Source organism: Miscanthus floridulus, chromosome 13 (assembly GCF_019320115.1).
Source record: "Miscanthus floridulus cultivar M001 chromosome 13, ASM1932011v1, whole genome shotgun sequence".
NCBI lineage: Eukaryota > Viridiplantae > Streptophyta > Magnoliopsida > Poales > Poaceae > Miscanthus > Miscanthus floridulus.
Genome location: NC_089592.1, coordinates 10055918 through 10200096, shown reverse-complemented (window position 1 = coordinate 10200096; position 144179 = coordinate 10055918). Strand labels below are relative to the sequence as shown.

Here is a 144179-nt window from a genome sequence, read left to right as displayed (position 1 = left end):
CCCCGAGTGCTCGGCCAACAGAGGACGGGCCAGCTACCGCTGCCAGCGGTCCTGGCGACGGTGAATCATTGGCGCACACGACAGGCGCATCGGCGACCACGACCGAGGCTACGACTGAAAAGGTCGGTACTTTGGAAGCAGAACTGCAGCTGTTGCTGATGCACCGAAGGCTAAGGATGCAACTCTGTCGACTGCCGAGGAGCAACCTTCACCACCCGCAGCAATGCCAGGAGTGGTCAGAGCAGCTGTCTGACCACGGAGTCCCCCAGTGGTGCCTCAATCGATGGCGGAGGAGGACGAGGTTGTGGAGATCGAGCGTGCCGTGCCCAAGCCCCAGTCCGTCCGGATTCTCCGAAAACACGGGGAAGAGGTGGTGGTTGTCGAGGAAGAAGACATCACCAGGGAAATAAAGAGGTTAAAATCCGCCGTTACTGGTGTTATGACTCAGATCGAGGTGAGTACCGCACCTGAAACACTAATATATGTTGTTGGAAACCATGGCTTATCTTTAGCATTGTTCATCCACAAGGGATAGCTCGAACAGCCGAGCAGCGGCATCAACTGATGAAGAGGATGGAGCCCCTCGCCGAGGAAAACAAGAAACTCCAGGAGGCGTTAAATCTTTCGGAGAAGAATATTAGAAGGGCCCAGCGCGAGCGGGACCTTGCAGAGTCTAACTCACTGGACCTTGAACATCAGAAGGGGGTTCTGTTCGAACAATTAACGGTTGCATCCAAGCAGCTGCAGAAGAAGTCCGAGCAACTGGCGATTGTATCCGAGGAGCTAAAAAATATGTCCGAGCAATTGGGCAAGAAAACCAGAGAACTCAAAAATAAATCCGAGCAACTCGATCGGAAGTGCCAGCAGTTCGAGGATGTATCCAAGCAGAAATCCGGTATGCCTTACTACATAATGTACTTTGCAGTAATTTGCCAATCCACTATTATGATAACTGTTGTGCTTGCAGAGCAAGACGCATAACTCAGCCAGCTTCGCCAGACTGTCGAGCAAATTCGACAAGAGAAAGCGAAAGAGTCGGAGCGAGCAGCCAAACTGGCCGAAGAACTGAAAGGTAGATACCCCCTGATCGGAAGTAATGTTGTAGTACTTTTCTGGTCTGACGAACCATTCTAATTTTTGTAGATTACCGCCATAAAACCAAGGCACAGTTCGATGTGCTGGTACAGGAAGCCAAAGTCCAGAAAGACAACTTCAACACTATATCCTCCGCAATAGCACCAGTACTCGACTACGTCGACATTGAACCGGCACCCCGTCCTGACAGCAGGCAGCAAGGGCCAGACACCATCATTCAGAGATGCAAGACAGCGTGGGAGAATTTCAAAAATTTCAACTGTGACACCGTTTTGACCACCGCTACTCATGCCCTTGTAGTGGTTCGGTCCCACTATCCATCTATCGACATCCAGTCGATAGGTGGTGGGTTCGCAAATGGGCTGAGCAACGCGCAAACCCAGCAACTGGAGGATGATGTTGAAGATGCAGCAAAAATGCTTGTCGGCGATATATACCTGTTTGGCGAAACAGAAGCTGGTGGCGAATCTTAACGAACTGCTCGGATACTGTCGCCTGTACTACTTACTTTATTTAGCGATGAAGAGTCATTTGTATTAATAACCCGACGCCATTACGCATAATATAAGCAGTGTTCGATCAGTTAGTTTTCACTAAACCTGATGCTTTAGCTAGCCCATAATTCGCAGAGCACGTAGCCCGTGTGCATGTTGGGAAAACAAGCGTTACCATAGGACCGTAGCCTACCGCCTGATACGCAGAGCACGGAGCCCATAGCACGTGTGGTGGGATGGTAGAGCCTTGGTTTCCTGCATAATTGTCAAAGCAAAACTCATGCCGCCCAGCGGCCGATTTGAGTAACTTGCCGAGAAAAATAGTTAAAGTGGCATCCGAGTAGTTAGTCTATGCCTGAAATCTAGGCCTTGATTAGCCCATAGTCTATAACGTCGAGCGTAGAGACCTTGACACGTGTAGGATTAACAAGCATAACCAAGGAACCACAGCCGACCAACCAAAACGCAGAGCGCGGAGCACCTTAGCACGTGTAGGAAGTAATCAGAGACTGGGTCTTCCCCATAGAAAACAGAAAAGAAAAACGTGTGTTGCTCGGCAAGCTATGTTACGAAATTTGGAGTGCAAAAATCGTCGTCGTTTTTAGGAGGAAAAACTTTTGTGATTCGGAGAAAACATAATAGGCGATTTTTGGAGAAATCGTGTTCGTCGATTTTTGGAGTTATCGTGTTCGGCGATTTTTGAAGTTATCGTGTTCAGCGATTTGGAGTTAACGTGTTCGGCAATTTGGAGAAATCGTGTTTGGCATTTTGGAGTTAACGTGTTCGGTGATTTGGAGAAATCGTGTTTGGCGTTTTGGAGTTAACGTGTTCGGCGATTTGGAGAAATCGTGTTTGGCGTTTTGGAGTTAACGTGTTCGGCGATTTGGAGAAATCGTGTTTGGCGTTTTGGAGTTAACATGTTCGGCGATTTGGAGAAATCGTGCTCGACGATTTGGGCGTACTTGGCGAGCGTATTGGAGGTCGTCACGGAGTGGCGTATAGCCCGATAACGGTAAGTGAAGCTTATAATGGAGGAAAAAATGGAGGAAAATTATGGAGACCAGAACTTTATTAATATTAAAGTAAAGAATACATATTTGTGTTATTTCAGGGGTAGAAACGTATAAGGTGCTCTATGTGCCAGGAGTTGGGAACATCGAGTCCATCTAAGTCGCATAAGCGATAAGACCCTGGTCGAGTAACACCTTTTACGACGTAAGGGCCCTCCCAGGGTGAAGACAGCTTGTGAAGCCCTTCTGTTTTTTTGTTTCCGACGTAAGACGAGGTCGCCGATCACGAACGAACGACCTTTGATGTTACGATTGTAATACCTCCACAGACCTTCGAGGTACTTGGCTGTGCGAACGCAAGTAATCAGACGTTCTTCCTTAGCCCGATCAATGTCTTCTGTCCGAACAGCTAAGGCTTGCTCTTCATCGTAATTTTCTACTCTAGGTGCTCGGAATGCAATATCCGCTAGGAGTATGGCCTCTGAGCCGTAGACCATAAAATATGGAGATACGCCGGTACTGCGACTAGCTTGAGTGCACAGTCCCCAGACCACAGCTGGTAGTTCTTTGAGCCATCTGCCCGGATGCTTTTCTTCTTTCTGATAGAGCCTTTTTTTGAGGGCGCCGAGGATCATACCATTAGCCCATTCGACCTGGTCGTTAGCTCTAGGATGAGCAACGGAAACGTATTTAACAGAGATGCACCGGTCTTCGCAGAAGTCCCAAAAATGATGGCCAGTAAAAGTTGTCCCGAGGTCGGTGATGATGCTATTTGGGAGACCAAATCTATGTACAATGTCTTCAAAGAGCTCGACTGCTTTCTTAGCAGTAGCTACGACGAGTGGTTTGTACTCAATCCACTTGGAGAACTTATCAATGGCGACGTACACATACCGAAAACCTCCTGGCGCTGGTTTGAAAGGCCCGATCATATCTAGTCCCCAGCATGAGAATGGCCAGGAAGCTGGAATGGTCTGTAGTTCCTGTGCCGGTACATGTATTTGCTTGGCAAAAAACTGACAACCTTCACATCGTCGAACGAGATCTTCCGCATCGGAGATGGCCGTGGGCCAGTAAAAACCTGCTCAGAAAGCTTTGTCGACCAGTGTTCTCAAAGCTGCATGATTGCCACAGGAACCAGAGTGAATTTTGGAAAGTAGCTTCACGCCGTCGTCTTGGATGATGCACTTCTGTAGTGTCCCTTCCTTGGCACTTTTCCTCATCAGGCTACCATCTACCAACACGTAATGCTTACTTCGGCGAATTAGTCCTTCGGTTTCGATTTTGTCGGTGGGTACTTCGTCGTTGGAGAGCTATTTGATGAACTGTTCCCTCCAATCGGCGACCGACGAAGGTACCACGAGTACCAACTGCTCGGCAGGGGGTACTTCTACAACTTCCTTATCTTCTTTAATGGACGGTGTCAAGAGGTCTTGAACGAAAACCCTCGGTGGAACCGCGATGCGAGAAGATCCTATCTTTGATAGCTGGTCGGCTGGTTGGTTTTGATCCCATACCACGTGGTGGTACTCGATGCCGTAGAATTTCCCTTCAAGCTTCCTGATTTCGGCGCAGTATGCGTCCATTTTCTCACTGGAACAAGACCAATCTTTATTGAGCTGATTGATAACCAGCGTGGAATCCCCGTATACCATGAGGCGTTTGACGCCGAGCTCGATAGCTATACGGAGGCCATGGAGACATGCTTCATATTCCGCGGCGTTGTTGGAGGCCGAAAAATGTATGCGAAGAACATATCGTAGTTTATCCTTTGTCGGTGTGATGAACAGAATGCCCGCACCAGCACCATTGATATTGAGGGCGCCATCGAAGTACATCACCCAGTGCTCGGGGCAAGAGGCGGCAATGGGTTCTTGGATTTTGGTCCACTCAGCGATGAAATCAGCAAGCGCCTGTGACTTGACGGTCGGTCTGCTTCTGAAGTCAATGGAGTAAGTGCCGAGCTCAACAGCCCACTTGATGATACGGCCATTGGCCTCTTTATTGCGGAGAATATCTCCCAGAGGGAACTTAGTGACCACGGCGATCTTGTAGTTTTCGAAGTAATGTCGAAGCTTGCGTGAGGTGATCAAAATTGCATATAACAGCTTTTGCACCTAAGGATAATGAGTTTTGGGCTCATTAAGTACCACGCTGATGAAATAGACCGGACGTTGTACCTTGTAGGTGTGTCCAGTTTCCTCGCATTTGACGACAATAGCTGTACTGACAACTCGAGAAGTGGCGGCGATGTAAACTAGCAGAGTTTCATCTAGTCGTGGCGCTGTCATGATTGGAGGTTTTGTTAAAAACAACTTGAGCTGCTCGAAAGCTGTGTCTGCCTCCTCTGACCAAGAAAAAAGCTCGGAGGCCTTGAGGAGCTTGAAGAAAGGTAGCCCTTTTTCATTGAGGCGCGAGATAAATTGGCTTAATGCAGCCATGCAGCCTGTAAGCTTCTGTATATCCTTGACACACGTTGGCCGTTTCATGTTGGTGATGGCGGAGACCTTATCAGGGTTCTGTTCAATGCCCCGAGCACTGACGATGTAGCCTAGCAGGATACCGGATGGAACTCCAAAGATGCACTTTGAAGGGTTCAGCTTCCATCGGTATTTGCTCAAGTTTGTGAAAGTTTCTTCAAGGTCGGCGATAAGATTGTCGGTGGTTTTAGTCTTGACGACCATGTCGTCGATGTAGGCCTCGACGTTACGGCCAATCTGTTGGTTGAGGCACGTCTGGATAGCCCTTTGGTAGGTCGCTCCAACGTTATTTAGTCCAAAGGACATAGTGGTGTAGCAGTATGCACCGAAAGGCGTAATGAAAGACGTTTTGACCTGGTCTTCCTTCTTGAGGGAGATCTGATGGTAGCCGGAGTAATAGTCAAGAAAGGAGAGCAATTCGTAGCCAGCGGTGGAGTCTACAACCTCGTCTATCCAAGGCAGGCCGAAGGGGTCTTTAGGGCAGTGTTTGTTAAGATCAGTATAATCAACACATATTCTCCATTCTTTATTCTTTTTCTTAACAAGAACAGGATTAGCTAACCAATCTGGATGATACACTTCTTTTATAAATCTGGCAGCTAAGAGCCATTTTATTTCTACCCTAATAGCCTCCTTTTTGTTCGGCGCGAATTGGCGAAGTTTTTGCTTGATCGATTTAGCGGTTGGCAAGACATTCAAGGAGTGCTCGATCTTCTCCCGTGGTACCCCCGGCATGTCTGCAGGTTTCCAAGCAAACACATTGGCGTTGGCACGTAGGAAGGAGACGAGCGCACTTTCCTATTTGGGGTTCAGGTGAGCCCCAATTTTCACTGTCTTGGAAGGGTCATCGAGGCCGAGGCCGATCTCCTTGACTTCCTTGGACTTGGCGGAGGCACGAGGAGGTTCTAGGATCTCCATGTCGTCAGCAAACGGCATCTTGGCTTCGGCGACCACGCTAGCCATCTGGATGGAGAGGTCGGTGGCTTCGGCGAGGGCGAGACTTTCTGTCTCGCAGGCGTAGGCGACGGAGAGGTTGGCCCACAAAGATAGGACCCCTGCGGGCAAAGGCATCTTTAACACCAAATACGCGTAGTGCGGAGCGGCCATGAACTTGGCCAGAGCCGGTCGCCCTAGTATGGCATGATAGGCGGTGTCGAAGTCAGGTGACGTAGAAGTTGATATGCTCTACTCAGTAGTTGGTTGCCGTGCCGAACTGTACTGGTAGGGTAATCTCCCCAAGCAGTCTGGATGCCCTGCTAGGTACCACACCCCAGAAGGATGAGTCTAAAGGCATGAGATCTATTGGCCCGAGGTCGAGCTCCCTTAGGGCCCCGGCGAAGAGTAGATTCAAAGCGCTCCCACCGTCGACGAGGACTTTTCTAAAGAGCACCTTCTAGACAGTCACGTCAAGGACAAGGGGAAAATGCCCTATGTAGGGTATGTTTGCCCACTGGTCAGCCCTGCTAAAGGTGATGGAGACTTCAGACCACAGGCGATAGCTGGGGTTGGTGGTAGTTTCTTCTGAAACGATGGCGAGCACTCGTCGGGCGGCGAGCTTCCGTTCCCTTCTGCTCTCATTGGAGGCGAAACCCCCGAAGATGGTGGCGACCACCTTGTCGTGGTCCTAGAAGGCATTATTATTATCCCCAGGAGGTCGGCGTCCTCCGTTCCCACCATTGTCGTCATTGTACTTTTTCTCCTGGAACTCCTTAGCCAAACCAAGGCAGTCCTTCATCTTGTGTTTGGCATTCTTGTGCAGGGGGCATGGTCCATCAAGGATCTTCTTGTACTGCTCATCGTAGTTATGCTTTGCGCATGGCTCATTGACGTTGGCAACAAAGTGATCTGGTCGTCAGCGGCGATTCTGACCAGGTTTGTATCCATCTGGCCGATCTTGTCCGCTGTCCCGATGGAAACTGCGGTCGTCGTAGCGGCGACTGTTGTGCTGTCGGTCGTCGTTGCGGTCGTCGTGGCGATGATCGTTGTGCTGTCGATCGTCGTTGCGGTCGTCGTGGCGGCGAGGCGGGCGATTAGTGCCCGTATCTTCATTAAAATGCACCTCCGCTTCCTCGGCGTCGGCGTACTAGTTGGCAGTTGTGATCATCTCGCCGATGTCGGTAGGTGGCTTCCTATTGAACTTAGAACGGAGTTCTCGGTGATGAAGTCCTCGGATGAAGGTGGTGATGACTTCGGCTTCCGTGATGTTGGGAATAGAATTTCTCATCTTGGAGAAGCGTCTGATGTAGCTGCGGAGTAGTTCGGACAGCTTTTGGGTGATGCGGTTGAGATCGTGCTTGGTGCCCGGCCGCCTGCATGTGGCCATGTAGTTGTCGATGAAGACTCTCTTAAGATCTTCCCAAGATCTGATGGAGTCCGGGGCAAGGCTTGTGAACCAGCTCATGGCGGCTGGCGTGAGCATGACGGGGAGATAATTTGCCATGATGTTGGTGTCTCCTCCGGCGGCGTGGACGGCGGTGGCGTAAGCCTGTAGCCACTGAGTTGGGTTCATCCTCCCTTCATAGGGTTCGACTTCGGTGATTTTGAAACCACGGGGCCACTAGAGCGTTTGGAGCGCCCTGGTGAACGCTGGGGGCCCTTCCGGGCTGTCGGGGCCGATATCGGCAGTATTGCTGGCGACGATCGGCTCCAGAGCTGAGTCCGAGTTACCATACTCTTGCTCGTACTCCTAGCGATGTCGTACTTCATCTTCATGGCACCCAAAATGTCATTGATCGATACGCCGTCATGCATCCCGAAGGTTACTGAGGTGCACTCGGGCGTCCTGTTTGACCTCTTGGTCGTGCTGGCGATGATGCTCAGCGTGGTGGCCTCCAACTCCCCCCTGGGGAGGTAGTGACTGGTCGGCGAAACGGCTTTGACTGGGGCGGCAATTAGATCTAGGATCGGCTGATTGGCGAATCACGCTTGTGGAGCATGAAGGTCTCTGAACTTCTCGGATCTCATTAACTTGACAGTGTGCCACTTTAAGCATAGAGGCGACCTTGGTGGGCTCGAGCGTCTGTGGGAGGTGTGCAAGTTCGTTGGCGGCCACGACCAGATTGGTGCTCAGAGTTTTGAAAATGTCGTGGCCGTCAACGCGGAGGAATTCTTCATTGAGGTTGCGATGGAGGCGCCTTCCTTGTGAATCGAACTGGTTATCACGAGTGGCCTCGACCATTGCAATGGCATGTTCATTATCATGGCATTGCGCGCGGTTGGCGTTCCTATTTTCACGGGCGGCACGTTCCTCATCTGTTTCACCGTTCCGAGGGGGGCAGTCAATACAGACGTTGAAGATTGCGCCACCCCAAAAAGGCAGGAGAGGAGGTTGCTTGGTGAAGGTCTCGGCGAGGGGCTCCATGGAGCCTTGAGACTCGAAGTCCGGATTTTCCTCAAGGATAGTTTGGAGGGATGTTCTGGGACCCCGGCTGGCGTGCAGCATGTTGACGGTTGGTGGAAGCTGGTTGGTGAGCCAGTCGGCGAATTTGCCCCTCAAGGCATCCTGATACGTAGCGGCGGTGTTGGCGAGCCCGAAGGGTAGGGCGGTGAGCCCTGAGGTTTGCCGAGCACTAAGCACCGATAGATCGGGATCGGAAGGTGGTCGGTGCTGAACAAGGGTGTCCAGAGCCGACTCAGCAATGGAGAGGCAATCGGCGAGTTTCAGGCCGACCCAATCGATAGACTCGATCAGATCGTCATTGTTGACGTGCCTCCTCCGATAGCAAGGAAGCGAGCGGCAAGTGACTGATGAAGTCAACCCCAGAAGTGGTTCCAAGATTGGATCTGCGGTCGCAGGTGCGAGGGTGGTCGGCGCAGAATGGATCTGCACCGGCTCGAGAAGCTCTCCAACTCCGTCGGCGTTGATGACCCATGTGATGGATCCGACCGTGAAGATCTGGCTGGGCTATGGGAGGAATGAAGAGCCTACAGAAAAAGCCATCTTGTTCGGCAAGGAAACAGCACGCACACCCCTACCTGGCGCACCAACTATTGATAGAATATCATCGGCAGTCCACCGAGGGGTATCCCACGATGGTAGATTGATCGGCAGAGGAGCGTGTAATCAAGAACAAGAAGGCAACAGAGACACACGAGTTATACAGGTTTAGGCCGTCAGTATGACGTAATACCTTACTCCTGTGGTCTGTTGGTTTGTATTAGCTATCGTAAGATTTGCCGTGATTTTGTAGGGGGTCCCTGCCCGCCTTATATAGTCCAGGGGGTAAGGTTACAAGTCGGTTAGATCTGAGAGATAACTAGAAAGTAATAATAGATTACAAGAAACACGGGATCGTACATATCCTATTAGATCATGTAACATCTTCCGGATATCCTCCCCATGCCTTGCGGGAGGCGCCGAGCAGAATCGTGCCCCGCAAGGCTCCTTCTCGTGGGCTAGACCGCCCCTGGAGGCGTAGCCCATGTGGCCTGCCGTGGGTATCCGGGGTCATACCCCCCATAGGATCTCCCAGGTAACTAAGGAGGTGAGGCAAGGGACTCGCACTTCTAATAGAGAGAAAGACATGCTCACCCAAGCACCCGGAACCAAGGAGCACCCTGGTCGCACTAGAGGAACCAGTGTTGTTCCTTGGAAACTAGCATTCCCCTAAGAATCTAACACTTACTGAAGCCACTCAAGGGGTAGAGTGGAACAGGAGGTAGAGTATTTGAGGAGACTAAAAGAGATGGAAGACAGAATGGAAGCACAAATTGAGGCCACCGTTGAAGCGCGAGTCGAGCAAATTTTGCTGTCCAAGGGGTTAATAGTACCACAAAACCCTACTCCTACTGCCTTTAGCCCATAATTTAGGGGTCGTAGCAGCTGTGGATCGACCCCGCCCGACAAAGAAGAGGCGAATGTGCCTCATCCGGTGGACGATATCACTGAACCTGTTAATGTCAGGATGTACATCCGTCAGGAATGGACAAAGGACAAGGTGGCGCTCAGCCAGGCTTGGCCTGTGAGAGACGAGACAATTAATGGCTGCCCAATTCCACTGGGGTACGCTCACGTCACCATTGATAGAATACTTGATAAGAAGTTTAACAAGATACCCATTGAGTACCCCGTAGCGGAGGACATGCCAAAACTTGGTCAAAACAAGGGCTCTCAAGTGGCCTGGCGCAAGCGCTTCATTAAGCTTGACCATCAATTGTCCTCTAATGATGAGGATGACTGTGAGTCTTCGCCCACCCGCGATGATCACTCACCATCTCCCAACAGAGATCACTCCCCTCCTCATCCAGAGCCATCACCCCCGAGAAGACAGATGTCTCCTTCTATTCCTCCTCGTCCGACTCCATCTTCATCAGCCCTGAGAAAAGAGACTCCTCCTCCTCCATCTTCATCAGCGTCGGAAAAACAGAATTCTCGTCGTCATCCTCCACCTCAGCCCAAAACAAGATCAAGGACATCCTCACAGTCATAGAAAAGGTTCTTGGATTCGGTCGCTAATGCTCCTAAAGTGGACCAACAGAAAAGAAAAAGGTCATTCAGTGGCAGCGTTACCACCTTGATGAAAGAAAAATTTACAGCACACATCTCGAAGGAAGATTGTGTTAGTTTCTTCAATCTCTGTGCCTCACTGCCTTCGTATTTGTTGAACTCCAAATTCAAAAGGCAAACACAGAATAAATATGCTACAACAAGAGACGAAGAAATACACAATAAAGATTTAAGGAACATACAGAAGTACATCGAAGATAACCCAGGATTAACCATGGAAGAGGCCGCGGACCATCTATTATGATGTACAAGGGACAACAACACCGGCAATGGAGTATGAAAGGGGTAATCTTTTGGTTCCTGATGAGGAGTATAAAAATCTGACAACATATATGCGCCAGTTGCATGAATATTACATGGCTCAAGCAACAGAGACGGACGACTTTGGTTTTGAGGTTATTATCCGTTCGCCACATGTTTTCCATTATTATGAAGAAGAGAAGTTCGATGTCGAGTGAGAGTGCTTGTTTCAGCTATACCAGAAACGCTCTCTCGATGTTCAAATATTGACGCTGTGGACTATGTAAGTACCCTACACACACGATATTACAATTAACTACTCTCAGAACAAATTGTTAACTTTTGAGCACTTCTCATGATTTTATGTAGGTGTATAGCAAAATTTTGCGTTCTAAAAAGCAAATGGGATTACATAGGCTTCTTGGACCCCCTGCGAGTCAATGAGAGGACATGTCTAGGCCTCTATGGATGTGACATGGAAGACCTAAAATAGAGATTGATTACTGTTTTCGACGAATTCACGACGAAGAAGAAAACCCACATACTTCTAGCCTACAGCTGTGAGTATGTGTTCTCGGCTTTTAATTTTATGCTTCTTTTTTTGTTAAGATTATTCGATAATTAGGATTCTATGATTGTAGTAACCATTTCGTCTTCATTTGTGTCAATCTTGTCAAAAAATCTGATCGAGGTGTGGGACTCGAAGAAAAAACCATTTCATCATCTGAATGCACTGGTGGCAGTGCTGAATTAGTAAGCGATCCTAATAACATATTATTTTCTAATCGCACATACTGCTTTCTAATGTTTCTCCCTTTAATGTTGCTCAGTGTCCGAAGAAGACATATCGGTGGGACGCCGGTCCCATTCAAGGTTGTCGAAATAGAGGGGAAGTACCTGTCATAGCCGACGGGAAATAATGAATGCGGGCTTTATATAATGTGGGCAATGCTTCGCTACATCAGGGGGAAATCGGAAGAAGCCGATAAGTTGGTGTGTATAATCCTTATTTTATTTATGTCTATTAATAATTCAACAAAATGATTTAATGTTCCTCTTTGGATATCATCTTTTTTGAACGACAGCGCAGGAAATATAACCACCAAAGGCTATTAGATATGGAGATCGTCGCACTGCAATCGGAGCTCGCAAAATTCATCTTAGCCGAGGTATTGGAAAAAGATGGAGTATTTCCCATTGCACAATCCGTGAGGTACAAGGACCAGTATGGCCCAGAGCGGCTCGCCTAGATTATTGTAAGAAGTCCGAGAAGCATTGCACTAATCTGTGAAGTCCGAGAACAATTTTTTTGAGGGATCGAGATCTGGATAAGAACATTTGAACTGTAACCGTAACATTTGTAATGTTTAATATTGATGGACCTATCGTCTACGTAGCGTATATAAAGCGAAACCTGATTCCACGAAAAAATATAAATTAAAATCAATTATAAAATAATAAAATATGAATGGGCCATCACTGTCGGTTAGCCACGAACCGACAGTGTTGTCTTGTAAAATACTACCGGTTATCAACAAACCAATAGTGTTGTCTTATAAAACACTGCCGGCTTGAGCCATGAACCGATAATGTTGTCTTGTTCAACATTGCAGGCTTGAGCCATCAACCGACAGTGTTGTCTAGATGAACACTGCCGGCTTGAGCCATGAACCGACAGTGTAGGCTTGCTCAATACTGTTGACTTGAGCCAAGAACCGACACTCTTGAAGCAACCATCACCGTCGGTTGGGACTATAAACCAGCAGTGTTGTTCAACTAGACACTGTCGGGTGGAGCCAGAAACCGACACTGTTTCCTGCAGATCAGTGTCGATTTTTAAGAACCGACAGTGATGTCAACCCTCATCACTGCCGGTATGCCACTGTCGGTTCAAAATCCGGCAGTGAAGGGGGTTTTTTGAACCGATAGTGATGTCCAAATCTGGGGTAGTGATGTGCGCTGTCATATTCTAGGTGTAGTCGTGCGGTGGCTGTGGTAGTGGGAGGGGGTTGGAGGCAGGGAACTCTAGCGGTGGCTCTCGTTCGTGCAAAGGCACGCAGAGAGGGATGAAAAATATAGCAACAAAAAAGTAGGGTTCTTTCGAGGTCTTGGAGAATGATGGTTGAGGGGTTATTTAAGCTATCGAAGCTGCTAGCGTCCGGACGTTCACATCCGGACACTCGCGCCTGCTGCGCCCCCGCGTACTACACCTGCTTCACATGGGGGCCCACGCCACTCCGTTTCCCATGCATGCGAGCGCCCGCTCCGTTTCCCATGCCTGCTGCACGCGTGCTCTCTGCTCCCACACGCATGCACAGGGGCCCAATAGTTGCAAGCAGGTGGTTGTGGCAAGTGGGTCCTACTACAACATGTGCAACACCATATCTACTTTTGCAACATCCAGATGAAACATTTACAATATACATCTAAAAACAGATGAAACATTTGTGACATACACTTAAAACACCATTGCAACATGTCCGACATACCGATCTACTTTTGAAACATCCAGATGCAACACTTACAACATAAAAAAAAGAAAGAAGAAACATTTGAAACATGCGTCTGAAATATTTATAAAAAAACACTTGAAAAGCCATTGCAAACTTACGTAACATCCAGATAAAACATTTACAATAAATATGTGCAACATATGCAGCATCCAAGTAAACACACTTGCAATATGCGTCTGAAAAAATAGAAGAAACATTAGGGATAGATGCTTGCAATATACATGTACAACCATTGCAACATCCCGATCCTCTTTTGCAACATCCGTACGATGTACTTGCAACATACCTCTAAAGCATTTTAAATATTTGAATTGTACATTTACAACATGCATCGTAACCCATTGCGGCCTCCTCTACCATCTGTATCGGGGCGCCAGTGCGCCGCAGCCGTAGCAGGAGGCAAGGCCGGAGGGCGTCCGCGCCAGGGCTCGATGCTTCTCCTTGCATTGGCAGTGCTTATTGGCGTCGTCGGGTGGGACGGGCAGCAGAGCAGGAGCAGTGGGACGGGCACATGGAACAGGAGCAGGAGTAGCAATGCGGGCGTGCGGAGTAGGAGCAGCGCTAGGAGCAGTGTCAGGAGCGGTGGGGCGGGCGCGAGAAGAGGAGCAGGAGTAGAGGGGCACGCGCGACGAAGCAGGAGAGGAGCCGGGGCGGCCGTGGTGCAGGGGTAGGAAACGCCATGGTGGATGCGGCCGATGCGAATGGGAAAAATATCGCTCTTCCTTTTTTTTATAAACCGTGTATGCTGTGGTGAGGGTAGCAGGCCTAGCTAGAGCGTCCGGATGGACAGAAGTAGGACGGACACCCGCGGTGAAGCATTACCGTTAAGCTATTCTCCCTAGTTCGGTGGTTTGGGCAAAGATTCCGTTAGAGCTATGTTTTTTGTTTGAAGTTTGAACTTTTAAGTTTAAGTTTGTGGTCTGAGTAGGAGTTCGGCTGGAGGTACGCTAACAAAGTCAAACTGGATGGTCACATAGCACTGTTGGCTGTGGTTGTGTATATATGAGTGGGATTAGAATATTGGATTAGCCCAAATAGTTTTTTCTTCCATGAATTTAGGCGTTCATTTCTCTACAAAATATTCACCACGGTGTCATCATATAGAAGCAGCCGGTTTTTCCGCTCGGTGAGCTGGCCACACTAACTCCTTCCCAATCAAGGTTGACTCGTCGCACTGGGGGCCATCTACACCGTCCAATCCTGCTCGGACGGACGTCACGGCAGAGCAGAGTCCCCAATCCCCGCACCCGCCTCTTGCTACATGCGCTGGAGTCAACGGTCAACGTGCCGGGCACTCGAGCGAGCGAGCGCCTGCGCTGCGCCTCTATAAAGCACACGAGGAGCCGGCCGGCCGCTTCGTCTCCCTGTCCCCTGCCTGCCTGCACCTCCGGCCTCCTCTGGTTTCCCACCAGCCCAGCCTCTCTGTCATCCTCCATTCTGGACGCCGCCGAGGAAGCACCCCTGACGGCCATGGGGACGCAAGCGCCGGAGAACTACCCCCCTGAAAAGGTACCGTCTCCCTCCCTCTCTCAACCCCGCAAACATGCCCCCTGTTCTGAGTGCTCTCCCATCCATGATCCATCTTGTGTCTTGTGTCTTGCTTCGCCGGCCATGGCGGGCATCTGCTCAGCCATCTACCTACCTGTGCTGCCAGGCCACAACCAAGATCGCACGGCACGGCCGGCTGGGTTTAATTAGCAACACCTGTCGTTCTTGGAAGCCTCTGCAGTTGGATGCATACGCCTTTCAGACATTCTGAAGCAGAGCACAACAAAAAAAAGATTCAAACTTTAGAGTCGTTGTTTGTCTTAGTTTCGAAAAGCCAAGAAAAAAAGAATCATCCTGTGGCGGAGCTGAGGGTCCACTGAGATTAGATTCAGATTCAGATACCTTTGCGGCACTCCCCCAATATCACGGGAGGAGAGGGGAAAAAGCGTATTTTTTGGACGCCTTTCGCCGTTTCGCGTGGCGGATTTCCACCGCTCGCCGGCATCAGCAAAAGTGAAGGCCCCCCACTCATCCCCCTAGCCATAGCTAGTGCGTAGCATCTGCCTATGCCCATGCCCATGCCGCCTGTTCGGCTGTTCATCTGATACATGTGAAATCGCCTCCCCTGTTCATCCTCTTTTTCTTTGCTTTTTATTTTAATATTTTCTAGAAAGAGGTTACTAGGATGGAGTATATACTCCGTATTAAATACCTGATTCTCAGGATCGGCGTGAATTCTGATGCCTTTGCCTTAATTGCAGAATTTCACCCTCATCCTATTAAAAGGTTAACTGTTACCTAATCTTGATGACCTGTATTATCATTAATTAATTATTTTATTTATTCATTCCCTTGGTAATCCTTTTGCTATAACCTGTCTTTTTCTTCTGAGCTATTTATTTATTTTTCTAGTTTGTTGCACTTTCTTAATTTTTCGCAAAAATCATTTTTAGCTTTAAGTCTATCTCAGTCCTTAGGGCTGTCCTTACCAGTACCACACGCTGGCCTCCATCCATCGCTTGACAATGAATGCCTCTGCAACTTCCATACAAAGACTTTGAACATGTCAACATCGCTGTCACTTTGAAATTCACAGCCGAACCTCTTGTCCTCTCTACAGGGATGAAAACGGATCGGATACGAACGGATATCATCGATATTACATTTGTTTTCATATTTCTGTCCGGATTCAGATTCGAATACGGATAGTGTCAACTATGTCGGATAGGATACGATTGGATATCGACATCATAAATATGCGATTTGAGTATTCGGATATGGATACGGTATCGGATGTTGGATATCCGGACTCGGATACGGACATATCTCAACCACTTTAAATGGATTCGGTTTCGAATACGGTCAGAAAATATCTATACCGTTTTCATCTCTACCTCTCTGCTTGTCCCTAGGGTTCGATGCTCCTTACCTTGCCACTCATGGAGTCCCTTTCTCTTGACGTATGTTTGGGACGTAGGAATTTCTTAGGGAAACCACGTCCGGTATAGGAAAAGTGGACGATGCATTCGTTCGTACCGTACGTCCAAAGCCCTAACGGACATATGGGGGGTAACGATTAATTACCAGTATTAATTCAGAGGAATCGCCGCGGGTTTCGCCAGCTGCCACCATCAAAGACAGATTGCGATCAGCGAGGGGTCAAGCACGATTAATTATTCATCTGATGACCGTGACCCTGACAAAGTGACAAGTACGTAGTCCCAATTAGATTACATGATCATCACAGGCCCCAAGAACAAGAGGTCGAATATTGGGTTAGGAGTAGGAGTAGGATTAAGTCACAACTTGTTAATCTTGTCAGCCTGGCTATCTGTCCTCTTTAGCAGAGATATTGCGCCAGATTTTTTTTAATGCATAAAACTACTACCTAACATGCTTGGCGTGAAAAAAACAAAGAATAGAAATTCTTGCCTTGAGGTGGCCTTGATAAGGATCATGGACTTGACTTTGGCAACTGGGCCATGTGACTAGTCAACTGCTGAGCAGAAAAGAAATCGGCAGTACAGTAGGTGATCTCACCGAACATTGAAATTTCAAAAGATACACTTTAATTGAGTTGAAAACTTCCACTGTTGATCTGTCGCTTATTAGTCGGCCGTTGTGGACTTATGGGGCACACTCGACATGTCATTCGCCTACAGCTTTAGTATTTTTTAAAAAGTAGTGGTACTTATCACTGTACTGCAAAATGTCGTAAATCTAAATACGTCCAGCTCATGCTCATTCATATATCATATCAAGAAAAAATAAATAAACTGCACTATCGTTGTATGGATACTCAAATATCTCGATCTGCAATACCATCTACTTCTTTATCACCTGCTTGTCTAGTGTTTCTTTCTTTTGCTTTGTGTGTGAGCAACCAAGATCTGCAGATTGTGTGACCTTCAATGGCCGTGCCAGCTAACAGCGACAATTGCAAAAAACTTGCAGGATGCAAGGAGTGCACGGGAGAAGGCCATTGATGATTGGCTCCCAATTACCTCTTCGAGAAACGCCAAGTGGTGGTACTCTGCTTTCCACAATGTCACCGCCATGGTCGGTGCTGGCGTGCTCAGCCTTCCCTACGCCATGTCTGAGCTCGGCTGGTACGAAATGTCCCATCTTGCAGCCACATGGCGATCACAGTCAATTACATGCCGATCAGTTTACTTGCTCATCTTGTGTACTACTGCTGCATTTAAAAAAAAATGACTTGTTTGAATACTCAATTTGCAGGGGTCCTGGCATTGCGGTACTGATTGTGTCATGGATCATCACGCTCTACACGCTGTGGCAGATGGTTGAGATGCACGAGATGGTTCCAGGCAAGCGCTTCGACAGGTACCACGAGCTTGGTCAGCACGCGTTCGGCGAGAAGCTGGGGCTGTGGATCGTCGTGCCGCAGCAGCTTGTTGTTGAGGTCGGCGTCAACATCGTCTACATGGTCACCGGCGGCAAGTCTCTGAAGAAGTTCCACGACGTCCTGGTCTGCGATGACAAGGGGTGCGACAGCAAGCACAACATCAAGACCACCTACTTCATCATGATTTTTGCCTCTGTCCACTTCGTGCTCTCTCAGCTTCCAAACTTAAACTCCATCTCTGGTGTTTCCCTAGCCGCCGCCGTCATGTCGCTTAGGTACTACTTCACTCCATATCCTTGCCTCAGCTACATTGCACTGTAGTTCAGGGGAAAAGATTGATCACTAACATGGATAAACATGGCAGTTACTCCACAATCGCTTGGGGCGCATCAGTGGAGAAGGGTAAGATTCCGGATGTGGACTACCACCTGCGTGCGACAACAACGTCGGGGAAGGTTTTTGGTTTCTTTGGTGCATTGGGCGATGTGGCCTTCGCGTATGCAGGGCACAATGTGGTTCTTGAGATCCAGGCCACTATCCCATCGACTCCAGAGAAGCCATCCAAGAAGCCCATGTGGAAGGGTGTCATTGTTGCCTACATTGTGGTTGCGCTATGCTACTTCCCTGTTGCGCTCATCGGCTACTGGGCTTTCGGCAAACGTAGTCGATGACAACATCCTCATCACCCTCAGCAAACCTAAGTGGCTTATCGCCCTCGCTAACATGATGGTCGTAGTCCATGTCATTGGCAGCTACCAGGTACATATACCACCCTCCCACTTTGTACTTTGTTTCTATTTGAAGATTTAGTATTTGTGCAATGAAATGTTTGTAAACCTTGAACAGCTGAACATCACACAAGTTTTCATTAAAATGGCCGTGTACTATTACAATTTCTGTAAGTTGTCATGATGTAATCAGAAAAATGAATGTTTTGATGCAGATCTATGCCATGCCAGTGTTTGACATGATAGAGACTGTGCTGGTGAAGAAGCTGCACTTCCCTCCTGGTCTGACACTGCGTTTGATTGCTCGGACCGTCTATGTTGGTAATGCTCCATGCCGTCAATCTGAACTGTACTTTTGTCACCTAATTGGTGACTGACTCTGAAAAAACGGGGACTAATGTGATACAACCTGTGCAGCGTTCACAATGTTCATAGCCATCACCTTCCCCTTCTTCGGTGGATTGCTCGGTTTCTTTGGTGGATTTGCCTTTGCGCCGACGACTTATTTCGTAAGCTCTCATTAATCCATCTTTGTTTTGAGTTCTTGCAATGCCATAACCTGCAGTTACATCTGTGTTTCTAACGCTTCTATGCAATCGAAGTACTTGGTAATATAAGTGAGCTAAAATGTTTTGGTTGATTTCTGCCAGCTTCCCTGCATCATGTGGCTCGCAATCTACAAGCCCAAAAGGTTCAGCCTCTCTTGGTTGACCAACTGGGTAAGAATTACTATCCATCAAGAATATCTTCATTCATTTTGGCATAGAATGCCTCTCTGCTTATTAACCTTTCCTCCTATAATAAACCAACCTCTGTGTTCTGTGTTCATCAGATCTGCATTATTCTTGGGGTGCTTCTGATGATTCTATCGCCAATCGGAGGACTTCGGCAAATAATACTGGATGCGAAAACCTACAAATTCTACCAGTAAACTACGTACTACCAGCCATGACTAGTAGGCATGATTGGAAATTTGAAATCTGTCAAAGCCTCAACCACGAGTTTTTTGTCGTGCCAAACACAGGAAGTTCCTAGTACTATATTGTTCCAGATGTTGGGTTAGTTATTATATATATATACATACATACGTATTGTTTCTTAATATTCCAAGGTGACCGTGGCTTGTGTGTATGTGCATAAGTGAGAATTAATGATGGTGGTTGTCCCAGATGTTGGTGGTTTATTCACTTGCTTTGTAGTTGGCACTTTGAAAGTCGGGCCAATTGTTCGCATGCATTCTGGGCTAATATAATGTCCCCACGGTTGGACTCCTATTTGACGCGGGATTTAATACTCAGAAAAAATCCACGTTACCTCTTCAACTTTCGCAAAAGTCCGTTTTTTCTCCACAAACTCCAAAACCGAGCAAAACATCTTCCTCAATTTTTAAAACCGTTCATCTTACCTCCCTGTCCCTGTTATAAGCGGTTTTGAAGTCGATTTTGTCTTTTTCTTTTTTATTTATTTCGGCTGAATCTTTAAAAAATTATAGTAAATCACAGAAAAATCATAAAATAGAAAATCAAATTTTGTTGTACTCCACATGAGAAGATCTACATAGTGACCATGGAAACTGCAGCTATAAATTATTCCAATTAATTACATAAAAGCATAAATCTAAATCCACAGCAAAAAATTTGTATTAAAGCATACCATATTATATGTTCACTGTGTAGATCTACTCATCTGGAGTCCAACAAAATTATATTTTTTATTTTATGATTTTTCTGTGATTTACTATGATTTTTCAAAGATTCAGCCAGAATAAATAAAAAAGAAAGAGAAATACTCAAGCACAGTTGCCTGACAATCAACTTATCCGTCAGTCGATGGGCTCACAAGAAGATGAACGATTGACTAATTAACTCCGACGCTATGCTCAGCCAGGAACTGGCCGGCCGACGATCTCTCCCAGCCAGCCAGGCACCGGGTGCCGGTCCACTGACGCCGCTAGATAGCTCAGGGGCGCTTGCACATCGGGGGTTCCTGTGCGGTGCAGTCCAGCCTCCAGGGCGCACAGGCTGGTAGGTATAGCCAGGTCAAGCAAGCAAGGAAGGGCCGGTGGCCTGGCGCGCGGGTCAGCAAGCAATGCTTTTGCGGCTGCAGTTGCATACTTACACGACGAGGCAGGACGACACCAAGGGCTGGCTAGCTCGGGGCACTCGGCGGAGCAAGTGGTTGAAGATGGACTTAAGCTTACGCAAAATCTCAGGCAACTGCTGTGGAGACACAACCAAAAAGAAAAAAAGACAAAACCGTCTTCAAAACTGCTTATAACAGGCCAGTGAGGTAAGATGAACGGTTTTAAAAATTAAGGGAGATGTTTTGTCTGGTTTTAGAGTTTAGGGAGGAAAAGCGGACTTTCGTGAAATTTGAGGAGGTAATATGGACTTTTGCCTTAATACTTTTTCTTTTTCTGTTGTTATTTATGTAAGGAATACAGCCTGGCCCATAAAGACAGCGGTACCCATTAGGCTTAGAGTACATGATATTTGGGATTTGAGCAGTAGGCCTTTTCATTCCTACTCCCACAGCCCAGGCTTCTTTCCTTTATGCTCTTTTTTTCGCCGTTACAAGGATGGCGGCATACATACGCTGATAGGCGCCACCATGCACGCGCACTAAAGCCACACCCAACCAAGTTTGCCTCCAAATCTCCAATAGTACGCTTGCAATTGCAAAATGCAAATTGATCACTGCAAGGAATCTCGGGTGTGTTAATCATGGGTACAAATAATTATGCGTGTGATTGGTAGCGATCCAGATTTTTTTAAGAAATGTTTTGGATCTAGATTTTCTAAAAAATCATCTGAGATGATGAATCAGAATTATTTCATGGAACCATTTGACAAGCTCACTAGATTTTTAAGACTAGAACAAGAATATGGAGAAACCATGTTTTAAGTGTTCTTTTTTACTAGTACAAAATGAGAATCGGTTCTAAGTGGCTCTCCTTGAAACATTTCTCTCTTTGTAGTGTTTGGCAATGATTCTAGTGATTTTATTGAGAATCTAAAACGTTTCTCTCTGCCAAATGCATCCTATATACTCATCGCGTTCAAGGATATCCAAAATTAAAAGTGCAAATGAGGAGGAGGACTGTAGTAATCCCTCTGTTCTTTTTTTATATGTCGTATTAGTGTTTTCCTAAGTCAAACATTTTTAACTTTGACCATCAATTTCAAAAAAATATATTCATATTAACAACATAAGATTTATGTTTTAGATTCGCTATAACAAATACTCTCATAATATATATTTTCCATGGTGAAAGATGAAAAAATGTTTAATTTAGGACAAACCTAATACAACATGTAAAACTGGAGCCCCGTTCGCGTACCCTTAAACCCGGCTTGATCCGTTTTTTTTTCATCTGGAACAGCGTTTTCCTCTCACAAATTTCTTCAAACCATCCAAATTCCTCCAGAACCGTACCATCCGAACGGGGCCATATTAGTCGGCCATTGTGGACTTATGAGGCACATTCGACATGTCATTCGCCTACAACTTTAGTATTTTTTAAAAAGTAGTGGTACTTATCACTGTACTGCAAAATGTCGTAAATCTAAATACGTCCAGCTCATGCTCATTCATATATCATATCAAGAAAAATTAAATAAACTGCCCTATCTTTGTATGGATACTCAAATATCTCGATCTGCAATACCATCTACTTCTTTATCACCTGCTTGTCTAGTGTTTCTTTCTTTTGCTTTGTGTGTGAGCAACCAAGATCTGCAGATTGTGTGACCTTCAATGGCCGTGCCAGCTAACAGCGACAATTGCAAAAAACTTGCAGGATGCAAGGAGTGCACGGGAGAAGGCCATTGATGATTGGCTCCCAATTACCTCTTCGAGAAACGCCAAGTGGTGGTACTCGGCTTTCCACAATGTCACCGCCATGGTCGGTGCTGGCGTGCTCAGCCTTCCCTACGCCATGTCTGAGCTCGGCTGGTACGAAATGTCCCATCTTGCAGCCACATGGCGATCACAGTCAATTACATGCCGATCAGTTTACTTGCTCATCTTGTGTACTACTGCTGCATTTATAAAAAAAAATGACTTGTTTGAATACTCAATTTGTCAATTTACAGGGGTCCTGGCATTGCGGTGCTGATTGTGTCATGGATCATCACGCTCTACACGCTGTGGCAGATGGTTGAGATGCACGAGATGGTTCCAGGCAAGCGCTTCGACAGGTACCACGAGCTTGGTCAGCACGCGTTCGGCGAGAAGCTGGGGCTGTGGATCGTCGTGCCGCAGCAGCTTGTTGTTGAGGTCGGCGTCAACATCGTCTACATGGTCACCGGCGGCAAGTCCCTGAAGAAGTTCCACGACGTCCTGGTCTGCGATGACAAGGGGTGCGACAGCAAGCACAACATCAAGACCACCTACTTCATCATGATTTTTGCCTCTGTCCACTTCGTGCTCTCTCAGCTTCCAAACTTAAACTCCATCTCTGGTGTTTCCCTAGCCGCCGCCGTCATGTCGCTTAGGTACTACTTCACTCCATATCCTTGCCTCAGCTACATTGCACTGTAGTTCAGGGGAAAAGATTGATCACTAACATGGATAAACATGGCAGTTACTCCACAATCGCTTGGGGCGCATCAGTGGAGAAAGGGTAAGATTCCGGATGTGGACTACCACCTGCGTGCGACAACAACGTCGGGGAAGGTTTTTGGTTTCTTTGGTGCATTGGGCGATGTGGCCTTCGCGTATGCAGGGCACAATGTGGTTCTTGAGATCCAGGCCACTATCCCATCGACTCCAGAGAAGCCATCCAAGAAGCCCATGTGGAAGGGTGTCATTGTTGCCTACATTGTGGTTGCGCTATGCTACTTCCCTGTTGCGCTCATCGGCTACTGGGCTTTCGGCAAACGTAGTCGATGACAACATCCTCATCACCCTCAGCAAACCTAGGTGGCTTATCGCCCTCGCTAACATGATGGTTGTAGTCCATGTCATTGGCAGCTACCAGGTACATATACCACCCTCCCACTTTGTACTTTGTTTCTATTTGAAGATTTAGTATTTGTGCAATGAAATGTTTGTAAACCTTGAACAGCTGAACATCACACAAGTTTTCATTAAAATGGCCGTGTACTATTACAATTTCTGTAAGTTGTCATGATGTAATCAGAAAAATGAATGTTTTGATGCAGATCTATGCCATGCCAGTGTTTGACATGATAGAGACTGTGCTGGTGAAGAAGCTGCACTTCCCTCCTGGTCTGACACTGCGTTTGATTGCTCGGACCGTCTATGTTGGTAATGCTCCATGCCGTCAGTCTGAACTGTACTTTTGTCACCTAATTGGTGACTGACTCTGAAAAAACGGGGACTAATGTGATACAACCTGTGCAGCGTTCACAATGTTCATAGCCATCACCTTCCCCTTCTTCGGTGGATTGCTCGGTTTCTTTGGTGGATTTGCCTTTGCGCCGACGACTTATTTCGTAAGCTCTCATTAATCCATCTTTGTTTTGAGTTCTTGCAATGCCATAACCTGCAGTTACATCTGTGTTTCTAACGCTTCTATGCAATCGAAGTACTTGGTAATATAAGTGAGCTAAAATGTTTTGGTTGATTTCTGCCAGCTTCCCTGCATCATGTGGCTCGCAATCTACAAGCCCAAAAGGTTCAGCCTCTCTTGGTTGACCAACTGGGTAAGAATTACTATCCATCAAGAATATCTTCATTCATTTTGGCATAGAATGCCTCTCTGCTTATTAACCTTTCCTCCTATAATAAACCAACCTCTGTGTTCTGTGTTCATCAGATCTGCATTATTCTTGGGGTGCTTCTGATGATTCTATCGCCAATCGGAGGACTTCGGCAAATAATACTGGATGCGAAAACCTACAAATTCTACCAGTAAACTACGTACTACCAGCCATGACTAGTAGGCATGATTGGAAATTTGAAATCTGTCAAAGCCTCAACCACGAGTTTTTTGTCGTGCCAAACACAGGAAGTTCCTAGTACTATATTGTTCCAGATGTTGGGTTAGTTATTATATATATATACATACATACGTATTGTTTCTTAATATTCCAAGGTGACCGTGGCTTGTGTGTATGTGCATAAGTGAGAATTAATGATGGTGGTTGTCCCAGATGTTGGTGGTTTATTCACTTGCTTTGTAGTTGGCACTTTGAAAGTCGGGCCAATTGTTCGCATGCATTCTGGGCTAATATAATGTCCCCACGGTTGGACTCCTATTTGACGCGGGATTTAATACTCAGAAAAAATCCACGTTACCTCTCACTACAGGAACTGCTGGCTTCCCCGAGTGCCAGCTGCACTCGGGGAAGGCCCAGTTGCACTCGGGGAAGCCTTCCCCGAGTGCAACACTCGGGGAAGAGCCTCCGGCTAATCCTCTCACGGGAAAGGCGCCTTCCCCGAGTGTCGAAAATCGTGCACTCGGGGAAGGCTTTGCCGAGTGCCGTGCTGGCACTCGGGGAAGATTTCACGCCGTTGGCCGAGTGCCCGACGCCGTTTTCTTTTTCTTTTTTTTTATTTTCTTCCCCGAGTGCAACACTCAGGAAAGATTTTTGATTTTTTTTTAAATACTCTTTGCCGAGTGCCGCAGCTCAGACACTCGGCAAAGAAATTTTATTTTTTTTAAAAAAAAAACTCTTCCCCGAGTGCCTGGGCTGTTGCACTCGGCAAAGAAATTTGTTTTTTTTTAAAAAAAACCCTCTTCCCCGAGTGCCGCAGACCAGGCACTCGTGGAAGCCTGTTTTCTTATTTTTTTTAAAAAAAAAGATGTCTATTATGGCATATTATTGATTGTAGTAACAGTACATGCTCTGTAGGTCACACCAATGGGTATTATTGCACTGAAGTGCTATAATACCAAAATAAACACAATATACAATACAAAATCGTTTCTTAGTACAGCCACAATTTTTGGATCTAAGATAACTTGAAAAAGATTACAATAGCAGAAGAGCAAGGTACCCAAACTATAAAATTACTCAATGGGCCAATTATGATAAATTCACAATATGCATTGCATAACATGTTCACGTTGCCAGACTTAGGAAATTTAGTGCAATTTTGAAAGAAAATGGTCACAGGTACATATACAAATCATTGTAAATGGTCACTAGTACATACATCTATGTAGCCCTATGTGCAGCAGGTACCAAGAGATAGCATAAAGGATTTTCCTAATACATGAAAATTCAGAAATATAAAAGAAAAATACAATTGTCTCCAAGCAGGCCAAGTGCTTAATTTTCTAAAGCATTAGTTTGGCCTCAAATCTTCACGGAGTGAAGCCACGCCAATACTCAACCATGTCCAGTTCCCAACTAGCAAGCCAGAACTTGATGTTCTTTCCTTTTTTAAAAAAATACTACTTTATAAGTTAGAGCAGCCCACACTGTATGTGTGACAGCAGTTACATGTTCATATACAAAAACTTGTTCCAATGCATAGTAATTTATTGAGAGATCATACTACACTTCATGTTAGTATGTTAGTTAACTGACATTCCATGTTATCTGAATGATGCTATATGTGAAACAAGCATACACATATAATTTTGCAGGACAAGCTTTGCATAAAGTGGGAAAACTTCACAGGCAAAAGATAAAGGCAAGCTGTAAAAGAAGATAAATAGATTGCAGTACATACTCCAGAAAGTTAGAATTAAAATTAACCTGTCATTTTTATTGAAACCAAATCGATCAACACTGTTAGAAAAATACTTGTTTAAAAAACACTCAAATTATAGCATGGAAAAGTCACAGTTTTGCAGATAAATGAGCCAATTCATGTTCTTTGCATCACAGTAACATATCCAAGTCAAAGCTCGCAAAAACCTGTGTACTGAAGCAGTAAGTATATATTGCAATAAAGAGCGCTAACAAATTTACCTAACCAACCAATATCTTAAATCTCAAATAACAAGCATCCATCAGACACAATCATAGGAGGGTACAATTAAGGATTTAGCTGCTGCAAAGAGCAAAAACAAATTTTGAATGCATTTACCATACTATATATGCCATCACACTCGAAGAACAACAATTATTGATGCCTTTACCATACTATTTATGTCATACATATCACTTGAAGAACAACAGTTACTTTGGCAAAGAAGGAAACAATTGTTATCAGAAAAGTCAATAAGCTATGATGCCTTATTCATTATCATAATCAAGCATTGTATATTTGAAAAGGACAAATGAATGTTGTAACCCGATCAATCTAAATAATAATAGTAGAATTTAACCGGCACGTGAACACGCATATGAATAACCAGAAGCTATGGGTTACTCAATTTTCTGAGTGGTACTGATTATTGCAGGAATCCTCATCAATGCGAGGTACAATCAAATAAACAATTATCTCGAATAAAACCTCACTAGCATCTATCAAACAGCGATTGTAGTATTCAGAATATAAGTAAGATTGACATCTAAGCACACCTCCAGGCAATATAAGTAAACTAAAATTGACAAGGCAATGAAATTTTAGAAAATCTGAAGCGTTCTAGTACAGTTACATAGGAAAAAAAAAGCACTGCCAAATTGCTATGAGAGAATATGATGGTTATTCCACCCTATGGCACATTATCATACCTGCAGTTATTTCGCCGCCAGGCCCAGCAACCTGCAAATTTGGTCCCTCTTTTGTATCCTTATCTTGCTGATTGGATTTATCCTTCATTGATTTCAGGTTACCACCAGCTTCATCCGATCCAGTTTGGGGGCTTGAAGCCTAATGAATGAAAAAGAATGTTAACAGAAACGAAAAAAACTAATACCGAGTCTAGCGGTCGCTTTTTTAGTACAGCTCTTAAGTAAACAGGTTTGTGCATCCTGAGAAAAGAGGCAGAAGTCAAACCCGGTTCATCTTGGATTGTTCTGCATCTTGTCCTTTCTTAGATGATCTGTTATTTCTCAACTCATCCTCACGACACTGTCTCTCCATTCTGCAAAACCATGCCAAGACAAATGTATACTGAATGATGCATTCACATGATCATACAAATTCTGTAAAGGCCCCAGTTAGAAAATCATTTATTCATTTGAACTAAGTGAGCAGACGTTAATTAAATGAGGAACACAGAAATGGAACCTCACTTATACAACTTACTAGCGCATCATTTCATGGGGGGGGGGGGGGGGGGGGGGGGGGGAGTGAAATACTCAAGCCTTCTGGCTATTAAAATTTAGGCTGATAGTGCTATTTAGTTTTTTTTGTGTGTTTGCAAGATTTTTATGACAATAAATCAAGAATAGGAAAGAGAAGGATTGCTATATGAATTTTATACAATACATAATGACATAAATCAGGTAGAGCAGATTGTTTGCTTAAACTTGCCAACTACAGATTTAATACATAATGACATGTTCTGACCAAAAATTAATCCAGGACTCACTGATTTAGCACATAACAAGAATTGCAATAACAGGAAGAAACAACAACACAAATGTTCCTCACCTTGTTCTTCTTCTCTTCCTCCTTGAGCCTCCGCTCCTCTTCCAGCTTCTTCCTCTTCTCCTCTCTCTTCTTCGCGCTGCACACATCAAACACGGAACAACCAACCCCCGAATCAGGAACAGAAATACCAAGGAAAACCAACGGGCTCAAGGGAGAGGAAGGCTCCTCTCCGCCCTCACCCGCCGGCGGAGGATTCTGCCCGTCGCCGCCCGTTGAGAGCCCCGCGAGCTTCTCCTCCAGACCAGACGCCGAGCCCGCGGGGCTGCTGGAGGCGAACTGGGGGGCGGACGGCGTCGGGGCTCGCCGGAGTCGGAGTCGGGGCGGACGGCTCGGGGACGTGGCTCGCCGCGACAGATCGGGGCTGGACGGCTCGGGGACGTGGCTCGTCGCGTCGTCGTGCTGCTTGCGGGGAGGCGTGGCCGCGGAGGAGGGGAGGCACAGCCGCAGAGGAGGGGAGGCGCGGGGAGACGCGGAGGCCGCGGCGTGCGGGCCGGCGGCGCTCCGGCAGGGGGGGATGCGGCGGCGGCGGCGGGTCGGGGGATGCAGGGCCGAGGCCGCGCGGGGGCCGGGGCGGCGGCGCGCGGGGGCGGGAGGCAGGGGCGGGGGCGCGCGGGGCCGGGGGCATGCCGGCGGCGGGGGGGCCAGCGGCGGCGGGTCGGGTGGCGGCGAAGAGCCTCCTGGCGGTGCGGGTGCAGGCGCGGGGAGGCAGCAGGGGCGCGCGTGGTGTGGGGCGCGGGTGGGGGTGGTGGCCGGTTAGGTTTAGGATAAGGCCACGGCGGGCCGGCTAGTGGGCTTTTTTTTAAGTCTTCCCCGAGTGCCTTCTTTGGCCCTCGGGGAAGAAATTTTTATTTTTTGTTTTTTTTGCCTCATTTTTTTTTGTGAGGTCTTCCCACATTATTTAAAACTCCTTGTTCAAATTTGGGACAATTTTAACTTCTTTTTTGTTATATTTCGTTAATTTTTTTCGTTTCGTTGAATTTTTTTGCATACTTCAAATTTGAACTGCAGGTGCATGAAATAATAGAATTTCTTGATTGAAAAAATAATATTCATGATATTTAGTGTATGTTGAGGCCGTGTCCAGGAACTCACATGAAATTTCGAGCATCTTGTTGATGTAACATGACGAGGTACTTGCGGAAAAAGTGTTTTTAAATTATATAAAATCCGAACGAAGTTCGAAAATCACGAAACTTGTCTGGGCGTCGTGTTATCGCATGTAGAGGTTATGATAAAAAATTAAGAAGGTTTCGAGCAAGTTGCGACATCGGATGTCTAAAACCCAGACATCTCCGCATGTGATCACTTGTATAGGCATGCGGAGATGTCTGTGTTTTAGGCATCCGACGCCGCAACTTCATCGAAACCTTCTCAATTTTTTATCATAGCCTCTACATGCGATAACACGACGCCCAGACAAGTTTCGTGATTTTCGGACTTCGTTCGGATTTTATATAATTTAAATACACTTTTCCCGCAAGTTGTTCGTCATGTTACGTCAACAAGATGCTCGACATTTCATGCAAGTTCCTGGATAAGGCATCAACATACATCAAATATCATTAATATAATTTTTTGAATCACCAAATTCTATTATTTCATGCACCTGCAGTTCAAATTCGAAGTATGCAAAAAAAATTCAACGAAATGAAAAAAACTAACAAAATATAACAAAATAAGTCAAAATTGTCCCAAATATGAAGATGCAGTTTTAAACAATGTGGGAAGGGCTCACAAAAAAATGAGGTAAAAAAAACAAAAAAAACAAAAATTCTTCCCCGAGTGCCTTCCCTGGCACTCGGGGAAGAGGCCCTTTCCCGAGTGTCAGGACAGGGCACTCGGGGAAGGCAGCCTCTTCCCCGAGTGTCCTGTTCTGACACTCGGGAAAGTGCCTCTTCCCCGAGTGCCAGGGAAGGCACTCGGGGAAGAATTTTTGTTTTTTTAAGTTTTAACGGCGTGGGCGGGGTGAACCGTCAAGTAACATGTTTCTTTGCCGAGTGCCGATCTTCCCCGAGTGTTGCACTCGGGGAAGAGGGCCTTTGCCGAGTGCTGCTCTTTACCGAGTGCCAGGATCTCTGCGGCACTCGGGAAAGCCTCTCTTCCCCGAGTGCAATTCTTCCCCGAGTGCAACACTCGGGGAAGATCCTCTTTCCCGAGTGTCCGATTTTTGACACTCGGGGGAGCCAGCGACACTCGGGGAATTTTGTCTCTCCCGTAGTGTCTTCAACTTTCGCAAAAGTCCGTTTTTTCTCCACAAACTCCAAAACCGAGCAAAACATCTTCCTCAACTTTTAAAACCGTTCATCTTACCTCCCTGTCCCTGTTATAAGCGGTTTTGAAGTCGATTTTGTCTTTTTCTTTTTTATTTATTTCGGCTGAATCTTTAAAAAATTATAGTAAATCACAGAAAAATCATAAAATAGAAAATCAAATTTTGTTGTACTCCACATGAGAAGATCTACATAGTGACCATGGAAACTGCAGCTATAAATTATTCCAATTAATTACATAAAAGCATAAATCTAAATCCACAGCAAAAATTTGTATTAAAGCATACCATATTATATGTTCACTATGTAGATCTACTCATCTGGAGTCCAACAAAATTATATTTTTTATTTTATGATTTTTCTGTGATTTACTATGATTTTTCAAAGATTCAGCCAGAATAAATAAAAAAGAAAGAGAAATACTCAAGCACAGTTGCCTGACAATCAACTTATCCGTCAGTCGATGGGCTCACAAGAAGATGAACGATTGACTAATTAACTCCGACGCTATGCTCAGCCAGGAACTGGCCGGCCGACGATCTCTCCCAGCCAGCCAGGCACCGGGTGCCGGTCCACTGACGCCGCTAGATAGCTCAGGGGCGCTTGCACATCGGGGGTTCCTGTGCGGTGCAGTCCAGCCTCCAGGGCGCACAGGCTGGTAGGTATAGCCAGGTCAAGCAAGCAAGGAAGGGCCGGTGGCCTGGCGCGCGGGTCAGCAAGCAATGCTTTTGCGGCTGCAGTTGCATACTTACACGACGAGGCAGGACGACACCAAGGGCTGGCTAGCTCGGGGCACTCGGCGGAGCAAGTGGTTGAAGATGGACTTAAGCTTACGCAAAATCTCAGGCAACTGCTGTGGAGACACAACCAAAAAGAAAAAAAGACAAAACCGTCTTCAAAACTGCTTATAACAGGCCAGTGAGGTAAGATGAACGGTTTTAAAAATTAAGGGAGATGTTTTGTCTGGTTTTAGAGTTTAGGGAGGAAAAGCGGACTTTCGTGAAATTTGAGGAGGTAATATGGACTTTTGCCTTAATACTTTTTCTTTTTCTGTTGTTATTTATGTAAGGAATACAGCCTGGCCCATAAAGACAGCGGTACCCATTAGGCTTAGAGTACATGATATTTGGGATTTGAGCAGTAGGCCTTTTCATTCCTACTCCCACAGCCCAGGCTTCTTTCCTTTATGCTCTTTTTTTCGCCGTTACAAGGATGGCGGCATACATACGCTGATAGGCGCCACCATGCACGCGCACTAAAGCCACACCCAACCAAGTTTGCCTCCAAATCTCCAATAGTACGCTTGCAATTGCAAAATGCAAATTGATCACTGCAAGGAATCTCGGGTGTGTTAATCATGGGTACAAATAATTATGCGTGTGATTGGTAGCGATCCAGATTTTTTTAAGAAATGTTTTGGATCTAGATTTTCTAAAAAATCATCTGAGATGATGAATCAGAATTATTTCATGGAACCATTTGACAAGCTCACTAGATTTTTAAGACTAGAACAAGAATATGGAGAAACCATGTTTTAAGTGTTCTTTTTTACTAGTACAAAATGAGAATCGGTTCTAAGTGGCTCTCCTTGAAACATTTCTCTCTTTGTAGTGTTTGGCAATGATTCTAGTGATTTTATTGAGAATCTAAAACGTTTCTCTCTGCCAAATGCATCCTATATACTCATCGCGTTCAAGGATATCCAAAATTAAAAGTGCAAATGAGGAGGAGGACTGTAGTAATCCCTCTGTTCTTTTTTTATATGTCGTATTAGTGTTTTCCTAAGTCAAACATTTTTAACTTTGACCATCAATTTCAAAAAAATATATTCATATTAACAACATAAGATTTATGTTTTAGATTCGCTATAACAAATACTCTCATAATATATATTTTCCATGGTGAAAGATGAAAAAATGTTTAATTTAGGACAAACCTAATACAACATGTAAAACTGGAGGGAGTACAATGCAAGTTGGCGGAGAGAGGCGCAACACCTGGTAAAATTCACACCCAGTCCTTAAAATTGGTTGACTATACCATTCTGGTCTCCCAACTTCTAAATTCACATCCGGACTTAGTTTTTTAAGTTTTTGCCTGATTTATGATTTTTGGGTGATTTCTAGGAAATAATTTGTAGAGAAGGATGTGATTTACAACCACCTCTACAAATTGATTTCTAGGGGTGGTCGTTGTTGTCAGCCGCCTCTATAAATCCCATTTCTATAGCCGCCTCTACAAATCGCTTATTTCTAGCAACGTAAGCTTAGAGGCAGCCGGCCCAGCAGCTTCTACAGAGCAATTACAACCATCTCTACCAATGCTGGTTGTAGTAGTGTCAGCATCCCATGTAAACCACCGAGCATACAAGATAAGAGATCTATTCTCCACTAGATGTAGGGTACCCTGAACCATTATACATTTGTGCCTCTTGTGCTACCCATCTAGTTCGTTGCTCACAAAACGTTGATCTACATTGTTAAGAGAAAAAACTATGACAATTGCACGACACACTCATTTGTGATTATGCGTAGGACACTATCTTTTAATTTGTTTCAACATTTTGTATTTTTATATTGAATATTTGAGCCTCTAAATGATCAAATGAAAAATATTTCAACTACAAAGTTTTAGGTCATATTGAGCTCTACAATTCGATAGTTTGAAAATTCAAAGAATTTGAATATCAAAATCTGATAATTTTGAATCGATATTTGGGGCTTTAAAGTTGTCAACTGTAAAGTTATAGATTGCATTGACAACTAAAACTTTGGTATAGATCATGTCAATGTCCAATGTTGTTTGAAAATTCTGAATTTTAAATTTCAAAATATTAGAATAACAAATATTTAGGAATATAATTTAATAGATTTAAATAAAAAACTTTTAACTAGTATAAAGTTGTAAATCGCATTAAGAACTATAACTTTAATTTAGATCATGTCAATATACAAGTAAGTTTGAAAATTTTAATTTTAAATTTAAGAATTAAAGAGCTTGAAACATATTTTTTGGGACTATAAACAATTTCAAATGAAAAAATTATCAACTACAAAGTTATAGATCCTGTCGAGTTCTACAATTTTGGTATGACATTTTATCTTTATTTGAATTCATAAGAAAAATTGATGACTTTTATATACTTTTTTAGAGGCTAATCTTAGAATGACCGTCTCTATTAATCTATTTCTAAAGCCGAATACTTAGAATGTCTGCATTTGATTATAGCCATTTTCGAAAGTGATCATGTTAAGAAGCCTGCCTCTATTGATTGATTAACAGAGGTGACAACCTTAGGACAACTGCCTCTGTTAATTAATTAGTCATTTTCAGAGGTGGGCATCTTAATTTAAGAAGCCCGTCTATGTTAATAGTCGATTAACAAAGCTAAAGATGATTTACAGAGACAGTCATTTGCCTGGAGGCTGATTGACCATTTACAGCGGTGATCCCTAGATGGTGTCGCCTCTGTTAATCTGAGAGACTTTCTCATGAAATCCTTTTTTGTAGTGTAGAAACCGACGCACTTTTTAATACTCATCCATTCTAAATTGTAAAACGTTTTGGCTTTTCTAGTATAGCTTTTGCTATGCACTAAGATACACGCTGTATGTCCAGATACATAGTAAAAACAATATACTAGCATCCAGAAAAGCTAATTTTTTTTTCAATTTACTCCCTCCGTTCCAAATTATAAGTTGTTGTAATTTTTGAGATACATAGCTTCTGTTATGGACCTAGATGTACATTATGTCTATATACATAGTGAAAGCTATATATCTAGAAAAGCCGAAACAACTTAAAATTTAGAATGGAGGGACTAACACTCCTTAGACGTACTCCTTCCATTCCAAATTAGAAGACGTTTTGATTTTCTTCTAGATATACATTGCTTTTATTATATATCTGGACATAGTTTATATTTAAGTGCATATCTACATATTAAAAAAATCCGAAACATCTTATAATTTATAATGGAGGGAGTATTAGACACTGTTGTAGCATATAAAATATTGCCCGTCAAAGTTCTTTCTTTTTTTAAAAGAAAAACACTAGCAATAGTTTGACTTTTAGGTACTGTTATGTTGTGGTTGGTGTGCATGGACTTGGTATGTGTGCCACACGCCATCGTTAACGTCGAGGGTGAATCATAGTTCAGTGAGGCAGAGAGCTGAATGCCCATGCACCAAGCCACCAACGAGTGTCTATCTGTTGCACGGGTACGCTAGCTCATGCATTAACTGCTAGACAAACGAAACGAGCAGCCAAAAACCGATGGAGAGTCGAGTTCAGCGTTCATGCATGCAAACCTAAAACACGTCCACGTTCATGCACACCTAGAACAGGTACCTGTCCAAATGCCGAGAGTGACACCCTAGCTGGTTCACCCTCCACAACCGTTGCTGCGCTGGAGTCAACTACCCCCCGCGTTGACAGGTGCAGAGACGACGCTCCCTTCCATTTCAGCTCTGCAATAAGTAGGAGTATAAACTATAAAGGAAAGGAGACAAGCCGGTCCATCGCCGCTTCCTCTCCCCGCTGCAGCTGCAGTCGTCGTCGCATCTCCCGGCCTCGCCGCGCGCGTCTCCCATCGACTCAGCCCCTTTCTTCCTCCATTGCCGGCCGCAGCCCGCAGCCCGCCGGACGACCATTGCCATGGGGACTCAAGCACCCGAGAACCATTCTCCTACCAAGGTACGTCGATGGTCGATCTCTCTCTCTCTCTCTCTCTCTCTCTCTCCAGAGGTACGGATCTTGTTTTTTTGCCGGCCATGGCCATGCATGGCTGCATTTTCTTGTTCATCTCCGTCGAGCCTTTGTTTAAGGCATCCACGATAATGGAATGTGGAAGCCTTATTAGCAATGCATACATCCTTGTTACAAAGATTCTGAATAAAAACAACAGAAACTTTAGGGTTCTCTCTTTTGCACACATGTCGTTCTCTGATACATGCGAAATGACCTTTTCATCTTCCTTTTCCTCTCTCTCTCTCTCTCTCTCTCTCTCTCTCTCTCTCTCTCTCTCTCTCTCTCTCTCTGAAGAGGAAAAATGAGAGAGCGTACACTGGGTAACTGGTGGGTTCATAGTTTTGGACAGAAAAACATTGTGATATTTTGCCTTAATTGCGAGATTTTCCTTTTATTTTTGTGATGAAGTACTCCCCCCGTCCCTAAAAATGAGTCGTTATAGGAATCGTGCTGGTAAACTTTCTTAACTTTGATTAGGTTTATAGAAAATACGTGCAACATTTATATTTTTAAATAAGTTTATTATGAAAATATATTCAACGATCTACCTAATGATATTAATTATGTATTATAAATATTAATATTTCGTTAAATATATTTGGTCAAAGTTAAAATCTATTGACTTTTTGAGAAGCGAGAATGACTTTTTTTTAGGGACAGAGAGAGTGTAGCTGTTACCACCCTGTTCTTGCTTGACCCTTGAGGTGTAGTGATATTAACTCCCTTGATGTTACGTGTTATCTGCCGCATGTTTTTACAGCTGAATTAATTATCATTTCCACACTGCTTTTGATTGACAAAATAAATACCTTTAACTTCCGAGAACAAAAAATGAATATATTGACACTGGTTCATCTCACTTATTAACATTCAAAGTTCAAAGATGCACTTCAATCCTACTACTCACATATATATCTGACGCATGTTCTGCCCAAGAGTAATGTAGATGCATGTGCAGTTTTACTGAAATTGACTGCTACACATAACTGAAACAGCAAAATTCAGTACTCCGATCCCTTCGTGCTTTGCTTTTTTTTTTTTGAAAGAATCGTGCTTTGCTTGTTTTTTTTTTGTTTGTTTGAAAGAACAGGAGGGGAAAAGCCCCTACTGAAATTTATTTAAAAAAAACAACAGAAACAGACGAGATTAGTGATCAAAAAATCTTGTGTAGCATGCCATTGCCAGCTAACAGCAAACATAGTGCATTGTCAAAAACTTATTACAGGATGAGAGGAATGCTGGGGAGAAGGCGATCGACGACTGGCTCCCAATCACCTCTTCCAGGAATGCCAAGTGGTGGTACTCTGCGTTCCACAATGTCACCACCATGGTTGGCGCCGGCGTGCTCAGCCTTCCTTACGCCATGTCCAAGCTCGGCTGGTACGTGTCACTGTCATCTTCCTGCCCCGGCAACCACCATTGTCGTGCACTGCATATGTTTGCCATGCACATTCTTCACAAAGACTGATACACGTATTATTTTCTGTGATTTTTCTGTTTCCACAATCTGCAGGGGACCTGGCATCGTGGTGCTGATCCTGTCCTGGATCATCACGCTCTACACGATGTGGCAGATGGTGGAGATGCACGAGATGGTCCCCGGGAAGCGGTTCGACCGGTACCACGAGCTGGGGCAGCACGCATTTGGTCAGAAGCTGGGGCTGTGGATCGTCGTGCCGCAGCAGCTCATCGTCGAGGTGGGCGGAGACATCGTGTTCTTGGTCACCGGAGGCAAGTCACTGAAGAAGTTCCACGACGTGATCTGCGATGGCAAGTGCAAGGACATCAAGCTCACCTACTTCATCATGATATTCGCCTCTTGCCACTTCGTCCTCTCCCAGCTCCCCAACTTCAACTCCATCTCCGGCGTCTCCCTCGCCGCTGCTGTCATGTCACTCAGGTAACATTACAGCTACATTACGTATACCCACTTCAGTTCACTGTAGCAGATCCGGCAAATTTCATTTCCTGAAGACAGCATGCATATAGCTGCTGTAATCGATCGTCACTGACATGCATGAGTTCTCATGACAGTTACTCTACAATAGCTTGGGGAGTGTCGCTGCATAAGGGGAAGTTGCACAACGTGGATTACGACGTTCTGGCGGCGACGACATCAGAGAAGGCGTTCAACTACTTTGGGGCACTGGGGGACGTGGCGTTCGCATACGCGGGGCACAATGTGGTGCTTGAGATCCAGGCCACCATCCCATCGACGCCGGAGAATCCATCCAAGAAGCCCATGTGGAAGGGTGTCGTCGTCGCCTACATCATGGTTGCCGTCTGCTACTTCCCTGTCTCATTCTTTGGATACTGGGCCTTTGGCAACCAAGTTGATGATAACATCCTCATCACACTCAACAAGCCCAAGTGGCTCATCGCCCTTGCCAACATGATGGTCGTTATCCATGTCATTGGCAGCTACCAGGTAGGATCAGGGACATCCATATGGGCTTCAAAATCTCCTCTGCTGCATGTTGTTAGTGGACAGGCCTTCAGTTCCTCATGTCACTAATGCTCTTCCATGTAACAGTAGTATTGGAGCCAAACTTCGTACCATCTCTTATCCAAATGTTCTTTGGTTGCAGATCTTTGCCATGCCCGTGTTTGACATGATAGAGACGGTCCTGGTGAAGAAACTGCATTTCCCTCCCGGCCTTGCACTCCGTTTGATTGCCCGGAGCACCTATGTCGGTAATGTTGCTTTCTGAAATTTGAACTGAACTTCTCAGTCTAAATAACTACTGTAAAGCTCTGCTAAGCAAAGGGATGTGTCGTACTGATCAAACTGGGTGTGTCAACTTCTGCAGCGTTAACAACGTTTGTAGCTATCACTATCCCCTTCTTTGGTGGATTGCTCGGTTTCTTTGGTGGATTCGCCTTTGCACCGACAACTTATTTCGTAAGCTCCCATTGATCCATGGTTTCCTTGTCGTTTACAGAATGTCACAGAACGTGCAACTGCTTGTATATTCTAGACATAAAGACTGTACTATGTATAATCCTAGTACAACCCATCAAGTCATAGGAATATAGCAATTTGAGATCTGACAGAACCTCTCTTGTTTCTGCCAGCTCCCCTGCATCATGTGGCTTGCAATCTACAAGCCCAAAAGGTTCAGCCTCTCATGGTTCACCAACTGGGTAAGAAATTACTATGAACTAACCATATTTCTGCAACAGAATTTCCCTGGTTGGGCTCTACTACGTATTAATCATCCATTTCTCCATGTTTTCAGGTCTGCATTCTTCTTGGAGTGGTCCTGATGATCCTGGCACCGATCGGAGCACTCCGGCAGATCATCTTGTCTGCCAAGACATACCGATTCTACTCATAAACATCCATGTTCCAACTTGTGAACATGCAAGGGCTCAATCACAAAGCGTACTGCAAGTCTTTTGTTGTCCCAAAATAGAAGAGGAGAGCCTCCAATAACCAAAACTTGTTCCAAATGATGATACTTGTCAGAGGCATGTTGTGAGTCGTCAGTTACATATTAAGTCAGAGGGCCTGTGGCGGGTTTATCGTAACCCATGTATTTTTTATGGCAATGTTCTAGGGTGGTTATGTACTTATGTGTGCATAAGGAAGAATGAATGTTGGTGGATTCTATTGCTTATACAAGCTCTAATCTGCTTGGCCGTTGGGATGCGTTCTGTCACTACTAAAAAATAAAGGATGTGTCTATGCAACACTTGCGTGTTTTAGGTTCTTCCAACACCTGAATTTTTTTTCCCGTACCTTTTTCCTCCTCCTGACACGCTGTCGTCGACCACCATCCACCGCCCTGCCATGGTGAGACCCTACCGCCAATGGCGACCTCCTCCTTCCCCTCCCCTCCTGCCGCAGCCACTCCGCTCTGACCTGGCCCGGTCACCTCCTACGTCGCCGGAACCCTAACCACCGCCCTCCCACCGTCCCCACCGCCTGGCCAGCCTGCCTCCTCCGAGCCCCTTCTAAGCCCGCTGGAGTTGGAGAAGAAGAGAGGGAGAAGAAGAGAAGAGAAGGGAAAACTCGAGTGTTGGATTACTCTAAAACACTTGTTGGACAACATTTCTCAAAACAAATTGTTATGCGCAGAACCAAAGCTGCTGTTAGAGCATCTTCAGTAGCCCCCATTCTCAACAAAAACTATCTTTTGAGGGGTTTAGCTTGCTCCAACAGATCTTCATTCTGGTTCTAATTGAGAAAAAAAAGTTCTCAGCCTCCCAAAATCCTTCCCCCAACTCCACAAAGTTGAGGAGGAAATTTCGCCCCCAATACATGAAATTTTTTGGCGGGAGGTCCAACTGCCATCGTTGAGGAAGCCAGCCACCCACTGTCGTGAAAAGCGCCAATCACCAAGGAAGCTGGCCACCTTGCCTGCATGACGTGGGCTAGATCCTGCCCAAACTCGATGTTGATGTCGTGGCTTGCACCCCAATCTCACCGGCAAACTCCATCTTGGCCACACCACGCACACCCAAAGCTCGAGCTCGCCTTGGCGCCGAGGAGGAGAGGGGAAACAGCGTGGCGCTAGTGAAGTAGAAGAGGAGAGAGAGCAGCTGTGGTGGATGAGAAGAGGGAAAGTGGTGTGTACTGCTGGTAGGGTAGGAGAGCTGGGTGCTAGTGGAGACCTGGCGGTGACACGACTGAGAGAGCGATGGCAGGTAGGGGAGATCCGGGGGCGGCGCCGGTAGAGAGAAAAAAGAGTGATGGGACTGACATAGCTAGAAACGGGCATGTGGGGAGAAAAGGAAAAAAAAGAGACAAATCTTGACAGACTCCATATGTAAGAGAGAAGTTATTGGGGATGAATTTTCTTATGCTACTGGACCAGTAGTCCCTCTAACCCAAAAATTATTTTGTGGCTTCTCCAATAATCTGGTATTGAGAGCTACTAGAGATGTTCTTAACTCTATAAAATTCTCTGGCACATGTCCAACAGCTGCCGCCTAGGTGCTCTCCTCTCTTATTCTAAGCACCGACACCAGCTACCAAAGAAGTGTAGTGTTAACAACCAACTCTCTCCGGCGACTACAACTCAATTCACTCCGGCAACTATGCCGCCGCGGACCAACGAGGTCCCGGTTCCTTCTCAAATCTCAAATACGTTCTTACAAATTGGATGATGCCATGCGTCTCTCTTCTTCCTTCCCTTATCTACTCTACTCTCAACTACTCCCCCTTCAGGGCAACACAACAGTTACACGCCCATTCTGGGCCCTAGAACTTGGCACTCTTGCGACGAGCCCGGTTACTCCTCTTTGGTTGTTGGGCCTCTTGGGGACGGCCCAGGCGAGGGACGGTGACATCCCCCTCCCCTTGAGTTCCGGCGTGTCCCCACGCCGGCGCCACCGGGAACTGTTGGCATAGAGCTGCTTGGTCCTCCCACGTGGCCAGCTTGGTGTCAAAGTCGGACCACTTGATGAGCACTTGTGGAACCTCACCATCGTGCCTTGAGTGAAGACGACGCTGGAGCACAGCTTCTGGCACCTGGTGTTCGTCGTCGACGTCGGGGAGTGAAGGAAACACCGTGTACTTGCTTGAGGGTGCGGGCTTGAGCAGCGACACGTGGAATACCGGATGGATTGTCGACGAGGAAGGTAGCTTGAGCTTGTATGCGACAGTGCCGATCTTGTCAATCACCTGGTATGGGCCGAAATAGCGGAAGGACAGCTTCTGGTGTGCGCGCGGCGCAAGCGACGTCTGCACGTACAGCTGGAGCTTGAGGTAGACGTAGTCGCCGATCTGGAACGACCGCTCGGAACGTCGCTTGTCGGCCTGGTGCTTCATGCGTTGCTGGGCCCGGAGAAGGTGTTGACGCACCGAAGACAGCATCATGGCACGCTCGCCCAGCACGGCTTCCACTTCGGTAGAAGCTGATACAGAATCAACAGAGAGACCGAAATGGCGAGGAGGATGTCCATACAATACCTCGAACGGAGTCATTTTGATGGAAGAATGGTGGCTGGTGTTGTACCAAAACTCCGCCAAAGTAACATATTTGATCCATTTCCGTGGACAGGAGCTGACGAAACAGCGTAGGAACGTTTCCGAGCATTGGTTTACATGTTCGGTCTGGCCGTCCATCTGCGGGTGGTATGCCGAACTCATAGCAAGTGTTGTATGTGAGAGGCGGAACAGCTCTCGCCAGAATAAGCTTGTGAAGATCTTGTCGCGGTCACTGATTATATGTGTTGGTAACCCGTGTAGGCGATAGATGTTATCGAAGAATGCCTGGGCAACTTGAGGAGCACTGAACGGGTGGGACAGCGGTATGAAATGCGCATATTTGCTGAACCGGTCCACCACCACTAGCAGACAATCAGCAGAACCAGACCGAGGTAGACCTTCTATGAAGTCCATAGATATGACTTGCCAAGACTTGGTGGGAACTGGGAGCGGGGCCAACAGACCTGGGTACTTAGCACGATCCGGCTTGGCCTGGGCACATGTAGCACAAGACTGGACATAATCCTTGACATCAGCCTTCATCCCACGCCAGGCAAATAGTTTCTTGATCTTGCTGAAAGTGACTGGGAAACCAGAGTGACCGCCCACCGCGCTGGAATGCAGGGCAGAGATCAGCTGTTGCTAAAGACCGGGATTATGACCCACCCAGATGCGCCCTTTCTTGCATAAGACGCCATTAGACAGTGAGAAAGGGGGATGAGCATCTGGGGCCAAGAGTAGTTCTTGTATCAATTGAGTAGCAGCAGGATCTTTGTCATAGCCTGACACCACCGCAGCCAGGCATACCGGTGTTGATGAGGAGACGACATTCAGTTGAGCTGGTGGAGAGGGATGACGAGAGAGAGCATCAGCCGCTTGATTCATAGTGCCCGGCTTATAAATAATTCTGTACTGTAAGCCTGCCAACTTGGTGTATAGCTTGAGTTGCCATGGGGTGTGTAATCTCTGGTCAGTAAGATGGACAAGACTACGCTGGTCTGTATAGATAATGAACGCAGCATGTTGAATATATGATCTCCATTGCTCCACCGCCATAAGAACTGCCAAATACTCTTTTTCGTAAGTTGAGAGGCCACGAGTGCGAGGGCCGAGAGCTTTACTGATAAACGCAATCGGGTGAGCCTCTTGAATTAACACTGCACCGACCCCAGCATCACTGGCATCTGTGTGGATCTGAAATTGCTTGGAGAAATCCGGCAAGGCTAGCACTGGAGTTGATATGAGTGCCTGCTGCAGGGCGAAGAATGCCGCATCATGGTCTGGAGTCCATATGAACAGAGTTCCCTTTTAAAGTAAATTTGTCAATGGTCGTGCCAATATAGCAAAGTGACGCACGAACTTCCTGTAGTAGCCAGCTAGGCCTAGAAAGCTGGGCAATTGCTTGCTGTCAGTTGGCACCGGCCACTTGCAGATTGATTTGACTTTGCTAGGATCCGTTGCAACTCCCGCGGAACTAATGACGTGGCCCAAGTAAGCTATGCTTTGCTGTGCAAATCTGCATTTGGATAATTTGACCTGCCATTGATCCCAAGAAAGCAGGTCCAGCACCTGACGGAGATGACAGAGATGGTCTGCGAGTGAGGAACTGAATACCAAGATATCATCGAAGAATACTATCACACATTTACACAGCAGAGGTCTCAGGGTAGTGTTCATGGCGCCCTGAAACGTGTTTGGTGCGCCGGTGAGACCAAATGACATGACGGAGTATTCAAATTGACCCCAATGAGTCTTGTACTCTTCTCTGGGCGCCAGCCTAATCTGATTGAAACCAGCTCTCAAATCCAGCACAAAAAACCACTTGGCATGAGCTAGTTCATCGAGCAATTCGTCAATGACGAGTATGGGAAGCTTAGACTTTACTGTCAGGGCGTTGAGCATACGGTAATTGACACAGAGTCGCCAATCCGCATCTTTTTTACGTACCAGAAGGACTGGAGATGAAAATGTACTTGTACTGGGGCGAATCAGACCAGAATTTAGCATCTCAGTTACTTGCCGCTCGATTTCAGACTTAAGTGTAGGAGCATAGCGATAAGGGCGAACTGGCACTGGTTGAGCCCCTAGAACAAGTGGTATCTTGTGATCGCAAGCTCTGCGTGGAGGCAGTCCAGACGGTTCAGCGAACACAGAAGCAAAGTCATCCAATATGAGCTGCACTTCTGGCATAATGTCAGACTTAGGACTGTCAGACGCATCACTTGCAATGTGATATACTTGGACTAAAGAATTTGCTGCCGAATGAGGATGCTGACCCCTGAGCAAGACCTGAATGGAGCCATATGGGATGCAAATCCATTTCTGCAGCCAGTGAACTTTCATAGGAGAGAAGGCCTCTAACCAATCCATGCCTATAATCATATCATAGGATCCCAGAGAGAGAACCTTGAGATTAGAATGGAACTCGTAGCCCTGTACAGACCATGCTGCCATAGGAATCTCTTGAGTGCACATAACAGAACTACCATCAGCAACATGTACAGTGATTGGGTTCAACATATCAGAAATACCATGTAGCCTATCAGACAGAGAAGAATTGACGAATGAGTTAGTATTGCCTGAATCCAGCAAAATCAAGATCGGATGACCCTGAATAGAGCCTTGGAACTGCATTGTTTTCCCAGAAGCAGCCCCAGAATGAACTGTTGTATACAACATGAAGGCCTGAGCTGGAACTGCATCTGTTGGTTCTGTAACATCAGTAGTTGCTGAGCATCCAGGCACCTCGAACTCATCCTGACAAACATCCCAGAGTTCCTGCAAGGCATGAAGTTGAACTTGAGGGGCACATCTGTGGCCCCGGCTGCCAATGCTCCCCGCAACGAACACAGAGGCCTCTTGATTTGCGATAGTCGCGAAGAGACTAGAAACGCTCTTCGAGCGGCCGAGTAGGGGGCTTGTGATCATCTTGAGGACGACGAGGCTCGACCAGCAGCCCCGCAGTACCCTAAGGTGGAGGACCGGCACAAGCAGGTGGAGGGGGCAGTGGGAGGGCGCCCCTCTACACTTGCGGCTTGACGAACGGCGGAGCATGTAGCTGACGCCCCTCATGATGCCAACGCAGTTCTGTCGCCTCCTCCTGCAACAAAGCCAAAATGCAGGCAGAGTCCAAATCCTTGGGGCGTTGAACGAATACAACAACGCGGATATCATCACGTAGCCCATCGACAAAGCGAGTGACATATGCAATATGATCCGGGTTTGGTGTGTAAGCAGAGAGTTGTTCTATGAGGTCAATGAAATGATCCACATAGTCCTGGATTGTGGTGGTTTGGCGAATGTGGAGATAAGTGCGGAGGAGAAGCTCGTGCTGATCGCGGCAGAAGCGCTCGCGGATCATACGGAAGAAGGAGGGCCAGTCCACTCCGACGAGATTGCGCTCAACGGACTGAAACCAGCAACGCGTAGGACCGGTAAACTGCATAGTGGAACACTTGATCCACATAGATGGGTGAACACCATACATATCGAAATAATTTTGTGCACAGGTCATCCAATATTGAGGATCTTCGCCGTTGAATTGGGGAAAATGCATTTTCTGTGGATGGCCGAGATTTGGGTGATTTGAATTGGAATTGTGTGGGTTTGGGGCTGGCGGGGTGGATTGGGAGGCGGAAAATGTAGAGAATAATGGGGATCGTGGTTAGGAGCGGCAAACATACCATTGGCCGGGGTCGGAGCTACGGTCGTTGCCGAACCGTAGTTCCTCACCCGTGTAGTCATCTCGACGCGGTGCCCGCTGGGCCAGTCGACCGTGGATCCGGCAGGTGGGCGCGCGGCGGTCAACTCGTGGGGCGCCGCCATCCAAGGAGGCAGCGGGCGCTGGTTACCGTGGTGCTTCAGGGTGCGGAGGTCGAAGCGCACATCGTCGAGGTGGGCGTAGATCTCGGGCTGGCTGGCTTTGAGCTCCTCCACCACCTTCTCGAGGTCGGCCACTCGCTCGTCGCGTTTGTCGCCGCACTTGACAATGCGGATGCACTCGAGGTCGAACATCCGGTGCTCGAGGTCGGAGACGCGCGACTCGAAGCGGCCTCCCTAGTTGTCCGCTACCACGGCAGCGGTATACTGAGAGGAGGCGAACTCCTCCAGCGACTCCAGGCGGGACTCGACGACGAGGTCACGCTACTCGAGCGCGGAGGCCGCGTCCTGAAGGCGACGGTCGATCCGCTCCCAGCGGTCGGCGGAGCGCGCATCCATCGCCTCGAATCGCGAGATCAGATCGTCGAACGCCGACTTGCAAAGGGGATCCATCACTCCTCTCGAGCGCTGGAGGCGGGTGAAGTGGGGATGGGTGGGCGGCGCAGAATCCAGGACGCCGCAGCGCAAGGAGCCCTGTCTCTGATACCAGGTATGTTAACAACCAACTCTCTCCGGCGACTACAACTCAATTCACTCCGGCAGCTCTGTCGCCGCGGACCAACGAGGTCCTGGTTCCTTCTCAAATCTCAAATACGTTCTTACAAATTGGATGATGCCCTGCGTCTCTCTTCTTCCTTCCCTTATCTACTCTACTCTCAACTACTCCCCCTTCAGGGCAACACAACAGTTACACGTCCATTTTGGGCCCTGGAACTTGGCACTCTTGCGACGAGCCCGGTTACTCCTCTTTGGCTGTTGGGCCTCTTGGGGACGGCCCAGGTGAGGGACGGTGACATGTAGGGACCTGCCTCCTTCATAGATTTAATTTCATGTATTGTAGTTCCTTTTTCATCTAGAGTTTGGTTTATTGGCGGTATTGACGACATGGTGGTGATGATGTCCTCTTCTTTCAATCTGTCATATAGCAAGGTCTAGTTTTTTTTTCAAAAAAAAAAAAATTGTGAAGGATTGTATAAACATGCAAACCTTAGGGTTTTCCTAGCCAATGTTCTTTCAGTGGCCAGGTACGTACTAGTAGATCTCGCTATTAGTAGAGAGTAGATTTTAGTGGTCCTCAAAGCCTTATACAGCAAGGGTATGTGTTTGTAGGTATCCCTTTCCCTGCCTTTTCAGTGCGGTTTTTAAGCCATAGCGGGTATCAAATGATTGAAGGAAGAAGATGACTAGATTAAGCAGATGCATCGTTTGTTGGGCTAACGATGCATGAGATTAAGCAGATGCATGTTGCTAGTACCATGAGAATTTGAGCCATATGCATAACTACCGGTGCGTCTAGTAGCATATACAGGGATGCATTGTTAGATTAGAAATACATAACTCACTGTGTAGATTGCAAACTCTTGATGACGAACTCTTCGCAACAACAACGATCCAATGGACTGCCAGTCTCTAGTGAAGTTGCCAAAAAGTGAACCTTGCAGCACCGTCTGCGGAAACTGGACCACCCGGTTTTGTTGGGACAAATTAACAAACGCTTGCCTAGGAGAGATCCCAATCAGAGCAAGCGCACCTTGAGTTTGACCTAGCGTTGGTAGGCCAACTATGGTGTCTTTCTCATGCCATGGAAACGAGTGAAGAATAGCACATAGTGGTATAGAGGAAAATGTAAAAGTTAAATGTCAAAGGATGTAAGATAAATGTGTTTGACCGATTGGTTGATACTCAATTGGTTGTGATGACCCTTTGTATTTATATTGGAAAAATCTTACGAAGGATATAACTTTCTCATCCAGACTCCAAATTAATTAAGCATTCCACATATACATTTCAATCGTATTGACGAGACTTGTGCAATGATGAAGTTCATTCTAACAATAATGTTGGTCTTCTTCAAAGCCGCATGATCCGATTTCTTACCAATATCGATCAAGAACAACCGTCATAATTATTGACCGGTCACTGCTGACGTGCACTTAATGTTCGTCACTATTTAGCTATGTGACCTTTCATGCATAGGAGTAGTGATTATTACATCTTGATTGCGTGCTCAGTCTCAGTATCAATTTATCGTCACGTTTTGTTAGCAGCTTGTTTGGCCAGTTTCACGGTGGTTGTCGATTCTTTATCGGAAGCACGGTAGCAATTCCAGGAGAAGAAGAATAGTCCAAGCAGCTGTATATATATGGGTACAAAAACCCGTGTAGCACTCACAGAAATTAAACAAAAAATCAGTGGAAAATCGAACGCAATCATACCACACGGAACCTGCAGAAACCACAGGAGGTTTTTCAAGATCCGTGTCCCCGACGCGAAAATGTGGGGGGAGAAGAGAAACACACGCTAATACGCTATATCAGTTGGCTCATCGTCGTCCGTGTATAGCTAGCCCAGCCAAGTCGCAGAGAACGGCAAGACCGGAACACTTGAAGTCGACGATCCATGTGTAGCAACCTAGGCAGGCAGGGCAGAGACTTGTCTACAATTTCCGTCGACACGTACGTTTCGTCCAGCCGGGAACCTGCCGATAGTAAAACCAAGTCGTCGATCGCTTTCAGCATCAACGACGCTTCAACTGTTCCACAGGATCTGTAGGAGGAAATTTGATCGACACCCGGCGCATATATGGCCGCACAGTCATTGACTTTTATTTATTTATTTATTTATTTATCCTCTCTATCTATCTACTAGCTAGAGTACGTACGTCTAGAACGATGACACATGCGTTGGAAGGAGAATTAGACGATCGACGCATGGAACTCCGCCTCCCCATCAATCACGTTACCAGAGAGTACGTGCAACGTGAGGCTTTGACCAGTTGAGCACACACTGACACCGACAGAAGCGACCGAACGAACAACGAAGCGAATTTCTTCTCCTGCTTTCAGATGGAGATCGGATGCATGGCCTGGGTCTGGGTGAGCCACGACACCAGCAACCTGCTGCTGCTGGAGTATAAACAAGACGAGCTCGCTCTGCTTCCTCTCCTGCTATCTTTCCATCATCTACCTCCCTCTCCCATAATCTCCACTGCTCCAGGCTCGATCTCATCTTTGGCAGCATCCCTCCCATCGTGCGTGCGTGCGTGATGGCGTCAGTCCAGCCGTCCACGGAGACGACGAAGCCAGCAGGGCCGCCTGCCAACGATTCTAATTCTCCCGCCAGGGTACGTTTGCCCGCCGGCCGTCACCAATTCCATCACCATGCATGCAGCTTGCCAGCGACTAATGATGGCAACAACTCGATCGCAGGACGATGGCAGCAGGAGCGCCGAGGAGAAGGCAGCGATCGACAACTGGCTCCCCATCAACGCGTCGAGGAACGCCAAGTGGTGGTACTCCGCCTTCCACAACGTCACCGCCATGGTCGGCGCCGGCGTGCTCGGCCTTCCCTACGCCATGTCCGAGCTCGGCTGGTATGTACACTTGTCAATTATCAATCTAGCTAGTATTCCCTCTGCCCAAATTTTTTTTTTGCAGTTCTCACTTTTCAGCGAGTCAAACAATCAAAAGTTTGACTAAAGTTATACAAAAAAATAATAACATTTATGATATACAAAATATGTATCGTTAATTTAATTATGAACTATGTTTTTTTAGTAAATCTAATTGAAGACATAAATATCAATACTATTTAATATATACTTATTAGTTAAATTAAGCCAGTCTGACTTACATAATTTTTATAGTTGTATTTTTTTGGACGGACGTACGGAGTACTGTATTGCATAATTAACGTTCTCCATGCCTCCTACCGAAATATATCCATTTTGGAAGTTCCACACTGGGATTCCCTATGTGTTGACTAGTCAAAATATTCTCGATTTTGTTATGAAATTTGACTGAAATTTTGTACCGAGACGTAAAAAGAAGAAACTAATTAATACACTAGACTAGGATTGATTTCCCCTTTTATACAGGAGAGAATTTCTTATTTGACACTGGAAAAATGAGTCGTTCCTTTGTTGGTCCTAAAATTTTCTTCATTCCCTATTTGACACTCACTTCAACTTTTATCCCTAATTTGACACTACCGTCAAATTCATTAGCTAACGATGTTAACTGGCTGTTAAAAAGATGTTTTTGCCCCTAGACGCATGCAGACGCTGGCGGAGGCGCGATGCATGCATCGGGCGTTGGGCGCATGCATGCAGCGCATGCATGCATCGCTCGCTGGCTGGTCTTTTTTTGCAGCTGGGCGCATGCATCTGAGGCAGGCGCAGGTTTTTTTTCTCTCAAATTTACTTCGTCGCTTTTTTTTATTTTGTTTTTTTTGCTGGTGGCTAGTTTGCAGAAACTGGCAAGCCGTTTTTTCTTTTTTTTCAACATGATACAACATCAATTTAACACATTTATACAACATTTATTTTAACATTTATACAGCATGATAATGACACATGATATAGCAAGTTCACATACCGACACCACATTAACTTCAAAAACATAACGGTTCACATATACATGCAAGTTCATAGGAGTTCAAATTCACATGCAAGTTCACAGGAGTTCAAATTAACATGCAAGTTGGCAAGCAGTTTTCTCCTCAAAGTTGAACTGAACTTAAGAAAAGTCAGTAATAGAAGTTTGATCCCTAAGATCAAAGAACAACTTTGTCCATTACACCTTGGCCTGATTCAAACTGGAAGCCGTTCAAAATTTGAGCCAAAGTTGGCCAAAACTCTGAAAATCGGCAAACTTGAAAATTTTGTCTGTCTGAATGAACGCGTTCCCACAAACTTTGGGGCTCCATATTTTCAAATCCGTTTATATTTTGAGCAAAATCCATTTGTAAGATTTAAACCTGGATGTTAGGGCTACAAGTTTTATAAAGGTAGAATTTGAAGTGCAGTTCAAAATTTGGAAGATAAACGTGCTCAAACCCGGCCCTGTTAACTGGCCGTTCACCTGCCTCGCGTGAACCGCGCCCAAGGAGCGTCGCGCCGCGAACGCCCGCCCGCCGCCCGTCGCCCGCCGCGTGGCTCTCGCCCATTGGCGACTCGCCGACAGCCACGACAAGACAAGTCGAGCCGCGACCGCCCTATCCCCCAGCGTGCTTATCTGTCGCCCAACCGGCACCCGCGCCCTCCGCTCCCGGCACGCCATGCTCCACCGCCTCCCCGGCCAAGCCGCCTCCACCAAAGCGCCGCTCGACCATGACCGCACGAGTGCCTCGCTCCGCCAACCGGCTCCCCCGACAAACCCGCGCTGGCCCGACACAAATCGTCTCCGCCCAATGCCCAAAAGATCTCCCCTAGGAGCTCGTGCCCGTCGCCAATGGCGTCCGCCACCTATCCCCACGCGCTAGCAGCACCCTGGCTCCTCTCCGGTCCGACCGTGCAGCGCCCAAGCCCCGCCTCGCCTCACCGCGCTGCCCCGACCCTTAACAAGCGTCAATGCACCGCCTAAGCTCGTTCCTCCCCCGCGCCATAGCCTCCGCCACACACTGCTCCAAGCACCGCCGTGGAGCCCCTGTCTCCGCCCCGTGAAACCTCGCGCCGTCACTCGCCTTAGCTCCGCAACATCGCTGCATAGCTCCCGCACCCACTTGTTGCCATCTCGCCCCGCCGGGGGGGAGGGGGGCTCGCCGCAGCCATCTCGCCTCGCCCGAGGGAGCCGACGGCCAGCCGCCGCCTCAATCTGCCGCGCCGGTTTTGTCTAGGGTTGGAGCAGAGACGCACTGGAGAGAAAATGAGAAGGAACGGGAGACCTAGGAGAGAAGAGAAACGGGAGAGGAAGGAGGGTAATTTGGATCCAAAAGATATTATCTGACAACGTGGCCCATGGTTACTAACGGGAGAAGCTAATAGAACGGACGGTAGTGTCAAATTAGGGATGAAAGTTAAAGTGAGTGTCAAATAGGGAACGAAGGAAATTTCAGGGCCAACAAAGGAACGACTTATTTTCCTAGTGTCAAAGAAGGAATTCTCTCTTTAGGTAGACGGGACGATTTGTGGGCATTTGGGCTTTCGGCCGGTTAGATTGAAATTTGAAATTGGGCTGAATTTTTTTGGTGCTATGCATGACGTCATTTCAGGCCTCACCGAAATGACGGACAAAATTCGCCGAGTTTCGGCCCATTCTGTTCGAATCCTATGCTCGCTGAAGCTGAACATATCAGTCATCTGTGACACTTTCTGCTAAAAAAAAGTCATATGTGACACTTGTCATGAATGAATAACCAACCAACGTCCTACATATAATTTTTGTTATATATTCCTGTCAATTGTAGGGGCGCTGGCGTCACGATTATGCTCTTGTCATGGATCATCACGCTGTACACGCTGTGGCAGATGGTGGAGATGCACGAGATGGTCCCCGGAAAGCGGTTCGACCGGTACCACGAGCTCGGGCAGCACGCGTTCGGCGAGCGGCTGGGCCTCTGGATCGTCGTGCCGCAGCAGCTCGTCGTCGAGGTGGGCGTCAACATCGTCTACATGGTCACCGGCGGCACCTCGCTGAAGAAGTTCCACGACACGGTCTGCGAGAGCTGCAAGCAACTCAAGCTCACCTACTTCATCATGATCTTCGCCTCCGTCCACTTCGTGCTCTCTCAGCTCCCCAACTTCAACTCCATCTCCGGCGTGTCCCTTGCCGCCGCCGTCATGTCGCTCAGCTACTCCACCATCGCGTGGGGCGCGTCGGTGGACAAGGGGAAGGTGGCGGACGTGGACTACGGGATGCGGGCGACGACGACGACAGGGAAGGTGTTCGGCTTCTTGGGAGCGCTAGGGACCGTGGCGTTCGCCTACGCCGGGCACAACGTGGTGCTGGAGATCCAGGCCACTATCCCGTCGACGCCGGAGAAGCCGTCCAAGAAGCCGATGTGGAAGGGCGTCGTCGTCGCCTACATCGTCGTCGCGCTGTGCTACTTCCCTGTCTCATTCGTCGGTTACTGGGCCTTTGGCAAAACTGTTGACAGCGACATCCTCGTCACGCTCTCCAGGCCCAAGTGGCTCATCGCCCTCGCCAACATGATGGTCGTCATCCATGTCATTGGCAGCTACCAGGTACATATTGTACATACATATATATGTCTTCCAACTTCCAAGTCAAGCATGTATAGTTGTATACATGGAAGATGATGGAACTCAGTACTGCACCATCTCTGAACTGAATGATCGATGGCTGCACAGATTTATGCGATGCCGGTGTTCGACATGATGGAGACGGTGCTGGTGAAGAAGCTGCGGTTCCCTCCAGGCCTGACGCTCCGTCTGATTGCCCGTACCGTCTATGTTGGTAATGCCTTTGCCTGAACACAGCTTTATTTTTTATCAGCCTAAACTCTGAACAAATAAGACTGACGAGATGCCACATGTGTGCAGCGTTCACAATGTTCATAGCCATCACCTTTCCCTTTTTCGATGGATTGCTCAGTTTCTTCGGTGGATTCGCGTTTGCGCCGACAACTTATTTCGTAAGCCCCTGTCGATTGCGACTATCCAATTGTGTTTTGGGTTTCAGAATGTAGCATGACAACATGAGAGCTGACCAAATCTTGTTTTTTTTCCTTTTCTGCCAGCTTCCCTGCATCATGTGGCTCGCAATCTACAAGCCCAAAAGGTTCAGCCTCTCATGGTTCGCCAATTGGGTAAGAACTAACCGACAAGAATCCAACCTATCTTATCTGAGCTTAACCTGTTGTCGTCTAACTTACTTGTGCTCTCCCTATTCTTCAGATCTGCATTATACTTGGAGTGCTTCTGATGGTACTGGCGCCGATTGGAGGACTCCGGAATATCATTATTAGCGCCAAGACATACCATTTCTACCAGTAAACATGCATGATTGTCCAACACAATGCAAACCCCTTGTTTATCTAATTACAACAGAGACCCTGACAAGTCTCAGGCCACATTAATCATCAGCTGAACAGGTTTTGGATTTTGTACCACGAGATTCCGAACTTCTTGTTTGCCACGACAAAAAGCTCGCATCAGATGCTCTAATCGGCAACCGACTATAATGTCTAGTGCGAGTTCTTTGCCGTGCCAAAAAGGGAATGTCACCATGGTATACAGAACTTAAAGCTTGTTCCAGTGATGAATAACGTTCCTGACATGTCAAGTTTCCCTTAGCCATGGCCTAACCTAGGAGTTTGCATTGAACGGATCATATACATGTATCTGTTGTTTTTCTTCGTAATTATTTATATTCAGGGGAATGTTAGCTTTTGTGTATGTCTAAAACGGAAAATGAAAGTGTGGTGCATGCTTTGTATTTTTTTTTAGATAATGAAAATGGTGCTTTGTATTTGTTGAAAAAGAATTCCGAGCAGTTGAGGGAGATTTTCTCCGCATTTTCATTCAATTAATCGGGACTAGAGGGTAACCTTTAGTCCCAGACTGAGCCACCAACCGGGACTAAATAATGTTCAAGCTATATATCCACTTAGCTTTCTTGTATATATACATGACACAGGTAACGGGCTTCCTTGGTCCTCAGGTCTTTTAACGGTAAGAGGCCCACATCCGAAAACGGCCTCCAGACCTCCTCCGTTAATGAATTTACCGCGGCGGTCATTTTTTCGATGCCTCCGAAAATCATTGCATATTTTAGGAGACGTGTAGACTTTGTGTCGGCCTCCGAAAATCCTAGGAGCCTGTCTCACAAATCATTTATGTAGCAGTATATATCAAATACCTTGAAAGCGAGATTCTCATCTGCTTGACGCTCTAAGAGACGCTCGAACTTGATACAGAGATCCTGAATGCTTGACTAAAGATCCTCCACCTTGGATTGTTCTTGAGGCTTCTAGTTTGACAGATCTTGTAGCACCGAGGTGTTCGCTTCCAACGCCGCCTTGAGCGAGTTGTGTTGTTGATCCATCCACGATTGCATCCCCTCGAGGAACGTTCTGAGGTCGCCGATCTGAGCTTCCATCGCCACCAACGTCTTCTGCTCTCTAGTCTGGTAGACTGGTACTGAGGTCGAAGTCCGAAGGCGCCACCAGACTTGCTCTCTCCGCCGACGAGGGCAAACTCGTTGGCCAACCGAATCCCAAAGACCCCACCGCTCTAGTCGATCTGAGATTTCACTCAATCACTCTCTCTATTGTATCACACGAAGAATTTAAGTGGTCTTTACAAGATCTGGCTCTCGAGATTACAGAAATGGGGCAAGATGCTCCCGCCACCACACTCCGGACACGATTGGCCTATTTTCCTGGGTTTCTTCTCCCCCCATTCTTCGTGTGTTCTCCTTTTACATGCCTCCTCTGCAACTTGGTTGGGCCTGCATCACTTGGGCTACCAGGTTGGACCGAGATACTTGGTGTTAGGCTTTCTCTGTCTTCTGGACTTTCGGTTCTTTGGGCCATCGCCAGTTTCCGCAGCGTCTGCTACTCCAGCCTCTACGCCTTCTCGAAGGTAATCTGACACTGACAGCAGAGCACAGACTTGTCTACAATTTCCGTCAACACGTTTCGTCGTCGTTTGGCCCTCCAGAAAACTGCAGACAGAACGAAGTCGATCGTTTCAGCATCAATGAGACAACGACCGGACTGCGGTTATAAGTTCGAGGAAATTTGGTCACACACGGTAGGTGGCACAGCACACTCCTTGACTTCAATTTATTCTCTCTTGAGTCAAATCGGCATTTTGTGTTGAAGGAAAAGACACACGAAATTCATCACGTTATCGCCTTATCGGAGACAGAGTGCGAGGTGAGGCTTTGAACACACACACTATGACACTAACACTGACAGCAGCGCGAATGTGCCTTCTCCTGCTGTCAGATGGGAGATCGGATGGCCTGTATGAGCTAGCCTAGCCACCAAGGCAGCAAGCTGCTGGAGCCATGCGTTGTGTTCTATAAAGAAGACGGGCTCTACTCCCTCTCCTATCTTTCCATCTTCTTCCCTCTCCAATCTCTCCTTTTCTCCGGTCTCTCTCCCATCTTTGGCGTCCAACCCATCGTGCGTGATGTCAGTCCAGCCGTCCATGCAGACGCAACAAGGGCCTGACAACTATTCTCTCGCCGGGGTACATCCGTCACCAATTCACTATGCATGAACGTCTCTCTTCTCTCTCTACTCTCCCGATCTGCTTCATCATGTTTGCACGCCCATTATTGCGCCTTTTTGTTTGAGTAAGTTCATCAGCAATCCTCAAAGTAGTCAAAATGCATTTTTGGCTCCTGAATTTGTACCACTCGTCTAGGTCAAAAGAGTGTTTAACCAACCTGCTATATTCTACATGGCATGTTGATGCAGTTCTTAAGTAGCAGATGGGACCCACATGTCAGCGACGCGGCTCCACCTTAGAAAAATATAGCTTTTTCATAAGATAATTCTTAAATGAAAATTGCAGCTCTAATCTACAACTTTTTAGCTTTGAGTGTTTTTATTTGAGATTATTAAGATGCTCAAACAAAGAATATAAAGTTTTAGAAGCATATTAATCACGTATGAGAGCTTGTTGCCTTAGAAAAATCATATCTTTCTTCTATATATCGGATAAAGATATTTTTGTATTTGATAATTATAGCTCTCAATGAGATCAATAAATTTCTAATTTTGAGTTTTGTCATTTGAGGTCTTTAATTAAGATGCTCAAAACAAATAATATAAAGTTTTAACAACATATATTAATCACGTATCATGGCTTGTCACCTTAGAAAAAACATATCTTTCTTATATGGTGTCAGATAAAGATACTTTGTATATGAAAGTAGTGGCTCGATGAGATATACAACTTTATAGTTTTGAGTTTTTTTATTTGAAGTTTTTTATATTTTTAAATAAATTTTTACAAAACACGACCAATATGCTGCTGAATTCTATATTATTTTTTTAGCATATTAACGACCTCAAATGACAAAATATAAAACTAGGAATTTCTAGATATCATCGAGAGCTACAATTTTTATATACAAAGTATCTTTATCCTACACCATACGAGTAATATATGATTTTTCGAAGGCGACATGCCCTAGTACCCGATTAATATACTACCAAAACTTTATATTATTCTTTTTAAATATCTTAACAATCTCAGATAACAAAACTCAAAACTAGAAATTTATAGATTTCATAAAGAGCTATAATTTTCATATAAAAATCATCTTCATCAAAGTTGTATAAAAAAAGATATGATTTTTCTAAAGTGGAGCCTTACCGGTAACACGTAGGTCCCATATGTCAAATCCACGTAAGTGCTAAATCGGCATGCCACCTAAGATATCGGGCTAGATAAATACCCGTTTAGATATAGATGAGACCTGTTACAAGTTTAAAGAGACAAAAATGCATTTTGAGACTTCGAGGACATAGACAACATCTCCACCTCCTGAGGACCGACGTTTTATTGTATTCCTTTTCTTTTACCTTCGTCCATACATGCATGTTTAGCCTTTTAAAAAGACTATAGACACGCCAAAATTGAGAAAGTTACGATTATCTATTTCGGAACATTTGGGTACCAATATGAGTTTAAATTGTTATGATACTTCAAATGATGATGAGCCGTTTATTTAAGTAGATCCAAATAGTTAGGATTATCTATTACTTATTTGCGGGTAATAGGTGAAATATATATTTATTTTATTTTTATTTTTATAAAATGGGGTAAGTAAAAAATGTTTTGGATTAAAAAAATCTCTCTTCTAGTTGTCATTGTTGCATGTGTGATTTGTTAGATATGATAAATATGTTTCTTAACATACCATATTTTGATTAGTTGGAACATACCTTGTTTTATATCTAGAACGTTTTTCATACGTGTTCTTATTCAATTGTGAATTCTTTTACTATGTTACCTGACAATTGGATTATGAATGTGTTTTTTAATGTGTTAGCTAATCGAAAATGTTTTAAGAAAAGTATTCTCTCCATCCCATCAAAACTGTCATTCTCAGTTACTGTGAAGTTAAATATTTTTAACTTTAACAAAATATATATAGAAATATTAATCTTTTTTTGCAAGCGGGCTTGTTCTGTATTTCATTAAGAAAGCAGGAATGTTTGAGGTTACTAGAGTGTTCCAGCGAGACAGGGAGCACCCACCAAGCATCAACAAAGAACTATATATGGACTATACGGCCCTAGAATTGTGCGACCAAGCAAACATATTAATATTTACAGTGCATAATTAGTATCACTAGATAAATCGTTAAATATATTTCCGTAATAACCTTATTTGGAGATTCAAATGTTGATAATATCTTTTACAAATCTAATTAAATTTAAGAAAGTTTTACTAGCACAAACCTGGTAAAAATATATTTTTTTAAAACAGAGTGAGTATTAACTAAAGTGATGTGTCTCCTTTCGTGCCACGTGACGCATGATGCTGAGAAGGAAGACGCGCCGCTGCCCTCTAATCAGGGATTTGGTGGCATTTTTTTATAGGTTATTTTATTTATTTAGTTATTTTATAATTTTTAAAAATCAACGGCTCAGATAGAGTACTAGTATCTCTTGCCGATGAATGGATAAAGTACTGTGGCAAGTTCCTACAGTTAGCGTGAATATCCTTGTTACAACAAAAGTTTTGTTTTGGAACAAAAAGATCAAACTCGATCGAGCTTTGCTTGTGTGTGGGAGCAGCGTGACCAATCAAGCTCCGCAGCTTGCGAGCGACTCAGTGGCGGAGCCACCGCCCGGCCACCCCGGGCGGCCGGCGGGCTCCTCGACAAAGTTTAAAAGAGAATTTTCTTTATATCCACGAAGAGTTCTGTAAATTTATAGCTAAATATTTTTGTATAAGAAAAATCGTCCGGGCTCATAAAAGCTTCTGACTCCGCCACTGCAGCGACTAATGGTAAAAACCCGATCACATGCAGGATTGCAGGTCCCCCAGGACCAGGAGAAGGCGACTATCAACTTGCTTCGCATCAACACGGGGAGGAACACCAAGTGGTGGTACTCCGCATTCAACATCGTGACCGCCATGCAGCCTATTCGGTTGGTTGGTTCGTATTATTGCTCGTTCGTGAAAAAGTACTGCTGACTGGTTTGTGTGAGAGAAAAGGCTGATGGTCAGCATCGGCGTGCTCGGCCTTCCCTATGCCATGTCCCAGCTCGGCTGGTATGCAGTGGTGGAGCTCGTCTATTTTTATACAACTAGAATTATTATTAATTATCACTTTGTCTATTTTTGCATCTAGGATTATTATTAATTAATTATCAAAGCGCGTATACCACTTATCACCTGCACCGAGTTAAAATATCGTTTACATGGGGCAAATACAAATAAATAACAAACTATAGTTCATAAATGGTCATATATATAATTGGTGTAGGAGGTGAAGAAAAAAAAGATTATAAGTCTTGGTCTTCTTTACCGTGTACTCACTCGGTCCTCAAAAGAATGCAATTATGAAAAAAGTATTATATTTTAGTATATCCAGTTTAACCAATTATAGATAAAAAGTATAAATATTTATAATATCAAATAAATATCATTAGATTAATTACCGAATGTATTTTCATAATAAATTGATTTGAATCATAAATATGAATACTATTTACTGAAAACTTGGTCACTTTGGTCATGTTTGCTTGTCTAATGAGCCGTACTATTTCAGCGAACGAATAATGTTTCTCTCTCACATCAAATCAGCGAACAGTACTTTCAACCATGGCTTTTCAGCAAAGCGAACATAGCGTTTAACTGGCACGCATACCATAGTTGCATTCTTTTAGGGACAGAGGTAGTAGTTTATCGACGAAATATGGTCGGCAGTCTACCTAGGGGTACGCCCAAGGTAGTAGATTATCGGCAGACAGATGCGCAAGCTACAAACAAGATGGTGACGCAAGATAGACACGAGGTTTTATCCTGATTCGGCCGCTGTGAAGGCGTAATACCTACGTCCTACGTCTGATTGTATTGTTGTATGTCAATGAGAGATGTTTTTGAGAGGGGTCCCCTGTCCGCCTTATATAGTCTGGGGGGCAGGGTTACAGATCTGGAAACTAATCCTAACCAGTTACAATTGCCATATGTGGCCGGATAAGGATTCCTATTCTAACCGACAAGGATCTTGCTTGATCTCCAAGTCTGCCTTGATTCCTTACGCGGGACTCCGAGCAGATTGGCCGGGCCGCGTGTCGTCTTCTAGTGGGCCAGACCCTCTGGTCCGGGCAGGGCCCAAGCCGAGCCGTAAGGGTATAGGGGTTAATACTCCCACAGCTAGTCCCCGAGCACCATGTCTTATGCTGCGACACGCCGTTCGATCTCCTTTGGCTAATGCGATCCGTCTTCACGTCATCTCCAACTGGTTGAAATATTAACCAAGCGAATGTGCCAGTATTCTGGTCAGAACAGAGAACAGTAGACCACGATTATAGCCGAAGATTCCGGTTGTTCGAAGAATGCATGGTGCTCTAAAGAAAAAAGAAAAAGATTTCTTTCCTGATTGTCGACGAAATATGGTCGGCAGTCTACCTAGGGTATGCCTAAGGTAGTAGATTGTTGGCAGACAGATGCGCAAGCCACAAACAAGACGGTGACGCAAGATAGACACGAGGTTTTTTCCAGGTTCGGCCGCCAAGAAAGGCGTAATACCTACGTCCTGCGTCTGATTTGTATTGCTGTATGTCAATGAGAGATGTTTTTTAGATGGGTCCCCTGCCCGCCTTATATAGTCCGGGGGCAGGGTTACAGATCTAGAAACTAATTTTAGCCAGCTACAATTGTCATATGTGGCTGAATAAGGATTCCTATTCTAACCGACCAGGATCTTGATTGATCGCCAAATCCGCCTTGACTCGTTGCGCGGGACTCCGATCAGGTTGGCCGGGCCACACGTCGTCTTTTGGTGGACCGGACCCACCGATCCGGGCCGACCTAAGCTTAGCCGTAAGGGTATAGGGGTTAATACTCCCACAGCTAGTCCCCGAGCACCATGTATTATGCTACGACACGTCATTTTAACCTTCTCCGACAAGTAAGGCTTGAGTCCTTGACATCTCTGACCACCGTTGTCGCCGGAGAAGTAGGTTGTTCAAAGAATGTATGGTGCTCTTAAGAAAAAAGAAAAAGATTTCCGTCCTGGGAAGTATGTCCACTTGTATTTCTGAACAGAAATGTAAGTGCGTCTTGAAGCGTAGCGTCCTTGATCATCAGAGGCGTAGGGGTCGAAAAACAAACACATTCACCGCAAGGTGAAGTGTGCCCACTTAGTCCCCGAGCCTGGTAGTAGGTGACGTAGGCACGTGGTGCCAGGGTCTGAAAAGAATTCCCAGTTAAGTTGAGAATCCAATTGTCATACAAGCGATACGAGATGCACCGGCAGGTGCATCGTACCGATGTAGTCCCCAAGCTTGCTGGAAGGCGAAGTATGAGCCTTGTAGCAAGGTCTAAATAAATGTCTCTCAACTGTATGTGAGTACAAATCACATGTAGCCGAGGAAAGCGATCTCCGAGCAGTGGTCGGGACAGTCCCCGAGCATATTAGTAGCCGGAGCAGTTCCCAAAAACGGCAGTGGTCGGAGCAGTCCCCGAGCACGGCAGTGGTCTAGGCGGTCTCCGAGCACGGCAGTGGTCTGGGCAGTCCCTGAGCACGGCAATGGTCTAGGCAGTCCCCGAGCACGGCAGTGGTTTGGTCCATCATTGATCACAAGACATGCAGCGAAAAAAAGAAAAAAAACGAACGCCGCTTGTATTATTATTTGGTGTATTTATTTATCTCCTTACTCTGTCAAGTCCAATCTGCCACGTCTGGTCAAAAAAGCAGACGGATATAACACATCACTCTGCCTTCTTACTCTTTCTGGCAAACAGTCACTTGCCGCCTGTTTGGAGGTGCATCAGTGTGGGGCCCTCTCACATTATCAACGAAGAGGCGCGTACACTGGAAACGAAGGGGCGTGTTTATTGGCGTAGATCTCGAGGTTGTGAAAACAACCGTCTGCGGCGCGTGCGCACGTCTCCCAAGAATCTCGAGCGGACAAAACGACGGAGCTCTTGGTTATTTATAATATAGAACTGGTAAGTTACTTTTTACCGATCCCCATTGTCATTCGCCGCCGCAACCTTCTTCTTCCTCTTGTCGAACCCTATTCCTCCGAAAATCATCACCAATCCCCCCTCCACCGCATCCACCCCCTTAGCAAGGGCAGATTAATGGTGAAGAGAGACACCCAGAAGAAAGGCAGAGTCATGGCGAAGGAGTGGTGGAAGTCAAGGAGCAATGGGCAGACCATTGAAGACCTCGTCGCCATGGGAGTGCTCCACAACAAGGCACTCGTGGGATGGCGTGCGCCGGAAGGAGAAAGCTTCCTCGATCCACAACCAGGTGAGATTGTGATTTTCGAGGATTTCTTCAAGCGGGGTTTTGGGGTTTTAGTGCACCCTTTCCTTCAGGGGCTCTGCTTGTATTACGAGATTGGGATTTGCAATCTGCATCCCAACTCGATTCTTCTTGTCTCCACCTTCATCCATCTTTGCGAAGCTTATGGTGGCTTCCAGCCCCATTTCGACCTCTTTTGCCATCTGTTCTGTCTGTGGAAGAAAGGGAGCGACGGCTCAAAGATAGCCTGAGGCATATACCTCAATCTGCGTGATGGTATGAAGGCCCAGTACCTACACTGCCCCTGGAACACCTCACTGGACGAATGGTACAAGAAATGGTTCTACATCCGTGAAGAGCCAAACACGATCACCCTGTGCGACATGGGGTTGATTCCAGAGAAGAAGAACAGCTGGTTGGAGAAGCCCGAGCACTTAGAGCAGATCGCAGAACTGCTTGGGATGATCCCGTGGGGAAAGCTGGATGGTCCAAGCGTGGTCGGGAACTTCATCAGCCGAAGGATCCAGCCCTGCTAGAAGAGGGTACATCCTGGCTTGGAGTACTAGGGGAGCGCAGATCCAACGAGGACCAGAAAAGAGGCGCTCGACAAGATAGAAGTCAAGGCCAGGATTGGGGAGCTATTCAACCTAGCTGATCCCAATTATGTCAGGTTAAATGACATCGAGCACGCCTTCAAGCTGGCCAGACCTCCCCCAAAGGTAAATGCTGCTTCCTTATACCTGTAGAATTATGTTGTAACAAAAAATTGACTGTTGTATCCTTTATGTTTCCCAGAGTAATGGTCGTGACCGGGCAGCAGTGTTCGTGTGTCCGCCCCCTGGGGTGGATTGGCCTCAAATTGTCGGCCCAACCGCCCAGACCAGTGCCAGGACCGAAGACGTTGACTGGGCGGTTCTCGGGGTTGGGGAGGATGCAACGGCTAGGGCTGCTGGCAAGCGGCCGGCTGCCAACAAACGTCGCCAGGCCATCTTCCCCCTTTCAAATGATGAAACAGAGGATGAGGACATCTTCCGACTCATCCCTCGAAAGAGGAGGAGACAAATGGGGTCGACAGAGCAGGGTGGCTCCTCTATGCCAGCAGTGATCGCATCACCGACCACTGCAACACAGAGGACAAGCGAGGGAAGTGTCGAGCACCAAACCCCGGCACTAGTACCGGTGGTGGAAAAAGACCCAGTGGAACCCGCCGAGCACGTGGAGCAGGCACGGTCGAAGAGACGCTCCTTTGCCACGTCATTCCGTGCTTCCAAGCTATAATTATCTATAATTTTGATGTAAGCTTTTTATTTGTATTGAATACTATTGTCTTCTGAACTTTTCTCTGGTATATTAGGTCGGCGTCCACCGAAAATCCCGACCAGCTAGCCGGGTGTGGCACGGCTTCGCCAGTACCGGCGGAAAGAACTGCTCAGCAGCCGGCTGTGGAGGAACCTGTAGAAGAAATTCCACCGGAACCTTAGTAGATGAGCGACCAGACGACAGTCCCCGAGCAGCTGGTCGAGAAGACAGCCGAGCAAAGTACAAGTGCTCCGAGCACTAACCCTGCTGAGGCGGATACCTTGGTGCCAAGGGAACTAGACCAAGCCGAGGAGCAGCAACCGAAGTTGGCACAGAGCACGCTTGCCGATGCTACGGCTCATGGGAAAGCCATAGTGGTCGCGGAGACTACAGACTCCAGACCAGCGCTGCCCCCTGAACAAGAGGCCGAAGAGGATGAAGTCGAAGAGATCCTAGGCCGTCCCCAAGACAAACGACAACATGTATATGTGTCACGCTGGCGGAACGACGAGTGGGTTATGCATGAAGAAATCCCAGAGGTCGAAGAGATCCTAAAAGTTGAACGAGCGGCAAAGCGTCTGGTGACAGAAGTTGGTGTAACTAAGTGAGAACATGATAACGTTCTGTTTAGTTGTACCATTTTGCTCGACACATCATCCCGAAAAGTTTGTGCGGCCCTAGTTTGCCATGTGGTCGGAGTGTGAGGTGCGTGACCCGTGCACACATAGACGTGGACAAGTCAAACCAAGGGGGACCTGCCGATCACCCGTAACGTAGAGAGCGGATCCCATGCACGTGTTGGGAGGAACCGGAGACAGGTCCTGCTCCAAAAGGAGTGGTGGTCGGCTTTTACTGGCTAAGTTAGAATAACCATAAAAGTCGAAGGGACACATTAGAGTGGTCGGAGAAATCATAATAGCTTTATTGAAGTAAATCGAAAGTACAAGAGGGGTACACATCTCAGTAGTTAAGCATAGAAACGTCTAAGCTTGTCGATGTGCCACAAGTTTGGTATGTCCGTACCATCCAGGTGAGCTAACCTGTAAGATGTTGGTCGTGTGACCACCTTGATCATGAAGGGCCCCTGCCATGGGGTTGCGAGTTTATGGACACCGGCCTGGTTCGTCTTCCACTTCAGGACCAAGTCCCTGGCCACAAAGAACCACTCTTTAACGTTCTTGTTGTAGTACCTACGCAAAACAGCAAGGTATTTGGCCGTACATACACAAGAATCGAGCCGCTTCTCTTCTGCGCTATTCACTTCTAGCTCCCATACTTCATTGGCCTTGCCTTCATCGAAGTTCTCTACCCGTGCTGATCTAAAAGCTATATCTACAGGGAGGACTGCCTCAGCGCCGTAAACCATAAAGTATGGCGAGACGCCGGTGTTACGACTGGGCTGAGTTCTGAGTCCCCAGACCACGGCTGGTAACTCTTTGAGCCATCTTCTGGGAGCTTTGTCATTTTCTCTATACATCCTCCTCTTCAACGCGTCCAAAATCATGCCATTTGCCCGCTCGACTTGTCCATTAGCTCTAGGGTGCGCCACCGAGACGTATTTTACTACTATGCTCCTTTCATCGCAGAAGTCCCAAAAAGCGTTCCCGGTGAACTGAGTACCCAGATCAGTGATGATGCTATTGAGTATGCTGAAACGATGGATGACCTGGTCGAGGAACATGACAGCCTTTTCTGAGGATGCCTGTACCAAAGGCATGTATTCTATCCACTTAGAAAATTTGTCGATCAGCACAAAGACGCATGTAAATTTCCCTGGAGCCAGTTTCAAGGGCCTGATCATATCTAGTCCCCAGCATGCGAAGGGCCAGGAGGCTGGTATTGTCTAGATCTCATGTGCTGGTACATGGATTCTCTTGGCGAAGAACTGACAACCCTCACAGTGGTGGACTAGCTTCTCTACGTCGGCTACTGCTGACGGCCAATAGAACCCTGCTCGGAATGCCTTGCCGACCATCGTTCTTGAGGCCGCGTGGTTGTCGTAGGAGCTAGAGTGGATTTGGTCTAGGAGATGTTCGCCATCCTCCTAGGTTATACACTTCATCAAGATTTCCTCCTTTGCGTTCTTGCACCATAGCTTGCCATCGATGAGCAGGTACTACTTACTACGACGCATCAGGCGCTCGTTCTCTGTCCGATCAGTGTAACCGCTGCCATCTGTTAGGTACTTGATGAAAGGTATTCTCCAGTCGGGCTCATGAGTGGTCGGAGGGGGCTCGGCGGTGCTTGACGCCGGAACCAAAGCCACCAATTGCTGGTCTAGAGGCTTGTCTACCGTGGAATCTTCCTCTTCGATGGAAGGCGTGAGCAGGTCTTGGACGAATACGCCATGTGGGATTTTTGCTCGGGACGATCCTAACTTTGACAGTGCATCCGCTGCTTGATTCTTGTCCTGGACCACGTGTATGTACTCGATGCCATAGAACTTGCCTTCTAGCTTTCTGATCAATTTGCAGTATGCATCCATCTTTTCGCTGGTTGTGTCCCAGTCCTTGTTGAGTTGGTTGATGACCAGAGCAAAGTCTCCGTAGACGTAGAGACGTTTAACGCCAAGCTCAACCGCAATGCGCAAACCATGTAGGCATGCTTCGTACTCGGCAGCATTATTAGATGCTAGGAAATAAATCCTGAGTACGTACCGGAGCTGCTCCTTGGATGGTGACATGAAAAGGACTCCTGCTCCCGCACCGTCAATGTTGAGAGGGCCATCAAAGTATATCGTCCAATACTCGTCGGATCCGGGAGAGGCAGGCGTGCTTAAGTCTGTCCACTCGACGATGAAATCGACGAGTGCCTGAGACTTGATTGTAGTGCGGCTTGCAAACTCCAAGGAAAAGGGGCATAGCTCCATTGCTCATTTGACGATATGCCCATTCGCATCCTTGTTGCTAATGATGTCTCACAGAGGGTACTCAGTCATGACCACCACACGATATCCGTCAAAGTAGTGTTTCAACTTTCAGGATGTTATTAGTATGGCGTAGATCAACTTCTGAATCTGTGGGTACCTGGTCTTGGATTCATTGAGTACCTCACTAATGAAATAGATTGGTCGCTGTACCTTGTAGACGTGGCTGGGCTCGTCTCGCTCGACCACCATGGCCGTGGAGACCACTTGATTAGTAGCCGCAATGTATAGCAGGAGTATTTCGTCTTCTCTTGGAGCAGTGAGGACTGGAGGTGATGTAAGGTATTGTTTCAGCTGTGTGAAGGCAGCGTCTGCTTCCTCCGACCACTCAAACTTTTTGGATGCTTTGAGTAGTTTAAAGAATGGTAATCCTTTTTCACCTAATCTTGATATGAAATGGCTGAGGGCGGCCATGCATCCGGTAAGCTTATGAACATCCTTTACCTTTTTGGGTGGCTTCATGTCGAAGACAGCTTTGACTTTCTTTGGGTTAGGGTGTATGCCATCGTGACTGACGATGTTGCCGAGTAGTATGCCAGAAGGAACACCAAAGATGCACTTCTTTAGGTTTAACTTCCACTGGAATGTATTAAGGGCTGCAAAGGTGCGTTCCAGGTTGTCAACAAGGGTATGAGCTTCCTTGGTTTTGACAACTATATCATCAGCATAAGCCTCGACGAGGTTATCTTTTATCTCGTCTTTGAGGCAAGCTTGTATAGCGCGTTGGTAGGTAGCCCCAGCGTTCTTGAGCCCGAACGACACGGTCGTGTAGCAGTAGGCGCCGAAGGGCGTGATAAAAGATGTCTTGATCTGGTCGTCCTTTTTTGAGAGCGATCTAGTGATAACCAGAGTAGCAATTGAGAAAGGAAAGGAGCTCGCAACCGGCGATTGAATCTACGACCTCGTCTATGCGAGGTAAGCCGAAGGGGTCCTTAGGGCAGTGTTTGTTGAGATCAGTGTAATCAACGCACATTCTCCATTCATTATTCTTTTTGTGTACAAGAACCAGGTTGGCTAACCACTCCAGATGATACACTTCTTTGATAAATCCGGCTGCCAAAAGCCGTGTAACTTCTACCCTAATCGCCTCCTTTTTGTCGCGAGCAAACCGTCATAGCTTCTGCTTGATAGGTTTGGCCTTGCCATTGACATTCAAGGAGTGCTCGATTAAGTTCCGAGGTACACCGGGCATGTCAGCAGGTTTCCATGCGAACACATCCACGTTGCTCCTCAAGAACCTAACGAGCGTGTCTTCCTATTTGGGATCTAGGTTAGCCCCGATAAGGGCTATTTTGCTGGGATCACCGTCGACCAGCTAGATCACCTTGTGCTCCTTGGACTTGATGTTCTTGCGTGGAGCATCGAGCTCCGGGATCTCCTGGTGGTCGATCGAGATCTTCTTGGCGTCGAGCACGGTCTCGGCCATGCGAATAGAGAGGTCGTGAGCCTCTGCTATTTTGAAACTGTCATCTTCACAGGTATAAGCTGCATACATGTTGCCTCGGAGGGTTAGAACTCCTTTCTCGGTAGGCATCTTGAGCACCAGATACCTATAATGAGGTATGGCCATGAACTTGGTGAGCGATGGTCGACCAAGAATAGCATGGTAGGTGCCGTTGAAGTCGGCGACAACGAAGTTGACGTAGTCGGTGCGGAAGTGGTCCAGGGTCCCAAACTGCACAGGTAGCATGATCTGCCCGAGAGGTGTAGAGCTCTGTCTGGGGAGAACACCCCAGAACTGTGCCTCGTATGGCTTGAGGTCCGCCTGAGCTATCTTCAGGGCGGGCAGACTGTTCTTGAACAGTATATCGATGGAGCTGCTGCCGTCGATCAGTACTCTATCGAACTAAACCTTGTTGATACAAGGATCGAGGACCAGGGGAAAACGCCCTGGCTTAGGTATTGCGGCCCATTGGTCCTTTTTGCTGAAGGAGATTTCGTGGTGAGACCACGGAGGGAGCCACGGATTGGTGAGGAGATTGTCGGTGTTGGCCACATTCAAACAAGCGCGGGCGAGCAGCTTGCGTTCTCGTTTGATCTCGATGGACACTTTGCCTCCGATGATGGTGTGCACGCAATTGGTTGGCTTGATGTACTTGTGATGAGGGTCTGCATCGTCGTCATCGTTATCCTCATTGCGCTGTTCCCCTGCGTCGTTAAGCTTGTCGGACGTATCCAGAGCCTGTTGACGCGTGTAGATAGACTTGAGGACATGGCAATTCTCCATGGTATGGTTTGACTTAGGATGGAGCTGGCAGGGTCCTTTCAATGCTTTAGCATAGTTGTCTTCATAGTTACGACGTCCGCCACCCTTTTTAACGGTGTTGACCTCGCCGTCGTCTTCCCGAGCACGCTTGCTCCTGTAATCGTCATGGCGGATACGCCGCTAATTACGTTGGTCACGGTGGTCGCGGGAGTCGTTGCGCTGGTTGCGGTGGTCAAAATTGTTGTTCCGACCACGATTGCCACGGTAGTCGTCGTGGTGTGGGGGGTGGTCGGTGCGTAGAACCCTTGCTGCTTCTTCAATAATTATCTTTTTAGCGTCGTCGGCGTCTGCATATTTCTTAGCGGTGGCCAGGAGCACTGTGACCAATTCAGGTCTCTTGCGGAGGAGCTTGTCCCTTAGGGCGTCGTGGAAGCAGAGGCCAGTGATGAAAGCCTCGATTGCCTCATTATCGGAGATTAATGGGACCTTGATGCGCATCTCCGAGAAGCGCCGGACATACTCGTGCAGTGGCTCATCTTTTCGATCTCGAATCCATTGCAGATCGTATTTGTTGCCTGGTTGTTCACAAGTAGCGATGAAGTTGTCGATGAAGGCTTGCTTGAGCTTCTGCCAAGAGTCGAAGTAGTTCACCGGCAAGCTAACTAGCCATTGGTGACCTGCATGTCCAACAGTGACTGGGAAATAGTTAGACATGACGTGCTCATCAGCCATGGCTGATCTGCACGTAGTCTCGTAGAGCATGACCCATAATTTGGGGTTTTCCTTGCCGTCGTACTTCTGAAGTTTCTCAAGCTTGAAATTCTTGGGCCATATGACTTGGCGAAGGTGTGGAGTAAACTGTTTCAAACCCGGCGGGCCATGGGCAGTGTCATATTCCATACGGCGATAACTTTCATGGGATGCTCAATCGTCGGCTCTCTGGTTGATGCGAGCACGCAGATCGCATCCACCGAGGTAATGGTGGAGATCGTTATTGCCATCGCGGCGATCTCGATTGCCATCTAGATTAGCCCTGCGACCATGGTTATTGCGACGATTGTCGTGGTTGTCCCGGTGGTTATCATCCCGGACGTCGCGGCGGTTGTCGTCCCGACGGCGGTTGTCATCCTGGCCACCATCATGGCCACCGTTTCCACCTTGACGGTTGTCTGATGGGTCGTTGTTGTGCAAGCCACATTGGTTGAGTGGCTGTGAGCGACTTGGGTGCTGGCGGCTGTGGCTTGACTCAACTGAGACGGATGGAGCCCGAGCTTGGTTTACAATCTTCGTGGTCTGGGCCATAGCAGCCATCAGATAGGCTTGTATTTCATCACGAACTGCTTGGGTTTTTGGGGTGTTGGGTAGCCGTTGCATTATCGCCATGGTGATGGCTACGTTGGCACTTGGAGTCCTGAAGACCTGTTTGTCCCCCACCCTGTCGAAAGCGTCGTTGAGGTCACGTGGCTGGACCCTTATGCGTCGTGCCTCCTGGTCTGCTTCGGCTTCGATTTGTCGATGATTAAACCGGTCAATATTGCGTGCTTCGCGTGCAGTCCTTTCTTGTTCTATTTCGCCAACTGCTAGCGGTTCATCATTGCTGACAACATGGATCAAATCCCCTTGTCTTGGCGGGAAAGACGGGAAATGTGAGAACCTCGGGGCGTGGTCTGGGATATCCAGATCATACTTGACGCCTTCATCTTCGTGATGCTGAAGCTCGGTGTGGACATATGCATTAGATGCGGCACCAAACGAGGAGCTGGAGTCGCCCTCTTAGACTATGTGGATGGATCCTTCTTGATAATCTTCAATTCGGATCATGTTGACGAAGTTGCGTAGGTTCGGCCGAGGTCGGTGCATAAAACATAGATCCAAGCGGCGTTGTAGGTTGTACGCGTAGCTGGAGGCAGCATTTCGCAGGCCGTAGGGCTAGACCTGGTGGTTCTCCATCGAGGCTTCATACTCAGAGAGCTGAAGACCCGTCGCGAAGGCTGGCCAGCGACGAGCAGAGCGCCCTTCAGGAGTAGATGTGACCACGAGATCTGTACCAAGTCGTGCAGGATGACTGGTCCGAGCTGGTCGGGTAGATCTGTTGTGGGGAGCAGTTACCTGCTCATTAGGTTGACTTTGAATCGTACTTACCAGAGCTAGGGTTTCAGCGAGTTTGGTGCCGACCCGATCGATGGAGTCGAGCAGGTCGGTGTTGTCGATCTGCTTCCCTTTGTAGCGGGGAAGCGGATGACGAGTTGTCGGTGTGACTGAAGGTGATGCAGGCGTGGTCAGAGCCAGATGTACCGTGGTTGGAGCCAGATCCATCGTGGTTGGAGCCATATCCGTCGTGGTCGGAGCCATATCCATCATGGTCAGAGCCATATCCGTCGTGGTCGGAGCCGTACCTGCCGTGGTCGGAGCCATAGCCGATGCAGGTGAAGTAGTGGTCCACATAGACTAAATCCACGCCTCCTCCGGGGTCATGGCGATGAAGTCGTCGGAGCCGGTGGTCCAGGTGATCTAGCCAACGGTGAACGTGAGGCCGTTCGGCGTAGCCATGGAGCCGGAGATGATGACCATCTTGTTTGCTTGGAGAGTAGTACGCACACCCCCTACCTGGTGCACCACTGTCGATGAAATATGGTTGGTAGTCTACCTAGGGGTATGCCCAAGGTAGTAGATTGTCGGCAGACAGATGCGCAAGCCACAAACAAGACGGTGACGCAAGACAGACACGAGGTTTTATCCAGGTTCGGCCGCCAAGAAAGGCGTAATACCTACATCCTGCGTCTGATTTGTATTGCTATATGTCAATGAGAGATGTTTTTTAGAGGGGTCCCCTGCCCGCCTTATATAGTCCGGGGGGCAGGGTTACAGATCTAGAAACTAATCCTAGTCAGCTACAATTGCCATATGTGGCCGGATAAGGATTCCTATTCTAACCGACCAGGATCTTGATTGTTCGCCAAATCCGCCTTGACTCCTTGCGCGGGACTCCGATCTGGTTGGCCGGGCCACACGTCGTCTTTTGGTGGACCGGACCCACCGATCCGGGCCGGCCCATGCTTAGCCGTAAGGGTATATGGGTTAATACCCCCCACACTGATCAAGTGTGCCCACTTGTATTTCTGAAAAGAAATGTAAGTAACCCTTGTACAGTAGTAGTTATGGCCAACAGTCAGAGCGTATGGGTCGATAAAATAGGCACATTCACCGTAAGGTGAAGTGTGCCCGAACCTGGTAGTAGGTGATGCAGGCACGTGGTGCCAGGATCTAAAAAGAATTCCCAATTAAGTTGAGAATCCAATCATCGTACAAGCGATACGAGATGCACCGGCAGGTGCATCATACCGATGTAGTCCCCAAGCTTGCTGGAAGGTGAGGTATCAGCCTTGTAGTAAGGTCTAAGTTAGAAAAAATAAATGCCTCTCAACTGTATGCGAGTACTAATCACATGTAGCCGAGGAGAGCAGTCTTTGAGCAATGGTCGGAGAATGGTCGGTGCAGTCCCCGAGTGAAGCATGGGTAAACGACGAATCCCCAAGAATAACCGTAGTCAGTTTAGTCCCCATGCATGAGGATGATCGAGATAGTTCAGAGCATGAGAGTGGTCAGAACAGTCCCCGAGCATGATGGTGGTCTGGACAGTCCCCGAGCACGATGGTGGTCTAGACAGTCCCCGAGCACAATGGTGGTTTGGACAGTCCTCGAGCACGATGGTGGTCTGGACAGTCCCCGAGCACGATGGTGATCAGGATAATCCCCAAGCACAAAAAGTGTGGCAAAAAACCATATGCCACTTGTACCATTATTTCATGTATTTATTTATTTATTTGCTCTGACAAGTCCTGTCTGACATGTCTGGTCAAAGAAGTAGACGGGTATAGCATGTCATACTGCCTTTTTGTCTTGTCAAGCAAACAGTTGTGTGGCACCTATCAGTAGGTGCGTCAGCGTGGGCCCTCCCACACTGGCAACGAAGAGGCGCATATATTGGCGTAGATCTCGAGGCTATGAAAACAACCGTCTGCGGCGCGTGCGCACGTCTCCTAAGAATCTCAGGCAGACAAAACGGCATAACTCTTGGGTTAAATACAGTATAGGATAGGTAAGTTACTATTTACTGAACCCCATTGCCATTCGCAACCGCAGCTTTCTTCTTCCTCTTGCCAACCCTAATACATCCGAAATCGCCACCAATCAATCTGCCGCCATTTCCCCGTTCACCAGCAAGGCCAGAGTCATGGTGAAAAGTGATGCGCAGAAGAAAGCAGGGGTCATGGCGAAGGAATGGTGGAAATCAAAAAGCAACGAGTAGACCATTGAAGACCTCGTCACCATGGGGGTACTCCACAACAAGGAGCTCGTAGGATGGCGTGTGCCGGAGGGCGAGGGGTACCCCGATCCACAACCAGGTGAGATCGTGGTGTTCGAGGATTTCTTTAAATGGGGATTTGGGGTTTCGGTACATCCGTTTCTTCAAGGGCTCTATCTTTACTACGAGATTGGGATTTGCAATCTACATCCCAACTTGATCCTCCTTGTCGCCACTTTTATACATCTCTACGAAGCATATGGCGGCTTCCAGCCCCATTTCGATTTTTCCCGCCATCTTTTCTGCCTGTGGAAGAAAGGAAGCGGTGGTTCGAAGATAGCCGGAGGTGTGTACCTCAACCTCCGTGATGGCATGAAAGCCCAGTACCTGCACTGCCCATGGAACACGTCGCTCGAAGACTGGTACAAGAAATGGTTCTACATCCGCGAAGAGCCGAACACAATCACACTGTGCGACACGGGCTACATTCCGGAGAAGAGGACAAGCTAGTCAGAGAAGCCCGAGCATCTTGGACAAATCCCAAAAATATTTGGAATGATCCCGTGCAAAAAACTGGATGGTCCAAGCGTGGTTGGGAGCTTCATCAGCCGACGGATCCAGCCCTGCCAGAGGAGGGTACATCCTGGCTATGAGTATCAAGAGAGCGCGGACCCGACGAGGACGAGGCAGGAGGCGCTTGACAAAATCGAAGTCAAAGCCAGAATGGGCGAGCTATTTAACTTAGCCGATCCAAATTATGCCAGATTGAGCAACATCGAGCATGCTTTCAAGCTTGCCCGACCTCCCCCAAAGGTAACTCGTCTTGCCTTGTACCCATAGTCTTATATTGTGGTAGGATAAGTGGAAACTTACTATGTTCACTCCCTTTTGTTACCCAGGTTAATGGTCGGGATAGAGCGACAGTGTTTGTGTCGCCACCCCCTAGAGTAGAGTGGCCACAAGGAGCTGATCCCACCACCCAGACCAGCGTCGCGATTGAGGACAAGGACGTCGACTGGGCGGTGCTCGGAGCTAGAGAGGAGGCAGTAGCCAAAGCCGCTGGTAAGCAGCCGGCTACCCCCAAACAGTCGAAGAAGAGATCAGTAACCACCCTGCTCACCGGGGGTGCGCTAAATATCAATGAGCCCGAGGGGGGCCCAGAGGAGAACCCGGCCAACAAGCATCAGCAGGCGATTTTTGCTTGGTCGAACGATGACACAGAGGAGGGAGAGGATGCAGACACCTTTCAACTTGTCCCTCAAAAAAGGAGGAAAGAATTGGAGTCGATGGAGCAAGGTGTCTCCTCCGTGCCTATGGGACCCACATCGCCGACGGCGGTGAAGGATGCAGCCGGGTCGACGTCGGGAGTACCTAGGCAAGGAACGCGACCGGCGACGGGAGCGACAACTCGACCAAGCACGCCACCGACCACTGCAGTGCGAAGGACAAGCAGCAGAGGGGTCGAGCACCAAGGCCCAACGACAGTGCTGGATGTAGAGGGAGACCAGGAGTCACCCGCACAGCACATGGAGCAAGTACGGCCGAAGAGACGCCCCTTCTCCACATCATTCCACGCTTCCAACATGTAAGTATTCGTAACCTTATTATAAGTTAGCAATTTGCATTTAATATGATTGCTTTATGAACTTATCTCAGATGTACTAGCTTGGCATCCACCAAAAGTCTAGACCAGCTAGCCGAAAGTGGCGTGGCGCCACCAATAAGTGCAGAGCAGACTGTCTAGCAGCCGACCACCGAGGAACCCATAGTAGAAGATCCATCGGGGCCTCAGCAAGCAAACAGTCAGACAACAGTCCCCGAGCAGGTGGTCGAGGGAACAGCCGAGCTGGACATGAGTGCTCTGAGTGCTAAACCTACTGAGGGCAACACCTTAGCGTCGAGGGTAACAGAGTAGACCGAGGAGCAGCGGCCGGAGGTGAGAGCACAGACCACGTTTATCGACGCTGCAGCCCATGGGAAGGCTATGGTGATCACAGATGCTGCTGACGCCAGACCAGCACCAGGACACAAAGAAGGGCCCAAAGAGGATGAGGTGGAGGAGGTCCTAGGCCATCCGCAAGACAAGCGACAACATGTTTATGTGTCGCGTTGGTGGAACGACCAATGGGTTGTCCATGAGGAAATCTCGGAGGTCGAAGAAACCAAGAAAGTTGAACGGGCGGCAAAGCGGCTTGTTACGGAAGTGCAGGTAAGCTTCGCTTCACCCGTTGGTCTTGCGGTTTAGTCATAGCTGTCTTACTTAGCTATCTGCACTCAGGACTTAATGAAGACCACAAGGTACCGCAAGAGATGCTTCGACCAGATCGAGGGGATCGCTGCAAACAACAAGGAGCTGACGGCGAAGGTGGAACGCTTGCGCCAGCGACTTGAAGCCGCTAATCAAGAAAAGACGGTGCAAGAGTCCTAGAACCAAAACCTGGTCATGCAGCTCAGTAATAAAGAGCAGGAAAGAACAAGTAAGAAGCCATTTTATCATATCGACTACTGACAAGTGTTGTTGCGTTGTTGGTAGTAACAGCTATAGTGCAGGCTTAGAAGCTGAAGTGATCCGTCTTTGAGAGGAGAACAATCGTGTGGTCGGGGAGTGTGATCGCCTAAACAAGGACAATAGAAAACTAGCGCAAGACCAGTCGCAGCTTCGGGACCACACGACAAAGATGATAGAGGAGCTGAAAGGCAAGTTGCCCAACCACCTTTGCTCATTTTTGTTGCCTACCGTAGTTTGGCGTAGTATAGCGTCTTAACAGCATGTGCGGTTTGCAGTTATAAAAATCAATGCAAAGAAGCATCTGGAGGCCGTGATGAAAGACCATGACGGCTAGAAGGCGCAATGCCAAGAGATCACTAAGGACCATGACACCTGGAGAAGCTGGTGCCAGGAGGTGGCAAAGGGCATTTTGTCGGTCCTTAACCTCATTGATCCGGCGCTAGCAAAAGATGTGCCAAGGACGTCGCAGCTAGGATTGATTGAGAGATGCCAAAGGGCATGGGGATGGTTCCAGGAGTTCGTGAAGGAGGCGGGAGAGTATGCAGGCGCACATGTGCTAAGCATGGTACGTGCTCACTACCCCTTGATCGATCTCAAGCGCCTGGAGGCTGGATACCCGAAGGAGGTAGATCCAGACAAGGCTGAGGAGCTACAAATGACCCAGCTGGACTTGTCGGCAAAAATAATTGGCAATATTAACCTATGTGGAGGTGCGACACCACCCATACAAGGAACGCTGTCAATAAGTCAGCTGGGAGCGCCGTCATTTTCAAGCCAACCGGCGAAGCCTGCGGTCTTGACCAGCCAGGCATCGGCGGGGCCATCTTCTTCAGCTCGATCAGTGCTAGAGTCCCCAAGACCCTTGCACGATGTCAGGCCCAGCGAGCAGCAGGTGCCGCGTGCCCCGACCAGCCAATAGTATAGGCTATAGCTATAGAAGAAGATGTAGCTGTGTTATTGTAAACTTGGACCTTTTCAGGCAAGCTTGTAATAACGTAACTGTATATCAACATAAGCTTGTTTGTTTTGTAGAAAACGTGTTTAAGCTCGGATATCTTGTTGATGTAACTAAGTTAGAACATGTTGGCGTTCTATTTAGTTGTACTAGTTTAGTCGACATGTCATCCTGAAAGGTCTGTATGGCCCTAGTTTGTCTTGTGGTCGGAGTGTAAGGTGCGTAGCTTGTCACACGTAGAAACACACAAGTTAAACCAGAGAGCACCTGCCGATCACCCATAGCGTAGAGAGCGGATCCCATGCACGCATTGGGAGGAACCGGAGACAGGGCCTGCTCTGAGAACCCGAGAAGGAATGGTGGTCGGTTTTAACTGGTAGAGTTAGAATAACAATAGACTTCGAAGTGACACATTAGAGTGGTCGAAGAAATCATAATAGCTTTATTGAAATAAATCGAAAGTACAAGAGGCGTACATATCTTAGTAGTTAAGCATAGAAACGCCTAAGCTTGTCGATGTGCCAAGAATTGGGTATGTCTGTTCCGTCTAGGCGAGCTAACCTGTAAGATGTAGGGCGTGTAACCTCCTTGATCATGAAGGGCCCTTCCCATGGGGTTGCGAGTTTGTGGACACCAGCCTAATTCGTCTTCCACTTCAGGACCAGGTCCCCCACCACGAAGAACCGCTCCTTGACATTCTTGTTGTAGTACCTACGCAACACAGCAAGGTATTTGGCTATACATACGCAAGAATCGAGCCGCTTCTCTTCTGCACTATTCACTTCTAGCTCCCGTACTTTATTGGCCTTGTCTTCATCGAAGTTCTCTACCCATGCTGATCTGAAGTCTATATCTGCTTTGAGTACTGCCTCAGCACCATAAACCATAAAGTATGGTGATACGCCGGTATTGCGACTGGGCTAGGTTTTGAGACCCTAGACCACGGCCGGTAACTCTTTGAGCCATCTTCCAGGAGCTTTGTCATTCTCTCTGTACATCCTCTTCTTAAGTGCGTCCAAGATCATACCATTTGCCCGCTCGACCTGTCCATTATCTCTAGGGTGTGCCACCGAGACATATTTTACTACTATGCTCCTTTCATCGCAGAAGTCCCAAAAAATGTTCTTGGTGAACTGAGTACCTAGATCAGTGATGATGCTGTTGGGTATGCTGAAACGGTGGATGACCTGGTCGAGGAACGCGACAGCCTTTTCTGAAGATGCCTTGACTAGGGGCATGTACTCTATCCACTTGGAGAATTTGTCGATCAGCATAAAGACACATGTAAATTTTCCAGGAGCCGATTTGAAAGGCTTGATCATATCCAGTCCCCAGCACGCGAAGGGCCAAGAGGCTGGTATAGTCTAAATCTTGTGTGCTGGTATGTGGATTCTCTTGGCAAAAAACTGACAACCTTCACAATGGCGGACTAGCTTCTCTGCATCGGCTATGGCTGACGACCAATAGAACCCTGCTCGGAAAGCCTTGCCAACCAGCGTTCTTGAGGCCGCATGGTTGCCACAGGAGCCAGAGTGGATTTTGTCTTGGAGATGTTCACCAACCTCCTAGGTTATACACTTCATCAAGATCTCCTCCTTCGCGTTCTTGCGCCATAATTTGCCATCGATGAGCAGATACTGCTTACTGCGACGCATCAGGCATTTGTTTTCTGTTCGATCGATGTAACCGCCGCCATCTATTAGGTATTTGATGAAAGGTACTCTCTAGTTGGGCTCCTTAGTGGTCGGAGGTGGTTTGGTGGTGTTTGACGCCAGAACCGTAGCCACCAATAGCTGGTCTGGAGGCTTGTCGACCGCGGGATCCTCTTCTTTGATGGAGGGCGTGAGCAGGTCTTGAACAAATATGCCATGTGGTACTTTGGCTCGGGATGATCCTAACTTTGACAGCGCATCTGCTGCTTGGTTTTTGTCCCAGACCACATGTGTGTACTCGATGCCATAGAACTTGCCTTCTAGCTTTCTGATCGCTTTGCAGTATGCGTCCATCTTTTCACTGGTCGTATCCCAGTCCTTATTGAGTTGGTTGATGACTAGAGCCGAGTCTCTGTAGACATAGAGACATTTGACACTGAGCTCGACCACGATGCGTAGACCGTGTAGGCATGCTTCATACTCGGCGGCGTTATTAGACACCGGGAAATAAATCCTGAGGACATATCGGAGCTGCTCCTTGGATGGTGATACGAAAAGGACTCCTGCTCCTACGCCATCGATGTTGAGAGAGCCGTTGAAGTACATCTTCCAATATTCGGTGGGCCCCTGAGAGGTAGGTGTGCTTAAGTCTGTCCACTCGACGATGAAATCGACAAGTGCCTGAGACTTCATTGTAGTACGGCTTGCAAATTCCAAGGAGAAAGGGCATAGCTCCATTGCCCATTTGATGATGCGCTCGTTTGCATCCTTGTTGCAAATGATGTCTCCCAGAGGGTACTCAGTCATAACCACCACACGATATCTGTCGAAGTAGTGTTTCAACTTTTAGGATGTGATTAGTATGGCATAGATCAGTTTCTGAATTTGTGGGTACCTATTCTTGGATTCATTGAGCACCTCACTGATGAAATAAATTGGTCGCTGTACCTTGTAGACGTGGTCGGGCTCGTTGCGCTCAACCACCATGGCAGTGGAGACCACTCGATTAGTTGTCGCAATGTAAAGCAGGAGGGTTTCATCTTCTCTAGGAGCAGTGAGGATCGGAGGTGATGTAAGGAATTGTTTCAGCTGTGTAAAGGCAACGTCTGCTTCCTCCGACCACTCAAACTTCTCGGATGCTTTGAGCAGCTTGAAAAATGGTAGTCCTTTTTCGCCTAATCTTGATATGAAACGACTGAGGGCAGCCATGCATCCGGTAAGCTCCTGAACATCCTTTACCCTTTTGGGCGGCTTCATGTCCAAGACAGCTTTTACCTTCTCTGGGTTAGGGCGTATGCCGTCGTGACTGACGACGTTGCCGAGCAATATACCAGACGGAACACCGAAGATGCACTTCTTTGGGTTTAATTTCCATTGGAATGTGATAAGAGCTGCAATGGTACATTCTAGGTTGTCAACAAGGGTGTATGCTTCCTTGGTTTTAACAACTACATCGTCAACATAAGCCTCGACGAGGTCGTCTTTTATCTCGTCTTTGAGGTAGGCCTGTATGGCGCGTTGGTAGGTAGCCCCGGCGTTCTTGAGCCCGAACGACATGGTCGTGTAGCAGTACGCGCCAAAGGGCGTGATGAAGGATGTCTTGATCTGGTCGTCCTTTTTGAGAGCGATCTGGTGATAACCAGAGTAGCAATCGAGAAAGAAAAGCAACTCGCAACCGGTAGTTGAATCTATGACCTCATCTATGTGAGGTAAGCCGAAGGGGTCTTTTAGGGCAGTGTTTGTTGAGATCAGTGTAGTCAACGCACATTCTCCATTCATTATTCTTTTTGTGTACAAGAACCGGGTTGGCTAACCACTCCGGATGATATACTTCTTTGATAAATCTGGCTGCTAAAAGTCATGTAACTTCTACCCCAATAGCCTCTTTTTTGTCGCGAGCAAACCATCGTAGCTTCTACTTGATGGGTCTGGCCTTGCCATCGACATTTAAGGAGTGCTCGATCAAGTTCCGAGGTACACTGGGCATGTCAGCGGGTTTCCATGCGAACACACTCACATTGCTTCTCAAGAACCTGACGAGCGCGTCTTCCTATTTAGGATCCAGGTTGGGCCCGATAAGGGCCGTTTTGCTGGGATCGCCGTCGACCAGCTGGATCGCTTTGTGCTCTTTGGACTTGATGTTCTTGCATGGGGCCTCGAGCTCTGGGATCTCTAGGTGATCGATTGAGGTCTTCTTAGCGTCGAGTGTGGTCTCGGCCATGTGAATAGAGAGGTCATAAGCCTCTTCTATTTTGAAGCTGTCATCCTCGCATGTGTAAGCTGCATATATGTTGCCCCTAAGAGTTAGAACCCCCTTCTCGGTAGGCATCTTGAGCACCAGATACATGTAGTGAGGTATGGCCATGAACTTGGTGAGTGCTGGTCAGCCAAGGATAGCATGGTAGGTGCCTTCAAAGTCGGCGACCACAAAGTTGACATAGTCGATGCGAAAGTGGTCTGGGGTACCGAATTGCATAGGTAGCGTGATCTGCCCGAGAGGTGTGGAGCTCTGTCCGGGGAGAACACCCCAGAATTGTGCCTCGTATGGCTTGAGATCAGCCTGGGTTATCTTCAGGGCTGGCAAACTGTTCTTGAACAGTATATCGATGGAACTGCCGCCGTCAATCAGCACTCTATCGAACTGAACCTTGTTGATACAAGGATCGAGAACCAGAGGAAAAAGCCCTAGCTTAAGTATTGCAGCCCATTGGTCCTTTGTGTTGAAGGAGATCTCGTGGTGAGACCAAGGAGGGAGCCGTGGGTTGGCGATGAGGTTGTTGGTATTGGCCATGTTCAAGCAAGCGCGAGCGAGCAGCTTGCGTTCTTGTTTGGTCTCGATGGACACTCTGCCCCCAATGATGGTGTGGACGCAGTCGATCGGCTTGACATACTTGTGACGGGGATCTACGTCTTCATCATCATTGTCCTAGTTACGCTGCTCCCCTGCGTCGTTAGGCTTATCGGATGTATCCAGAGCCTGTTGACGCGTGTAGATAGATTTGAGAACACAGCAATTCTCCATGGTATGGTTTGACTTGGGATGGAGCTGGCAGGGTCCTTTCAATGCTTTGGCATAGTCTTCTTCGTAGTTGCGACGTCCGCCACCTTTTTTAATGGCGTTGACTTCGCCGTCATCTTCCTGAGCACGCTTGCCCCTGTAATCGTCACGGCTATTATGCCGCTGATTACGCTGGTCGCGGTGGTCGCGAGAATCGTTGCGCTGGTTGCGGTGATCAAAATTGTCGTTCCGACCATGGTTGCCATGGTAGTCGTCGTGGTGTGGGGGGGGGGTGGTCGGAGCGTGGAACCCTTGCTGCTTCTTCGACGATTATCTTTTTAGCATCATCGGCATCCTCATATTTTTTAGCAGTGGCTAGGAGTGCTGTGACCGATTCAGGTCTTTTGCGGAGGAGCTTGCCCCTTAGGGCATCGTGGAAGCGGAGACCAGTGATGAAAGCTTTGATTGCCTCATTGTCGGAGATTGACGGGACCTTGATGTTCATCTCCAAGAAGCGTCAGATGTACTCATGCGGTGGCTCATCATTGCGATCTCAAATCCGCTGCAGATCATATTTGTTGTCGGGTTATTCGCAAGTAGCAATGAAGTTGTCGATGAATGCTTGCTTGAGCTCTTGCCAAAAATCAAAGTAGTTTGCCGGCAAGCTGACCAGCCATTGGTGGCCTACATGGCCGACGGCGACTAGGAAGTAATTAGACATGACGTGCTCGTCAGCCATGGCTGATCTGCACGCAGTTTCATAGAGCATGACCCATAACTCGGGGTTTTCCTTGCCGTCGTACTTCTGGAGTTTTTCGAGCTTGAAGTTTTTGGGCCATATGACTTGGTGAAGGTGAGGGGTAAACTGCTTCAACCCCGGAGGGCCGTGGGTGGTATCATATTCCATATGGCGATAGCTTTCGTGGGATGCACGATCGTTGGCTCTTTGGTTAATACGATCGCGCAGATCGTGTTCTCTGAGGTAATGGCAGAGATCGTTATTGCCATCACGGCGATCTTGATTGCCCCCCTAGTTGACCCCGCGACTGTGGTTATCATGACGATTATCGCGGTTGTCTCGGCGGTTGTCGTCCCGGTAGTCGCGGCGGTTGTCGTCCCAGTAGTCGTGACGGTTGTCGTCCCTACCACCATCATGATCACTGTTTCTGCCTTGACGGTTGTCTGATGGGTCGTTGTTCCACGAGCCATGTTGGTTGGGTGGCTGTGAGTGACTTGAGTACTGGCGGCTGCGGCTTGATTCGACTGAGATGGATGGAGCCTGAGCTTGGTTTGCAATCTCTGCGGTCTGGGCCATAGCAGCTGTCAGGTAAGCTTGTATATCATCACGAACTGCCTGGATTTCCGGGGTATTGGGTAATCGTTGCATTGTTGCCATAGCAACAGCTACGTTGGTGCTTGGAGTCTTGAAGACCTGCTTGTCCCCTACCCTATCAAAGGCATTGTTAAGATCACGTGGCTAGACCCTTATGCATCGTGCCTCCTCTTCTGCCTCGGCTTCGGCTTGTCGGCGATTAAACTAGTCAATATTGCGTGCTTTGCGTGCTAGCCTTTCTTGTTCTGTTTCGCCAACTACCGGTGGCTCGTCATTACTGACGACATTGATCAAGTCCCCTCGCCTTGGTGGGAAAGATGGGAATCATGGGAAACCCAGGGAGTGGTCTGGGATATCCAGATCGTATTCAACTTCTTCATTGTCACGACGCTAGAGCTCAGTGTGGACGGAGCCAATAGATGCGATGCTGGACGGGGAGCTTGAACCGCCCTCTTGAACTGTGTGGACCGACCCTTCTTAATACTCCTCGATCCGAACCATGTTGACGAAGTTGCGTGGCTTTGGCTGAGGTCGATGTATAGAACATAGATCCGAGCAGCGTTGTATATTGCGCGCGTAGTTGGAAGTAGTGTTTCGTAGGCCGTACTCGGAGAACCGGAGACCCGTCGTGGGGGCTGGTCGGCGACAAACGGAGCGCCCTTCAGGAGTAGACGTGACCACGAGATCCGTACCGAGTCGTGCAGGATGACTGGCCCGAGCTGGTCGGGTAGATCTGTTGTGGGTAGTGGTTACCTGCTCGGTAGGTTGATTTTGAATCGAATCTACTAGAGCTAGGGTTTCAGTAAGCTTGGTGCTGACCCAATCGATGGAGTTGAGCAGGTCGGTGTTGTCGATCTGCTTCCCTTTGTAGCGAGGAAGCGGACGACGGGTTGTCGGCGTGGCTGAAGACGATGCTGGTGTGGCCGAAGCCAGATCCAACGTGGTCGGAGCCATAGCTGATGCTGGTGAAGCAGTGCTCGACGTAGATTGGATTCGCGCCTCCTCCGTGGTCATGGCGATGAAGTTGTCGGAGCTAGTGGTCCAGGTGATCTGGCCGATGGTGAACGTGAGGCCGTTCGGCGTAGTCATGGAACCAGGGATGATGACCATCTTGTTCGTCTAGAGAGCAGTATGCACACCCCCTACCTGGCGTGCCACTGTCGACGAAATATGGTCGGCAGTCTACCTAGGGGTACGCCCAAGGTAGTAGATTATCGGTAGACAGATGCGCAAGCTACAAACAAGATGGTGACGCAAGACAGACACGAGGTTTTATCCAGGTTCGGCCGCCGTGAAGGCGTAATACCTACGTCCTGCATCTGATTGTATTGCTGTATGTCAATGAGAGATGTTTTTGAGAGGGGTCCCCTGCCCGCCTTATATAGTCTGGGGGGCAGGGTTACAGATCTAGAAACTAATCCTAACCAGTTACAATTGCTATAGGTGGCCGGATAAGGATTCCTATTCTAACCGACCAGGGTCTTGCTTGAGCTCCAAGTCTGCCTTGATTCCTTGCGCGGGACTCCGAGCAGATTGGCCGGGCCGCACGTCGTCGTCTAGTGGGCCAGACCCCCTGGTCCGGGCCGGCCCAAGCCTAGCCGTAAGGGTATAGGGGTTAATACCCCCCACATAGTTCTATAAAAATTACCCCACATAGTTCTATAAAAATTATCTAATAAATTAATGATTCATGAAATTGTTAGATCAAATGAAATTTAACATTGAAATATGGATTTTTTAGACTAAAATAGAACTTGGATTTAAGAATAGAAAATTTATCAGGGTCCAAAAGCTGTCAAGTGAGTATGCGATGGCTGACGGGCAACGGGGTTCAATTTCGATATTAAATATTTTTGAGTCATCTCTGAAATTATGGAAATTTATGAAATTCAGTTAAAATTTTGCCGAAATTTTTGAAAGACTTACACATGAGGTATGAAAAAAATTTAGATCTAAATAAAATTTTAACATAATTTATGACTATACATCTGTTGAGTAAAAGAATATGTATTATTATCTCTATCAAATTATTGGTCGTCTTTGATTTTTTCTAGATACATAGCAGTTGCTATACACCTAGATACACAATATGTCTAGATACGTAGAAAAGTTGTGTATTCAGAAAATCTAAAACTAACCTATAGATTGGAACTGAGTAATATAAACAATAGAAAATATAAATCTAGAGCGACATGTATTACTGTGATATACTCGCTTTGTTTCAAATTATACGTTATTCTAACTTTTTGGGAGAGTTAAAGCATTTCAAGTTTAATCAAAATTATAGAAAGAATTATAAAGATTTATGACATCAAATAGGTATACTATGAAAATATAATTAACGAAGAATCTAATGATACTTATTTCATACCATAAATGTTCTTATTTTATTATATAAAATTGGTTAAACTTAAGATGTTTTGACTCTTCAAGAAAGTTAAAATTACTTGTAATTTTAGGATGGAGGGTGTAAAATTTCAGATTTCTCTTTCTGTCACCGCTGAAATTACCGAATAGGGTCTTGGTTTCTAGGGTTCCTAGGAGATCTCGAGTACGTTGCCTTTGGCCGGTGGTTTTGTGGGATTAGATCCTCCCTCTCCTTCCCCTTGTTGACCCTGTGTTCCCAATCCTTTGATCTGATCCACGCCTGGATAAGATCCATATCCACTATACTCTCTCGCACTTGGTGTCCATCTCACTCCTCGGTAACTAACCTGCTAACCCTAGGTTCCCGCTCCACCACAAGTTTCCCTCCAACTACCATGGACAAAGTGGAGGGGATGATGAGAGGTTTGCAACTATCAGCGACGGAGAAGAAGCAAGTGCGCATGGGCTCAGGATTGGAGATCCAGGGGAAGACGGAGGCTACTTCGTTGAAGGCGTTTGGGAAGTTGCTCTCAGAGAGACATGTTCGGCTGGAAGCAATCGAGCAGGTGATGGGATGGATTTGGTGTCTGCAGGGGGATCGAATGTAAGGATCTTGGTGGCAATTTCTTCCTCTTCACCTTTGGCCAAGCGGCGGGGAAGTAGAAAGCTTTGGAGGAGGGGCCATGGATGGTTTCAAAGGAATTGCTGGTGGTGGCATATTTTGATGGATCAAAGACCCTAGATGAGATCGTCTTCTCTTTCATCCCGATTTGGGTCAGAGTGGCGAATCTCCCAATGGGTCTAATGAACAGATCTACTGCCAAGGCGATAGAGGATAAGGTGGGCGAGTCAAACGATCCACGATTTGTTCAAAGGGAAATCCATAGATACAAATCATAATAGATGAGCTTTGGAAGGCTTCGACACTAGGATTCCCTCCCTATGTGTTGACTGGTCAAAACATTCTCGATTTGTTTAATGTATTTTGGCTCAAATTTTAAACCAAAATGTATAAAGAGGAAACTAATTAATGGATTAGGAATTTAGGATTGATAGATTTACAGAAAGATAGGAGGATTTGTGGGCCTTTGGGCTTCGGGCCGGTTGGTTTTAAATTTCAAATTGGACTGAATTTTTTGGGGTGCCATGCATGACGTCATTACAGGCATCATCGAATTTGACAGAATTCGCCGGCCTATTCGTCTATTCGAATCCTAGATCCTATGCTTGCTGATGAGGCTGAACATATCGATCATGTGCTTATTGGAGTAAAATTTCAGTCATCTGTGACACTTGTCATGAATGAATAACACTATATAATTGTGTTATATATTCCTGTCAATCGCAGGGGCGCTGGTGTCACGGTGTTGGTCTTGTCATGGATCACAACGCTGTACACGCTGTGGCAGATGGTGGAGATGCACGAGGCCACGAGGGCGTGCCGGGCAAGCGCTTTGACCGCTACCACGAGCTCGGGCAGCACGCGTTCGGCGAGAGGCTGGGCCTCTGGATCGTGGTGCCGCTGCAGCTGGTGGTGGAGGTCAGCGTCAACATCGTCTACATGTTGCGTAGTGTGCTCAGTGAAGCCTCCCACTATCTCTCGTAAGGTGATTGTGTCTTATTCCTCACTTATGAGCTAGGATGAAGCTGGATGTTTATTCCACTATCTAAAAAATCTCTCGTACGGTGATCAGAGATCTGGGGGGGCACCTTCTGCAACATTGATCTCGCTAATCTCTCTTTGGACAAGCTGACCCATAAATGTAAAGCCCACTGCAGTGGTTGGGACCAAGGAGACTAAGCGCGTGTTTAGTTCCAGGAAGTTGGAATTTTAGGCTACTATAGCATTTTCGTTTTTATTTGGCAATTAGTGTTCAAACATGGACTAATTAGGCTCAAAATGTTCGTCTCGCAATTTCCCACCAAACTGTGCAATTAGTTTTTTTTTTCGTTTACATTTAATGCTCCATGCATAGGCTGCAAACATTCGATTTGATAGGTATTGTATCACTTTTTGGGATTTTGGGATGGAACTAAACACAGCCCAAGAAAAAGTCATGCAGGACCCGTGAAAGGATGAAGAAAAAGACAAGGGCTGTGGGTCCAAGAAGTGATTTGTGATATCCCGTATTCCCGTTCTCTCTGGATTCTTTAGCTATGCTAAGAACCGTTTTTTGTTGGTCGCTTACTTTGTGCTTTTATGGATACTAGAGCTTGGAGTATACTATGTTGGAATGCGCGTTGTATTAACTTTGTTAAAAAGTGAAATTCTATCGGGGATAAAAAGAGGAATGTAATCAGACCTGACTACCGGCCGTCATTTACTGATCTGACTTCTTGTGGTTCAGTGAGATCACTAAACAGGAACCGACATCCACAAGACCAGAGGCAAACTCGATTGTGCTCTTGATCGTTTGGGAGATTTGGAGGGAGAGGAATAACAAATTTTTAACAAGAGACTCAAGATAGTGCGGGAGACTTTCAACACCATCTGTAACGAAGCACGTACTTGAGGCATGTTTGGATGGAACCCTGGATGAGTTGCCTGGGCATTGAGCTGCCAGTGGCTTGCCTGTAACTGATTACAAAATTGTTTGGTTAGGCAAGTGTGCTTTTCATGTCCTTGTTTGGTTGAACTTCTGGAGCTATGCCTAGGTCAAAGAATGGAACGGGGCAATGTTTGGTTGATGAGCTTCGTGTGGCTTACATGGGGGTGATTAGACCCAGACATGTCTTTGTTTGAACCCATGCATCAGAACAGTTTAATATTGTTCGTGTGAGTTCTACCAACTACCATAGGGCCTCGGAGTTGATTTCACTGTCGTGTTCCAAGTACAGTAACAACGTCAGCAAGCAGAAAACACAAAGGTTATTGTTGATGTTTTTTTTTGACGAAAACAGGAGGGGTTGCCCCCTACTGAACTTTTATTATTAAAACATTGTATAATTACAAAGAGACAAGCTCTGGACTTAGGATACGAAGAAGGAAACAAAGAAAATCATGAAAACTATACAAAGTTGTTTAGCCACTGATCAGACATTGGTTGAAAGTTATCTTTAGCTCGCAGCTTAACCAGAGCTAATTCCTTGCGAAAAGTGTATTTGCACGAGGCCACTGAGTGTGAAGATTTCTAAAGACGTTGTCATTCCTGGTGACTGAAATGGTTGGTAAAGTTATTGTTGTTCGTGTGGTACACATGCAAAAAAAAAAAAAGATACTTCCACATGTTTTCGTTGTTCATGCGCTTGGTGTGAGAAGAAAAATTTTTACACGCGCCGTAGATTAGCAATATATATAGACACACCATATGCATGACATGATTGGCTATTTGGATTTTCTTCCTTTTTTTCCCTAAAAATATGTGAATGTGGTGCATGTATTTTGTTAAGAAAAGACGAGGTCCATAACAAGAACACTGCAAACATGCATAGAGAAAACTAGGGAACCCGAAAAATAGAGGTGGGTAGAGGTGCCACCAACAGAGATGGAACTGTTTAGTCTATGCCTCTATGCTTTAGAGCAAGTCAAAGTCGCCATGAGCATCTGTTGTAAAAGAAGAAGAAGAAGAAGTCGCCATGAGCATCACAACCTGTCTGCAGTCGGAATTAGTCTCCTCGCATGCAACCCGACATGGTATCGTACGTCTGGTAAACAGAGTACTGTATCTGTCACTAGTCAGTTCGTTCGTTCATCACCCAGCCATAAAAGATTCCTCTGACCGGAACTCCTTCGACTATACTAAATCCAATTTTTTTTTTGATTTTGGCTACTGTAGCACTTTCGTTTGTATTTGGCAATTAGTGTCTAATTATGGACTAATTAGGTTCAAAAGTTTCGTCTCGCGATTTCTCACCCAACTTTGCAATTAATTTTTTTTCGTCTACATTTAGTACTCCATACATGTGCCGCAAGATTCGATGTGACGTGTACTGCGCAAAATTTTTTGGAATCTAAACAGGCCTTAAAATACGACCTAAAATACAAGTTTGAAGAAGTAAATGGGGCAATTTGCAATAAGACAGGTCGATTAGTACGCAATAATTCATGAATAAGACATGTCTGACTCCAGTTTTCATGGTACAATATTCTTGCCATGTTTACAAATATTATTCATAGTTACATCAACATGCTTGTAATTTAAGTAAGCTAGCTGTACAGAATCAGACTACCTAGATTGAAAACAAATGAGAAAGTGAGCACATGATAGCCATGGCCGCTCTCACCCTATAGCCATCAGATGGTGATCAGCTGAGCTGGAGTCGCCTGCTAGCTGTCACACCTCGCCTTCAATTGCACTTCTATTCTAGTATAAATGATAAAGAAGACTTCCAAGTCGTCTCCGCTGGCTCCTTCTGCTCCGATCTCTCTCCCCATTTTACTAGCTGAAGCCTGAAGGCTCCGTGGCGTCCACGTCCATCGTCGCCGCCGAGATGAAGCACGCCAGTCCGCCGGGCATGGAGATGCAACGACCGCCGCCGGCAATGGTGCGTCCACCAGCTTATTACACACACTATATATATGTCTAGTTCTTTTTTTTCCTATATGTGTCTAGTTCTTTTATTACACACACTGCAGAAAAAGCGCCCTCAATTCGTCAAAATATCTTCAGTAGAATGCTGGAAGGCATGCCAAACTCTGGTTATTGTTATAATTATAAATATCCTTATCACAGAATTTTGTGGAAGAAGAGAAGATAAAACGAACTAGCTAGCAGAGATACGCTGTCTTGTCTGTTATGATTAAGCAAACAATCAGCTAGCCGAGCTTGCAAACTTCTTGCTGCATTCCAATGGGCGCCCGGACTTGCAGTTGCAGGAAGGCCGAAGGAGCCCGGGACAGGAGTCGATCGACCGCTGGCTTCCCATCAGCTCCAGGAGGAACGCCAAGTGGTGGTACTCCGCCTTCCACAACGTCACCGCCATGGTCGGCGCCGGCGTGCTCAGCCTTCCCTACGCCATGTCGCAGCTCGGCTGGCCGGTTGGCGTCACGGTGCTGGTCCTGTCGTGGATCATCACGCTGTACACGCTGTGGCAGATGGTGGAGATGCACGAGTGCGTGCCGGGGAAGCGCTTCGACAGGTACCACGAGCTCGGGCAGCACGCGTTCGGCGAGAAGCTGGGCCTCTGGATCGTCGTGCCGCAGCAGCTGGTGGTGGAGGTGGGCGTCAACATCGTCTACATGGTCACCGGCGGCAAGTCGCTGAAGAAGTTCCACGACGTCGTGGTCTGCGGTGACATTGACCAGTGCGAGACCAAGGACGACATCAAGCTCACCTACTTCATCATGATCTTCGCCTCTTGCCACTTCGTCCTCTCTCAGCTCCCTAGCTTCCACTCCATCTCCGGTGTCTCCCTCGCCGCCGCCGTCATGTCGCTCAGGTATCTATACAGTTCATTTCTTCCGCTACTGCATGCGTGTTGTTCGTTCTTCTTTCATATCAGGATCACTGATACATATGAAACTGACTGTGAACGCTCATGGTCGATCATGTCAGCTACTCGATGATCGCGTGGGTCGCGTCGGCGCACAAGGGGAAGTCACCGAACGTGAACTACGGCTTGCCCGCGACGACCACGCCGGGGAAGGTGTTCGGCTTCTTCGGCGCGCTCGGGGACGTGGCGTTCGCCTACGCCGGGCACAACGTGGTGCTGGAGATCCAGGCCACCATCCCGTCGACGCTGGAGAGGCCGTCCAAGAAGCCCATGTGGAAGGGCGCCGTCGTCGCCTACGCCATCGTCGCCGCATGCTACTTCCCGGTCTCGCTCGTCGGATACTGGGCGTTTGGCAACCATGTTGATGATAACGTCCTCATCAGCCTCAGGAAACCCAAGTGGCTCATCGCCCTCGCCAACATGATGGTCGTCGTTCATGTCGTTGGCAGCTACCAGGTATGTATACATTTTATATATCGGATAATGGAAAAAAAGGAATTGACCCGGACCAAAACTTTTCTTGATATATCATACATCCCAAATTCTGAATGTATTATAAGAAAAAAAAATCAATTGTTTTATATAGGAGTTCTATCTACATCCAAATTAAAGGTGTGTTGTTAGATTTGTACCCTTCCTCCCAAAAAGTTATGTTTTGGTGTTGTCCTAAGTCAACTATCTGAAATCCACCCAAATCTTTAAAGAAATTTGCTAATATTTATGACACAAAATATGTATGTTATGAAAGTATGTTGCATGACGAATATAATGATACTTAGGGCCTGTTTGATACTAGAGTTAATTGCTAGCTAGCTAAATATTAGCTAAAATTAGCATTAGTGTATCCAAACAGTAGGGCTAATAGATGAGCTAATTTTTTATACAAGATTTGAACTAGTCGTTAGCCAACCTTAACTAATTTGAACTAATTTTTTGTCTAACTAGTAATTAGTCCTAGCTCATCCAAACATGCCTATTTTGTAATATAAACTTTAGTATTCTAGCGTACAAATTTGGGTAAGAGAAGAAACAAAAATTCAAGTAGGGAGAAAGAAAAAATATAGCAAAAACCTAATAAAACTATGGGCATGGCTAGCGCCCGGACGGATGCGTGCGTCCGGACGCCCACATAGCCCGCCCCTACCCGCCTCCCCCCCCCCCCCCCACGCGTGCACTTTGACCTGTCTATGTGCCCACCGGTCACCCATGACCCCTTCCTCTCTCTCTGCGCGGGCAGTACTCAGGAGCTGGGATGAGCAGCTGAGGACGAGCACGCCCCGACCGCAACACCCTCATCCTCCGTCCCCGCGTGCGTCGTGCGCCCAGTCCGCTCGCCCCTGGCCATACAACATAAAACAGTTGCAACATGAAAAATATTTGAATGCAACATACGTCAAAAAGTAGATAAAATATTTGGAAGACGCACTTGCAACATGTGTGTGAAACACACGAAACAGTCAAATTTATAACTTGCAACATGAAACCACATGCTGCAACATAAGACTGAAACACCTGAAACATTTAGAACATACTGTTACAAATATATTTGTGAAACATATGCAATATCCAGATAAAAAAGATTGCAACAGACGTCTGAAAATAGGTGAAACATTTTGAATAAACGCTTGCAATATGTCTCCGAAACACTTGCAACATATGGAACATATGCAACATCCCTTGGTCTACTTTTGCAACATCAAGATAAAATAATTGCAACATACATCTAAAACGTCTGAAACACTTAAAACATATATGTGCAACATAGGCGAGGGAAGGCCAGGCCAGTCAATTCCAACCATCGGGCTGGGATCTGACGACGAGCCACGACGTGCGAGCACCACCAGCACCAGCCATGCTCGTCGGTGCCCTTGGCTCGACAGAGGAAGACCTGAGACACCATAGCACGTGTGCCCCAGCGGCCAATGGTGAGGGAGCGAGCGATGCAAGTGACTACCATGCTGGTGAGCGGCTCAGAGAGCAAGGGCGCGTGACGCGGCCGACGATGGAGGGAAGGGCACGGCATGGCAGCCCGACGAGTGCACGCTGGGGAAGGGGCCGGACAGATGAGCAACCACACCGAGCGACGCAGGTGGCTGCTAGCAGGTGAGTGACGCAGGGAGCAAGGATGCGCACGCGCGGCCAACGATGGGGGAAGGGCACGGCGCGGCAGCCCGACGAGCACGTGCTGGGAAGGGGGCGGACAGATGAGCAGCCACACCGAGCGACGCAGGTGGCTGCCATGCAGGTGAGCGGCGTAGGGAGCAAGGGCACGCGGCGCGGCCGGTGATGGGGGAAGGGCACAACGTGGTAGCCCGACGAGTGCGCGCTGGGGAAGGGGGCGGACATATGATCGAGCAGCCACATTGAGCGACGCAGGTGAGTGGCGTAGGCAGCAAGGGCGCTCAGCGCGGCCAGCGACGGGAAAGGAAACGGCGTGGCAGCCCAACAAGCGCGCGCTGGAGAAGGGGGCGGACGGATATGCAACCACGCTGCTTTGATGCCGGTGGGATAAACATGAAGGTGTGGGGTGTGGACTCAACAGGGACACACGAATAAGCACAAGAAAATGGTTTTTTTTTTTTGGGCCTACTCCTGGGAGCCGAGTTCGGACGCAGTGTCACGTAAAACTATTACGGGATGTCAACTGAACATTGGGGAATTTCATAACCAACGAACAACCGGTCGTTGAACCGGATGGCAACACACGGAAATCATAAAAAAAACAGTGTTCCAACAACTTCGAACCACACTTAAATTTCTTAAATTTAGAACACACGATAACACCATAGAAACTTTGGGCCAATGTCGTGAGCAGATGCTTATAATAATAGTCAAATTGTCGGCCCAATTGTTTGCATGCACTCTGGGCCAATATAATGTCCGCTGTTGGACTCCTATTTGATGTGGGATTTAATATTTATGTAATACAGCCTGGCCCATAAAGGCAGCTGGTACCCATTAGGCCACTAAGATAAGTAAGTGAAATGAAAGCGTAGCCACAACGAACTATAATCACAGGTACTCCCTCCCCAGTAGCTAGGTGTTTCAGGAACGTTCACATTGGTCCCTCGCCATTGTGATCGTGTCCTTGTGTTTCAGAAACTTTTATTCTCTTAATGAAAAATGGGTGAATGGCTCGATCACGAAAAAAACAGGTACCCCCTCCATTCCATTTTATTTGGCGCTAGTTAAATGACATGGTCTCCTAGATTACACTTTGACCATTCATTTGTTTTTATATTATATTACTTATGTTTATAAACTTATAATCATTAGATTAGATAGTATAAAATTCCTTACAAATCTAATCATATAAAGTTTATATTATAATAGTTAAAAATTATTAGCCTAATTATTAGTCAAAGTTTTTAAAGTTTGAATCTTAATATGCGTGTGCGCCAAATAAAATAGAACGAAGGTAGTATTTCACAACTGCCCGATGTTACAAAATTGGGTTGGAACTATCCCCATGAGACAACCATAGGTACCTACCGTAGATTCATGCCATGTGTCTATGCATAATCAGATGATTATGCAAGGATACGTGGCATGAATCCACGATAGGCACCCATGGTTACGCAATGAGGATAGTCCTCACATAAAATTTTTTCTCCTAAAGAATCCTATACTTAGCGTGACGGTACGTGTACATGACCTGTCAAGCGATCAATCTATCATCTTATTATGACCTAACAGCTTAGATTAAACCAAACATTCCATGTCTAATACAATTAATAAATAGTAAATTCAAAATACTAAATTAAAAAATCAAATAGTATACTCAAATAATAAATTAAGAGAAAATAAAGCTTTGATTTTAGACACGAATTGAAACCAGGTATAGCCACCACACGAGATAGAACGGACAGTGGAAGAGCCACATTCAAGAGGGTTGTCAAAGGCCTTCTCACCAGACTATATACATGTATGTTTTCCCACAAGTCTTTCGTGTTGTTGGTGACACAGATATATGCGATGCCGGTGTTTGACATGATAGAGACGGTGCTGGTGATGAAGTTTCGGTTCCGCCCAAGCCTGACGCTCCGCCTCATCGCCCGTAGTGTCTATGTCGGTAATGCTCTATATATCTATTAACTGAACTCCGCAGTCTAAGTTCTGAAGAACTGCTCATGGATCAAAGTGGCAATGCAATGCGCACAAGAATGATGAGATATAAGCTCTAAGTGCAGGGTTCACAATGTTCGTAGCCATCACCATCCCTTTCTTCGGTGCATTGCTCAGCTTCTTTGGTGGATTTGCATTCGCACCGACGACGTATTTCGTAAGCTCCCATTGGTCCATTTACCTATTTTTTGGCTGCTACAAAAATTTACTGCAGTGTTTTAATCGTCGAGATTTATGTTCTTTCTATATTCTTCCTATTCGACTGGTAATTTAATCAATCATATGATGAATCGTTAGGATATTATATACTCAAGTGTCAAATTGTAACCTAAGAGCTTACTGAATCATGCTTGATTCTGGCAGCTTCCTTGCATTATGTGGCTCAGAATATACAAGCCTAAAACTTTCAGCATCTCATGGTTTACCAACTGGGTAAGAACAAGCAGACAATCCAAGACTATTTTTCTCCCTTCAGTAGAATGTACATATTTGCTTAATCATTCTCTTTGTTGTCCATGTTTTTCAGATCTGCATTGTTCTAGGAGTGTTGCTGATGGTACTGTCACCGATTGGTGGGCTTCGTCAGATCATCTTGAATGCCAAGACGTACCACTTCTATGGGTAAATATGATTGGTTCAACACAAAACCAAGTTTTCTGCCATGGTTAAGAGATGTTCGACGTGTCTCAACTGTCATGTTTTGAATGGGACTTATTGTTTTTCTTCAGCATGGTAAAAAACTCGCATCGGTCAGTGTAATTAGTACAGATTATTACATTTTACCCAAGTTTTTATCGTGCAACAGGATGGTACGCTCATATTCAAAGCTTGTTCCTGCTCCTGACGATCTGAAGTGTCATGGTTCTGTTAATTATGTCTAAACCTAGAAGTTTGTTTCTGAGCTACCATGTACATGTGTATATATTTTATGTCTATATTCTAGGGCAGAGTTGCCTTATTTGCGAATTATTTGGAAGAATGAGCGATGTACACTACGCCAGATTCACACAGTAGGAACGGGGGCATTTTTACTGTAGGGGCGGCTGGGGTTGGGGGCGCCCCTACAGTAGGCGTCCTCGGGCCCTAGCAGCCTAGCCGCCCTTACAGATGGCACTTTAGGGGCGGCTAGTAACCTGAGCCACCCCTACAGTTGGGGCTGATCTGTAGGGGCGGCTCAATCACCAGCCGCCCCCGCAGTGCCCATTTGTAGAGGCGGCTGCCACCAGCCGCCCCTGCTGTTCGACTGTAGGGGCGGCTGAATCACCAGCCGCCCCTACTGATTGCGCACGAATAAATAATAGCCACCCCTTCTTCCACCTCGGGACACACTCTTCTACCAAAAAAAAGGTTGGGAGGTCTTGGGCTCCTCCTAAAAATTGCTCTACTAAGGGGGGAGGTTTTGATCTCAAATCCTTTGGTGGAGAGACTATAAAAGGTAAGAAAATGCTTCTCTAATTTTTTATTTGAAGATTAATTCGTTGGTTAGTTAGTAATTTAATTTTTGGTTTTCTCTCTCTTCCATAGAGCTTGAGCTAGTTATGAGTGAAGTTGGACCCTAATTTTCACTATACTAGGGTAAATTAGGTAGGGAAGTAAGATTGCACCCTTTGTTAGTACATCTTTGTTGATTTTAGTGTAGTATTAGTAAAGTTTGGTGCATGTGTCATGAAACCCTATATCTAGATCTAGATCTAGGATTTTGTTTTTTTTTCTTTTTCAATTTTTTCTTTATGTGACTAGGGTTTGCATGTAGGTGAATGTGTAAGATTTTAATTGTTGCCAATGTTTAAAATATCCTCTACCATGGCTACTAATTATCATTTAATATTTATTTTGATTCATTTCTATAATGTGTGTTTTTAATTAGTTATGGATAAATAGGCCATTAATTAATTATCCTCTACCATGAAATTGGAATGGAGTTTGCATGAAAGGTAGTGGATGAAATATTAAATGTTGCTAATTGTTTTCTTTGAAATTGTTTATTTGAACCAATTAATTTATATTTTAAAATATTTATGCATTAATAGTCAATTAATTAACTATCCTCTACTACCATGGTGCGTGTCTCAGGTATATACAATTATTCTCGAGTAATATTCTTTCTTTGGTTGTTTTGTTTCTATAAGATGGACTACAGGAACTCTTGGATGTATGGTTCGTTAAGACACGACGCTCTTTTCCGTGATGAGGTGGACAAATTCATCAAAGCCGCAGAGAGGCATGCATCGACGTTGAAAGAGAATAGTGACACAATTATTTGTCCCTGCAAAGATTGCAAGAACCTTATTGCATTTCGAGATGTGAGTACCATCAAAGAACATCTGATTAGGAGAGGATTTGTTCCGGACTACGCAATGTTGATTCATTATGGTGAAACAGTGGTTGTTGATGACAGCGACGATGATCTAGCTGATGAAGCTGAAACCCAAGCATACTTGTCTCGATTCACAGACGATCTTGATCAACAAATAGATCGTGACTATGTTAATCAACAAGGTGGTGGCTTTGGCAATCAACAAGGTGGTGGCTTTGGCAATGAACAAGGTAGTGGTGATGCTGGTGGTGCCAGCAATGATGGCGGAGCACATGAGGAGGATGCAGATAATGGTGACAACATGGACGAAATGCTTGGGGCCTTTGGACCAGAAATATTAGAAAAGAGCAAGAGAGGTCTAGAAAATCTTGAGAGGGTGACAAAAGCATCGAGAAGACTGTGTATGATGCTGAGAAGGGCTATCCGACATACTTCACACTGCTACGTTTTGTGCTTGAGCTACTTGTCCTGAAGGCTAAGTACGACTGGTCGAACTGTAGTTTCGATGATCTGTTGTGCGTCATGTCACGGTTGCTCCCACGGCCGAACACAGTTCCCGCTAACACATACCAAGCGAAGAAAGTTATAAGTCCACTCACATTAGGGGTTGAAAAAATCCATGCATGCCCCAACCACTGTATCCTTTTTCGACGTGGCACATCATTCGAGACTTTAGATACATGTCCTAGGTGTGGGGCTAGTCGGTACAAGAACAATGACCTTCAAAGTGGGGTGGAAGCCTCCACAGAAAAGAGGAAGAAGGGTGGGAAGAAGGTGGTGCAAGAATCTTAGCCCCTAGAGGAAACTCTATTAGGCAACGATGCAAATAAGAGAAGAATTCCTGCCCTAGTTATGTGGTACTTGCCAGTGACTGACCGCTTGAGGCATATGTTCCTAAACCCTAAGGAAGCCGCACTGATGATATGGTGGGATGATGAGCGCAAGGTGGATGATGATACGATCACACACCTGGCCGATTGTAGCCAGTGGCAAGCGTTTGATGCCAAGTACAAAGCAGAATTCAGTGATGACCCACGGAATATACGGTTCGGCTTGAGCACCAATAGAATGAATCTCTTCAATGAGAGGATGACCGACCACAGCACATGGCCAGTCATCTTGACCATGTACAACCTCCCAATGTATTTGTGTTAGAAGAGAAAGTACCTTCTCCTCACCATTCTTATCTCCGGCCCCAAACAACCATGCATTGATATAGACGTGTTCTTGGAGCCTCTAATGCAAGAAATGGAGAGGCTATGGAGGTATGGGGAGTTGATGTATGATGCGTTCCGGCAGGAGGACTTCATATGCAAAGTAATAATATTTGTTACTACCAATGATTACCCCACGCTGTTTGCCCTGTCTGGACAGTTCAAAGGCAAGACTGGATGCTTAGTCTGTTTGGATGGTACTAAATGGGTGTTCCTAGATGGATCTAGGAAGATAGTTTACATAAGGAACCGGCGCTTCTTAAAGACAGGTCACAAGTACCGCGGTAAATTGTACCTAAGATACTATGGCAACATCCCGGAGGATGAACCCCCTCTAGAGAGACGTCGTAATGGAGAACATGTGTTCAGAATGGTCCAAAACATACACGTCGTCTATGGAAAGAAGAATCTGGATGGAACGATTAGAGATAGAAGCACACCTCCCATCGAAGGCGTACCATTCAAGAAGCAATCGATCTTCTTTCAGTACCTGCCTTATTGGCTAGACTTGGAGGTCCCCCATGCCATTGATATGATGCACATGTAGAAGAATGTCTTTGAGAGTCTCATGGCTACCTTGATGGACACGGGCAAGTCAAAGGATGGTCTCAGATCATGGAAAGACATGGTGCAGCTGAACGTGATGCGGGAGCTTTGGTCGGTACAACAAGACAATGGTAAGTACAGTCTTCCCGCGGCTAGCTTCAACCTAACCCTAGAGGAGAGGAGAGCTATATGCAATTTCCTTAGGGGGGTCAGAGTGCCGACTGGGTTTTCGGCGAACCCGAAGAAGCTAGTGTCGATGAAGGACCTATCATTAACATACTGCAAGGCTCACGATTGTCATGTGATGCTGATAGTGTTCCTACCAATTGCAATCAGGGCTATAAAGCCAGAGTTCCTAAAGATGGCCATCACCCGCATGTGCTACTTCTTTTCGAAGATCTCACAGAAGATGATTCGCAGGCAAGAGTTGAGTGACCTACATGAATTCATGGTGGAGACCCAGAACCAGCTAGAGATGTATTTACCTCCCGCATTTTTTTGATATAATGGTACATCTCATGATTCACCTGGTTCATCAGATCAAGGCGCTGGGCCCTAGCTGCTTGCATGAAATGTGGTCCTATGAGCGGTTCATGTTGGTTCTAAGCCGATACGTTCATAACCGAACACACCCAGAGGGCTCCATGATAGAGGGTTACAATTCTGAAGAAGTCGTCAAGTGCTGCCAAGAGTGGCTAAAAGTACAGAGAGGGATTGGTAATCCCGATTCTCATCACAAGGGAAGGCTAGTTGGGAAGGGCACAAGTGGTAGGAAAGTGTTCCTCGACAATGATTACAGAGAGGTGAGTCAGGTGCATTATAGTGTCTTGCAGAGTATGGCAGTGATGCAACCGTACCTTGATGAACACATGGCTATCATTATGGCCGAGAGGAATGGCCGTTCAGATGATTGGGTCATGAAACAACATAAGCAATGCCTAACATCATGGTTGAAGGACCAAAACATACAGCCTGGAGAAACCATAGATTCTATTACCATCAGTCGGTTGGCGGCCGGGCCATCGAAACAGGTGACGTCTTGGAATGCTTATGACATCAATGGGTACACATACTATACCGACATAAAGGATAGGAAATCTGTGAATCAGAACAGTGGCGTCTGAATAGAGGCTCTCGACGGAATGGGGCGAAAGGTCCTGTACTTTGGCATAATTGAAGATATATGGGAACTTGACTATGGAAGGGATATAAAGGTGGCCCTGTTTCGATTCCACTGGATCAAGCAACATCATTTCAATGAGATCAGATAGAGAGTCGTCGACCTCCAGAATGTAGGCTACCAGGATGACCCTTGGGTGCTCGCTGATCGTGTCACACAAGTCTTCTATATGCCCGACCCGTAAAGTAACCTCCCCCCAAAGAAGAAGACAAAGTACGTGGTGGCCTCTGGGAAACAACATATCATAAGAGTTGATGGCGTGGACGATGTTGAAGCTTACAATAAGTGTGATGAGATGTCGCTGTTCACAGACTTTTGTAAGAAGATTGAGGCTGTAGAAAAGAACCTGCCCAAAGATGTATTGCCATGAGAACAAAAAGGTGTCAAGGGGAAAGTTGTCACGGTGGGCTAGCTAGTTTATGTAAGTGTGTCAGTGTTCGTAAGACTACATTCATGTATGTGTGTGTGAGACTATATTTATGTATGTGTGTGTGAGACTACATTCATGTATGTGTGTGTGAGACTATATTAATGTATGTGAGACTACATTTATGTATGTGTGTTTGAAACTACATTTATGTGTGTGTGTGTTTGAGACCACATTCACGTATGTTTGTGTGAACAATGTGTACTAGAATTTATCAAATTATGAAATTACCAAAATAAAAGTTGTAGATCTCCATGAGTTATTCAACTTTGGTACTCATTACTTTTTCAGTTGAATTGATTTGAGGGTCCAAATTATGGTTTCAACTTGTCTTTTTTCAAATTTCAAAATTTGAAAGGTTCAAATTTAATCAAATGACAAGATAACCAAAATAAAACTTGTAGATCTTGAGGAGTTGAACAACTTTTGTATTCATCAATTTTACATCTGAAATCATTTAGGGTTTGAAAATTTGGTTTGAAATGTCAAATTTCAAATTTTAAAATGTGTAAAACATTGTCACATCTAAGTTTGATCAAACTTAAATGCTGAAGAATGGTTTTAGAAATTTTTAGGAAAAACCCATCACATTTGGAGTTAGTATGAGGGAGAACAACTAGTTACAAAGTTTACCCACACATTAAAAAGAGAAATCACACTGTTCTAGATGATCCTTACATGATCATAGTGAACAGTGTGATTTCTTTTTTTAATCTGTGGGTCAACTTTGTAACTAGTTTTTCTTCCTCATACTAACTCCAAATCTGATGATTTTTTTTCCAAAATTTTTTCTAAAATCATTCTCTATTAATTTATTTTGTTGGTTTTGTCAATATATACATATGAAAAGTTTGAGCAATTTAAATTTTGAATTTCAAAAAAATACAACTTCAGACAAGATTTTGGTACCCCAAATGATTTCAGCTGAAAAGTGATAAATACCAAAGTTGAATAACTCATCGAGATCTACAACTTTTGTATTGGTCATTTCTTCATATGACAAAGTGATAATGACATTGTTCACAAATGTGACACATCTCTCATAAGGTTTTATAAACTATATGAGACATGTGTAAGATTAGTGAATAATGTGTGCTAAGAATTTATCAAATGAAGAAATGACCAAAATAAAAGTTGTAGATAATCATGAGTTGAACAACTTTGGTATTCATCACTTTTTATGTTGAAATAAATTTGGGTCTCAAATTTTGGTTCGAACTTGTCGTTTTTTAAAATTTCAAATTTGAAAGGTTCAAATTTTGTCAAATGATAAGATGACTAAAATAAAAGTTGTAGATATTAATGAGTTGAACAACTTTGGTATTTATCACTTTTTATGTTGAAATCATTTTGTGTCTCAAATTTTGGTTCGAACTTGTCATTTTTTAAAATTTCAAATTTGAAAGGTTCAAATTTTGTCAAATGACAAGATAACCAAAATAAAAGTTGTAGATCTTCATGACCTCTACAACTTTGATGTTTATCAAATTTTCATTTGAGATCATTTGGTGTCTCAAAATTATTTTATTAGCTTTGATTTTAATTTTTTAAAATTTAATTTTTTTCCCATTTTTAATGGTTCAATTTGCAATTTTAAACTGTTGTAGTTATTTTAGTTATTGTATATGTAAATATATCTATAAAAAATAATTATAAAATTTTGTACTATATTATTTATTATTTATTATTTACATGTGAATAATTAATTTTGATTTAGAATTTTGAAAACAAAAATCAACTGTAGGGGCGGCTTATAACCTCAGCCTCCCCTACAGAGGCTCTGAGGTATTTTGAAAAAAAAAATCAACTGTAGGGGCGGCTTATAACCTCAGCCGCCCCTAAAGAGGCTCTGAGGTATTTACATGTGACCATCGGTTTGGGCGAAATCGATTTAGGCGAAATCACACTTGGACCGTCAACCCAGTTTCGTCGCTGCCGCCGCCTGCACCGCCACGCCTGCACCGCCGTCGCTGCCCCTCCCCGACCCCTCCACCGCCTCTTCCACCGTCTCCCTGACCCCAACCGCCGTTCCCCAGGCCGCGATGGCGGCTAGGGTTTGGGAGCGCTCCTCGGCACGGCCCGTCGTCCTAGGTTTGGGAGCAGCTCCTCGTCGTGCGGCTGCGCCCGTCGTGCGGCTCCTCGTCCTAGGTTTGGGAGCGCTCCTCATCGTGCGGCTGCCCCCGCCCCATCCTAACCATCCTCTCCGACCTTGACGCCCCTCGCCGTCTCGCCGCCGCTGATCTCGCAGCCGTCGATCCCCGGCGCTCCAATAGTCAGAGGTCAGTCTGCCCTCATCACCAGATGACTTCCCACTCATATCTCCTCCCTATCGATCGCTTTCGACTTGCGTGGTTTCCCGGCGCTCCCAGGGCCGCGCCGCCCCTGATCTTGGTCTCGATTCGGTTCCGACGAGTGCCTTATTATTAGCTCTCTAAATATGTATATGCTGATTGTATACTAGAGTTCTACATATATACATCGGGATTTTAAGTGGTGCACAATTTTTTGTTATTAGAAAAGATTTTGCATATACTAGAAATGATAAGTGCTGGCTTTTTTTACATCGGGATTTTTTTACATATTTTTTGTGATCAATTAAAGTGCAAGCAGTGACTATCTGATCTGGACACATAGATTTTGTACACCAACCAACCTTTCCCTGCTGGCTTTTAATTTGGATGCTTGCATTGCCTCCCCCTTGCTTGATCACACATATGTATATATGCATGGATGATGCATTGTACAGCGAAAAGTTTGCACCAGTGATATGAAAATGCTAGATATGTATGTTTATATCCTCAGTGGTGCTTTAATTGGAGTATAATGGCGTAAATTCATTTGGAACATATACAACACCAGTGATTCAAGTTTGCAGTATAAAATTGAAGCAACAATATAGGAGGCCCAAATTAAAAATTTAAATATTGTATAGAAGTGTCTTAAATTGTCTATCAATAAGAGAAAAATGTCTTAAGCATTGTTTATCAATAATGAGAAACAAACCGCAGAAAGCTTCTTTTTTAAGATTTGTATAAGCTGCTTATTTATAGACAATGGGCTTCTGGTATGGTCTGTCTATTTCATGGATAATTTGTGATTATTCAGTGATACGATATATAACAAAAGGTCTTAAACAGAAGTAGAAAAATGTGATCTGCATAATTTAATTAGCGAGTTGCATGCTATTTGCACAACAGTTTTTAGTTTTCAGTTTAGATTCTAGCAAAACAGTTTTCAGTTTAGATTTTGGGGCTTTTGTGAATGAAATATCTAATTATGTTGAATAGTAGTAGCTCATTATATATAGGAAAAAAATGGAGAGATTGGTTTGTAGAGAGCTCTTTCTGTTTAGGTATGTGACATTATATTTTTTTTTTATCATTGGATTGGACACATTAATGTAAATAAACTGCTGCTACTGAGAAATGTATGATGAATTTTCTAAAACTACTCATATGTGTCTGGATGGTTAAATGCTTCCTACTATGGTTGGTTCCTTTAGAAAGGATTCTACATTTCTGTCGATTGATAGCAGTTAGCAAACAAATGCACTTTGTATATTTTATAATTAATCATTACATTTCTGCCGAATAGCATAGGCCTCCTCTGTAGCCTAGTGGTGTTTATTTCAGCTGCTAGCTGCAAAAGATTCTCCTCTGTAGCCTTAACAATTGGCTAAGCCCCTGCAGATGATTCCAAGTTCCAAAAATTATCAATTAGTTTTAGTAGATATTCATCTGTACAGTCAACGAAAACATGGGCTTGGTAACTGGCCGGGTGATGGTTGTGACCTTCTGTCATTGAGCCTGTACTGTCAGTTCCTGGACTGTAGGAGAATCATTCTATTCTTTTTTCGGACATCTACACGTATTGACAGTAGGGGTTGTTTATGGTGACTGTCAATCTTAGATCTGTCTGTAGCTTATAGGGATAAGCTATACATATATGTATATGAGTGTCTGTATTTGTGCTGAGATTCATTAAAAAACTATACACTTTACATGTACTACTACTACTGCTACTGGTACTACAAATACTTATAGTACTACTACTACAAGTACTACTACTACAAGTAATCCAGTGGGTTTCTTTAGAGTGCTTTCAACAACTACTACTACTACTACAAGTACTACTACTACTACTAGTACTACTACAAGTACTACTACTATTACTAGTACTACTACTTGTACCACTAGTACTACTACTTCTACTACTTATACTACTTTTTTTTCTTTCATCTCTTAGAACAAGGCATGAAATGTCGCGAACATCAAAGAGTGCATCCCAATGCCCCGTGAATGATGAGCAGCCATCCCATGGAGAGCAAGAACTAGATGACCACCTTACTCAGGAGCAGTTCGATAACGAGTTAGAAAAGGGTCTAGAAGTGATGCTTACTCAGGAGGACCTTGTCGATGATGAGGATCCAGTGGGGGAGCCCAGGGAAGAGAAGGCGGAGAGGATGCCCAAGGCGAAGAAGGGGATGATGATGACGACACCTCATAAGGGGGATATGTAAGTCCAGAGGATCCTTTCCCATGAGAACCCAGACGGAGGCCAACGGAGGATAAGTTGGACAAGGATTTTGATCCGAATGACGAGGTATGGATAAAACCTTAGTAGCTTGTAAATTTGGCTAATGCTATGGCTTTATGTTACCTCTGCTAACACTTTTGACCTGCCGGATACACAGGTCGTCCTTACTCAACCTCTAAAAAGACGACATCGGCCTCTGGCTCATCTTATCGGACAATATGTAGCGGGACAAAGGAGATCAGAGGAAGGAGCCATAGATACTCACAATGAGGCCTCCACTCCACAACCTCAGGACACAACCATGACTGAGATTGCCCAGCCAAAGAGGAAACGAGGGGGGGTTAGAAAGCCAAACCAATATCACGACAAGGCATGCTATGTGATAATGGAGGTCGGGCCAGACGGGCAGATCCTTGAGCCATATACATACAGGGCGAAATTCCGTAATCACATCAGGTTTGTAGTTAGAGATAAGTTGAACCCAGCTATCCGTGGTTGGAATCTTGTACCTATGAGCCAAAAGGTAGACCTATGGGAGAAGCTGAAGCAGAACTTCAGGTTTTCGGAGGGAACGCACGAGTTGGTACAAGAAAATGCTTATAAGATAATGGGGCAGAACTTCCAATGTTGGCGGTCGGATCTGAGCAAGAACTTTATCCAACAGAAGTTAACTCCTTTCCACAAGTACGGCAACATAACTCCTAGTCAATGGGAGGAGCTCGTGGCTAAGACTTCAGAGGCATCATTGGCCCTCAGTGCCCGTAACAGCGAGCAGGCGAAGAAGAACCAACACTACCCTCGTCTAGGCCCCGGTGGCTATGCTGGCAAGCAAGAGGTCTTTAGGAAGATGGACGCAGAGGCCGAAGCTACCGGGAATACAGAAGTGCCGAAGTTGAAGCCACGTCTCAAACAGTGGATATACGCGAGGAGTGTGGATTCATCCGGTAGTAGCCTCAAGTTTGCTAAGCCAAAGACCAGAGAGGTAGTATCAAAGATACTGAAACTTGCTGATGACAAGGAGAAGGGCGCATTCAACCCTTCCAGAGAGAGGGACGAGGTTACCGTTGCCTTGGGAAACCCCAAGCACACAGGACGCACCAGGGGGCTAGGGAAGAGGATGTCTTGGAAGCACAGATTCGTAGAGGAGAGGCACATGTACAAGAAACATGGCAGAGACCGAGAGTCTAATCTTGAGCGCCAAGTGAAGGCTCTAGTTGAAAAGATGTTGGTGGAGAAAGGACTGTCTATGATGGAGCCACAGACACCAATGGGGCCGCCTGGAGAACTGGCGGTAGTTGGCAGCCCTCCGGATGTTCCTAGCAGTCAAGGTTCCAATGCAACCGGAACCCCCGTCGATCGCATATGGGCGCCAACCAGTTGCAAATTGATGGTTCTGATGGGCAGGCAAAACGTGATCATTGAGGTGGCAACGGGTGTGGCACATCCTCCGGGCGGCACGTGGCACGATAGGGACATCCCGTAGGACTACACTCGGGTCAAGGTGCATACCGTGAAGCCTGAGTTCATGACTTGGAAGATAGAACACCCTACTCCCGAGGGGCTCATGTTACTCGGAGACGTCATGAACCAGTTCATCCTTTGGCATAGACGAGACATTGTATTGACCGAGTCTTCGCCAACTCTGACTGAAGTTCATCCTCTGGAGCGACCCGTCGAGGACAGGGAGGTATACTCACCGGCCCATGACCATGACCACCACACGCTAGAGACTTCTCCACCTCGTACCGAGCAAGGGCATGATGACATGCCACATCCTTCTCCACCTCGTACCAAGCATGGGCATGATGACATGCCACGTCCTTCTCTAGCTCGTACCGAGCAAAGGCATGATGAGATGCAATATCCTTCTCAACAAGCGCAGCTGATACATGAACAACAAGTGTCTCATGAACAGCAATTGCCTTGTGAACAGTCGATACATGAAGAATAAGTGGCCCCTGGAGCAGGTGATGCACAAGTTGACAAGGACGTGCCCAAATGGGAAGCTCGAAACAAAATCCCAATCAAGATAAGGCCATCGTATGTGGGCATTAATGACGTCTCGTCGGTGCACAAGTGGATGGCCCATGACCAGTTCAAGCCTAAGAACCAAGTAAAAGAATTCAGAGCACCAGCTTCTGAGGAGGGCACCACTAGCAAACTACACAAAGGGTTTAACAAGTATCTAGCTGTTGATAACCTCAAATGGTCAAATGATTGCCCGGATAAATATGAAAAAGGCAAGAACTTCCTACCAAACCGAGTCATACAGTGCTTGCCATGTGGAATGAGAAAGTTCCACGATTGGTACTTGCGTGCTCAGATAACAGAACTAGAAATTTTACAAGCATGGATCCCTGTTGGCACATTTGGAGCCCCAGGTGGGCAAATTGCCATTGAGTTTAGGGATATCCTGGCATGCTTCCACCTCAGACGAATGGAAATGAATCTAATTCACATATGGTGCCTGTAAGTCCTTGCCCTCTCGATATGATATGAATGTAATCTTTTGATTTTGTTGTAACTAACCAGCGTCGTGATTTATAGAATGCAAGCGGACTTTGTGAAAAAGAGGCTAGCTCTAAAACACGGGTATATAGACCCTTCACCTATAGCATCAACAAATTTTAATTACCCTAAAGAGTGGAAACTAGATTGCAAAGAACTAGGAGCTGGAAAGACACTTAAGGAGAAAGAGGGCATCAGAAAAAAGAAAATATTGGAAGAGTCCCTCATGGTTGCGGCATACATTGCTCTATGTTTTAAAAATCTCCAACAACACGATAATATATGGATACCATACCACTTCAAGTAAGTTCAACTGTATACTTAGCTTTGTTCAATATACTTTGTTCGATGCAAAAGAGCTTATGTGTTCCTTCTATGACTAAATTCATGCAGCGATCACTGGATTTGCATAGGCGTCTGGCTCTCACATAACATGGCATGGGTCTTTGATTCAGCGGATTTCCCAGTCGAGACATACAAAGACTTCATAGCGATTGTCAAGACGTATACATATCGACAATCCTCATTTTAGCTACTATGTTTGTATACATACTTGTAAGGTTCAATGTGGGATACTAACAAGTTGCATTTGCTAAAACCATTGGAACAGGGCATTCAGACACTATGTCTAGGAACATAAGGGGAGGCATCATCCAAATAGGAAGGAAAATTTGTATGTCAAAACTTTATGTGCGGTAAGTGTCATTTACTTTGGTACTCCATATATTACGTGTCTATCAATAGCATTACTTAACATCTCCATATGCAAAACACACAGTGCTCCAAGCAGAAGCCTGGGAGTCTACATTATGGATACTACACATGTATTATGATGAGTACCATCGGTGGCTACTACAGAAACCCCAATCTGGTAAGTTTGAACCTCTTTGCTCGTAGTATGAAAAGTTCGCATATGTTGTGATATAGTAAACCTAAACTTGTTCTCTTATAGTTGGTGAAAGATAAAGACACGAGAAGGAACCCATACAAGGATGACGAGCTCTTAGATATGGTCGGTGACCTTTGCAACTTCATAATGGACCAGATTGTGTACCATAAAGGCACTTACCATCATCTTCTTTCTGACTTAGGTAGTAATCCTCTATACCAACACCTTTGGGAGACTGATAGGCTAGCCCTAGGCCATTGATGACAATGTGGACTTGTGGTATGGTTTGGATCAGACTTTGGAACGGTTTGGACTTTGTTTTGCATGTGGACTTGTGGATTTCTTAAATGGAGGCAGCGCTAGCCTGGTGCCGCGGGCTGGTTGTCCGGCCGGTCGGGGGGCTAGCTAGCTCTCGAGCGAGGAGAACGAAGAGGGTGGGAGCCAAGTGAAGTGAAGCGAGGCAAGTGCTGTACCAGTAGTCGTGGTCGAGAACACTATTTATAGCGCCCTGCCCCCGCGTGCGGCGCTCTCGCTCTTCTCTCTCACAGGACCACGGCTCGCGCACGCGCGGGCACCGACTCCGAAATAGATAGATCTCGTCTCAGTTGCTTTGATGATGTTCTAAATAATGGTCTTGTGTTTATGGATGTATATATGTATATTTGTGGCGGTCAGATTCGAATTTGAATTATATATATATGTGGTCAGATTTGAATTTGAATTATTTATTTTTTTGCTGGAAAATCCACTGTAGGGGCGGTTCTTGATTGAACCGCCCTTACAAAAACACACAGCAGGGGCGGCTGGTGATACAGCCGCCCTTACAGAAGTCCACTACAGGGGCGACTGATATTACCAGCCGCCCCTACAGAGGGCACTGTAGGGCGGCTGAAAACACCAGCCGCCTCTACAGAGGGCACTGCAGGGCGGTCAGGAAACCGCCCCTACAGAGGCACCCTCTGTAGGAACACCCTGGGAAGGACGGCTGGCGCAGCCGCCCCTACAGAGGCTCTAGAGCCGCCCCTACAGTTAACTTCTGTAGTAGTGGTATTTTGTTCTATAGTCATTCAGAGTGCCAATTAACATAATGTTCCAATCCAAAATAATATTTATGTTTATTAGTCCATCTACTCATACTCATGCATCGGAAATAATTTCAAGAAACAAGTGTTAGAAGTTTATGAATAAATTTGAGGTCTGTGCAAATGCTACGCAACAAATACCTAGGCTGTAAATCACTTTCACAGATTTATTGGAAAAATGGTGACACACATTTATGGGCCAGTCTCATCATGAAGGTTAAACAAGATTCTCTTTGTTTTGGATCCTTCATAATTAAGGGTGACTCAGAAATCAGATTATGGGAGGATAGAAAGGTTGGCTGATGTGACATTGTGGGAGTAGTATCCTTGTTCGTATAATATAGTTAGATTCAAACATGCCACCATAGAAGATGTCTTATGTGCCTCACACACCCATTTTTTCGGACGTAGGAAGTTAATAGGATCAAAGTTAACAGCATGGAAGAATTTATTACCACATATTGCAAACATTAAGTTGACACAAGAACAAGATATGTTTTGCTGGAACCTACATCCATATGAACAGTTTTAGGTGAACTCACATTATATGGTGTTGATGATCCATGTAGATGTCTCCAGTATTAACATAAAATTGTGAAAATCAAAGGCCCCTTTAAAAATTAGGATTTTCCTTTGGTTTCTACAACGAGATGTAATGATAACGAAAGATAACCTAGCTAATAGCAATTGACAAGGTAGCTTGAACTATAACATTCACAAGAATGAGACAATTAAACACTTGTTTTTTGATTGTTGCTTTGCTCTCGTGCAGCTTGGACTAGAGAAGTTTGCAGATGGCTATATGCCAAAGGCATGCCAAAGCACTTGTAATGATAACGAAAGATATGCCAAAGGCTCGAGAGATTTTAAAAATATAATCCAATTTGTGAGCCTTTAATTTTAAGATTTGACACTCATATCACTATGACATGTGGGGTAAATTTGAGTTATTCACATGTGGGTTAGGGTGTCAAATCTTGAGAAGTTTGCGAACTGCAATTAGGGGTCGAGGAGGCATTGTGGTTAGGGTTATGGGGTTATATATGGCCCTATCATTGACACAGATTGCAACTTTTAGTTTTCGTCGCCATGGACCTTGTATACTCATCCATTGTGATTAGTGGTCAAAGGGGTTACGACTTCATGTAGGGTTATGATTAGGGTTTAGGAAGGGCTGTAATTAGCGTGTCTATAGGGATTGTAATTAGGGATCAAGCAGGGGTTATGATCAGGTGTCATTCAAGCAATTTGGTTAGGGCTACTGGGTTCTTGTCCTGCCATCTTTACAGGTTGCAGCTTTTATTTTCCACAGCATAGACCACATATACTCGTCCCTTGTTATAGGGGTCAGAACAGCTTGCGATTAGTAGTCACACGCGCATGGTGGTTAGGATTATGGGGTTCTAACCCTGCACTCCACATGGTTTGAAACTTTTAGTTTTCGTCACTACGAACCCTTATACTTGTTTCTTATGATTAGGGGTCATGATGTGTGATGAAGAAGTAATCTTTTGCTTTATAAAAAGTAGTTTCACCATTTTTATTTGTATCATCAAAACATACTCAAATTCATGGCAAAAGGTTTTGTGTTTTTAGGGTTTATACTTTGTTTTGTAGGACATTAAATTTTATATATAATTCATGTTTTTGAATTTTGTTTATTAAGGTTTTTATTTAGGGTTGATCAAATCTTTATATTCAGAGTTTGTCAAGGTTTAATTTCTCTTAGGCTTTCAACATTTTAATTATCTCATTTTGTATCCTTCAATTTTATAGAACAAAATAGGGTTTTTCTTTTAGGGTTGCTCAAGTTTTTGTGATGAGTACATGGGCCCTGGGTACATTCACTAAGGGTGCAACTGGCGCCTAGGACCCGAGTGGGCCGAATCGGTCAGCCAAGGGCAGATCCAACCCACGGGTGTCTCATCAACTTGGTGTACAAAACTTAGATGGATAAGCATTCACCTTATTGTTACGGGTTGACTTTCCAATGCTAAATAGGAAAAGTACATGAAGTAAACGGGATTTCCTAAGTAAATATGAGATTCCTATTTTTTGATGAATTTTGAATTTTCTTGTAAAAACTGAAATGGTTGGGAGGAACGAGGAATGGTGCGGGTTGAGACGGAACTTCATCTCATGTTTTCATCTAGAACTATAAGTGTATGCAACACGAAACATAAATGAATTCCACATCATGTTTTCATCCCTAGCCGCAGAAGTATGCACCATGAAACAACAAAGTCAAGACCGATCGAAGATCAGTGTCACTAAACAAGGGATTTAGTGGTAACAATATTTTGTTAAGCTTATATAGTGATCATCATCAATAGTAAGTAGGAATCCAAATGCTCCATCTTACCATATATTGTTCTTCATCCGTCAAAGTTTTTTGACATGTTGAAACCAGAAATATGGTCTAATAACTTGGTGACATGGTGCAACACACCTACAAGGGAAATTGAAAGGACCCTGATATCGCCTAGAGGGGGGGTGAATAGGCCTTTTTAAAACAAACTCATAGCGGAAGTTAAATTCTAGGTGCGGCACTGCTCCCAAGGTGCAGCACTACCGTACTACGGCACTGCCTCACAAAAGTGTGGCACTGCCACGCATGTAGACAAGCTCAAACTATAATTCAAAAACTGCCCAAAGAAAAGTAGATCAAGCAAATTACTGATGTTCCTGGGGTAGTGTAGAGCCTATTCCACTACCTGGATGTTGGCGGAAGTGCACGAGCAAGTAGATCAGGACCAAACCCTAGAATCACCACAAATACAAGTATAGCAATGCAAATCTTTCAACCCTTTCCTTGTTCTCAAGTCAAGAGAATGAACTCTTGAGATGAGGGGTGATTTCACTAGTTGTTTGGGGGTGATTACAAACCTCCCAGGGCTGCCACACAAGTTGGCAAGCTCCACGGGCGACGCTCTAGAGTTCGGGAATCAATGAAGTTGCTCTCTAATCGAGTTTTGGACCCTTTTCCCTCAAGGATTGATGGGGAAATCAATGGATTTGCTTGGGGGCTTGAGGTCAATAATGGACGGAGAGACAGAGAGCTCCTACTCTATTTTGGGCATGCTGAAGTGAGGAAGAAGAGGCAGAGAGCCATTGTGGAGGAAGGGAAAAGGTATATATACCCCCTAGCCCCCAACAGTCACCGCACCCAAGGGGTCGGGCGAGACAGAGCCTGCGGCCTCGAGGTTGGGCGAGACAAAGCCCGTGGCCTCGAGGTCAGGCAAGACGAAGCCCGCAACTTTGGGTGAGACAGAACCCATGTCCTTGGGGTCGTGCGAGACAGAGCCCGCACCTAAGGGGTCGGGCGAGACGGAGCCCGCGACCTCGAGGTCGGGCGAGACAGAGCCCGCGACCTTGGGGTCAGACGAGACCTTTTAATACATCTCGAGCCATCCGGGGAAGTCAGTGTGGGCGCTAACTTCCTTGTGCCATGACTCAAGTGCGGTAGTGCCGCACTGCAGCAGTGCCTCTCTTCAAGTGCGGTAGTGCCGCACCACACAAGACATCAAGGGTAATAGTGAAGTGTAGACTGTCTTGGTTGTGAATCTGAGGATGCATGTGGTTGTTTGAACACTTGATAGCACATATTAGCTTAAGTATTGTATCCCCCTTTATTGTACGACTTTTCCTAAACTCAAATTCAAAACATCAAAGAATTTAAACACCTTTGAGTTGGCCACCGCATCCTTTTATAATTGGGGGTTTCCACCATCACATGTATTATCCTCTTCATCTTGGCTTAACACTCCTAATACTCAGTTCAATATCTATCTTCATACTTCTAGCTTGATCAAAGCAATGCAAAGTGATTTTCCAAATCTTTATCCATACAATCAAACCAACACAGAGACCGACTTATATCCAATATAAATTGTGTCCTTTGTCATTTAAACCTTTGCTTGGTATTTCTTTACTTATGCATTCTTGACTCATCCTTCAATCCTTGATCAAAGCTAATCCACTATCAAACTCTTCTTGTTCATGCAAAGCAAGCCATTATTGAGACCAATCCAAAATCATCAACTCATGTCTCTTTTAACATTTGCCAAATATGCTTCCTTTCTCTTGATACTATGATATTTCTCAACATCAAAGCTATTTCATCAACTCCATTTGCATTGTTGTCTTTCTCTTGAACTATATTGTTTCTGTGATCTTTAAACACAACAATAAATAATTTTGGCCATGATTTGAACATTATGTGGAATATCATCAAGTTTGCCTTCTTGTTGAACCTATATACACTTCTCATTCCACAATCCACAAGTGTATGCAATAAAATCAATTTCACTCCCAGTTAAACTGGTCGGATGCTCGATTCAATAGCTTGGCTATCAGTTCAACTGGCCGGATGCTCGATTCAACAGCTCGGCTACCAGTTCAACTAGTCGGATGCTTGATTCAATAGCTCGGCTCCTGGTTCAACTGGTCGGATGCTTGATTCAATAGCTCGGCTCCCAGTTAAACTAGTCGAATCCTCAAGATGGTGTTGCTCAGTGGATACAAGGCGCTCAGTGGATAAACTCAATTTCATGTTCAACACAAACTTGTTAGGCCTTTAATGGTGTTGTCATTCAATTTACCAAAACCCACTAAAGGGCTAGATGCACTTACAATCTCCCCCTTTTTGTGATTGATAACAACACAATTAAATCTTACAAGAGATTGATAAATAATAAGATTTTGAATCCTATGATATAGTGAGCTCCCCCTAAATATGTGTATTGAAAGGAATTCAAATTTTGGCCTCAAATGACAAATGCACATATTCAAGATAAAGTGTGGGAACTTTTCTTTATCTTAGCATCTGTGGGGTGCAAGGTGTCATCATGATAAACATGATACTCATGGCAATTCATGCACTCAAGAAGTTTCTGAAGTTGTCATGTGCGGCACTTTCATGAGTGAGCGCGACATTACCGCACAGTGGCAGTTAGAGAAAATAAACAACACATCATTCAAGGCATGAACATCACACATTGGCATATATGGTCCTTATCAAGAGCATCAATTTAAACTATCCTTGCACACACCACACAATAAAAATTGAAAAATCTTATATGCCTCCCTTTTACCCCTTTGAATCTTCATATCAATCTCTTTCCCTTACACTCTCTCCCAATATTTCTCCCCCTTTGGCATTAATCTCCAAAAAGGATGGCTCCACCAAAAGGAGGAAATAATGATAGACAAGTGAGGGCAAGAGGTAGGTAAAAGTTCAGCATATAGGATTTCTCTCTTGAGTTTTCTGCCAAACAAAGTATGCATCATGTTAAGTCAAGATTCTAAGAAGTCAGCATATTTGGCTCATACCTCACTTAGATGACAATTTTAATATGAAACTGACTCATGCCATCACCACAAGAGATATCAACCAAATATCTAAATAATTCTCCAATCATCACCGCAAGAACAAACTCATGGTGTGACTCAAAGTGTTACATACACATGCACACACTAGCATGTAAGGGCCTATATGCACAAAGGTAGTACAAGAGTTCATGGAGCAATATACCTTTGTTTTAAGCCTCATAATCTCCACCGTGATCATGATATTTTGGATTTAGTGCTTTGATGGGCTTGGCATAATGCAAAAAGATTTCATTTGTGCCCATCCCTTTTAATCATGGCCTTCATGAAGATTTCACAAACTTATGCTTGATCTCGTTTGAAAGTCCATTGCTAGCTCTTCTTGTCATTTTGAGATACCAACTGAAGACATATTTCTTGATATACCGAATTGAAAGATTATCCACTAATACCAATTGAAATATGATCTTCACAGTTTTGACACCACTTGAAGGAGAGTCTTCACAAGTTGATGCCAATTGGAATGGATTCTTGTATCTCATAATGTCACTTAGGGAATGCAATTTGGATTGAGTCAATGTAGCATACCCATGAGAAACTTATTCTCACCAAGAGACTACATAAATTCACACCACCAAGGTAGATAGATCACCACATTGATATGACCATCATAAGTGAGACTTGATGATTTGGATAGCCATAGTTCTTCACTTGATGACTCATGGTGAATTAGAGCTCTTATGATCATCCAAGATCCATATTTGGTTCCTAGTTCTTTCTTTACCTAAAGCAACTCACACAGAAAGCAAAGGTAAAATTCATGAATTTTGCAAATAGTGAACTAGGAGTTACCACTATTTGTTGATAAGATCTTGAGTGATCAATGGGATGGATCATGTGCATATGATGAGCTCTAGAGAGGAGAAATAGCAATAAAAGCCCACTCTTCAATTCTTTTCTCCAACATAGTCAAATCTAGTTCCACTAAAGGATTGGGGCATTCGATAATAAACTGGGAGCACTTGGTTTGTAAAGACCAAGAACTCCTAGAATAACCTTTGGAGCACACAAGGATTCCATTGGAACCATCCATCCTCCTTTGATGTTCTTCTTTTTCCAATGTGTGTGAGACTACTCAATATTAACTTTGAAAGAAACCATTAGTCCCACAAGATATAGGCTTAACTCTCCCTCAATTTATGCATACAGGAGTACACAAAGTACACTCATGCACATCAATAATTATGAGGTCAAGGGAGAAGTTTACACTATACTCCAACTGATTCAAACTCCTTTAAACTGCTTGTAGTCCAATTAGTTTTAGCTGGTTTCAGTTGCTTCTAATTGATTTCAAAGAGTCCCAACTGATTGTACCCCATTACTGCTACTTGTAACTATAGAAGTCAACTAGTTTCATCTTGTTTCAATTGATCTCAGCTGCTATTTCTGAAAGCCTATAACTGATTTCTTCTAGTTCCAATCGGTTGCTATTACTTGATGCTTCTTGTATTTTGATTGCAACTCTTTGGACCCTTGTGTGTCTTTCTATTTCATTGCAACTCCTTTAGACCAAACTGATGCTTATTATTTTTATTGATTCTTCATGACCAATCTTGAGAGCCACCTTAATCTTGTTGTTTTGATGCAATCCAATTCCATACAGTGAGTTTTCAGATTCTATCTCTCTTGGAGAAAAATTCATATCTCTCAGACCACTAGTCCAATATGCATGAAATTTGGTAGAGATGTGCACCAATTAATCCTCTAACTTCTGTAAAAATTTCAGATCATTTGGACTCCATTTGGTTAGCCAAATCAATTTTCTATCATAACTGCTAGAGTCTGAAAAACAGCATTGCTGAAGCTGACAGAACTCAACTCACAACTGATGTTCTTCTCAATCAATCTTCAAGAAAATTTTACACCAACAGGTACTAGATGTTTTTAGCATGCTCACAAAGTTTCAGGTCAATTCATCAGTATTTGAACTTCCAAATCCATACTTAAAGGCAGCCAATTCATAATTTCAATTTTCTGAATAGATTTGATAATTCCCAATTCTTGTCTTCTTCTTGTCCAATCTTGAGGTGAATTTGGTTGAGAATACTCACAAGATGTTATTTTCATTCAGTTCTCTTATTTATACTTGTAGTCTTGTGAATTCTTCCAATATAGCTTATCCAACTCAACCTCAAACTTGACTTTATCCAAACTGAAAATTTTGGTCTCTTTGGCCTCTAGCAACCTCATCTTTCTTCAGGTGAAGAGTAACCATTGGATTGTGATTTATTTAGTTAAGCAAGAACAATCTCTTTTTCTTGATTTTCTATAAATAAGCTCAACACAAGAGGGAATTAGTAACACAAGCACTAGTTTCTTATTTAGTAACCTTTCATGTGTGGAAGACAAATGGGTTACTAAAATAGAGAAACCTCATAACATGGACTAAATCTCCCTTAAACCCTCATGCACATTCTTTACAGTGGAATGGAAATGGAAATGTGCATGGTTGGTCAATTAAGTCCAAAAGGGTATATTTAAGCAATATTATGGTGAGTGGCTAAAATAGATGAATCAGTTCCAAATTAACTAGAGAGAGAGCACATCACATAGTTTTGGATTGATGATCTTCCTATGATAGAACACTCCATTCGAGAAACACATTCTCATTTAGTGAGACTACACAAATCACTTAGAGAGAAAGATTAGTCTCACAATATTAGTCATAGAGTAAATTCCCTTTTGATAAGTGCTCTAAGTATTTGAATTTCTCACATAGCACTTTATTCACTTAAGAACTTGGGATTTCACTCTACGTCTAGGTCATGGCAACAATAGAATATTTGAATTGAAGTATGCCAAGAAATACTTACAACCATTAGAACATATAGATGGCCATAAGATAAGAATGAGAATTTGGCAATCTACCATAAGACAAGATTCCATCAAGTAGAGAGTTCTTGAAGTGTGAGTGATGAGTGCCTCTACTTGAGCTTCATTCTTTATTCTTGGCTTTCTTGAAATTATTGGTTTGAAGTCCACAAAGAAAACCCAAGTCATGTATGTTGCTTGGTGTGGATGATCAATTCAATTCCAATCATACTTTTCATCTAGAATGACCAACAACCAATTTATATCCTCAAGTGCTTTATTTTCCTAAGTGGCTACACAAGACACAAATGAGTAAAATTTGAAAATATCATGCACTTGTGATTTTAGAGATTACCACTCATTTTCAATGTTTTGGTGAGCTCTTGGTTATGGCACTAGAGATTGGTCTTCAGTTGACCATCCATTTTCGTCACATAGAAATGAATCACTTCCATCATGAGTTTCATCTTCTTCTTTCTCAAATATGGGTTGTAGGTTTTGTCCTCGAACTAGACTGTTGTCAACTGTTGCTCCTTGTTGCTGCGCGACACTGCTGCTTAGAGGTGCGGCACTGCCGCAGATGCTGCATCAACTAGCTCTAGAGCAGCGGCAACTTGAGGATCCTCCTCTATAGTGGCCCAGATTTCTTGTGGTCTAATATCACCAATGGTCATTTGCTTGATTGCCATGCAAGGTGGTTCCTCATTACCTACAACATGAATAAGATCTTGCTCTACTAGAGAGCCATTAAAGCATTATATGGCAAATGATTCATTTAAACTTGAAATACTCTAGCCACTCTTAACAATTCACAAACACACACATATTTGTGAACTACTAGAGACTACACAAGTCAAGTGGCTAGCTAGGAAGGGTTAGGTACTAGTTACTGAGGTGAGTATGAAGTTAGAAATATATCTATCAAGTTGTCCTTGGGTCAATCTTGAGAAAATAGACAATATGAATAAGATTGATAGCTTGAGATGATATTTTTAATTAACTTGCTCAAGCACCCCAAAGCTTCATACCACCTATAAGTACCTACAACACTCATCAAGCACAACTTGGTACCCAAACTATGTTGGGTCCATCAAGGTTAGTCACAAGAGACTTAGGCACCCAAATGGCCTTTGTGCTAGCACGTGGGGAATAAATCACCTTTCTAGCACAAGTGTCATTTTTGGGCCACCTAAGCAAATTTGAATCAATTGATGAGTTGAGCTTAGGAGTGTTACCCATGGGACAATCCATACTTAGATATCCCTTTCCTCGGCAAGTGTAGCAAATGTGGCGCTTGATCTTGTAAGACATCTTTTTATCTTGCTTCTTGTTTGCTACCTTGCTAATGAGCCTCTTTCTTGATGACACAGGGCTTTCATGTTTCTTGTTAGAATATGAGCCAATTTCATGTCCCTTCTCATTGCACCCATAACACTTCCTCTTGTTTTTTCTTGTCTTTTTCTTTGAAAGTGTGGCTTGGTCATCAACCTTGTTAGAACACATAGAGGCATTGTGTCCCATGTTGGAACACTTGAGGCACTTGACATGAGCCTTCTTCTTCTTCTCTTGAATCTTACTCATGCCTTTGTTTTCTTTCTTCAAGGAGCAATCTCTCATATGGTGACCCTCCTTCTTGCACCTGAAGCAAGTGATGAGAGTCTTCTTTAGTTAAAGTTGCACCTTGGTGGCCTTGGGGGCATTGTTGTTCTTCCCATGTACAGCACTACCACACTAGGATGCGGCACTGCCGCATCCTGGAACTTTTGCAGCCTTTAGCTGAACTGCTGCATTTTGAACAGATTGCACTTCTTCAAATTTCCCTTTGACTTTGGCACTGTTGGACTTGTGTCCTTCATGATGAGGCTTGATGCATGCTTCGTTTGATCCCTTCTCAAGCTTCTTCACTATGTCTTCACGGTTATCTTGAGAAGGTGGAGCATTGCACTTTCCCTTTAATTGAATCATGTCCCTTTTTAGCCTCTCAACTTCTTCCTTGAGCTCTTCATTTTCTTTTGTAATGGAATCATCATAAATTTCTGCAATTACATGCTCAACGGAAGGTTGGCTTGCTTAAGAGCAACAATTGTTAGCACATGATAAAAATATATGGAACTTGTGTACATGTGCACTTGTGAGTGTGAGGTTAGTATGATTTTACCATTGTTACCACAACCTCATGAGCAATTTCTAGCATGAGATGAGAATCCATAAGCTTCTCATGAGAGCACAAAAGCTCATCATGATCTTCTTGTAAGATCTCATTCTTGCTAGTGAGCCTTTCCACCTTGTCCTTGAGCACATAGTTCTCATCTTCTAATTTGGCAACACAAGATAGAGAGTTAATAGTATGAGTTTGCTCAATTGACAAGTTCTCATACCTTTGGACCAAACTAGCATGAGAGCACTTAAGCTTTTTATGCCTTTTGGTCAACTTCTCCAAGCATTTGATCTTATTGATGAGAAACTCTTCTTGCTCATGAAGTGTTTCTTCTTGCTCTTGAATTTTCTCTATGAGCTTAAGAACCATCAACTTGTCTTTCTTGTTTAGATGTGCCAAGTGTTGATTGAACTCATCATCATCACTTTCATCTTCACTCTCACTCTCGCTTTCACTTTCACTCTCACTCTCACTTGCCACATTCTTCTCTTTCTTTGCCATGAGACCTAAATGAGGAGTGGCATAGAGAGTTGAGCTTCTTGGTGAGGTGGACTCATCATTTGGCCTCCACCGATCACAATCTTCTTCTTCCTTCAAAATGTTAGTCTCACAAGAACAAGAGGAAGTAGAAGTACCACGTGTAAAAGCATTGTTCTCACCAACTATTTTGTAGCCTTTCGTTAGGTCATATGTTGGCAAGGAAGTGGATGTGCCATGATCACTTAGGCCTTTTGGGAGAATTACTTGAGGCTCTTCATTTGTCAGTGAAGTTGAGCACTCCTCAAGTGGTTCCTCCAATGAGAGTGTCTTCTCATCATATTTGGACTTGTCATATTTTTCTTTGAGTGTGGTCCAAATGATATGAGCATCATCAAGTGGTTCATCATCTCCAAATATGATGGCATCAAAAACATCTTCACTCAAAGCACTAAATAAGACATTAGTAGCTTGAGCATTGTTTTGTAAGCATTTCACTTCCTCTTTAGATAAGATGGCCAAATCATCACTAGGAGGTGAAATGTTTACATCTACAATCCACTCAATATGAGGACCCATGGCCCTAAAAACATCAAGCACACTAGCAGACCACGATGCATAATTTGAGCCATCTAAAAGTAAAAGTTCTAGAGATACCTCCTCACTTGTCGACATCATCGCTCAAGGCGGTTAAGCCCTAAATTGAGAGTCTGGTTCTGATACCAATTCAAAGGACCTTGATGTCGCCTACAAGTGGGTGAATAGGCCTATTTAAAACAAACTCATAGCGGAAGTTAAATTCTAGGTGCGGTAATACTGCTCCCAAGGTGCAGCACTGCCACACCGTATCACTGCCTCACAAAAGTGCGGCACTATCACGCCTGCAAACAAGCTTGAACTACAATTCAAAAACTACCCAATGAAAAGTAGATCGAACAAATTACTAATATTCTTAGGGTAGTGTAGAGCCTATTCCACTACATGGATGTTGACGGAAGTGCATGAGCAAGTAGATCGGGACCAAACCCTAGAATCACCATAAATACAAGTATAGCAATGCAAATCACAAGAACACAAGTGAGACACCGATTTATCCCGTGGTTCAGCTTGCCACTAAGGTTTGCCTATGTCCACGTTGTTGAGGTTGCCACAAAGACTTTGGGTCTCTTTCAACCCTTTCCTTATTCTCAAGTCAAGAGAATGAACTCTTGAGATGAGGGGTGATTTCACTAGCTGTTTGGGGTGATTACAAACCTCCTAGGGCTTCCACACAAGTTGGCAAGCTCCATAGGCGACGCTCTAGCCGGCTAGGAGCCAAGCTTCAAGAGTAACAAACACAACCGCCTACCCAAATGTGAACCAAGTGCTCTTTAGAGTTGGGGAATCGATGGAGCTACTCTCTAATCGAGTTTTGGACCCTTTTCCCTCAAGGATTGATGGGGAAATTAATGGATTTGCTTGGGGCTTGAGGTCAACAATGGAGACAGAGAGCTCCTGCTCTATTTTGGGCATGCTGAAGTGAGGAAGAAGAGGCAGAGAGCCATTGTGGAGGAAGGGGAAAGGTATATATACCCTCCAGCCCCCAACGGTCACCGCACCCAAGGGGTCGGGCGAGATGGAGCTCGTGGCCTCGAGGTCAGGCGAGATGGAGCCCGTGGCCTCAAGGTTAGGTGAGACGGAGCCCATGACTTTGGGCAAGATGGAACCCATGTCCTTGGGGTAGGCTGAGACGGAGCCTGCACCCAAGGGGTCGGGCGAGACCGAGCCCATGCCCTCGAGATTAGGCGAGACAGAGCCTACGACCTTGGGGTTGGGCAAGACATTTTAATACGTCTCAAGCCATCCAGGGAAGTCAGTGTGGGCGCTAACTTCCTTGTGCCGCAACTCAAGTGCTGCAGTGCCACACTATGGCAGTGCCTCTCTTCAAGTGTGGCAATGCCGCACCACACAAGACAGCAAAGCTAATAGTGAAGTGTAGACTATGTTGGCTATGAATCTGAGGATGCATATGGTTGTTTGAGAACTTGGTAGCATATATTAGCTTAAGCATTGTGTCCCCCTTTATAGTATGGCTTTTCCTAAACTCAAATTCAAAACATCAAAGAATTTAAACACCTTTGAGTTGGTCACCATATCCTTTTATAATTGGGGGTTTCCACCATCGCATGTATTATCCTCTTCATCTTGGTTTAACACTCCTAATACTCACTTCAATATCTATCTTCATACTTCTAGCTTGATCAAAGCAATGCAAAGTGATTTTTCAAATCTTTATCCATACAACCAAACCAACACAGAGACCAACTTATATCCAATATGAATTGTGTCCTTTGTCATTTAAACATTTGCTTGGTATTTCTTCACTTATGCATTCTTGACTCATCCTTCAATCCTTGATCAAAGCTAATCCACTATCAAACTCTTCTTGTTCATGCAAAGCAAGCCATTATTGAGATCAATCCAAAATCATCAACTCATGTCTCTTTTAACATTTGCCAAATATGCTTGCTTTCTCATGATACTATGATATTCCTCAACATAGAAGCCATTTCATCAACTCTATTTGCATTGTTGTCTTTCTTTTGAACTATATTGTTTCCGTGATCTTCCAACACAACAATACACAATTTTGGCCTTGAGTTGAACATTATGTGGAATATAATTAAGTTTTCCTTCTTGTTGAACCTATATACACTTCTTATTCCACAATCCACAAGTGTATGCAATAAAATCAATTTCACTCCTAGTTAAACTGGTCGGACGCTCGATTCAACAGCTCGGCTACCAATTCAACTGGTCGGATGCTCGATTCACCAGCTTGGCTGCCAGTTCAACTAGTTGGATGCTTGATTCAACAACTTAGCTCCTAGTTAAACTGGTCGGATGCTCAAGACGGTGTTGCTCAGCGGATGCAAGGCGCTCGGGGACTAGCTGTTCAACACTTAGCAAACTTGTTAGACCTTTAATGGTGTTGTCATTCAATTTACCAAAACCTACTAAAGGGCTAGATGCACTTATAGAAATGCCATCAATAATCCATTAGAGCAGTTGTTCTATTAGGAACCAGCTCAGAGCTACGAGGCCACATTATCTAGGGTTGTGTTTGTAAAATCTGAGGACTCATTTATAATTCCAAGCCTTACCAAGGGAGTATATGAAAACATATATCTCCTCCAATAAATAGAGCCCTAGGGCTTGGAGGGGAGAGAGGACTCTTGGTCATTCACTCTCTTGCCCACTCCTCTCCTCTCCATTCTCTTCGTCTAGGGGATACCCAACAACAAGTATCATAGTAGTGTAGAATAAAATAAAATAATTGATGTATTGATATCATAAGTCTGAAATTTTATCTTTTTTATAGTGAAAAAATCAGCAAACCATTGTGCAATTTGATGCTTTATTTAGATAGTTATGTAATTACTTGAGAAGCATAGATGTGGGGTGATGAGCCACAGAGCTCCACCAATCGCTCCAACAAACTAGAACAATCTAGAAAACCAGCCACAGACCACACAGATTTTCATCACCACTAGGGTTGTCATAATAATTCTATGTGTAAAAAACAAGATAATTTAGTTCACACCATATGGATGTCACATAAAGAAATATATAAAATTTGAATGTGTGTAGCTCTCATCCTGCAGATTAAATTAGAGTGTAAAAGAATTAATCAATAATATATCAAAATTATGAAGAAAGAGATGTACAAGTATCAGTTCATTACCTTATCACCACAAGTTGACACAGTAGCCCAATAAGAAAAATAAAATAGACCATTGCCAGTAATAAGCTGACCACATATATAGGAAAACTAGACAAATCTGCTGATGAACAGTCCCAAAAGTAAAACACCCATACAAAATAACCTTAGTACTTACTAAAACAAAGATGCCACCAGAATAAAGTGTCATCCCACTACGTCTCTTCCTTTTGAGCCTCCACAAACATATAATACTAAAAATAGACCTCAGTGTAATATTATATTGTCTTCACTAATAGAGTAATAATTTGTATAGATGAAGTCATTAATCTTACATTGACACCGTGAGAATCACATATATGATTGATAAAATAACAATAATTGGTCTCGCCCCAAGTGTGGTAGGGTTGCAAGCAACCGTACAGACATCACTGCAACAATAATTTTTTATTCAAAATTTAGCATTTCCATGTGACATCCATGGTTTTAAATAGTGGGCCAAAATATGCATCATTTCAGTCATTCATTTATTTAACATACTTATTGTTGCAATCAACATTCATTTTCATCCAGCATTCAACAAATAAACAATTAAATAATTTTGAATGGTTCATTATATCATTTATCAAGGTAAAGGTGGCAATAATGAAGTATAGATTATATTAAGCTAAAGTAAAAACATAACATTTTTCTCTGGCTGGTTTAGGGGCACTAAAAGATTTTATGGCTAAACAAAATACTGATATTTAGTAGTGCTAAAGAGTCCTTAGCTAAATAGCAAACAATTGAATAAATTAATGGCATGCCCTTTGAAAAAGCAATGGAAATGCTATAGGGGATATTTAAAATAGTAGTGACATTGGTAATTTATCACTGTAAACCAAGTCCAAACTATTTTTTTCTTAAAGATCTACTAAAGTTTGAATGTTATCAAAACATACCATGGATCCTTGATAGCGGTCACCATCTCAAACATATCACTGGTTGTACCACCAGTAGAAATGCCAACACAAAGTGAACCATGAAGATCATATCACATAAAAGAATAGTAAAACATGATATAGTTTAGAAATATATGTAACAAATTTGACCAACCAACACATTATTATTCCAAAAATAAAGTAAAAAATATTGTTCAACCAAATGTCCAAACATTCAGGATAATAAATGAACATGTGCACACTAGTTAATAATTATGTGAGCATGATTTTTTTGCTACATTCAAATGTGGGTCCCACATTAAAGTTGTACCCTCAATTTAAACCCGTGTTCACTCCTTAAAATTTCATGAAATTGACTGAATTAGTTGGAGATGACTCGTTATAATGGGCGACTATAGACCATAAATTAAAATCTCACATTCACATTTTAAAATTTTAGTGAAATTAAATAAAATTTATTGCAGATGATTCAATATAGCAATCGGTACTTTGTGCATATTAAATGCAGTAGTGTCAACATGTGTGTCCCACATTAGAAATCCAAAACCAAACAGACCTTTGTGTCATCAAATCTAATCATTTCTACATATAGATTGGGTTAAAGACTTACCCATAGATAATCAGAAGCTTATACCCTACCCTATCGATTTCTATTGGATTAAAAAATATCCGTACCCCATCCAAATAAGATGGACAAGATTTTGATTGTGGATAATGGGTACCCACCAATAGGTATACTAGGTAGCCCTATCCACCATCTCCCAAAGACTACTTCTAGATCTCCTTTAAGAGAGTTTGACTTGCTTTCTCAATCGTTTGGGCTTCTCCCTCCCCCCAAAAACTCTTGACCATTAGGAGGCTTGCTAGAGTACTTCCATGAATCATCATCATGGATATAGAATCACTCCTAATGGCATCCCCCATTTGATGATATAAAAGGAATATAGAAATATTCCCTTGTCAACCTCAACTGAATACTTGCTCCACAAACCATTGTTGGGTTGACCTCATCCAATAGAATCCGAGTAGTTAAAAGCTTCAATCAAATGGCCAAGTGGGGCTCAGAACCCAAAACAACATTCACAAGTTGACCAATAGCATTCACACAAGTTGACTAATGTTGATATATGCAAAATCCAATTTGGGTTCAAGTGATGTGTCTTTATCCCATAAGAACGAAGAAGATCGCTGAAGAAGGAATGCCATGACCAAAAATACATGCTCAAAGAAGGAGGTAAATATGATGGATACATCAATACTGGAGGAGGGAAAACACTCCTCAAAGGTGGCATGCCACCTGGGGAGCTCCTTGGGTTACAAAATCCCATCCTTAACCACTCAAAGGTGGCACTTCTCCATAACCATAGAGGTTACCCAATGACTCATGGGGTCAATCAACTTCTCCCCCAATGGCAAGCACCCAACCTTTGACAAGGACAATTTTCCACCACAGGCATCTAGCAGTAGATAAAAGGTTAGGGATTTAGCCTTAATTTTAGAAATGTGGTGATAGATTAAGGAAAAGAATAGTGGGATTGTGAGTGATGGTGACTAGTTTAGGGTTCCCACATTGGTAGAGCATGTGAAGAAGACGAAGGATCGAGAAATTGGAGGGGTGCGATGCAGCGCTCTCTTCCCTATCTTAAAATGGGTACGGTGGTAATGGGCCCTAGTCATTCAACTTTAAGCCCATGAATGTGCAAGGATCGAGCGGTCGTCCATGAAGGGATTCTACAACGAGCTCAATATTAATAGAGTAATTGTGGCATGATGTCAATCAAATGCTTGTTGGGTTACTCAGAGAACATTGGTGCTACAATATGTAACCGAGTTTCAACTCAGACTCTTAGGAGTCCTCTCTATACAAAACTTGGGTGACTCTTAATCTACTCAAAGAGAGATGATGCATGTTGGAATTATTAGCTCTAGCAAAGATGGTCAGCAAATGATGCATAGGGAATCTGGTGGGTAGCACATGGGTCACAAATTTATATTGGTTTGGGTACGCGGCACCCTACATTGAGTGGAGAGTAGATCTCTTATCTCCTATGCTCTATGATTACAAGGGGAGTTGATGGCTATTCTAGCCTAATAAGGCTGTGTGTTGGGAAGATGTCTTGTGATACTAATCAAGGGCTCCCCACCCCTCCTTATATAGTCCATGTGGTGGGGTTAAAGATATAGTCACTACCCTAGATTTGGACTTCACTGTCGGTTCAAAAAACCCCTTCACTGCCGGATTTTGAACCGACAGTAGCATACCGGCAGTGATAGGGGGTTGATATCACTGTCGGTTCTTAAAAACCAACACTGATCTATAGGAAACAGTGTCGGTTTCTGGCTCCACCCGACAGTGTCTAGTTGAACAACACTACCGGTTTATAGTCCCAACCGACAGTGATGGTTGCTTTAAGAGTGTCGATTCTTAGCTCAAGCCAATAGTGTTGAGCAAGCCTACACTGTCGGTTCATGGCTTAAGCCGGCAGTGTTGAGCTAGCCAACACTATCGGTTGATGGCTCAAACCGATAGTGTTGAGCAAGACAACACTGTCGGTTCATGGCTCAAGCTGGTAGTGTTTTGCAGGACAACACTGTCGGTTTGTTGATTACCAGTAGTGTTTTGCAAGACAACACTGTCGGTTCGTTGCTAACCAGCAGTGATGGACCATTCGCATTTTATTGTTTTATAATTGATTTTAATTTATATTTTTTTATGGAATCGGGTTTTGCTTTATATATGTTATGTAGACGTCAGGTCCATCAATATTAAATATTACAAATTTTACGGTTATAGTTCAAATGTTCTTATCCAGATCTCGATCCCTCAAAATAAAAAAGAAATGTTCTCGGACTTCACAGATTGTGCAATGCTTCTCAGACTTTTTACAATAATCTGGCAAGCCGCTCTAGGCCATACTAGTCCTTGTACCTCATGGATTGTGTAATGGAAAATACTCCATCTTTTTCTAATACCTCGGCTAAGACGAATTTTGCGAGCTCCGATTGTAGTGCGATGATCTCCATGTCTAACAGCCTTTGGTGGTTATATTTCTTGCGCTGTTGTTCAAAAAAGATGATATCCAAAGAGGAATAGTAAATCATTTTGTTGAATTATTAATAGACATAAATGAAATGGGGATTATACACACCAACTTATTGGCTTCTTCCGACTTCCCGCCGATGTAGCGAAGCATTGCCCACATTACATAAAACCTGCATTCATTGTTTCCCACCGGCTATGATAGGTATTTCCCCTCCATTTTGACAACCTTGAATGGGACCAACGTTCCACCAATATGTCTTCTTAGGACACTAAGCAACATTAAAGGGAGAAACATTAGAAAGCGATATGTGTGATTAGAAAATAATTTGTTATTAGGATCGCTTACTAATTCAGCACTGCCACCAGTGCATCCAGATGATGAAATGGTTTTTTCTTTGAGTCCCACACCTCGATTAGAATTTTAGCAAGATTGACACAAATGAAGATGAAATGGTTGCTACAATCATAGAATCCTAATTATTGATCAATAATCTTAACAAAAAAAAGAAGCATAAAATTAAAATCCGAGAACACATACTCGCTGTTGTAGGCTAGAAGTATGTGGGTTTTCTTCTTCATCCTAAATTCGTCAAAAACAGCAATCAATCTCTGTTTTAGGTCTTCCACGTCACATCCATAGAGGCCTAGACATGTCCTCTCATTGACTCGAAAGGGGTCCAAGAAGTCTATGTAATCTCATTTGCTTTTTAGAATGCAAAATTTTGCTATACACCTACATAAAATCATGGAAAGTGCTCAAAAGTTAACAATTTGTCTTGAGAGAGTAGTTAATTATAATATCATGCGTATAGGGTACTTACATAGTCCATAGCATCAATATTTGAACATCGAGAGAGCGTTTGTGGTATAGCTAGAACAAGCACTCCCACTCGACATCGAACTTCTCTTCTTCAGAATAATGGAAAACATGTGGCGAATGGATAATAACCTCAAAATCAAAGTCATCCATCTTTGTTGCTTGAGCCATGTAATATTCATGCAACTGGCGCATATATGTTGTCAAATTTTTATACTCGTCATCAGGAACCAAAAGATTGCCCCTTTCATACTTCATTGCCGATGTTCCCGTCCCTTGTACATCATAATAGATGTTCGTGGCCTCTTCCATGGTTAATCTTGGGTTATCTTCGATGTACTTCTGTATGTTCCTTAAATCTATATTGTGTATTTCTTCGTCTCTTGTTGTAGCATATTTATTCTATGTTTGCCTTTCGAATTCAGACTTCAACAAATACGAAGGCAGTGAGGCACAGAGATTAAAGAAACTAACACAATCTTCCTTCGAGATGTGTGCTGTAAATTTTTCTTTCATCAAGGTGGTAACGCTGCCACTGAATGACCTTTTTCTTTTTTGTTGGTCCACTTTGGAAGCATTAGCGACCGAATCCAAGGACCTTTTCTACGACTGCAAGGATGTCCTTGATCTTGTTTTGGGCTGAGGTGGAGGAGGAGGAGGAGGATGACAAGAATTATGTTTTCCCAACACTGATGAAGATGGAGGAGGAGGGGGAGGAGGAGGAGTCTCTTTTCTTGGGGCTGATGAAGATGGAGTCGGACGAGGAGGAATAGAAGGAGACCTCTGTATTCTTGGGTGTGATGGCTCTAGATGAGGAGGGGAGTGATCTCTATTGAGAGATGGTGAGTGATCATCGTGGGTGGGCAAAGACTCATAGTCGTCCTCATCATCAGAGGACAATTGATGGTTAAGCTTAATGAAGCGCTTGTGCTAGGCCACTTGAGAGCCCTTGTTTTGACCAAGTTACGGCCTGTCTTCTGCTACAGGGTACTCAATGGGTATCTTGTTAAACTTCTTATCAAGTATTCTATCAATGGTGACGTGAGCGTACCCCCATGGAATTGGACGGCCATTAATTGTCCTATCTCCCATAGGCTAGGCCTGGCCAAGCGCCGCCATGTCCTTTGTCCATTCCAGATGGATGTACAACTTGACATTAACGGGTTCAGTGATGCCGTCCATCGGATGAGGCACATTTGCCTCTTCTTCGTTGAGCAGGGTCGATCCGCAGCTGTTGCAACCCCTAAACTGTGGACTAAAGGTAGTAGGAGTAGGGTTTTATGGTACTCCTAACCCCTTGGACAACAAAATTTGCTCGACTCATGCTTCAACAGTCGCCTCAATCCATTCTTCTATTATGTCTTCCATCTCTTTTAGTCATCTCAAATACTCTGCCTCCTGTTCCGCTCTACCCCTCGAGTGGCTCCGGTAAGTGTTAGATTCTTGGGGGAATGCTAGTTTCCAAGGAATAACACTGGTTCCTCTAGTGCGACCAGGGTGCTCCTTGGTTTTGAGTGCTTGGGTCAGCACGTCTTTCTCCCTATTAGAAGTGCGAGTCCCTTGCCTCACCTCCTCAGTTACCTGGGAGATCCTCTAGATGAGTTCGCTCATGGGTTCATTTGTGAAGCTAAAGCTCCCATCCTCGGCATGCCGTACATTCCTCCCCATATAGTATAATACCGATCTGGGCTCTCAATCGGCTGTCTCAACCTGAACGTCTTCCTCAGCAAGGCGATCCATCTTTTGAAGTTCTGCTTTAAATTCTGGCATCTTTTTGGCATAGCCACAAGAGCCGAGATGATGAGGATTCATCGCTTTCTGCATGTTCTTCTTATTCTTCCTGCTCAGTGCTAAGTACTCCTTAGATAACCTGTATTCCTTGAAATCCTGCCAGAAGTCCTTCTACTTGCTAAACTGTCCACCATCAAAATCTAGCTCTTTATTTTGGAGGACAAAATTCTTGTACAATATCCCCTTGAAATTCTTGAAGCATGTCTCCATGATTTCTTTTGCTTTTTTCTTGACAAACTCCCTATCATACTCGGTTGGGAAAGTGAAATACTCTAGGATCTTGACATCCCATATGTAATCCTTCTCACTTTCAGGAACACTCCATGTGTCATCATCTTTCTCAATCCACTTCCTATACCTAATCGGGATGAAGTCCCTAACAAGTAACCCGAGAATAGTCTTGTATTTGGTCAAAGCTATAGGCGGTGAGAGTGGATCCCCAAATTCATTGAACTCGGTAATGTGCCAGTGTGCATTCCTACCAATAGGAATCTTTGAATGCCTCGCTTGGATCTGGCCTTCCTGCTACCCGAACCCTTTGGCTCCTCGGCCGGCGGAGGCTCCTGCTAGAGACACCAAGTAAGCTATGACCCTCTCAATTGATTAGCATGTGTGGCTACATAGTCACATGATATCAAAGTTACCTGGCCATCTTGGTCATTTTGACCCAGATCGAGCAGGCCGAACGGGGTCCATGGCTGCTCGTTCTCACCGACCTAATTGACACCGTCACCATTTGTCGGATCATGCGGCTTTCCCATCCTAGCGATATCAGCCATTTCTTGTTGCCGATCTGTTCTTCGACGACGGGGTAATAGGCAATGATGAGTCATGGCTGTGACACGATCGTGGTTAGTTTTGGCCGTGGACAACTACTAATAGCATATGTTCATATATATATATATAATATGTTTAATGCAAAGTCTAATAATAAGTCCACATACAACAAAGCCATATAATATGTTTAATGCAAAGTCAAACAATAAGTCCATATACAACAAAGTCTACCTACTATTCTACAAAACTAAGCCTACATCAACTTCCAAATAAGAAAAGCGATGACCATAGCCATAAATAAAAGCATGACATCTTTCCAAGACCAAGGAGCATTTCTCCTAATCTTCACATCTCCGGCGGGTGGCTTCTCTTCGATCTCCAGTACCAGCAGATGGCATGGTTTGCATTCATTGGACCATAGTAGGCCGGTTGCCCATGGTTTGCAAGGTAGGCCGGATAACTATAGTTGTCCCTCAAAGCTTTAGCTTCTGTGTTGTATTTTTTATGCAAATTACCAAGGTAGCGATTGACTTGAGCATAGCAATCTTCCCAGGTTTAATAAATCCTAGGTATGTGACCAACATGCACTACATACCATGCCATGGTTGCCTATACATTTAAGTAAATTAGGTTGTCATTCAAACATGATGTATTCTTATACAATTTAATATATTTACGAATAACACACAACCATTGCATAGATATGAGTGTTTGGAAAATAGCTATTCACGTGCCTTAGTAATAGTTGTTAGATATAGGAAATATATAAAGAATATTTTTTATTCGTTAAAAACCAAATGATGATTTAGAGAGCCAGTTTAAGACTTTTGGATATACTCCTAGAGATGTCTCAGAGTCTTTAGTCTCACTATAAATCCCCCAACCATCGGCGCGAGGTTCTTTCATAAGTATCAGTGCAGGTAAGCATCTTTCCAAATTAGTGATACTTTGATCTGAAACTTACATGGTTGGTAGGGGCAAATATGCATCTCATACTATCCCAGGAAAGTGACATGCAAAAACTCATAATAAGATAGGATTGTTGAAAATATTCCTAGTTTAATGCACAAGGCTACATAACTATGTATTACTTGTAATCTTGCATAAGTTAATAATTATGCATCTTTATGCTGATAGCATGGAGAATTCTATGACAAGTTTGGACATATTAGTTCTATAGGTCTAAAGTATATATACTCTATCCTCACATCCAAAAACATTGAGCATTGGTGGCACAGTTCCAAAAACATTGAGTATCCGACTGATGGGAGCATAGTTGCAATTGCAAGCTACGAGGTGAGGCCAACCATTGGTTTCACATATGTATCCAACCAAGCTCCAATGATGCACAAGATGGTTTCACAGAGAAAATGTAAGTTTGTTTCACTGAGAAAATGCAAGTACTCTGAAAACAAACTACCATTAACGCTCAGAGAGCAATTTCTGTCAAGTATTACGAGTCCCTGCTATGTTTATCCTGGTAACCAAAAATAAAATTATGCTTTTGTTCTTATCAGTATACTGATGAATAGAGCTGAGCAATGTGCTACTAAGTAACAATGTACTACTTACTAGCAATGCGTCCAGAAACATAAAGAAACAGCCAGCACACACTATGTGGCAAACATAGGTTCTAGCATTCACAACTGCATGATCAAACTGTATGACAACACACACTACATGATCAAACTGATTAAAGTAAGCAGTTGTGGGACATTTCATCAGACACGTAGTAGGTAGTGAGCCACGCACTCACTGTGGGGGTGGGAAAGCAGCTGTCCGCGCACTCCTAAAGGCCTCGACAGTGGGTCAGACGGCGTGGTGCTCCGGACAGCGCGGTGCTCTGGCTTGGGGCGGTGGACAGCGTGGGGCAGTGCTCTGGTGTGGGGCGGTGCTCCAGCATGGGGCGGTGGATGGCGTGGGGCGGTGCTCCGGCGGCACTAGGAGAGGGGTTGGCGCGGGGTTGAAATGAATTGGGATAATTTCAACCCGCACCACTTTTATAGCAGTAGCTCATCACTACCGGTTCTGCTTGTAAACCGACAGTGATGGGGCACATCACTGCTAGGTCACTCCCCAAACCGGCAGTGATGTGTTGTAGCAGTTAGGTGTTAAGTAGGATAAGTTTTCATTTTCTTGCGAACTCCTCCTACTGGCGCAACGGTTAAGACCACTCAACTTAGCCCTCAAGACCCGTGTTCGAGTCCTAGGTGGCCCAAATTTTTTTGTTCTATTTTATAAATTATTAATTTTTTTCGGGAAATAGGTCATCACTCCCAGTTTTGCTTACAAACCGACAGTGATGGGGTACATCACTGCTGGGTCATTCCCTAAACCGGCAGTGATGTTGTGTAGCAGTTAGGTGTTAACTTAGGTGTTATGTAGGATAAGTTTTTGTTTTCTTTCGAACTCCTCCTACTGGCGCAATGGTTAAGACTCCTCAACTTAGCCCCCAAGACCCGTACTTGAGTCCCAGGCGGCCCAAATTTTTTTTTTCTATTTTATAATTTTTTAAGCAGCCTAAAGTTCAAAAGGAAAAAGTAAATAACTATTGGCACACATCCTATACTAGCACAGCGGTTAAGTCTCTGAACTTTGCAGCCCGAATCCCACGCTCGAACCTAAGGACTGGCATAATTTTTTTTAATTTTTTATATATCACTGTCGGTTTTCAAAAATAAACCAACAATGATAACCAGTATCACTGTCGATTTATTCTCATCAATGCCAGTTTTTTGAAACCGACAGTAATGTTTATGTATATTAAAAAAATTCTTTTATATACTGAATAAATAGAAGCATATGTATTCTTATGTCGAAATGGCTTAAAATTTTTTTGGCAAGCTTGTACACCCAAATTAAGACCCCACATAGGATCTTAGGTTTTTCTGATCAGTTTTTTTATTTATTATATTTTTCTGTGTGCTGAATGAAACAAAAAAGGGTGAATTTCATCTTGGACCCAATAGATTTTTGCATCCACCTCTACAAAATTCTTATCCCTAGGGCACATTAGAGACTATGTAAAAGTTTGGCATCATTTCGGATCTTTTCGTGGGTAGACTCAGTTCAACCTATAATTAATCGATGTCATCGCATGGAAATTCAATTAAACCTCAGAATGTAGCAAACCATCTTCGAAAAATCCCAAACTTGATGTTTCTATCACATGTGGCACGTGCAAGCCTAAGAAAAAGTTTGAGATGAATACGACACAGGAATGCCTATGAACCACAGAAACCTTGATAACGTATGAAAGGGCACGTGTACCTCTGTGAAGCATGTATACTCCGCCTATGTTGAAATGGCTTGAATTTTTTTGACAAGCATGCATGTCCAAATTAAGACCCCACACAGGATCTGAGGTTTTTCTGATCTTTTTTTATTTATTATATTTTTCTCTGTGCCGAATGAGACAAACGAGGGTGAATTTCATCTTGGACCCAATAGATTTTTTTTCATCCACCTCCACAAAATTCTTATACCTAAGGAACATTAGAGCCTATGTAAAAGTTTGGCACCATTCCGGATCTTTTCATGAGAAGACTCAGTTCAACCTATAATTAATCGGTGTCGTCGTGCGAAAATTCAATTAAACCTTAGAAAGTAGCAAATCATCTTCGAAAAATCCCAAACTTGATGTTTCCTTCACACGTGGCACGTGCAAACCTAAGAAAAAGTTTGAGATGAATACGACACCAGAATACCTATGAACCACAGAAACCTGGATAACCCATGTGTATAGTCATGGTTCGATGAAAGGGCACGTGTACCTCTGTGAAGCATGTATACTCCGCCTATGTCAAAATGGCTTGAATTTTTTTTGACAAGCATGTACACCTAAATTAAGACCCTACATAGGATCTAAGGTTTTTCTGATATTTTTTTTATTATTATATTTTTCTCTATGCCGAATAAGACAAACGAGGGTGAATTTTATCTTGGACCCAATAGATTTTTTCATCCACCTCCACAAAATTCTTATCCCTAGGGCACATTAGAGCCTGTATAAAAGTTTGGCACCATTCTGGATCTTTTTGTGGGTAGACTCAGTTCAACCTATAATTAATTGATGTCGTTGCGCGGAAATTCAAATAAACCTCAGAAAGTAGCAAACCATCTCCGAAAAATCCCAAACTTGGTGTTTTCTTCACACGTGGCACATGCAAGCCTAAGAAAAAGTTTGAGACGAATACGACACCGGAATGCCTATGAACCATAGAAACCTTGATAACCTATGTGTATAGTCATGATTTGATGAAAGGTCACGTGTACCACTGTAAAGCATGTATACTCCGCCTATGTCGAAATGGCTTGAATTTTTTTGACAAGCATGTACACCCAAATTAAGACCCCACACAGGATCTAAGGTTTTTCTGATCTTTTTTTATTTATTATATTTTTCTTTGTGCCGAATGAGACAAACGAGGGTGAATTTCATCTTGGACCCAATAGATTTTTTCATCCACCTCCACAAAATTCTTATCCCTAGGGCATATTAGAGCCTGTGTAAAAGTTTGGCACCATTCCGGATCTTTTTGTGGGTAGACTCAGTTCAACCTATAATTAAACGGTGTCGTCGCGCGGAAATTCAATTAAACCTCAGAAAGTAGCAAACCATCTCTGAAAAATCCCAAACTTGGTGTTTCCATCACACGTGGCACGTGTAAGCCTAAGAATAATTTTGAGACCAATACAACACCGGAATGTATATTTCTAGTTGCCCAACAAATGTTACATAAATTACATGCATGACAATAATTAAATACACAAAGTCATACATATTAAAATTAGAACCCAATTAAACCACGACCTTGAAAACCTAGCTAAATAAGCATTAATTACTATCGGAATCACTATCGGGATCGATCAGGCCATGTACACTAACATGTATCTGTAGCCATATATGGTAATTGATGTCACGGATTATGTATCCGCTTGTATCGATGAAGTCCAATGCCCATATGAGTGCACTCTCTCGTGCCTCATAATACCAAAAGAATGGTCGGCCATAGATGTAACCTACGGAATGACCATTGCCCCTGTTAGTAATCCTTATGTAGTACTGGCGTCCTTCTATAGTGAGCTGGCCGAGGTTTCCATTGTAGAAGTCCCAATCGTATCCGAGTTGCTCCGTAGCTTGGTCTAGAACGCCCACAAGCCACATGCAGCATTGGTAAGGTCCTGAAGCGCGATCTGCATGCGAAGAAAAATAAAAAAAATAGAGAATGTTATTACAATAATAAACAACAAATAACCACGACTCAAGTATAAGTGACCATTTTACCACATTCGTATGGTTGTAGCTCGCAAACCATTCGCTTGCTTGCAGGACGGGGATATCACCAGCATTCAAAGCAAGTGCCTTGAACATCATCTTAATATTTGATTACATAGTCAATAATTAAATTGTAGAGATGCGTACAAAATATAAATTAAATATTCAGTGTGAATTACTGATACAACGTCTGTATAATGATTGCATAGTTAACAATAATCTAACTATCTTTAGGTGCATCAATAATGAGGGCCTCATTGTGATCAATTCGTACGTAAGCAGGTTTGTCACCCTCTTGAAGGATAGGTACGGGTACGTTGGCCCCGAATGGATGCATTTCCTGATAGCCCCTATAGTCTTCTTCGTCCGTCACTCCATCGACACCAACAATCTTCATTTTCCCTTCTAGGACTACTTTTAGCCTTCCTTTTGTCTTGTTGTCTCTTGTATAGAAGACTTACATAACATCTCTTGCAAGGACGAAGGGGTCGTCTCTGTATGCGGTCTTAGTGAGATCAACAGTAGTGAACCCTTCGCTGTCAGTGTTAATTTCCTCGAGCCAGACCCACTAGCAGTGAAAAAGAGTTGCCTTCAATGGACCGTAGGCTAGGTTCGATATCTCCTCTATGAAACCATAGTATGTCGCCTGCACGTTGCCGTTTTTGTCGTGAGCATCAAAACGAACATCACAATTTTGATATGTGCTCTTTTTATCTTGCTTTTTTATGTAAAATATGAATCCATTGATCTCATACCCTTGGTTCTTAAGATATGTACTCGAAGGCCCCTTGGCTATGACATCCAGTTGATTACCTAACTTTATTCCAAGTAAGCGATGTCGCAACCAGCTGACAAATTCCTCCTTATGTTTTTATCTAGCCAAGCCTGTGCCCCGGTGTCCATCAAGGTGTTAAGAGTGTTAGCGCACACGTTTTTAGTGATGTGCATGGGATCAAGATAGTGGCGTACACTCAGAAATGGCCAGTAAGGTAGTTTCTAGAAAACCAATTTTTTCTTTCAAACGCTCCCATCAGGCACTGCTACTGCATTGTCCCCCTTCCCAAGGACAACCTCCAGTTTGTTGACTTCTCAAAGTATCGCAGGCTCGTCTTGATATTTTGGAGCTAAGCGTTTCTCAATAGTACTGTTGAAATCTTTTTTGTTCCTGCGGTAAGGGTGATCCATAGGTAGGAACCTACGGTGTCCCATATAAACTATCTTTGAGTTATTTGGCAGATTTACCGTATCGGTGTCGTCCAAGCACTCGACACATCCAGTATAGCCTTTTGTCTTCTCTCTAGACAATGAACCTCGACCTGGCAGGTCGGTGATTGTAGCGATAAGTACTCCCTTGATCGTGACATGTTACTTTTTATACTCGTCCCAAACATCTGGCACATCCTTTTCAAATATCTCCACTAGTTCATTGATCACTGGTTCCAGAAACACATCGATGTCATTCCTAGGTTGTCTTAGCCCTTGGATCAGTAGTGGCATCTAGATGCACGACCGCTTCATACAGACCCAAGGTGGAAAGTTGTATATACAGAGCGTCACTAGCCAGGTGCTATGATTGCTTCTAACCTGGTTAAAAGGATTCATCACATCTGTGCTCAAAGCAAACCAAAGGTGACTTACCTCTCCACCAATGTCCTTATAGAACATAGTATTGACAGTCCTCGAGTCATGCCCATCGGCGGGGTGCCTCATCATTGTATCTTTCTTATGCTCTTCGTCATGCCAGCGCAACAGCTTGGCTGACTTTGCATATGCAAATAGCCTATGCACCCAGGGAGCTATAGGGAAATACCAAATGACCTTTACGGGACCTCTTCTGGTCTTGGTACCCTTATTTGACAGCCCTTCCTTGTACCATGGAGCTCCACACTTGGGGCACTTGTCCAAGTCTTTGTATTTTTTCTCCACGGTACAATATGCAATCATTGGAACACGCGTGGATTTTATCAACCTCGAGGCCGATGGGGCAGATCATTTACTTGGCCAAGTATGTCTTTTCTGGCAATTCATTTTTTTCTGGGAGCATTTTACTTATTATAGCTAACAACTGATCGAAGCCTTTATCGCTCAATCCATTTGTCGATTTAAACTCTAACAGCATGATGTCGGCTTCTAGTTTGCTCATTGGACAATCCCTATACAATAGTGTTTTGCCATCTTGTCTTATTTTCTCTAGCTTTCTCAGTTGTCTTTCACTAAGACATCCGGTCTCTACATTATGTAGCAGCTGCGAAATGCCATCGTTATCCTCGGTATCGTCAGCTAGCGTGTTCCTAAACACATTATTAATTGTGGGCATAGGTTCCGTGTTGACACCGGGTTCCTTGTCACCATCGTAGATGGCTACGTCAGGCATGTCCACATCATCATTGTTTTCCTACAGAACATTCACACCAACCTCGCCATGCATAGTCCATATCGTATAGTTTGGCATGAATCCCCTGGTAATCAAGTGCGATCGTATAGACTCAATTTGACAAAAGTTCCTTTGATTCTTGCAATCTTTGCATGGGCAGAAGACATGGTTTCCATTCTCAGCATGGGCTTTGGCATAGGTGATAAACTGGCTGACGCCATGCATGTACTACTTGTCCGTTCGGGACAGATGCATCCACTCTCGATCCAACTCTGCACAAAAAAAAATTGAGACAGTAATTACAAAGAATTAATAAGAAATCGAGCTTCATGAACAACAATTGTAGCTCGAAAGTACCATTTTTGGAAAATATTATTATACACTAATTATTGGAAAATTGAAATTGGTAGCACCGGCCCTGTAAATTGAAAATCGTAGTAAAAAATAATTATTGCACAATATTAAAGAACAACTATTCTACTCTACTTCTAAGAACTAATTATAGCATCACATACTAACAATGTTGATCTTGACCACCATGGAATAATTAGCCACGAATTTAAATGTGTTCATAGACACCAATTGTTTGGATGATGCATTCACCATATTTTGAGCCTTGCACAAAGGTCCAATTGAAAAAATGCTCTCTAGAATGGAGAAAGAACTAGAATAAGAATCAAGCAATGTAGCCATCAAAACAAAGCTAATTAAGCAATTAAATCAAAGGAGTGGATGTTTGTTACTGACCTTAAAGTAAAAAATCAAGTCATTCTTCAAAATCCAAGCGCTAGCTTTATGGTGAAGAGCAGCGGCAACAATAGAGGGAAGGGCCCAAATGTGTGCCTCTGTTCTCGAGATAGAAGAGAGGAGGAAGAAGAAGACGGCTGCAGCCTTTTTGTGCTGTAGGCTTATCACCGTCGGTTCTTGGCTAGAACCGACAGTGGTAGAGCTCAATCACTGTCGGTTTATGGCTTGAATCGGCAGTGATGAGTGGCCGCCAAAATACTGCTCGTTCAAGCCACAAACCGGCAGTGATGTGGTGCTTCACTGCTGGTTTTAACCCAATCACAATCATTTTCTTATTTTCGAGCTCATAACCCACCGGCAGTGAAGGAATATCACTACCGGTTCTCACAAATCCGATAGCGATGAGGCCGGTAGTGATGTCCAAATCTGACGTAGTGAGTCCCAATCGGTTTACATAAAGGTTTTTTAGTTCGTTACAAGAAAATCTAGTTAGATAGAGTTGGCTTCCAAGTATATCTTGATATGCCTTACCCTCCAGGTAGATGAGGTACCACGTCAGGGTTGGGCTTCTCTCGTAGCCTACTTGGTGTACCCCATCCTATTTGGGTGCAGAGGTTGTCTGTAGCTGAACCAAACCACCAGCGCTAGCCAGCCGGACACGGTAACATCACAAGCGATGCAACGTGAAACTGTCGCTTGAAAACTCAGCCGTTTTCAGGCATATGAAGTGTAGGAAAAGTGTAAAATTTATTACGACTAGCCATATTAAAATTCCCCTCGGCACCCCCATGGAAAAGTACCCTAGCAGCGCATGGAAAAGGAAGGGTGCGGCAAGCCGGCAAGGAAGAGCCGCCTGATGAGATTTGAAAATATTCTTTTTTTCTCTATATTAATTAATTCAAAAAATCTAAAAATGAATGATTCGGATTTATTTGAGGTATTATCTCATAATAAGTAAAGGCAGTATATCGTAGCATTGTCCTACCCAAAATTACTTTTTTTGAGACAGGGGTAGTACACAACAATTTATGTTATTTTTTTGTTAAAATTCTTACCATCTGTAAAATTAATGTATAAACCTTTCTAGTCAAACTGCAAACCTGAGCAATTTGCGAGCCGGGTTGGACCGAAAAAACACCTAGCTGTTTTGAGCCAAAAAAATCTTGTCGACAAGCGTCCACAAGACAAGTTGGGTCAGCTTAGGACGAGAAAAAAATTTCTAAGTAGCAGAATCTGTGTGCTAGGCTACGAATAAACTCGGGCGAGCCGGACCGAATTTGCTAAGGTCTACAAAACATGAGTAATAAAATCATAAAGAACCAACAAAGCGAAACAAATCCACAAAGGCAAAGTGATCATTTCATCTCTAAATTGATATTGTTAAAATGCTATAACAGAGTAGGAGTAAAATCTGCCTTCGTGTTCAAATAACAAGGGCCAAAACATAAACTTCAAAAGTGAGGGCAAAATCATCATATCATATCATTACATATAAAAGTGAAAGTATATGTGAATGCCGAGGCTCCAAAAAATTGCTTAAACAGAATTTGTCCAATCAGACACACCGTTTCATTGATGCTCCTGTGGTCGACACACTATCGTGGATTTGTGGTTCGTGTGCCGGGCATGCGAAAGGAAAAAAAAATTACACATGCAGTGAATTAGCTATAGACAAGGTCGGTCATGTGAATTTTTATCATTAAAAAATGTGTGTTGCACGGGTATTTTGTAAAGAAAAGATGGAGTTGGAAAACAAAAAATTGAAAGCAGAGAAAACTAGGGAACATAAAAAAAAGAGCTGGGGGACAAACGTGACCAAGGGAAATTGAACTGTTTGATGCATAGAGCAAGTCACTAGACGCTGTTATAAATGGCACGAAGAAAACAAGGAAGAAATCTTCCAAGTTTGTTATTGGGGTCGAGACCTTCGGTGCGACATCCATTTTCGCCTATTCGAATCGTCATTACTATTAAGGTATGATTTGTTTTGATCGGTGTTCGGTTATCCACGCCTGAAAACCCGACACCGAAGCCGAACACCGAAGCAATCGGAACCGGCAACCGAAACCGACAACCAAAAAACCAATAATTCAGCTAGATTTGGTTATGTGGCAGAACCGCCTAATCTAATACCTCCCAGCAGTACTTGTTTTTCATTAGACACTAAGTATTCAAGAGAGGACACTAAACTACGCAGTTCCATCGAGCACACCCCAAGGGAGAACTCAAAAATCCATATTTTTTCCATCAGGACCATAAATGAGAGAACAAAGCTGACAACATTCTTAAGCCATTTCTTACGTCACTTTATTATAGTATTAGAATATTACATCAATTTATTATAATAGTAGAATATAACAAGGTTATCAGAGTTATAGAGAAAGCAGGATTAATTTAATGACATGATGGAGTATTAGCATAGCGGACATTTATATACAAGAGTTGCTGACATATTTTACATCTTTTCTTATAAAAACCTTTCATGAGAGTTATAAATAAACACTACGGTTGTAGCACGAAAAGAATCCCTGCTGAGCCCATCAGGATGTTTCCCCATACAAGAGTCAGCTCTAAGTATCCTCCAATCACCTGCAATAGGGGAAAATAAAACCCTAAGTTCTCGATTGTACTCAGCAAGACTTACCCAACATGAGAAAAATAAAAGACTACAAGGATATACAAGGCTTATTTGGCTTATGGATTATTGCATCTACGGAAGCATTACTAAACCACGTCCTTATATTCTATTTTATTAGCAGTCATCATTAGTTCATTAATTAACCATTCTATGTAAGCGCCTATTCTACTTTCAAGCAGGTGGTAAGCAATCAGGATTATTTTATCACCTTTCAAGTTCCAGTTCTTACTACGGTGCTAGACTATAGCTAAGTCGTACCATATCATACGGTGATTCGTGAACCAATGTATCCCAGTTGGGTACCTAAAACACACGCCCTCCTTATACCCCAGGCACAAGCAAGACCAACCCACCACTCTCCTGTCAAGGGGTCCAGGTCTCCGTCCAAACTTGGACTCCAAGCCTCCACTCCTGAGTCCTGGACTCGGTGCGATGCTTAGACCTCTACCATCCACGCCTCCAATCAGTCGATCCGAAAAGGGACGGAACCCATGATAAGAGAGCAACGAGCCTTCCCGCTCTCATAAGCAACTATGTGTTCAGAATAATAAGTCTGTGATCTGATTACTATCCACAGCAATGGACGGTCCTCAATCGACACAGGCGAAATAAGTACAATCCGAGCCTCGCTCGAATGCCTAACTAAGTCCAGATCCAAAGTACCATTTCGTCCGGTCTCCAATTATCATTCATATATATTCCATGTGATAGTAATATAATAACAACAATAATATCTTTCCTATCTCTCATGAGTGACAGGTAATCACTCGACTTCTACCGAATCCTATAGCATAGTAATTTACACGATCCTGACATACTAGTAGTACTCGTAGGATAAGGATATATATATATATATATATATATATATATATATATATATATATATATATATATATATATATATATATATATAACTACTATCCTGTAGCCAGCTACAGAATAACTTATTCTGTAGCCACTTTGAGTTACGATAATTACTATGTTATTTTACGAGATTATAGTAACTCTTTACTAAGTGGTTTAATATAACGTTATGGTAAATATCCCCATGTGTTATAGTAACCCAACTATCGTAAATATGTATTTATATTATGGTAAATTAGTATATAAAATTATAGTAAATGGAGGTGGCTACAGAATAACTTATTTTGTAGCCGGCTACTGAATAGCCTCTCCCTATATATATATATATATATATATATATATATGCAAGTGGTTTTCATTCAACTTCTTAAAACTTAATGCACAAGCATAAGATAAAGTACAGAATAATAGGGGTTATGCACCGGGGCTTGTCTGGGTAAGATATAACCAAAAGTTAGCATTCCATCATGGTGACACGATCATCAAGGCACCATCTTTTCCGCTACCTCAGTCGACTCCAAGATCCATCGTTGCTCCTATTATGATATACGTGGATGCAACGCAGAGATATAAATAATCAACGGCAACTACAACTCTAAATACGATTACGCTCCGCAAGCTAACGAGCTACCTTTAATGACTAACGTACTAGCCTACGTATCCACATTGTCGAATAAGATGTTTCCCGGAAAATGTTCTAGTTTTAAAATCCTAAGGTGTTTTGGCATTTTATTGATTAAATATATATTTTCTAACTAGGGCTCATTTATCTACCATAGCAAACTAATTATTATGGAGCTATAAAAATTATAGTGAGCACCTAATAATGTTAGAGATTTACTGTAAAAGTTTCAGATCCAACACTATCACCAATTTATCACAAAAATTCCTACAAATTTATATTTTACAATATTATGCATCTCAAATTAATTAGACAACTCTATAAAATATTATAAAACTATGGGAACACAATATACTAGCAGATAGATAATGGTTTTAGGAACTTAACAAAATTGGTTTCACAATTTTTAGTTAACTACACAATTTTATATTGAATTTACAAGTTTACCCTAGAAACTAAATTAGAAAATACTTAGAAAAGAAAAAGGGTCGGTGGCAACCATTTTGGCCCGATAGCCTAGTGCGGCGCTGCTGCACGCGCGTCGCGGCGTCCTAGCACGGCCCAAGGCCAGGGGGCGCCCGTGCGTGCTCACTTTTTGCAAAAGAGGGCTCGGATTTTTGAATAATCACGCGGAGCAACGGAACACTATTACTACAAACTCATGCTTTGCATTAAAGACCCTAGAATGTGTTGTCTTTGCAACGGGGCACACCGGCGGCAACAGTGGACAAACTAGGCTCGCTACGATGGAAGTAAGGGGCCAACCAACATCTACAGCTAAACGCACAAGGATGGGTGACGGTTAGGGACTCGAAGGCGCACTATCGTGTGCTGCAGCGGCAAGTGGCAATCCGCGGCGGCGACGCGACTATTTCAGTGAGCCTACGCCCTCATGGCAAGATAGAGATGGCGAAGAAGCATCCGTAGCTCACCATGGTGTACGCACTACTGACGGTTGAAGCTAGGAAGCACCGTGGTGGTCTGGACACGTACGACCGAGTGGGGCGGCTGCGCCCTACGATGCACACCGGCGCGTCACCACGTCACCGATGAGTTCCCTAGCCAAAACAGTGTGAGCACTAGATAGAGGGAGTCAAGGCGAGTGCAGGGTTATGAGCAATCGAACTGCTACCACTCCTACATGCCTTACCTTCTAACCTACTGATTCGGCGACGCCCACGGCCGGCGGCGAGCAAAACGCCAAATTCCCTATCGGTAGTGATCGGCCGGGCTTGAGGAGAACAGGGCGCGTAGCTGACTACCCATGCCACCCACTGGTGCGGGGAATTGCGCTACGAAGCCCGAGCTGGTGAATTTGAAAGGAAGAAATGGTGTGCTGTCGCTGCTATGTTGTGGACAGCGGCCACGACTTAACGTGGATCGGCCAAGACACAACAAGGCATGGCAGTACGAGGACACAACCTCACGAGCGAGGGTAGGGGTTGCATGTTTAATGCTTGGGTGGAGCCTTTAGGAGTGCCTGTGCGGTCAAGTGTACGTGGCAGCATGGCATTGCGATGCGGCAGGGGCGATATGAGCCGGAGAGGGGTAGGTGAGGTGAGCAGCTGTGAACACGCGCTATAGGGCAAGGCAAGGTGATAGAGAAGACAGAGTGTAGTCCTATGCGTGACTTGGCAGTACGTGCACACGACGTGGAGCAGTGGCGACCAAGCCTGGCCTGGCGCACAGCCGATGGCCACGCGCTCGCTGCCGACGTGACCCGCGCACCGCGGTGCCATAAATGGCAAGGCGATGGCGACATGGCCTAGTGCGCGTGGCATCAAAGCGGGCCAACGACGCAGCGCGGTGTAGCGGCAGGCGCGCAGCGTGGCGATGCAATGGTAGCGGTAGCGGCGTCGACGCGGCGTGGGCGTGGAGGCAGCAGCAACACCAACGGCATGACCTTGAGGCCGTGGCACGGCAGCACAGCGAACAGCGCAGGCTACGGCGAAGGGAGGGAGGGAGAGATAGAGCAGCACAGCAGTGCCGTATTGGCGACAGCGGCAGCGACACAGAGCGCTGCAGCGTGGCAGCAGC

The 144179-nt window shown here is 44.9% G+C and overlaps 4 protein-coding genes and 3 pseudogenes across 4 annotated transcripts; 6 read left to right on the top strand and 1 right to left on the bottom strand.

Annotated features, from left to right (window-relative positions):
* The first annotated feature begins 14689 nt into the window (after positions 1-14689).
* On the top strand, positions 14690-19588 carry LOC136501568 (lysine histidine transporter 1-like; annotated as a pseudogene).
* A 2611-nt stretch (positions 19589-22199) lies between these two features.
* LOC136501569 (lysine histidine transporter 1-like) lies at positions 22200-24538 on the top strand (annotated as a pseudogene).
* Positions 24539-34685: 10147 nt separating this feature from the next.
* On the top strand, positions 34686-38569 carry LOC136501058 (lysine histidine transporter 2-like). The gene is made up of 8 exons (XM_066496547.1): positions 34686-34847; positions 36127-36281; positions 36415-36801; positions 36936-37329; positions 37490-37595; positions 37712-37803; positions 37977-38045; positions 38141-38569. Exons 1-8 carry the CDS (start codon positions 34809-34811, stop codon positions 38237-38239), a joined length of 1341 nt encoding a protein of 446 aa, XP_066352644.1. The 5' UTR covers positions 34686-34808; the 3' UTR covers positions 38240-38569.
* A 9019-nt stretch (positions 38570-47588) lies between these two features.
* LOC136501389 (lysine histidine transporter 2-like) lies at positions 47589-52962 on the top strand. The gene is made up of 7 exons (XM_066496901.1): positions 47589-47839; positions 47925-48088; positions 50902-51679; positions 51806-51911; positions 51998-52089; positions 52195-52263; positions 52352-52962. Exons 1-7 carry the CDS (start codon positions 47762-47764, stop codon positions 52448-52450), a joined length of 1386 nt encoding a protein of 461 aa, XP_066352998.1. The 5' UTR covers positions 47589-47761; the 3' UTR covers positions 52451-52962.
* A 4468-nt stretch (positions 52963-57430) lies between these two features.
* On the top strand, positions 57431-85065 carry LOC136499433 (lysine histidine transporter 2-like; annotated as a pseudogene).
* Positions 85066-87786: 2721 nt separating this feature from the next.
* On the top strand, positions 87787-93975 carry LOC136500567 (lysine histidine transporter 1-like). Its single transcript, XM_066495942.1, has 7 exons — positions 87787-87944; positions 88270-88838; positions 88955-89348; positions 92859-92964; positions 93083-93174; positions 93381-93449; positions 93544-93975. Exons 1-7 carry the CDS (start codon positions 87891-87893, stop codon positions 93640-93642), a joined length of 1383 nt encoding a protein of 460 aa, XP_066352039.1. The 5' UTR covers positions 87787-87890; the 3' UTR covers positions 93643-93975.
* A 23671-nt stretch (positions 93976-117646) lies between these two features.
* Positions 117647-119129, bottom strand: LOC136499432 (uncharacterized). Its single transcript, XM_066495089.1, has 2 exons — positions 118083-119129; positions 117647-117964 (listed from the first exon to the last, which is right to left on the bottom strand). Exons 1-2 carry the CDS (start codon positions 119127-119129, stop codon positions 117647-117649), a joined length of 1365 nt encoding a protein of 454 aa, XP_066351186.1.
* Between the last annotated feature and the right edge of the window lie 25050 nt (positions 119130-144179).

Excerpts from the sequence above, each read along its gene's own strand:
- LOC136500567 (XM_066495942.1), top strand. The coding sequence starts at position 87,891 with ATGAAGCACGCCAGTCCGCCGGGCATGGAGATGCAACGACCGCCGCCG. Across the intron at positions 92,965-93,082 it reads CGCCCGTAGTGTCTATGTCG|GGTTCACAATGTTCGTAGCC; the intron begins GTAATGCTCTAT and ends CTCTAAGTGCAG. Across the intron at positions 93,450-93,543 it reads TCTCATGGTTTACCAACTGG|ATCTGCATTGTTCTAGGAGT; the intron begins GTAAGAACAAGC and ends CATGTTTTTCAG.
- LOC136501058 (XM_066496547.1), top strand. The coding sequence starts at position 34,809 with ATGGGGACTCAAGCACCCGAGAACCATTCTCCTACCAAG. Across the intron at positions 34,848-36,126 it reads AGAACCATTCTCCTACCAAG|GATGAGAGGAATGCTGGGGA; the intron begins GTACGTCGATGG and ends AACTTATTACAG. Across the intron at positions 37,330-37,489 it reads ATGTCATTGGCAGCTACCAG|ATCTTTGCCATGCCCGTGTT; the intron begins GTAGGATCAGGG and ends CTTTGGTTGCAG.
- LOC136501389 (XM_066496901.1), top strand. The coding sequence starts at position 47,762 with ATGGCGTCAGTCCAGCCGTCCACGGAGACGACGAAGCCAGCAGGGCCG. Across the intron at positions 48,089-50,901 it reads GCCATGTCCGAGCTCGGCTG|GGGCGCTGGCGTCACGATTA; the intron begins GTATGTACACTT and ends TGTCAATTGTAG. Across the intron at positions 52,090-52,194 it reads TTGCGCCGACAACTTATTTC|CTTCCCTGCATCATGTGGCT; the intron begins GTAAGCCCCTGT and ends CTTTTCTGCCAG.
- LOC136499432 (XM_066495089.1), bottom strand. The coding sequence starts at position 119,129 with ATGGGTCCTCATATTGAGTGGATTGTAGATGTAAACATTTCACCTCCT. Across the intron at positions 117,965-118,082 it reads AAATTGCTCATGAGGTTGTG|CATGTAATTGCAGAAATTTA; the intron begins GTAACAATGGTA and ends CCTTCCGTTGAG.